This window comes from Pocillopora damicornis, chromosome 10 (genome assembly GCF_964200805.1).
Source record: "Pocillopora damicornis chromosome 10, jaPocDami1.2, whole genome shotgun sequence".
Lineage (NCBI taxonomy): Eukaryota > Metazoa > Cnidaria > Anthozoa > Scleractinia > Pocilloporidae > Pocillopora > Pocillopora damicornis.
Genome location: NC_142679.1, coordinates 8,472,771 through 8,594,666, shown reverse-complemented (window position 1 = coordinate 8,594,666; position 121,896 = coordinate 8,472,771). Strand labels below are relative to the sequence as shown.

Genomic DNA, 121,896 nt, shown 5'->3' with positions numbered 1-121,896 from the left:
TGGATGTAAAATTCTTAGCCAATAAATTACGGTTGGATAGTTTTGACATAAATATTATCTTGGGGTCTATGCGATTTGTCAGAAAAGATCGTTCCATTTGCGCATAGCTTGATACTTGTTCACGGGCAAAAGTTTTCATGTTGGAAGACAAAACTAAAATGTCTAGATCGTTCGTCCTTAATTTCTTTACGTCCGAATTTTATTTACAAGTTTTTATTAGGTTTGTGATAAGGAAACAAATTTTTTTCAGAGTATAACACCTTTTGTAATTAATTTTTGTGGAGATTAGCTCAAGAATATATCATTTCTATCCCTTCTCAGCCAAACGAAACATCTAAGACTTAACAAGTTGAAAAACAAGTACGTACTGTTAGAAATGGACTATTCAAACATAAATTTCTCCTTAATTTACGAGCCGATAAGAATCGCACTTTCATAAACAAAGCTCGATATTGTCGCGTTGTCTAAAACGTCTTCCCTGTAATGAGGGGAAACAAGGGCGCTTGGTAATAAATAGGATTCATTGTAGTGTTCGTCATAACGTTGCTTAAGTTTATCGCATCCAGGCTTGAGTTAATGAAATAATTTTGTCTAGACATTGTTGGGCTACTTTTTGAAACTGTGACTATGCCATTTGCCTTATTTAATAAAAGCAATCTTCTCTTCCACGAGAGGACAAATGTTTCTATTAAAGGAAAGCTGTCAAATAAGATATAAGACGAAGTGATCTCAGATTAAACTCGAATGTCTTTGGATGGTTTCAAAACGTTCAATAAAACGTTCCCTGTGGTTGAAGGTCAAGGAAATCATCCTAAAATAAATTCACTGACGTCATAATAGTCATTGTAGTTATCTACCACTAACCGTCTCGATTTTAAGGCCTTTGACTTGGTTTTTGACAGAAACTTTGACAATTTTTACTTCAAGCGTCACTTCGAAAGAAAAGGCTTTAATATAACTCTCTAGCTTTTCAGAAAAAATGCTCGAGAAAGAAAAGTCCTCACTAGTGAGGGTGGAGACTAATTTTAATTCCAAAAAATTTAAATGATAACGATGTTGTCGATTTTCTCTGGTTTAGGCGGCGACATCATATAGCACCCTAGCACAACGTTGGGTTCTTTACTTACGCCCTCGCATCATTCTTCAAATCAAAACTTTCTTCTATGAAATACAGGCAAGCTTCCGATATATACTTTTCACTTGTACTGTGATAACGCCGACCACTGCGCTCTGATTGATTGCCAAGAGTTTATTTGTGGCCTCAAGTCACTGCGTAAACGCTAACGTGCGATCTTGCTATGAACCTCGCCAAAATGGTATGTAGTTAGAAATGACCCTTGAAGATAACACTCCTTTAAATAAACAAAGAAAATATAAGACTCGTACAATCTATTTGGAATTTATTCATGAAAATACTTTGTTTGCATTATTCGTTCTCTCATAAAATTTAAATCCATACTTCTCTTATTAAGCGTTAGCCATATATAAGACAGTTATTTACCAACGACTTATTTATCAACAAGGTTACTTGTGTCACCTCACAGAAATTGATAATTCAACACAACGAAAGACGTCGTGGGCAGAAAAAGTTACATATACAATAGTCACTACTTCCCTTTTCCTTCTCATCAATTCAAAGTTTGCTACAATGTACTGAGAGTTAAATTTGGAACTGGAAATGAAAGCAAGATAGTGCAGTGTGACAAACACATGTCCAAACAAGGAACCATAGTCATCTCAAAAAGTATGAAAATTCAATGTCATTACTTTTGTTGGGTAAATACTTAGTTTTCAATTGTTTTTGTAAGGCATTAACCAATTTTTCCGAGAAATTATCTGACCTTAATTATCAAGGTGTGCGAGGAACAATGACAAGTCCCCTAAAAAACCTCATAATGCCGCATTCAACTCCTAATCTCTCAGCAACCGAAAAACTAAGTCACCCTGTAGAAGACAGCCCAGCGACTATCAGCAGATAGTATTCCCTCCATATGTTCTTTGATCGTCACTGTTAATCAAAATTGGCGTTGTCTCCTCACTCATATTTTTACTGATAAAATACTTTCTGATTCTCTTCTGTTCAATAAAACCACTTTTTGGAAATTGTCTGTTTCTACACATGACGTACTGAACGAAGCAACCGAGAAATGACAGGAAGACCCAGGCTGCAGACAAGATGTAATCTAGGAAGAACAACAATAGGTATACCATTACATTTTATGCAATGAAATTTTCACTTTCGAAGCTTAGGGCGCAGACCATTCCACGACGGTTCTTTAGGCGAGGCAAAATTACTCACCATTTCGCTGGAAAGGCCTCGTAACATTTATATGATCGCGCCGATACTGTGGCTTGGCAGCATGAAGAATGACATCGATCACTATAAAGGAAATACTTGTGTGGATGAAGAAATCAATACCTAGAAAAACCAAGTCATTCAAAGAATTAGTAACAAGATATCATTTGTCTATTGATAACTGTTGATTATGCACAACACGATGGTCAATTGAAACAGCAATCGTAAAACTTAGACTATCCAACTGGAGATCCCCAAGCCTAAATATCTGAAATTTTGAGATTGGAGTCATTCAAATTCCATCAATACAATGTTCTCGGAGGAGAGAGGACTTTAACCCTTTAACTCCCAAGATTTAATAAGTAATTCTCCTTACTGTCTGCCATACAATTTATGTTATGTTAGTTTGGAGAAATTGGAATTAGATCAACTAATAATCCCCTTTCTGTATTCTCATTACTCGTCTGCTTGATATCATACTGATAATGTAAGGAGAAATTCTGTTTAGGTCACTAGTGGAACTTAAAGGGTTAAGCACTTCACCATAATCACCACACTGTTTTGGAAAATGAATAAATTAACTCAGCCATGATTTCCATTTTCCACACATTGTTAACTTTTGTTACATCCACCAACACTTTCTCCATCCCATTCACCAACTGAGGTACTTAGGAAAAGGTTATCATTGCTTTTGTGTGATAGATTTTTAAATGAATGTGTAATTAAATCATACTAACCACAGATACTCGTACTGGATATGTAACACATGGTAAGGGCATTGAAACAAGTAATATGCATACTTACCTACAATAAAAGCATACGCAGACACAATGGAAGTGTAAAGAACACAGAGCTGGGGAGTAAAATTCAACATCTATCAGCTTCAGTTTAGGAATTCTATTAAAAGCCTTGAGTGTAAAATTGCAGATAAAATGACTCCACCCTGGCATTAATGGTAAACACTGTAACACTGAACATTAAGATTACACAAACATTTGTAGGCTTGTTCTGACACCAATTACTATAGAGTGAGCAAGGTTATTTGATGAGTTGTTTCTACACAAAAAGTTATGCTATATCAACAAGAAAAGGGAATACTTATGACAAAAGAACAAAATGACTGGTTAAAGTGCCACTAGAAAAGTGCTGACATTTGAAGTGTAAGTTCTTCCAACAAAGAGAAAAAAACTTAATGATGGATGATTGACCTCAAAATTGGTTAACACCTGCCTCATAAAACTATGGACATCAAGTAGGATGATACCCCACACGAAGACAATCAAATATTACAGACTTCTTTACTTAGCAGTAATAATTGAGCAGAAAATTTCTTGACAAAGATTTTACATACAAATAAAAAATGTGCTCCATTCCCAACATGTACATTCCTTTCTCAAATAACTTCAAACTGCCCTTCTATAAGCTTTCCGCCGCATAAAACACCATATCATTGCAGTACTAAGAGTGCTGTCCTTACCAGAAAAGGCCAAAGTAACAAAATCACTGGAAATACAAGAGTACATGCACAGATGATGGCCCCATAGTCAAAGTCACTGCCTTGAACAAAGTCCAGGTCCCCTGAAATTGCAAAATAGACTGGCTTTAATAGTTATTCAGAATCAAAATAATAAGTCAATAAGAATTTTTGCTGAACATTTGTATTGTGATACTCCAATGTATAGGCACATGAGTGATTACGTTTAAGTTGTTGAGTTTAGGCATGACACAGCAGCTAATGTACAAATAGCTCACTTTTCCACTACCTTTTGGATCAGGAGGAGAATATTTTAAAAGCAGTAAATGCAATTATTTTCACTATAAAAGTGTGCAATCCATAGAGACCAGATGACAAAAAGCTCAGCTTCTGTCACTCAGCATTTGTTCTCTGTGCTTGAACTTTCTAGAGATTAACACATAAAAAAACCAACTTAACCTCTCTACTCACCAAATGGTGTGAACAGTAGTGTTGCTCCAATCAAGAAACCAAGGAGCAATGAATTGAACAGGAGACAAATCTTTGTCCACTCTGTAAACCACCACAAAGCAAACAACAACAAACCAAAAACTACACCTAACCCAGCACTTGTCAGCATTGTACCTGATAAATTAATTGAAAAAAAAAAAAGATACATGTTAAAAAGGAAAATAATTATGAACAATATGTTTTTGGCTCATGAATTGTTTCATGACCCGTGAATTAGTGATTGTCAGCATTTCACAAGTATTTAATTAAACAGGAAAAAATCTATGAACAGACACAGAACTCATGTTAAGTAAGGATGAAACATATTCAGGTATTTTTAGGTAAGGTAAAGCCTCCTGTCAACTTAGACCAATATTTAAACTCAGGGCACCCTACATACCAAGATGACTTAAGTTACTGTTGGCATCGATGATGATGAAGAATATGATGGAAAAATTTGCAAGTCCTCCAAAAAATAAGGCTGAAAAAAAAATGAGATGCTGGTGAATAGGAACTTTTGATTTTTGTTAGTGGTAAGAATGGTTGGAATTCCAATGTGTGCTTCAAAACAGTTATGAAAAATACCTAAATGAGGGCTGTACACTACCATGCAAACAGGGCTGTAAAAAAGCCAAATGGCTCTGTGAACAGTCCTGCAGGAAGCAAAATGTGAGAAGCAAGGAGGAAAGAAAAAGGGCTGTTGTCATATCATGATAAAATGCTCACTGCCAGAGTTAGGTCAGTCGCCTAATGGAAGATATTTGACTCTTAGTCATGACCTTGAGCCAAACATTTAGCCATTTGTCCTTCCCACTCTTCCAATAAGTTAATGTAATTATTATTACAATTGTAGTTAAGGAATAACTGTTTGAATGAAAAGCACCCAAGGATAGAAAAACCTAGCTATCTTTGGGGGCTAAGTCCCATATAAAATAATATGGGAAGGAAGGAGCCTTGCAATTGAGATGAGGTGTACAGTAAGTTTTCAGTCTATTACTTGAGGGACACAAATGTAAACCCTTTCTACTATTTTTCTTCTTTCAGGCTGTTTCATTTTTTTCACTTTAGTTCCTGGATAGCACAAAAACAAAACATATTATAATTGGAAATATCTCACAATTATAATTTGTCAAATGACACTGATAATGGAGCAAATTAGTCAGACTAATTCCCCATTCACACCAACAAAAAATTTCAATAAAGTGTCGAGTTGCACTGAATGGAAATCTGCCAAAAAACATACAAAAAAACTAAACTTTACATGGAATCCAAGTAATCACTAACTTGTATTTTTATAGTGCTTAATTTTAAGCAGATCAATATCAGTTTCAGCCATTTCTTTGAGAAAACTTTGTCTAAAAAACAGCTTAAAATAGTGTCTTAGCTTTAGTGAGAATGGTGCATAAAAATTTTCACCAAAAGCAGAGTTATTTGATACACAAGAAACATTATTGTTACTCACTGAATTTGAAGAGCCGAAACCCAAAGAAACAAAAGATTAACCCAATCAAACTTCCTGTGACAGCAAATAAAGCATCAACAACACCAACTGTAAAACAAACAGTCAACACACTACTTTTCACCCTTTTTTAACATAAATGTAGTTTTATGTATTTAACTCTGATATTTTAGGAATAAAAAGACACCAGTAACGATTTTATGAAGACAAATCATAATCACGAAGAAAATCTAAGTTCCTTGTAAAGATTTGAACCTCTGCCGGTTCCAGTGTTGAGGGTAAGAACCTGTGAAGACCTGATGTTGAGCAAATGTATTGAAAGCTACCCATAACAAAAGATTTCCAAATTTTAATGTCAAAACATGATGTGACTAAGGACTGAACCAATGCATTGTAAATGTGCACTAAACGAGAAGTACATGCTTCAGAAACCATATAATTTGAATCTCACATTTAGAAAAATATGTATGAAATAGTGACACTGACTAAGATTTGAGAGTCCAGAGTAACCACCCAAAACAGCCTTACATATACAGCTACAGCACTATTTTTTGTTTTGAAAATAATGGTGTCCATACACAAGTCTTGAGCTCATTTGAAGATAAATTTTAAATGGTTGGAGTACTCTTTCCAATCTCAAAAGTGTACTTTTCATAGTGGAGATATTAACCCTTTAACTCCCAGAGGTGATTAACGTAAAACTTCTCCCTACAATATCCATACATTCTTCAGCAAACAGGTAATGAGAATATTCAAACTTATCAGATAGAAGCTGCTATCTTGATCTAGCACCAAGTTCTCATAACTTATTTAAAAGAAAATGTGTCGCAGCCAAAGGGGAGAATTAACAATCAGATCTTGGGAGTTAAAGGGTTAAGTATTATTAGTTCCTGTAGCATGATTCTCCTTTCGTTGTGACTTACGCCTGAGATAATTAGGAGCGTAGATTACTGCTGGTGAGTATGCAGCCTCCATGTTGGTAACTGGATCATACACTATAACATTGTACACAACACCTTGGCCAACTTGGTGAGTATCAAATTTTGCCACAGGAAGTGTTGGTGCTTTCAGAGAGGCCATCTGCAAGGGAGGTAACAACAATATTTCACGCCCGATGTTTTTACTGATTGCTTCTTTGGCCTTAAACATTTGGTCCTAGTGATGCTTTTGCTCCTTTGAAGAAGTTGTAAATAAGGAAATGACTACACTTCTCATTGGTTTAGAGCTAACAGTATGGCTGGAATTATGAGGTGAGTGCATGGCTTAGTTCTGATGAAAATCAGCTTTCAAATGAGGAGTTTGAATATAATTGGTTAGTCACCAGAGGTCAAGAATACCAAATCCTTTTGTAAAACAGTTTTGTTACAGTCACCTTTATTTGAAAGACTTCTAGATGTATGCAACTTGCTGATAAACAATACTATTCAAGCTGCAAAAAGGTGATACTACACAGTCATACAATTCAAACTCAAATTCTGTGCAGAAAAGTAAAGGCGGCAAACATTGGTAAATGAACATTGTACAAATTTCATCTAGTTTGCAATGAGCCAGCTGGAAACTTTGAAGTCAATATATTTTACATAAATTATAAATAAAAGAATCTGACCTTTTTTCCATTAGTTTTGATAACAGCTGGATAAGCCATTTTTTGCAATCCCTTAAAGAAAGTGTCCTCTGATGTATCCCCTTCTTCAAGAAACATAAGATAGATATCATACTCCAGACGATAATGTTCTGGTGACTTCTCTGGATGAATTTTATTCCCATCACATGGTACAGAACTAGAATTCTCAGACCTGTGGAAAAAGAAACACAGGGAAAAAAAGAAAGAAATAGTTCATCAATTCAGAGTGTCTATTGATCTGACTCAAACTTAAGAGGTATTAGTCACAATGTTAGTCACATATATTATACAAAGTTGCAGGGTAGTGAAATAATGTGACTGACCAAAGATGAAAAGAAAAAAAATCCCTTTGTTCCATTACAGATTTGATATCTTGTTATCAGTTGAAAGTAACCAGTGATTCTTCCTAAACCCACCAAAAATATTACTTGAGGGTATACAAATAAAAAGCCATGTCAGGTCTCTACACCATGTATTGCCAAATGTATGCTCTTGTAATCTAACCTACCTTTTATAGTACACATTAGCATATGCAAAGGTTACATTAGTTTCCACTCTATCATAGGATATGACCAGATTTGGATCAAATTCCATGTTACAAGTGAGGCAGCAACCACCAGGGAATGGAGCTAGAATTAAGATAAGACAATCATATATATAGCAAAAGATCTTTTGTTAATATCAACAATAAAAACAAAATTATGGTATACTTCTTAAAATGAAAATAAAGTGGACAGATTCTCTACTTAAATGGAAACAAGGCTCCAGAAAAAGATACCTTAGCTGAAATTTCATCATGATGCTATTGATAAAATCAGGGTTTTTGTTAGGGCCGGGACACCGGGACCTTTACTCGGCTATTTTAATTTTTGTCCCGGCTATTTTCACGCTCAGTTTGTACTAAAACTCCTGTGGAGACTATGGTCAGCCGACAATTTTAAATTTGAACGTAAATTACGGTAAAATAAATAAAATTTTGTATTATTTCTCTGCTTTTGGGTATGTTTCTTTGTGATAAATTTTGTGCACGTGCAGCTAATTTGGAGTTCGTGACTTGAGACGTTATGAAACAAAACAAACGCATTTATCGGCACTTCCAAAGTTCGTCATCGGGGTATCGAATAACCTCCATTCGTGAGTAAATGTGTCAAAAATAAATAGTGTTACAAAACCTGGAAGCCTCGCGAGAAAAAAAAATGCGTATTTCCGTCGCGGTTTCTCATGGTGTTGCGACAGACAACGGCAATAAATTCAGCTTGTTCCATCGCCACAGTTCAGTCTAGCATTTGCTCTCGAGAGAAAACAGTCAAACAGCAATTCTCATCTTTGTGACAACGTTACGTGACATATCTACCTAAGCCTAATCAGAGTGTTTCTCCTCAACAAATGCTTACGGAAGATTCAGCGGCCAGCACATCAACCGCACCTCCGAGCTTCAACGAAGCCTAGTGTTCCCGATATCAATGCTACGCGCGATATGATCAATGATCTATTCTCAGCGGACGAAGTTGTGCACAGTTTTTACCACTGCACTGAAACTACGTGCAACTACCAGAAGGAGAAAGGAAAGAAAAAATTTGACCATGCATGGATCTTTCGACGCGATTTAACTTACGATGCAACAATTTTCTTTTCATTAAAGAGAAGGGTATGTACTGTCTACTCTGCAGACTTCACCAGGCAAAGGGCAAGCACAATAAGAGTGCATCATATGGAATGGAACCCGCTGTACGTTTCCAGACCTCAGCCAATATAAGAACAGAAAGTGTGCAAAAGTAGCCTCAAATGCACCCATTTGGGCCTAAAATTTTCAAATTTTCCTGGGGGAGGCCCCCCGGACCCCCCCCAGTGGGCAGAGCCGCCATTTTGGTCCCTCTTACTTAGGAAAAGGTCCCTGTTACTAAAAATCTTAACAAAAACCCTGATAAAATAGATTCCATTTGTTTCAATGTTTTTTCTCATTAAAGAGAGAGCATCACAAACTACTTGTAGCTATAAGAAACATCCTTTTCCACTGCCCAGCTGACATCTTGAATTTGTGACTTAATAGTGAAACCCTCATATCGCCTTAGACTACAGCTTATTTGTAATGGTTTTAAGAGGAGGGGGACTGGAGAGGTCTGTAGTTGTAACAGCTTCAAATCCAGTCAAAGCATCTATAAGGGTTCTGAAACAGCACTAATATCACTGTGAGGTAATGATCAAGGCCATGTTTAATGTTACAGTTAAAAAAAAAGTACCATGAATGGAATTTTGAATACAAAGTACAGTAAAAGAAATCATACTGCCATTTAAAAAGAGTAGTACATACAAAGTATGTAATCTACCTTCAAAGGAATGAGAGGGGATAACTTGGCAAGCTGTCAAAAACCTAAATCTGTTTAATTTTTTTCCAGTGTTTCTCATTCATTTGTTTTAATGTAGAGGATATTACTATCCTCCTACAACCACGTTTTCTATACCTTTCACCTTCAAGATCTGAATACCAGAGTGATTCTCCAAACTGTTTGTCATTCATCACCTATATTTTTAGACCTAAAAATTTGGTGATCATTCAAACAATATCCCCCAGTTCATGTTCATTTTTTTTCACTTCACATCACCTTCCTACTTGAAAATGTAAGTACATTGTGAGGATAAATTCATGCCTGATTAATTATTGGAGTGAATAGGTTAACAAAACCCTAATTAGGGGGTTTGCTTCCGTACTGGGATACATTCCTGATTTATTTATCCAGTTGCTGTGTTGTTTCATGGTAAAATTAATACAATAAAATAAAGCTTTACTACAACGTTATCCCTGCAATCTAAACAGCACTACATAAAAACAACTCACCTCCATAGACATATGGAACTGAGATGATGTCAACATTAAAGGAGTCATCGTTACTCTCTGACTTCAAATAAAAGTGATAATCTTCAAATAAACTTTTTATTAGATACAGAACTGCAACACCTTGTCCTGTATCTGTTTCATCGTATTTAAAAACAGGATTGAGAGACAATGTCACATTGTTTTGCTGTGCATGTACTTGGATAATTGCATATCTCCAGGATCTCTCAACTTTATTATGTTGGAGTTCCATGTCCCATGTTACATGTGGTTTAAGTAGCAATCTTTCTCCTCTGTTTGGTTGAAGATGAAACGCAGTATTGCCTGCAGGGACTAACAAAAGTCATGATTCTTAGTTTCTCTTTTCTATCTAAACTGTGAATTGTTAATAAAGCATGACCTGTAAAAGTATTTGCATACAATCTTGTATACATCATGTAATCAGAACACTGACTAAAAGACAATGTGATTAAATCTCCAGAGTCAACAAAGGGGGGGGGGATATTGGGGTCTATTAGAAACCACAAAACTGTAGGAAAATCATCTAAAACCACAAAACTGCAAAAAAAATATCAAAACCAAAAACTACATTAAATTCTCCTTGTCTTTCCCCTCTTCATAAAAAAAACTCAACACAACCCACAATTGCTTCTGGAGGTTCTTGAGTTTCTTCCACTGCTGGTGAGTGAGGTATGTTGGAAGCCATGGGTTGCAAACTGATTGACCTAAGTGCTCCAAATTGCAATGTCAAAGTCTCAGGCGTTATTCAAGATGTGCAACATTTAACCTATTCGAAGTTATTTTAGTGACATTTGGTTTGTCACACATTCCTCTAAATAAGATTTACATTTTGCAGCTATAACATTGTAAACTTATGGGAAACTGCTCAAAAGAACACAGAATTAAACGAAGTTCTGACTAGAATCATAATGAAACAGTTTATTAAATCAGATGACAAGCACACACATCAGATGACAACCACACATACAATTCCATAAATAGAAACAAAACGGAAAAAAAACTGTTTGATTCGGTGAACAAATAATTAAGACTCCACAAATGCCTATTGTTTGTTACATCAGATCCGTTGATCCTACCCCTTTTTATACAAATGCAGATAAAGCTGTCTACTATAGTAAATTGAAATTATGTTATCTTATGTTATCTTCTTATGTCATTATTTTCTTAAGTTTCAATCTCGACGACATTCTGTATGTAATTTTCGGTGAGAAGACAAAACGTTCTGTATACAAGTCCAAATTAGGTACTTCATGAATAAAAATCTGACCATAAAAGTGAAACAAGGTAGAGTGGCATAGTAGTTAGGCTTGACAGGGAATATTTTCTTAATAAATTAAAGTTTGCGTGTCGAAACTCCACAAGCACAAAATCACGCAGATCTCTTACCTGCAAATTCGTGTGAAAGGATGCATACTACAGGGAGGATAAATAATAAAATAGCTTTCTTTTCTTGTGACATCGACAAAACCTTAAAGGATCTTCAGAAATGATAATTCCAAGACTTATCACACAAGAAACATAGAACTCAACATCACGCTCTGTTCGACATTTGTTTTCTGTTTTCACTTACCGCACGGAATGCTGGGATAGTATCATGCTGCATGTGAAAGAGGCTGGTATACCCAACTGTGATTGGCTGGAGATCAACGGAAAACAAGTTTTTCAAACTGTTCAGCATTCACGATCAAGAGCACGTTGGTTCGAACCCCCTTTTGAAAATCAGTGGTTCTCTTGCGATCTGCGGCAGATGCACTGAGATCTACGGTTGAATAATGTCTTCAAGAGAACGTAAGTTACCTATTTCTTATCCCAAATTATTATATTTCCTCTATTTTGTCTGAAACTTACTCCGATCGCAGAATGTACTTTCACACGAAATCTTCACTATTTATTTACAGTAGCATGCATGGCGATATCGACAAGCTAGTCCGATTGCAAAGTTAGAGCTTGGCATTAGAAAGCATTGTAATTATTTCTATATTTTTGGATAACGGCAACATTTGCTCCTATTTAGCGTTTTTTTCTTCTGAAACTCAAATTGCTCTCTGTTTTGTTAAGTAGCCCGTTTACACCGTTACCCAATGAATGAACATTTCTGCTCCCCTGACTTTTTGCATGAGAAATGGCTCGAGATCTCTTGTATTTTACCTTCTTTGTGAGGTTTTTTACTGTGTTGTCTAATAGTGAATGCATGTAATTCAAATACTCTACTCGGACTTTGTTATTCGAATTTCTGTTTAATGAATATCACGTTACTATTCATTGTTAGTATTTCTCGAATAACTCTTTCAATGTAACAAACAAAGGCTCTTTACTCTTGTTGTGCATTAGTAAGTCAGTTTATTACAGAAAAAAGAATACTTTTATCCGGACAGAATAATACGTTAACATACGATCTTAGGTGGCATCGGCCAAAAACAAATTAAAAATCAATCTTTAATTTAGCTTTTTAAACCAGTGAAAATTGCATTTTGATTGAAATGATCTATTTGATTTTACAGATACCACCTCTTCTCTTGATGACAGCCTGACAAACATACAGTGGCTTTGTAAACTGGAATCCAATCCACTGTTGGAAACAGAACAGAAGAACGGCACTGGGGAGCCAACATGTATGAATCCTTACCCAAAGCCTCCATTCTCTTACGCTACCCTCATATTACTGGCTATTAACAGCACCTCAGAAAAGCGCATGACACTGCAGGACATATACAAATGGATAGAGGACAATTTCCCTTATTACAAAAACTGCAAAAAAGCATGGAAGGTAATAACAGTTCTGTTGTTTGATAAATTGATGCAAATTTATTGCTTATCATGAATGGATGATAATGTTTGTAAGCCTTTGTTTAACGTGTATACTTGGCAGGACAATCAAGTACAACAGTGCTTTTGATGCTTTCTAATTCTCCATAAGAATATTCAATCCCAGTCTTGCAACAACACAACAAACAGGAGCATTTGACTACTGAAATCTCCATGCAATAGCCATCTGTTCTGCCCTAGAAGGGTTCCCACCATGTGCTAGTTTTGATGGACAATTCCCAGTAAAACTGATACATGTTCATAATCCCTGTGAAATTTTGTTCTTGCAGAATTCCATTCGTCATAACTTATCACTTCACAGCTATTTCCTCAAGGCCCAAAGGCCAACTAATCTTCCTGGAAAAGGAAGTTACTGGTCCATATCACCAGAAGGGAAAGAGAACATCATGAAAGAAGTCATGAAGCATCAGCAGCCACTTATCAACCAAGATATGACCTTAGAGCAATCAAACACAAGGGGACTGCGACCAATACTGCCCAAACCATCAGAGGATCAACTCGTTGCTAGCACTTTATTGAACAAGGGTGGTGTTCAAATTTTAACAGATGGAAGTGTTAATGGATTACCTGGTAGTATTCCAGTAGTGATTTTACCAACCCAGCTTTACATGAATATGTTTAGCAAAATTGCTTCTCAAGCTGCTACAGGAAGTACCACAGCAGTTGGAGTAAGTCCTACTCTCGTGCCCATGACAACAGAAACTCAAAGTACTGTAAACCCTGGGTTTGCCGAGCTAGTTCCTGAATCTGAAGAATTTGGACAAGATAGTGAAACAATCCTCTCAGAAATAGCCATTACAGAGGAGGAGATAGGATCAGGATGTTCAACATCAGTGACTCAGATATCACAAGAAAACTGGGGAAACACTTCTGCAACTATGACAGTGGAACAAGCCCTATGTAAGATTGAAAAGAGGGAAAATGAAAATTCTTCTGAAAGGTTTATAAATAGTGCACCAATCATCAGTAGGGAGACCTGTGAGAGCCCTAATATAGTTGATATTAAAACTGAGAAAAATGAAATTTTAGCCCTACACATCAAGAAGACTAAAACAGACAAACGTAAAAGCAAACCTTACAGTAAGAATCAAACATCTTCATGTGTGCAAAGAAAGCAAGATTTAAAACAACCCAAGCGCTCACCACTTCGGCCCTGCCCCCAGCTCACCTTGGCTGCCATCAATTCACAAGCTAATGAAATGTCATCACCAGGACACATCTTTAGCAAACACAATAACAGTGAATTCAATTGTATATCACCTTTAAAACCACTGATCACACCTACGAAAAACCTTGAAAACCAGAGCTTCCTGACCTCCTTGCTAGTTTCACCTCTTGGTTATAACAACAGTGGTCACACAGGCTTTACATCCTTGCAATTTTCTTCAGACAGTGGATTCTTCTCACCATTCCAGGAAGGGACAGTGGATTATGGATTTTTGTTGTCCCCTGAGAGGTTTGGAAACAGTAGGGTTTGTAGTACACCACAGAGCTGTCGTAAATCTTTGGGGCTTGGTTTGACTTGCAAAAATCAGGGAAAGAAAGCTGATGAGTATGATGCTGATTTTGCAAGACTTTGAGGTTTAGCTTTATCTAGTATGAAATAACAAATTTATTAAATTGTTAAATTCTAATAGAGGCTTATTTTCCCCTGACAAAACTAACCATTTAGATTGCAATAGTTAGAAAGATGAATAACATTACAGCTTTAAAAGTCAGTGATACAGCAGACTGTAATTTGTTTTTTGTGTTCTAACACTCAGTTATTGCTTCCTTTTTTTCAGTGTTTAAGTTTTTTTCTGATCATTATTACTATCATTATAAATCATACTGTAATACTTTTCAGTAACATAATATTACTTACAGGATCATTTTAGCTAGACTCAATTTGAATTAACAATTGGTTCATATGTCAGCGTGCGCTCATCGAGATATGAAGCACGCAGGAAGTTTGGAGAGTATGAAAGATGCGTAAGAGTTGCTCAAGGCATAGCCGAGAGCAACTCTAGCCTCCTGAGTGCTCTCCAAACTTCCCAAGTGCTTCATATCTTGATGAATGCACAGCTGATGTATGAACCAATTGTTTTATAACATTTTCAACCCAATGGAAAATTTTTTTCACAAGGGATTTGTTTGCTGACATCATGAGCACGCACAATAGGAATATGAAGCACGCTCGCGCAATTGAATTTGATTAGACAAATTTACTAGCTATGTTATAACTCTTGTTAATAATCTTTACGTGCCATAGTAAAACTAAAACAAGGTAAAAGTTTGTCTTGGAGAAAAATAAAAACTCACTAACATGTTTTCCCAGCTAAATGCAACTGAAAACAATCAAAAATAGGTTAAAACAAAGAAAAATTAGTATATAGAATTTTTCAATAGTTTCTGTGTTGTCAATACTCTTTTGTACCCAAATAATGTAATGTAATTTTCTAACTGCAATACAGGACGGGTAAAGCAAAATGACATTTATTATATCAAGTTTTTTTATCTTTTTACTTCAGTTATTATAAGAATGTACTCTGGAGTGTGTGGAAATCATAAATTTTCTTGTGAACAAAATGTACTCTTACAATAGTATTAGCTTTCATAGGTGTTTTCCTATAATTTTGAACTTAGTGCTAATCTGGTTCAAAAACGAATAATTCAACTCTGTCTTATTTAGTTTTACTAATTTGAATTCTGTGTGATGAAACTTCAGCCTCATAAGGTTGCTCCTACCCAGACATAAATTTTAATTTTTATCAAAAACTTGAGAATATGGTTAAAAAAACCAAAAGATATCTTATTTGTGAATATTAATAATATATATTCCTACCTATGTTTCCTTGAGGAAAGTGTCTCAGTACAGATGATACGATCGCTAACGATTGTAAGTAAGTCAATCAGGAGGTCCCTGTAACAAACGACGTTACCTTTCTTCCCCTTTTTTCAGGTGTCTTGATGTCGCTAAGATTTCAAGAAACGCGTTTGAGATTTAAATGGCTTACGGTACACAACAGTCATTATTTATAAACAAAACAGGAAGGAAGAATGAACGTTTTAAACTCGAACAGAATACCCGAATTGTTCCATTGCAAACACGTTACTCTCCAAAATGATTCGATTTAGCGCCTTTGTTCTCTCTCTGATAATGACCCCCACCCCACCCCCCTCGAATTTGTCTTCTTGTTTCGAAATAAGTGCACTATTCTTTTTCCGTGATAGCGCTGTTAGAATACATGTACATTGAGATCAACCGCGGTTCACCTTCCGTTAACTGCTTACTAAAGCCTCATTAGATAAACGTTGGAATTCGTCTCAGTCTCGCTACTAAATGACCTCCTCATAAAATTTTGTGACGATTGCCCGGCTGTTCGTTCCAAAAAGGAAGAATCCAAGGACAAGTCCTTTTTCCAGTCTCCTTGATCCTTTTTGAAGGAATATCAACACTTTGTCTCGCACATTCTGCTGTTTCTGAAAAGAGAAATAAGCACCATGTTTCGAAGAAGCGCGACCCCGGGCGGTACGTTACAAGACACAAGGTCATGAACTACTATTCCAGTTGTCAAAATGTTTACTTTCAACTATTGTCAATCATTTAGATTTATTCATTTAAGACAACTGGCTGCATATGGTTTATCGTGAGGCAAGGTGGTTTACTGTCTTGCTTACCACAATATGGAACGGTTTAGCGCGACACAGGGATTTTCGTACAACGCAAAGAGGTCTTTCACGATTTAAGTTACAACACAAAAAGAAGTCTAAAAAGAGTTAAGGAACTAAGGTGGTTATACGCGCGGAGACGAAATGGTGAGGGGCATGGACGAGAAAAGCACTTTCTAAGGAACAGGTAAAATGAGTTTTCATGACATTCCAGAAACAAAAATGACGCCCAATGGTTATCAGTGCAAGGTATTTCTACCATTTTGGCCCACGATACTTTATTACTTCCCTATACAGCTGCATCTGTGTTGATACTCACAGAAAGGTTGCCATTTGTGATGGTTACCAACTTCGCTTACAGAGACAAGTGACAACATATGAGGAGAGCCACATATCAGCCCCTGAGGCCATGCTGCAACTAAGAGACGTTTAAAATAACCAATAAGGACTTCCATCCAACAGCGCTGCCCTTTATGTAATTAGTTCCCATGGGAATAATTGGACGGCGATGGAGAGCGGAAAAAAAAAACTAAGTTGGCCGAAACATGGATTTCCGCACACTTTGGCTGATAAGGCTATTTAAGTCGCTGCAGTCCTCATCCGCAACTATGGCTACAGTGGCTCCCCTCGATATCTTTGCAAGAGTCGCGCTTCAGGTTTATGGACGTATATACTTCTATCTGCTATCTGTTTCATTTAAATATTTTCAATCAACAATCTTCCGATCTAAAATCATTTCCTAAGTGTTTCTTAAGTGTTTCCCCATTCAGTAATAACACGGCGTTGCGTTACTTTTGTGTCCTTTCAATGATTCCTTCTTCCCGTAAAATTGTTTCAATATCCTCCAACACGTGTGGGTTTTCCATTGTTGGCGTAATCTATAGAAGTTAAGAGGAAAACAACTGAATTTAAACCAAATACCAACAAAAACAATATCATGTATAGGCAAGTATGATAAAAACAGTTGTAAGGTTGATTCGTAAGCTGGTTGTAACGACAGTTTTTCGATGTCACGAACCACTCTGTGAACTAGAAATCACAAATGAGGATTTTTGCATTGCGAGGAAAAACCAAGAAAATAAAATTTCCTAAAAAACAACGACATTAACTTACTTTATATGGTTTTCCGTGAAGGATCTTGGACAGAACACCTCTCACAGTTTTTCCTGAGCGAGTCTGATGGAAAAGGAAAGGAAGAAAAGTCTTCTTTGACTAACCACAGTAGTTTTACACAGACGAATGGCTGGGTTTATTGAAGCCGAGAGGAGAACGTTTACAACGATTGACTGGCACTGAGAGAGTCAATTTGGCTTCGAATTTTTTTAACTGTTTTTTTCACATCCTCTCAAGCCGGAATAGAAATATGATTGATCTCTGATTCGTGACGATTTTACACGCAATGACAGTATTGTTGTAGGTACCACTTTCCAATGAATTGGAGGTGGGGGTGATCGATATGAATTATCATCTTCACTAATGCTCAAGTAGTGCACATTACTGCGAGGATCACTTTCATTCACGTCTTTATCCGCAGTTCAAATATATGACTTTCATATATTCTTAGCCGTTCATGTAATTATTCTAACTTACCTTGGGAAGTGTTGGTACTACGATGGCAGTTTTAAATGCCGCCACAGGACCAACAAACTCACGAACACTCTGAATAACTTGTTGGACTGCATCCTCTCGGGAAACACCACTCGCTTTGGCAAGAAATACAGAAATCAACTTCAGTTCAAATCAAAGGACGGGAACCGTTACAGGGTAAGTTTTGTCGTACGCCCAAAGCCTAGATGTACTCGATATATGATTCTCTTCTATATTATTTAAAATTCGTCTGAATTTTATCCCTGAAGACCTTGCAAGAAACGCTGAAGAACATATTCAAACAAACTGGTCTTTCCTAAATCAGTAACTACTCTTAAGATGTTACCTTGTCCATATTCTAGCACGCGATTTTTTTTTTAATTCGGTATCAGATTCAAGGCATTGAATTGGGTGACTCACAAACGTTCATAACAGTTGAACTGAAAAGAATAAACATCTTCTATTCAATTTCTTAACAAACTCATTCGCGTACTTTTATTGATGACTATAAATCCAACTGGCAAATGACCCTTGATCGGGTCCTCAAGTCCCACGCATGCGGCATCGATCACAAAATCGAGACGAATCATTCCCTGAGAACAAAGAAGAAAATTATTGCGATTACGTCGGTACGTTTCAGAGGATCCATTAATGGACAACGAACGTATCAAATCTTGTAGATAAACACTTAGATCTGTTGCAATCGCGAGAATTTTGTTTCATTTGAACCAAGCCGACCCGAGTATGAGAGCAATAAAATACTTCACCTCCTCTAAAGATTTAGTGGAGATCCTGTGACCCGCTACATTGATGACGTCATCGGTGCGTGCCATGATAGACACAAATCCACCATCATCCATAACACCGTCGTCACTTGAGTCGTAATATCCCTAACAGAATGTAGACCATAATAGAAGCAAGAGATGACGTGTTAACACACCGGCCAATGACAAGTTGTTGTTATATTACGACGGTGTACAGCGGTAACATACCGGGTATTTAGTGAAATATGTTTTGACGAATCTGTCGTCAGCCTTCCAAAGGGTCGCCATTGTTCCTGGAGGAAGCGGAAGCCTAAAATAGGAATCGCACATTTTAAAACTCATTTTGTGTCCATCATTCTTACCGTTACTATGTGTCGAATAAGGAGCCACATATCAAAAGACAACCTCAAAACCTTGTACAAAAGATAGGTAATTTATCTAAGCCTTACTTGACAACGACTTGACCCAGATCTCCACGGTCAGCTTCGGTTAAGCCATCCTTGAGTATTTTCACTGAAAACAAACCGTACACTCGGTTGTCCCAGGTGAAAAGCAAATTTAAAAACGTTGTTCGTTTTCATCATTATTTTACTGAATGCTTCATAACCTTTCGCCTTAAAAAAGGTAACGTCCGCGTATGATCAGCCTATCTTTCTAAGGTTTATCCTGGTTTTTGAAGAAGGAATCGAAGAGTAGGATTGCCACTACCCCCTGGATAGTATTCGCGGAATACCCCCCACCCTGCATTCCATAGAGTATCCCATGGAGATGGGAGGAACCGTAACAGTTAACTGCTGTTAAGACTTGTGTTAGAGCAATAAATAAAGCCTCAACCGAGATTTGAACCCAGACCTCTGGAGATGAAATCTGACGAGCCAGCCTGTGGGCAACTGTGTCCTCTCTTGTCACCCTGATCGAAGTCGATTGTAGCAACGGTGACCTGCCTTATAAGAAATGCTAACTAAAAGCATTTCTTAAGATTAAAAAAAAAAAAAGAAAACAATTTGTATAAAGTGTCGTTCACATACCATTGTATCCTGGAACTGGTTTTCCAGTTGTCTGTAAATGCTCATCCATTGGTCGTCCCAGGCCTACAGCGTGTGCCGTGATGGCCCACCCAGTTTCTGTATTAAACAAAGCACAGCTAAGACTTAAGGTGTTTATCTTTAATGATAACTTTTCCATTCTCCCATGGCTAATTTGCGATTTAATGCTAAAGCAAATTTTCTCTATCTATTCGTTTACCGTGGATCAAATTGCTTATTCTGCAAGAAATCCGATACACTGTGTAAATCAGTCCAATCAATGTAATAAGCCGTTAAATACGGGAATCATCAGTTCCTTATGACCCAGGTCTTTCCCATTGTCTCGGGCTTTTGATAATGTTCAACATTTTTTATAATTGGATGATCGAACTTCAGTTTACCCATTCCTCTTTCTCGCCACAGAGAACACATTCAACATTGCTTATTATCTATGAATGTGAGCCTAATACTGACATTGCTTATTAATACCTCTAAATAATTTTTCGATATCTCAGTGAAAGCCATCCCGTCGATACTCGAATTTGTCTTCAGATGAAGTCACTTCCCATGTACATTTGCACTATTTCGACTGCATACTGCAAATCTTAACCCCACGACGGGGAGGACCAGTTATATAACATAAAACTTCATATAACAAGGCGCAACCATTCGACTTTATTGTGTGGAAAAGATTGGCAAAATACGTTGAACTTTGCTACCCGCTTGCGAAGTGACTACATCATAAAATCAGCTGAACGATCTAAGTTTTTTTTCTCGTATCCAAAAAAGACCTACCAGTCTGCCACCAGTTGTCATAAACAGGTGCACTAATGGCTCTCCTGGCCCACTGCATGGTATCTTTGTCCAAGTGTTCACCAGCCACAAATAATCCGCGAAAACTGATTAATACAAGGAACTTTATCATAAAGTAAAATTGATAAGCTCTACATAGATGGTTTGTGGGTAGGATTGAAAACCAGACACATTTTTTTGCTGTTAGCTACCTTAGTGTTCTCCTCGCATTAATAAATGAAAAATCACTATCAAAAAACTACAAAATGCCTCCGTGATGTAACAATGCCATTCAAATCGTGGCGTACGACAGGTTGGAAGAAACAATACTGAGCCAAAGAAAGGGCGTTTAAACGGGTTTGCGTACAATCACTTTCAGTGCTGAAGACTTATCATTGACAGAGCACGTAATCTGCCTTCAGTTGTACGTAAAGATTATCAGCTCTAACTAATCAATGTGGGTCAACTGAGTAACTAAGTTTCGTATCTGTGTCTGCTTGACTCTTCAGTGCTACATACGTCCTTCCTCAGTTTGATTTCTATTTGTGGCGAGAAGACAAGTGGAGGAATGTGTACTTCTTTTCAATGGTCTTTCTAAGGTAGAAGGCGGAACATCAGAGTCACGTGCCTGTTTAACTGCTTTTTGACTAGCCTCTTTTATTAATTGTTCGAGAATTAGCAAAGGAACCAGAAAATCCCAATTAACTTGGTGGTCGTCTGTCTCTCTCTCATTTGAATCTTCCTAACAGTGGACACCCTTCAGAGTGTTTTGTTTACTTCCTAGCTACCCTCTCTCTCCTTCAAAGATGGTTTAAGACTTCACACTTACTGTGACAGATCGTATTCTTTAATTAATTCACAGTTTGGGTCCTGTAGGGAACAAACCAAAACAAATTAGGAAGAATATTGTATCGATGCCACTAATGACAATTCAATTATTGAACTATAGCGCAAAGCCCTTTCCACAGTAGGGCTCACTGGCGGTCCGCAGAGAGGGGCTCGGATCAGGTATTGCTGGGATAGGTCCAGTAACTGCCCTTAAGGAGGAGCCATGGAACCCCTTTTCCAAAAAACATTTCACACCGTCAACCTTTACTCGAATCAGGCTATATGTGTAACATCCCTTCCAACTCCTCCCTCTCTTTCATACATATCGCATATTACATAGGAGAAAGTTGAGTGGTCCTGAGTCACTTTGCCTCACCGGTCGGCTCTCAATGCAGTAAGGAGTAAAGACCGAGGAGCAATGCCCTGACAGTGAATGACCCCGCAAGCTTACCTCAGCTCTAATGATTCTTATAGCAGTTGGCGCCGTAAACATGCTAACAACTTTATGTTGTTCGATAACTCTGAAGAAAGCCCCAGCATCTGGAGTACCAACTGGCTTACCCTAGAAATAAACATGGCTTTTTTAGGTCTTTCCACGGTTCAGATTACATGAAACGTTCAGTTTCTCGAGAGCAAGTTCGCCGAAGTGAATATCCTTTAACTTTCTAAGCTAGATATGAAGATAGCTTCTCTAAAAAACATCATTACACCGCCCCCAACCCTCTCTCGCTAGTTCTCATGCTTTTTCGCTGGCGTCGTAGCGTTGGCGCAAATTTGGCGGGAAAAGTGTGTAGGTCATTGTCAGTGACTTCGTATGAAATAAGACAGTCGAAAATATCTGATTTGCTTTCGATATGTTATAAAATTTATAGAAAAGCATTAATCCTTTTTAAAAACAAGCTCGTCATTTGCACATCTTTCACGATGGCATCTGGAAAATTTAAGGTAAATTTGAGTTTACTTGCATTGTGAAATTTTTTTAGCATTTTAAAAGTAGCGATATTAACCTGTCAGTTCGCCGAAGATTAAAAAAAAGTAATTTTGATACGTTTTATTTTTTCCAGAAAATTGGTCCATCGATAAGCCTCGGAATGATAAGAAAACTTGAACCAGTACTTAATTTCAAGAAGCGAGCGACGTATAGTCGAGAGTATTGGGCAATTAAACCACTGAATGCACCTCGAGAACAAACGAAGAAACGAAGCAAAGACGAGTTTTGTTTTCCCTCATCACCAAAGGAATCAAAAGACGAACACAAGAAGGACACAAAAATATCAAAGAAAGCTGAAAAGAAGGCTAATACGATCTTGAAGGTATAAAACAGCGGTCACATTAAGTAACCTGATTTAAAGTGGTTAGGTCAGAAGTGAGAAAAAATTGTTGTTAGAAAAGTTTGACAATGTTTTCGTCCAATTCAGTTCTACATAATCGGTTCCTTAAATTCGCTTTTACTTCTTCCAAAAGCTATAGTCATTCACAAATTTCAGATGCTCTCTTTTAACAAACTTAAAGCACCTGTGCGGTGATTAAAAAATGAAAGTAACTTGACTTGCAGTCGAAAAAAATATACGTTTAATAACAAATTATCATTTTGACAGAAATACGTCAAAAGAGAAGTGTTGGAGACCATCAGAGATACAAGGGAACACATCCAGTTCTTGAGAAGTCAGCTTCATAAAGAAAGGAATTTGGATCAACATCGATGTCAGTAACTGGAAACAATCGGTAGATTTGTTACTACATCTCAGATAAAATCCTAAAAAATCACAACGTTTTCCATATTGTTCAACATTTCAATGCCAATCACAAGCCTTTTGTCTAATAGAGTCTCTGCTATGGTGTAAGAGTAATCTTAACTTGTCTTGTTAAAGTGAATGCCTCCATGAAATCTACTTTGAAAACTGACCCTTAGCATTCAAGATAGAGATGATATTAGTTTTGTGCCACCATTCCTTTGATTTCAAATTTCAAATTTGGCTTTGGGTTTGTAAAATCACTGGGAATTTCAAGAAATAGCCCCTAATTGTTTGAGGGAGGGATACCCCAACCCCCTGAACAAATCTCCCTTTAAAGTGGATAATATAGTAATACTATATTTAATTAATACTCCACTACTCATCCTAGAACATAATATATCTTTAACAACATGGTTGAATTTATTGTAAGACAATGAGTAAATATGAGTGTAAAAATCACATAAAATGAAGTTAGAGTTGTCTGAGACAATTGCAAGAAATAAAATTAACTTAGTTGATTGCATATGGGTTTTACAAGGCAGAAAAAATCACCTCTTACCTCAAATAAAACAGTAGTACACCCGGACAACAAAGGGGCATAAACTATGTAGGAATGACCTACCACCCAGCCAAGATCAGATGCAGCCCACCACACCTCAAAATTAAAAAAGATTCATCACAAGATTTGATTGTGGATCAATTATTGATGTACTAGTTTGCTGTCCAACTGAGTTTTTGAAAAACCAAAAATAAAGTTGTCATGTCTGCCAAACAGAAACAAAGTAAATATCGCTAGGACCAATAAAAGCAAAAGAAAAACATCTTAAATTGCCTGAAGTGTTGGAAAACATATGCAACAAAATTGTAACTGCTTTTAAACTTGTATCTGTAGTTCAGCAGGAGGCACAATTTCTTGTTCAGTCATGGAGGCTTGAGAAGTAAAACTATTGCAATCCCTAATTAGTTTTGATACAAAATAAATGAAAATTGCAACTAACAGTTATCATTACAGCCATGCTTACTAACCTCTCCAGGATTAATCCCATACAAATTTCTCATGCTCCAATTAAGAGCTACAGCATGTCCTCCATTTGGTCGAACAATACCCTGTGTAGACAGATACAATGAAAAATTTAAACATTACATAGTTTTTATCTAACAATGACAAAATTTAATCAATGTACCAAGTAGTGATTAATTTTCTAGTTTTATCAATTTTGGTGTATGAAATTAACATTTTGAGAGACATCATGAATGTATCACCCTATGCCTAACATCATTTTTAGAGAGCTTATTACCTTTGGGTCACCTGTGGTTCCAGATGTATAGAGAATATACAAAGGATCAGTTGACAGCACAGGTACACAGTCATGGGGCTGTGCTTTCTCCATCACTTGATCCCAACTGATATCCTGCCCTGGAATAATCCCCCCTGAACACTACATAAAAGGAAAGTAAATGATAGCTTTATTTGATAACATGACTATAAGCTTAATGGTACTTACACAAGTTATCTTTTGATTGTCTTAATAATGAAAAAGTTGACTCTCAGAGTATTTGTACCACTAACCACAAGATATAGTGGATTTTTTCAGTCAAAAAAATTATCATTAACAATCATTGCTGATGTAAGAGATATTTACCTGGTCTCTTTGGTACACAACACATGTTGAAGGCTTGAATTTTGACAACCTGATGGCCTCATCCAATAGTGGTTTATAATAGACCAAACGAGATGGCTCAAGACCACAAGACGCTGTCACCACAACCCGTGGCTAAGAAAAAACAATCAAACAATTTTATTGTGCAAATCTGTAACAGTGATACAAGTTTCTCAGGTAACAAGTATATAAAATTTATGAATTTGCTTACATACTTCAGCATGTTCAATTCTCCTTGCCAACTCTTGTGCAGCAAAACCTCCAAACACAACAGAGTGAATAGCACCAAGTCGAGCACAAGCCAACATGGCTATCACAGCCTGGAACAAAAATTCTGAATTTAGTACCATACTAGAGCAAACAATTTTCCTTTGAGAAGCAGAAGCTACTCTTGTTTGATTAGGCAAAATGAAGGGAAATCAAAGTACATTGAGAGCAAGAATGTAACAGCTTCAATTTAAGACTGTACTCTAGCCAAGTAGCTAAGAGCATCACCACTCCCCCATGGATCAGATACAAGACCCCAGCATTTCATCATGACTTCCCTGACATTTTGCTAGTACCCATTAATGCTCTTGGATAACAAGAGAGACTAGGAAAGTTAATAGTTTTACCCAAGAACACAACACAATGACCTGGCTGGAAGTCTCAAACCCAGACCTCTTTACCTAAAGTTCAGTGCACTAATCATTGGGCCACTGTGTCTCCCACAATTGCAGCCTTAATAAGCCTTAATAAGCCTTAAGCCAAACCAAATTTGTAATTCTCTACTGTCAACCATACAATTCTTATGATGTTAGTTCAGAGAATTTAGTATTGGATCAACTACTTATTCCCAAATTGATATTTTTCTTTATTCTCATCACTTATCTGGATGAAACTGTATTGATATTGTAATGAGAAATTCTGTCTTAGTCACTCATGGAAGTTAAAGGGTTAAATAGAAATATTTAATCAGGGGCAATGCTGAGTCTCTTTCAGCTATGTTGGATGACTGTGTTCATTGTAATTAAAGTTACCTGTGGAATCATTGGCATATAAATAACAACTCGATCTCCTTTGCCGACATTTAACTGTGCCAGAGCACCAGCAAACTTTGCAACCTAGAAACAAACCTGGATTTCAACATACAGTGCTAGTATCACTTAGAGATGACAAATAGACAGAAAGCAGTTTCATACATGACATCAAAATTCCGAGTCAAGACACAAGCAAAGTTATTAATAAATCATTAACTGTAATTGTACCCATTAAAAACTAAACAGGCTCATCTCAATTTAGGGAAGAAAATAACCTAAGCATAACACGAAGTCGTATGCTTACCAAACGTTGTAAGTTTTCGTATGTATACATTTCTACTTTGCCATTCAATGGACTGTCATAAATCAAAGCCATTCGTTTCCCTCTTCCATTTTCAATATGGCGATCAAGGCAGTTATAACAAGTGTTCATCTCACCACCAACAAACCTGCAAAGAAAATTAGAATTCAATTAAGCCAGCTTAAGCTCATCGTTCTTGTTACCATCATGATGATAATAACACTATGGATAATTAAATACAAGACTAAAGAAAGTCAAGATGTCATGCTTTCTTCCAGTTCTGTGAGAAATAATCAGAGCAACACGTTTTTGTTTTTCAGATTCTGATCATTCTCTTCTCATCTAATCGATTTACAATATCCATTTGATTTCAGCTCACCCAGTTGGAGTAAAATTTCATGACACGAATATATTTTGAACAAGAATCACGAACCATTTTGTAAAAGGCTGGTTGCTATTGTCCAGAACTTTCGTAAATGGCTTATACCAATTTATTTCTTCTGCCAACTCTGCCCAAAATTCTTCTGGTTCTTCTATGGACTTTTTGAACACCTCATCGTACTCACGGAGTTCTCTTTGCCTCTGTTGTGAGCTATGAAAATGGCGGATTGGAAGACCATGTAAACATGAACATGAAGTTCTCGCTGCATTCTGCGACGAGTTCCACAGATTCTGATGGGAAAGCTTTCTTTGCAATAGATTCAAGCGGGTAGTAGCCTGGATCAAACGTGATATTGACATTTTTCGGAGCGCATTTGCTGGCAGCCTTCAAACTGCAACCATGAAGGACGTTTACATTGCGTTATAATCAAAGGAGTCACGGTCACGGCTGTGTTGTCCTTCAGTTTCCACAATACATCAGTTATTAAACATGTGCTTCCCATGTGCTTCCCAAAGACTTCATCAATTCACGCACACCATTCAGATCGTTGTTTTAGACGAAGTATACCAGGAAAAACGCTGGTACGAACTGAAAATGATAAAATAATCGATCTCATTTGTAGCCTTGATGACCAAATCCCGCCGCACGTGCCATCGTGGGAATGGGGTGGAATAGCATCAGCTGTCATGCAAGACTTATGGAATGGTATAATTTATGCGGAATATGAAACCTGTGGAACGACGTCATCGAATAAATTTCAACCCACTCCCGTTCCCAACCTTCCCCATGTTGTAATTCCCGGGGTGCTGCATTTCATTAGTTTAGTAGTGTTTTGCTCTGCAGGCCGCCTTAAGATAACAAATGCTGAAGGTTAGGAACGAGTGTGGATTGAAATTAGTTTCATGACGTCATTCCGGAAGTATCATATTCTGCATAAAATATGCCATTTCCACGATCTTGCCACTTATGCCCTCACTCTTGAAGAAATTTAAAGGAGGGTCCAGAAATAATGTAACGCTCATGCTGAGGAAAGTAGATGTATCCATGGTAGTATAAAAAAAAGGCTTCCCTGTTCGCTGGTTGCTTCCATCATATCGTCGTCATCGTCTCTCGACGCTGTTTAAGTAAGTACTGTTCAAAATATATAGTTATCACTACTGCTGGCAAAGTTTTTACTGCTAACAAACTGTTAAGAAGTCAGTTGATGTTTATTGCACTAATCGGTGGTATCATCTATCAGCTGACTGTTAAAAGAAAGAACTAAAAAATTAACTCCTGCAATCGGCGATATCATTTATCAGTCAATCGCCTAAAGAATTCTCAGACTTATTCTAACCTTAAGACTTTCCGCAGAGGTTTAAAGAAGATGGTGTGTGGGTTGAAATTAGTTCCATGACGTCATTCCGGAAGTATCATATTCTGCATAAAATAAACCATTCCCCTGGTCTTGCCACTTATGCCCTCACTCTTGAAGAAATTAAAAGGAGGGGTCCAATCTAACAAACATTTTAAAAATATTGTAACGTTCATGCTGAGGAAAGTAGATGTATCTAAGGCAGTATAAAAAAGAAAGTCTTCTCTATTCGCTGGTTGCTTCCATCATATCGTCGTCATCAACCCTCGACACTGTTTAAGTAAGCACTAGTTCAAATCAAGTTCTTAAGTCCAGATCAGAAGTTGAACTTCTCGAGTGCCCAATCTAACACTTATTTGGACCAACCGCAAATTGATCAAATTCGATGTTGGTTCATATGAAGCTTTATTAGGGTCAAACTTGGAATACAAACTACTACTATGTTATTGCATAGGGTTTTTTTTCTTCAGCCGTACAGGGTTTGACAGTTCATTGTTTTTCGTATTTTTCGGCCGTCAAATTTTAAAATTCGTTATCATTAAGGTTTCTACAGAAAGCGTGTGAATATTGTCCATGTTTGTGCGAGTGCATCATATGCGCAATTTCAACGCAAACCCTATGCACTCATTATTAATACTTTAGCCCATTTTTCATCCATCAATAAAACTTTCCGAAATCAGATCTCAACTGCCATTTCAATAAGCGTTACTTTTCAGCAGACAGTTCAATGAAACTTTGATTTACTCTCTATCAGTTGAGCCTCACGCAGGAAATAACTACCTGCGAAAATCTTGTGGGGAAGATAAACTCGCTGCTTATTGGGACTGAAAGTGGCACAGAACAAATGAAGTCAAAAAGGAGAGATTAAAGAAACTGTTATAAGGAATTCAGTTCATTCTGCCCTAAGTTCTGATTCTTATCTGCGATATTTAGCTTTGAGTTCTCATTGGTCTCCTGTGAAATTCTTCCTTGTTCTAATTGGCTGTTGCGATAACTTTGGTTCTTAATATACGACACTTAAATGCGTTTTATTTGCCAAGGCCAAATTGCAAACCAACGAACTATAGGGAGGAAAGTTATATTACGATTGCACAAGGCATAGTCCGCTTTTTTAGCAATTTTGTTTCAAGTTCTAAACCGGACATTTTAGTTCAGAGTAACGTAATTACCAGACTTAAGTGTCGATTTTAAGCAATGGAAGATATTAGCTATGCTTGTCCTCGCCAAAAATTCATGGAAGATCCGGGAATTCAATGGCGTGAAGGGAAGCCTGATTTTACTCAGGTTAATAAAGCCTATTTAGAGGGTAGGACAAGAATCCATAGGGATGGTTCGTTAGAGAAGATTGTCGAGGATCTCGTGAAATCATGGGAAATGGAAGCTTCGCACAAAACTAACACTGAGGTAAATAGAGAGGTATTATGTTCTTAAACATAATAACCGGAAAATATGTGATGTATTTAAAAATCAATTGAACTTTTTCTTGATGTCGTGTAATATCTTGTAATCATGGCTAAAGAGAGAATCATAAATTTTCAAAGCTGAGATAAATAAATAGAAGAGCTGATAGTCACTATGACACAGCATATTTGCGAAACTCATATCAAAAAACAAAGCAAAATTATAATATATACAACCTTTCATTCACAGTTGAAGGATATTGGAACACTCCAACTTAACTGTGACGACATCTAATTAAAAGCCAAGTCACGTTCTTTAAGCGCATACTTAAAAAAAATGGATGATAGTATGTACATTGAGAATTGAGTTGAAAGTTGAAACGTTTTCACGGTCTGTTTGTTTATTTATTAATTTGTTTTCGACAAAAGGATTGGCAAAGTGTTGACACAGAAGCTTTCACTATCCGCGGGAACAACCAGCGCTCGTTTTCTTTGAAGGAATTGATTGAAGAGGGAAACTACAACGTACTGATGCAAAACCAGCCGCTGTACAACAATACCGATCATTCGTTTAAATCGTCACATGATTTGTTCAGGTCTGCATTCGACCAAGGGTTTCCATGGGAACTGATAGAAGTATTTTCAGGTAAGTTTAGCAAGTACATATTGATACTGTACTCCTTAGTGGAGATGAAACGCCGTTATATGACGAGGCTACAAAAACATGAGTTTTTCTAAGTACAGTGATTAGTTTCCACTTATGTGGGTGTTTTGTCTCTCAGGTCCCCCAAAAGTGGCCTTTTCGTGGCGCCATTGGGCCCACTGGACGGGCCCTTACAAAGGAAGGGCCCCAACGGGGGAACTGCTCGAAATGTATGGAATGGCTGTGGCCGAGGTGGACGAGAACCTCAAGATCAAATCAATCGACGTTCATTATGATCCTAACCAGCTTTTGATGAAGTTGGAAGGAAAAGAATTGTTGAAGTAGCTGCAGAAGCATTATAAATGGTTAAGTGTCCTCAAACTTTGTTACTCATATTTCAAAAACTGTCCGTTCGATAACATTAACGGGAACAAAAACCGCGTTAGTGAGTAAAAACTCTTGCGAATCTCAACTGGGAGAAGTCACGAAAACAAACAAAAAAAGACAATCATAAGGTTCCTTTAGCCACCATCGTTCCCAGGGTCTCTCTTAACTGTCTCTCTCTCATCGACGACGGAGGTAACAGAAACGGGATTTTCCATCACATTTGAGGGAAAACTATGTTGGGAATAAAGGAACCCACACTGTCGCTTTCCCCATTCAGATTTGGATTTCTTGGATCCTCTCGCGAACACAACAAAGTTATATCTCAGACTGACTAAAACTACAATCAACCGTTCTTTTATCTTATGGACACACCTTAAGGGGGGATTCTACCTAAAAAAAGTGCATTTTTTCAAATAATTGTAGGAATTTAAGTTTTGGTCACAACTATCTAAAACTATATATCACTGGAAAGCTTATGAACTATATTTTTCAAAAAAAGGTGTTATGTCACACCTGCAGCAAATGTAACCTGACACCGGTCATTTCAATTAACAACTTGTAGTGTCTCACCTATATGTACTTGAGTAAAGATTGTTAGAAACTGTTTCAATGAAATACCAATATTTTGCTGTTATTCTAAAGAATATTGAATACTTGTTGGGATGAGTGAAGGATTTCAAGAATTTTTTAAATTTGACATCACAGCACTGGTGTCAAGTTACACATCTAACACATGATCACTATTTGTTTAATCATTTCTTTTGAAAGACCTCTATGGCATTTTCCTTCACTCATCCCAAATAACTCAATTAGATCAGCAATCCCTAAAAATTTCAGGTCCATAGCTCTCATACTTCTTGAGTAATCTTTTCTCAAGTATTAAAAAATACGTTTTGAGAAAAAAAGGCCTAAAGTTACAAGATTTTAAAATTAAACACCTCCTGTATTCAAATTATGAAGTCAATGAGTAGCCATAAGTTCAAATATAATTAGGATAGGCAAGAGCAAGAGTTAGAATGCCCCAGCTTCATATGAAACATCTTCTTTTTCACGAAGAGCCGCTTCTCTTTGAGTACGGATAAGCTGCAATCCCTGCCGGCGCTTCTTCTCCTTGGCCGTTGCCTGCTTATCAGCTTTCCGAAGCCTTGAATTATCTCTTAGTCGAAATGCATCCTCAGTAAATGCACCTCCAGGAATTGAAAGCCTTTCCATCAATCTTTCTCTGCTTTCTGCACCTCTGTGGAAGTGGCAGACTGCAGACGCAGCAGCACACCGGACAACTTTCACTCCATGGTGTTTATGTTTGGGACACCGGACCCAAACCATTGCGTTGATGCTTTCATTTGGGTTCTGGGTTTTTCCTCGTACACATCTTTCTTTGCCCATCCTTTTCTGCACATGGCCTACACAATCCAGTTTAATAACTTCACAGTCATCATAGGCATGTTGAACAGTGTTAAAGGCCTTACTGTCCCCGTCTGACACCATCCATTTGTACCTCATGTTATGAAGTTCGATGGATCTATTCCAAAGAACAGAAGCTCCTTCTGCTTCCATAGCAGGTGAACTTCCTTCGAAGTTGATGTCACAATCTCCAGATGCAACATGCTCCCTCCTCCATTCTTCAAACTCTTCCACATTCCCTTCACATTGTGAGTTCTTTAGGGAGCACTTACGGCAAGATTTAGACATCACGTGATAGTCTAAAACTTCTCCTGTGTCAATTGAGATGACGAAAACAACACCTGTTAGTGATGTGAAACCTCTTTTGGCCCAAGTGCCATCAAAGCTAACAGCAGCATCAATTATTGTGGTGCTGTCTGAGATGCCATTTTCCTCCATGATTAGCTTTCGGAGCCTTTGGCCTGCACCTTTTAGTTCTTCTTTTGCTTCACTTTCCAGTGCTTCCAAAATTACATCAACTTGCTTGTAGTAAGCAGCTCTTGACAAACAAGGCATGTTCATTATCGCACAGAAAGAAGAGAGTCCGTCGTAGCCACTTCCAGTTTCTATTGAGTGGTAGACAGCTCTCCGGTTGACATCAAATGATTTGCCTTTCTTGGCAAGGTTGGGTGATGTCTGCCAAGGAGTACTTTCATCACAAGAATTGCAGTGAATGGAGAGATCTGACATCAGTCCATAACGGCTAGCGGTATTTTCTTCAATAGTAAGGTCTCCTATATTAAAAACATGACGGAAAAGGATGCTATTAGCTATAGTTACTGAACCAAACAGAACCACAATGTTGGAGCATTAGTTCACACCTCCATAAATGTGTACAAGTGTTGCAGTGAAGAAAGATCAGAAAAAATGATTAAACAATAATAAAACTCCTTTTCTGCAAATAATTCTAACTATCGTTTTTCTTTAGGTTCAAGGGGCTGAAAAGCATATTTATGATGTGTGATATTTTTCTCACCTTCTTCGCATTTGTGTAAAGTTGAGAGCACAGAAGAGAAGCTCTTTAGATCAACGAGCCTGTATCCTTTTTCTACCTCAGCTACCTCGAAAACTTTTTTGTTTTCATCAGAACTTGAAGAAGACTCATCTTCTGAGCTCTGGAATCTCATCTTCTTCCTTGAAGAACTAGGAAGCTGATCGCTTTCTTCGCCAAAATCTGACAGATCAGACTGATCGTGCGAAGTTCCTGGGGTCGGTTCGTTTGGTTCACTCTTCCTGTTGCAACCGCTTTTCTTCAGTAATTGCGCTTTTTTACGATCTCCTCCATGCCCCTTTCTTTTCCTAGTTTTCCTGTAAACGGTTCTTTTCTTCTTTCCAGTCATTCCAGCACAAAAGAGACAAAAGGAGTTCAATATTTCGCAATACACTGTGACAACTTTCACACAAAAATCTCTCACTCGTCTCCAGTGTTACTCTTTCAATTTCTTATTTTCCCCTTCATGTAAGATAGCACAAGGATTCTAAGGGGCGTTTCGGGCTTGTTTGACATATTTTGAGCTCCAAACAGGCTGGTAAACAAGTAAGAAACAAAAAATGCTGTTTTGGTTGCCATGGAAACGAGATTTCTATTTAGATACCTCTTCTTTTCTAACGTAATTTCTCATTTATATTTTAAAATTTTTCGGTAAAAACGATCGTCAGTGTAAAGTCGAATAGTTGAACCTCGCATTTCTGAAGAAAACAAAAAAACAATATTTTGAGCTAATTTCAGGTAGAATCCCCCCTTAATCAAACGTAAGGTGATTTCCTATAAAGATCTCTCAGACAAAAGATAAACAGACTTATTCATCAGAGCCGACATAACGTGACGCTCAATTTCTAGGCCGATTTTTCACAATTATTACATTAACATTAGCTTAACTCAGTACTAAGTATCCTATTTCCGACATTTAAAATATTTTTTTATTTTGGTTCTTTAAGAATTCCGCGGCGCAAATACTCAAGCGACAGAGCGCCGTCTAATAGTTTATCATAAATACAGTGTCATAGTTCTTTGCTCTCAGAATATTTTGTTCAGTGCGTTTAAGTTTGCATCAGTAAATTCATAACATGATACTGTTGTTTCGAGTCATTTTATCTGCTCTGATTAAGTTCTTGTTTGTTAAAGCACGGAAATGAAGACTAATTTCTTTAACAGTTTATTTAGATTAAGATAACTTCTTTACAAACTAGTGGAGAAAATGTTCATGAGCAGTCGGAGTGCTAGCCTTGGGACTCAGAGGTCTTGGGTTCAACTAAATCAGTCTGGCGCTTACCAAACTATTTCATGGGTTACTTCGAGTCCCTCCTTGACGGTATTCTGTAATTGCGTTCGACGAAGGAGAACGCATACTAATCGTGTCGTTTTAACGGAAATCACTCTCGAGGGTTTTATGGACCAGTCCCAAGGGGACCGATTGTGATACCATGTGATTTCAGGCATTGGGCGCAATTTTGGACCGGCGGACTGGCTGGCTGGCTATGTGGCACAAATAGCCTCGATCTCATGTGCAAATGTTTTCTTGGCCGCCTTGAGCTGAAGACACCGATTTTTTTTTTCTGCGCAATCAGTACAATGAAAAAACCTTTTACTAAAGATCGAACGCACTTTACTAATCTTTGATTGTTGCTAGTTAATAAATAGATTCCATGTTACTGTGCACCTGTTCAGTGATTACAGATGACGTCAAAATGTGAAAAGAACAAAAAAGTGGCAAACAAGGCGCAGTCGAGTGTGTCAGTGATGTTTTTATCACATTTTAACTTTTTTTGTGATCTCTTGCTAGTTGAACAGACTCACGGCAGGAAAATGGAATCATTTTGTTTTTATATAATATAATAGTTACCGCATCTCTACGTCTGTCCACCAATAATTCATGATAATCTGATAAAAAAAACAATAAAAACGCATGTATAGTTCATCTTATTACATGAATATAACTAACCATGTGGCCTGCCTCCCGCCACTTCAGACTTTAAACCAATCTTTTGTTTATTAGAAGTGTTTTTCTATTCTCTATTTACATTTGCCTTGGAAAACTCGCCGATTACATTATCATGTTAAAGTAAACCACTTATCCTCTCTTATTTCATGTCATTTGAATTAATCCTATCTTAATTTGATTTATAATAAAGTTCGGACATAACGCGCGTTGTCATTAGTTGAAAGAGCGTGCTCTATGAGAGTAGAGAGCATAGAGCTGAGCTAAAGCTGTCAAGTCATCTGCCAAATTGTTCTATGTTCGACCTTTTCCGAGACTTTTTTTTTTTTTTTTTTTTTTTTTTTTCAGACCAAGGTTTGTAAACATGCCAGGCGCCGCAACTGGCGTTATTATAACCGGTAAGTAGAGACGAAAATCCTCAAAGAGAAAACGAAATGGACAGTCCGAGTTTTGTATTTTGAAGTTTTCACACTCAGTTAGACCGCAAGCTTACGTACGGTAATAAAATAAAGAACAGCTACACTCGCACAGTATATATAGTTCCGTGTTCAAAAGCAAAACAGAACAAAACAGGAATGTTGAAAAATATAGCCAAACTGGAAGAACAGAGCACAGTCAAGGCTTCTCTATTTGTTTTATAATAAAGAATCCGTTAAATTTCCCACGCATTACTTTCAATTTCCAACACAAATTTCATTTCTAAAGCGAACAACAATGTCGTCAGCATGCTCTAGACTCTCATAAAGCACGCTACAATAAGCCAATCAGAATCCCTGTTAGAATGGTTCAAATAATCTGATTGGCTGTTCAAGACTAAAACTGTCAAAATGTCAAACCATCGAAGTTCAAAAACCATTAAAGTCAGTCACATTCTGCAACCATACTCGCTGCAGTAAGTAGGAGCTAGCGAGGGGTCCAATATTTTGATAAGTGCCAATTAAAGGTCTTTATAGGAATTTGTTTTACTGTGATTACGTCAAGATAAAGGAGGTGCTCTATTATCACAAACATTCCGGAAATATCGTCATAGGCAGTATATAAACAAGAAAGTCTCTCCTGTTCTCGAGTTGCGTTTATCACATCAGTGTCATCCTCCCTAGACGCTGTCTAAGGTGAGCACTGTTCAAAATATATGGTTATCACTACTGCTGGGAAAGTTTTCACTGCTGATAATCTGTTATTAAGAAGTTAACTGATGTTTATTGCACCAATGTGTGATATTATTCATCGGTATATCTTCTCCAGGTATCTAAAAAAAGGGAACTTGAAAATCAACAAAACTACTACTATGGGAAAATACTTCATGTATTTCTCCGTTCGAAATGATCCTATAAGATGACCCACAGTTTTGACATACTTTCATTGTACGTTTGCTTTCTAAGAGAGGAGTGCATGGCCAAGACCAGTAGATCTTAATATTACTTTTAAATATTCACTTAAATAATCCATTATGTAAATTGCTATTTTAACGTTTGTATACGTGTTCGCGGTTGATCAAATGAATCCGTGCCGTCATCCTGCACAGCCTACGCACCATCATAGTTAGTAGAGGAGACTAACTATGGCACCATGTAGTATTCAATTCATGTTCTTTGGAATGCTTTTATGCGTTACATTCTTCGTTAATGCTCTCCTGCTGAATTACGTTCTTATTCAGCGTCGTTGCAGTCATCTGCTGTTAAATTTAATTTAATGAATGTTAAGGTGAATAAAGCTTGAACTGCTGAATTCTGAGGTGATTAACATGCACGAACTGCAGGTCTTTATGAGACCACTCGACCGCGTGTCGTAAAAAAAAGGGTGCTGATTGTGGCCGATTGTGAATAAAAAGAGGCAAAATGTAAGTCAAAAAGAGGAGATTTAAACAAACTGTTTGAAGGAATTCTGTTTGCCCCGTCAAACACGTTTTAATCCTTGTCTACAGCATTTAATAATTATTGGACGAGTTCAAGCAAATAAGGTGATTCATATTCTTAGAGGAATAAGTTAATTATCCAGGAGCCCATGTAATGGCTCCTGAATTAGCCCATGCCTCAATCTGCTCCATGCCTCCAGGCTAGATTTTGACTGACAACCCCAAACAGATTCATATCCTTTTTTGCTCGCTGTGTTATGCAAGAGTGGTGTGACGAGGGATGATTAGTCGTCTGAGGCGAGCAGATGAATTATTTACCAAAGCTAAATAGCAAGAAGATCATAACTAGTTCTCAAGGGAGATGTAGTCCATTTAACTTCTATTTATAAACCTGCTGAACATTTTAGACGACAGGGACGTTACAAGAAGACATTAGCATCCGTTCAATGTTATGCAATGGCAGACAACAATTACGTCTGTCCTCGCCAAAAATTCATGGAGGATCCGAGCATTGAGTGGCGTGAAGGCAAACCTGACTACACCAAGGCCAATAAAGCTTATTTAGAGGGTAGGACAAGAATTCATAAGGAAGGTTCGTTAGAGAAGATTGTCGAAGATCTGGTGAAATCATGGGAAATGGAAGCTTCACATAAAACTAACACTGAGGTAAATAGAGAGGTGTTATGTTCTTAAACATAATTACCCGACGGTTAATACTTTCTGTTAAGTATAACACAATTGTCCTTTTTCTCTCAATATGCATGTGATGTATTCCACATCAATCGACTTTTGTATTAATGCCAGTCAACTGGCGTTGTATGTTCTGTAATCATAGTACAAGGGAGTATGAGGAAAATCAAAAATCTATCTTGCAGAAAGAAAGAAATATCAAATAGATCGTGACCACGGTACAAATTATTTGTGAAACTCATTTAGAACTTACCAACTGAACTTTGACCACAACATAATGTGAACCAAATCATGTTTTTTTCCAGTGGATTCCTAAGTATTACTTAAGAAAAGTGGATGATAGTGGTGTGTTTGATTTCGTGTATATACAGGTTAGTATGAATAAAAATGAAACCAGGATACGAAGAGAACTGAGATGAAAATTGTTAGTTTGATTATCGTTGCAGAGCCCATCAAAAGAACTTGCAGTAGTAGTGAAATTACAAGATCTACATTTCATTTTATGCACGAACGCACTTTGACTTCATGCTTATCATTTTTTTTAAAAAGAGATCTATTCAGATGGTCTTTACTTTCTGTTCTTCTATTCTTTTTTTTTTGCTAAAGGATTGGCAAACTGTTGACACAGAAGCTTTCACCATCCGCGCGAACAACCAGCGCTCGTTTTCGCTGAAAGAAGGGATTGAAGAAGGAAATTATAACGTACTGATGCAAAACCAGCCGCTGTACAACAGTAACGCTCATACGTTTGAATCGTCACATGATTTGTTCAGGTCTGCATTCGACCAAGGGTTTCCATGGGAACTGATAGAAGTGTTTTCAGGTAATTGAAAGATTTCAGTGTTAAGGTTTGTTTAGGTTAGCCTCTTGGCTGGCAATACCAAGTCTAGTGGATATATATTGATATTCCTAAGTAGAGATAGATAAACATTTTTATATGACGAGGCTGCTAAAACATGCGGAGTTTTTCAAAGTGCATTGATTAATTTTCACTTATGTGGGTGTTTTTGTCCCCTAGGACCTCCACGGGTGGCCTTTTCGTGGCGCCATTGGGCCCACTGGACGGTCCCCTACAAAGGAAGAGCCCCAACGGGCGAACTGCTTGAAATGTATGGAATGGCTATGGCCGAGGTGGACGAGAACCTAAAAATCAAATCAATTGATGTTCATTTTGATCCTAACCAGCTTTTGATGAAGTTGGAAGGAAAGGAGTGTTGAAATAGCTGCAGAAGCAACGTACGTCTACGATGAAGCGTCACATGACGCTCATAGCTCAAAATGGTCCAAAAACTGTCTGTTGAATTAAATTTAAGATTTTATTTATATTTTATTCGCTTTAGCGAATAGCAACTCTGTGGCTTGTTTGCGGTAAGCAAGAAATATTTTTTAACTAGGAGACGTCATGGTAGCAATTAGAAGACGGTCTTGAGGTTTCTTTAACCAACATCGCCCCCAGGATCTCTCTTACTTGTCTCTTTGCCGGATTGACGACGGAGGTAACAGGAACGAGATTTTCCACCACAGTGAGCAAGCGAAGACTGACCCATGTTAGAATCCCTTGGTGCAAATATTCCAACAGTACAATTCAACATGGCCTTTCCACACATAATATTTTCTGTTAGTGTATTCAAGTTTGAAATGGTCAATTAATTCATTACATGATACTGTTATTTCAAATCATTTATTGCACGGTTTTAAAAGTTCATGCTTTGCAGAAGCTCATAGGGTTCTTTACACTGTAACAGCTGAATGCATTTAAGACTGCACAGAGAAAAGAACTTTACTCGGGACTGCTTCACTGACCAAACAGTTTTCAAACAGTCTGTCATTAACATGAGCCACGTCTACAATAACTTGATAATTTCTAAAACAGCATTTTACGCGCCCCTTCGCTTCATTTATACTTTAAACTAATAATATTTCTTGAATAGATTTTTTACAGAAAGTTTGTAACTTAGATTCTATGTTCCATATCAATTTCTTGTTTACTCGTTGAACCTGTTTTCTTTCTCTTCATTATGAAACAACTAAACAATTTGTTTGGAAATACGTATCTCCTGTTCAAAAATTAAACGAGCCATTATAGGTCCTTAGCGGTAAATCATATTAGTTCTGTGCTACAAGAGAAAAAAATAACACACCGCACGACATCTTAAAGAAGGCGTGAGTTTTTCCATTAACATGGTGGCCTTCGTAACATGTGATCATAAATTGTGAGGGGCTAGCTCAATGTATGGAACGGCAATTTTCCCCAACATAAAAATTACATTGAATGTGACTTTTGCATGTATGAATGAATGTAATATGAAAATGGAGATTTCGTGAAAAATAAATATTAAAAAAGACAGGTTCAACAAGTAACCTAAACAAGTTTCTTTTGTCTTGGTCCGTTTTCTTTTACGGATGATATATGCGTCTTCTCTGTTCTTGGCAAGTTAACATCAACGTTTGGATATCATCGAACATGGCGTTTGGTTCATAAGGCGCAGTGTACCGGGCAAATGGCTGGCCATCGTGATCTATTAATATCTTTTCAAAATTCCAGTTGATGTCATTGTTCCGAACAGGTGACCAGCGGATGTTACTCAGGTCATCTATGAACCCGTCTGGGGCGGGACAACGGGACTGAAGAGAAATAATGATACAAATAATTCAATGATCTTGCAGAAATTAATTGAAACATATCTGTGGCTTGTTCAAGGCTCTCAGTCAGTGAAGACCAGCCGAACAGTAAGTGGACGACAAACGACGGCTGCGGTTGTCGGGGAAACGACCTCCAGACGGAATGTCTCCTTACACTATCTGTTTCTTTATTTGTTTTTTTAATTTTTTTTTTCGCCTGTCCCCCGCCGTTTTTTCGAACTCCTGTTTTCTTCTCGTTTTCCTTGAATGTGACCTTGGTTCCTTACTGATTTGTGGCTTTGTGTTGGTGGATTCCCTGTGACTGCTCGGAACTCAACAAAAATTGGAATGCAAGCAAAGTCATCACTGTGAATGGGACTAATGAGCATTTGCCCTGCTCGCGAGTCTTGCTTTTTTTTTTATTTTGGGATTTAAGATTTCTTTTAATAAAAAGAAGCCTCCTGACAACATCTTTATTTATGTTTTTCAGCGCCGTGCTCAGATGTGTAATTCTTTTTTTCATTACTTTTAAGGGTGATTGCAGAGGCGGCAACGAGCGTTTTTAAATGAGCGCTTGGCAAAAAATGCCAATGATAATTTTAAAAACATGATAAAAATAGTAGGAACCTTTGCATCTGGGCATTGACTTGCTCACTGTCCTAACGTTGAAAACAAATGTCGAGTGGAAAGGGAAATATATAAATACCGAACTAACAACAAAGATTGAATAGATACTCGATAGCGTCGCTGAATATATTCCGAAAACCTCATGAACGAAAATCCTAGAACGAATCGCACGTTTGTGATGAACTCAAAAACCAAGCAGCGTACGTTTCCTTTCCTATAGCTATCATTGGTGAAGAAAATATCGTATTCCTAGAGTCGAAGATGTATAATACTACGAGTGCTTTCTGCATGAATTTTATTTAGATTTAAGGCGTCTGTTCCATTTGAATGATTACGCCTTTCATAATGAAATATTCACGAAAATAGGTTGGTTAACTTTGGTTTTGAAATGATCAGTTCGTAACTCATATTGTGATTTAGCTTTTTCCTCTGTGTGTGTTGTGTGTAGTGTGACAAGTGCTTCCCTAAACAAAATTTTCGTGCGCCAATTTCTCAGACCTGATTTTATCACTTCATCATCTGTTCATACTAGGGTGATCAATCATGCAAAATAATGCTGTTCTCTTTAGATGCCATGAATGTATAACATTTCATCGCCTTACAACAATGTTCCTTGATCATTGATGGAATTAAACCTTTATAAGACTAAAAGGAATATAGCTCATACGAACTCACCTTAAAAAAACTATAAATTTTGTCTTCTTTCATGCCATTCACGTCTCGTTTCTCGAACAATGGGAAATTGGGAACGAAACCGTGTCCTGGCCGAACATATTTCAATCCGTTCATGAGCTCGTACGAATTTTCGGCCGGCTCCTGGAAACCAAACTGGTTACATGGAAAACCAACAATTCGAAGTCCACATGCATTTGGGATTCCATCTTCTGATCTCCAGAGTTTTTTTTGTAATGCATTCAGTTGATAATATTGTAAAGTGTAACCTCAAAAGGTAGCGACATTCACAGCCAGCACAACATGTCCGTGAAATTCGCTCATAGAGACATTTTTCCCATACAGATCTTTCGCAGTGAAGTCGTAAAAAGACTCCGCACTGTTAAGATGACAAAGGGATCTTGATTTACGTCTCTGAGAGCCATTCAGCCCGCCTATAAAAAGGCAAAAAACGGCGAACAACGACCAAAGATCACTCATCGTATCCACTCATCCGCACAGATGCAGAAAATATAATTGAAGATTGAGGGCGGTTATTTTCATGTAAATGACCTAAGCTACGTAAGAGATCAAAGCTCTCTACACCTGTCTCAAAATTTGACAAATAAGATAGATTTGTCTATTTTTCTTCTTCCTGAATGGACAGTTTTTTTACCAGTAAAATTAATTCTACGAAGCATTAAACCGACAACTGAAGTGGCAACAAGAAAGTCATTGGAAATAAAATGAAATTTCTCTCAGAGATGAAATAAAAAAAGGGTCTGGTCAACTAATATCAAATATCACCTTTAGTACATTCAGTACCATAATATTTGAAGAAAAGATTGGATTCCGCATTAAAAACATTTAAGCAAATAATGAATATTTTCTCGGGTGTGTGTCTGTTACTAGGGTGTTATTATTTTCTCATGTCAGTTCAAATCAAGAAAATTCTACTGTCTCGACCATTAAGAAGTTAGGACTGAGAAAGGGTAATTGCACTCTCAAAAGAAGATTCACGTGGCCTCGAAAAATCACAATTTTCCCCGTCCAATTATCAAGTAAAACTAATTGAGCTTTTAATCGATTTTTTAAAAAATCCTTTTTCTTAAATTTTCAATAATCGCCTCCTACAGAATCTGCTACCCACAGCGGTCGATATCGCGCTAAACTCTTTTTTTCCATCTACACTGTAAATAATCGTTGGGTCACTGAATGGAAAGTTGCTTTTCGAGCGACAATAGAGCCACCGGTCTGTAAGTTCGAAGAAAGGACTACAGCTTATGTTATTTTATTTTCTATTAAATATTACAATACCAAGTGTCTCAATTCTCATTTGCGGAAAAATAAAAAATCCGAAAATCATTCAGGTGTTTAGCATTTCGCTTTTGTGATGGTCATTATCTCTGACGCTTGTTTTCTTGCTTCTTCGTCTATCACTAGGAACATTTCATTGCCAAGCCGAACCCTTGGTATGTTTCTTCTCTTTATGCCGACTCTTTTTTTAACACCAATCTTCTCGTAAAAGGCAACCAATTCATTTTTGCAGCCTCCGATAATTTCTTTTGCTCCGAGACTGGAAGCTACTTGTAGTGCGTATGCACACATGCTCTTGCCCAGGCCCTGACCACGAAACTCGGGCTTTACAATAAGGGAGGACAGCGTAACGTTATGAGCTATGCTTGATGTAGGCGTCTCCAATATTTCAAACTCGTCGATAACTTTCGGATTTAGCAGCGATGGATCTAAACCAGCAACCTCCATAGACTGTTGAACTGCGGGAAACGGCAATCCCATCTTCAGCATTCTTATAAATTTATTCAAGTCAGGTGGCCTAGAGGCGGAAGTCTCTCGTAAAACACAATGAGCGATAACTTGCTTCACTCCATCGAACGTCCCCAAAGCAACCAAATGACAGGGGAAGGCATCACGTGACTCGATCATACTGGATGTACGCACATAGTTGGGTTCCTCAATACCCTCCGCGGTCACAGGTACTGACCACTCTGACGTCACGAGAGACGACGCATCTTTGGTATACTGCGGCACAACGTGAAGTTTGTAAAACTCAACATTGGTAATACGTGCAACATGGCTGCGTTTATACCAAAACCAGCAGATGGCCATGGTTAAAATGGCTACACCCCAAGGGACACTGTACCCCATAACTACAGCAACACTCACAAGTACCACACAAAGCATCAAAAACGACAATTGTTTTCCGTTTGCCATTATGCAACTTCCAGATGTATACTGCTACTGCAGCTGGCACAAAATTCCTGGAAAAGGGAAAGAAAAATTTAAAATAAAGAGACTATACGTTTTAGGAGGATTTTGATTGTTTCACCCCAAAAGCTCTCAAACTGCAATATTCCTATGATCCCCCTAATGTTGGCAGTTGAGTGCCAGTCAATTCTAGTCCCACCTTTATAATACGCTGGTGACGACTGTTCCCCTCCTCCGTTCTCCCTGATAACCATGTGATCCCCCCAAAAATCCTTTAAACCCCACCCAGGCGATGAACGTCTTTTACGGCAACCACTTTTAGCTGATTATAGACATTAATCACGGAAAGTGCATTGGAGTTCACATCGAGGAGTACATTACGCGTGACAGCGGAGACATCGCGACTCACGTGCCTCTTACGTCTTAGTAATCTCATTAGAAAGGCAAGAAAAAAAATCTTTCATTGGAAGTACGATCCGACGTTCTCGGAAAATCTCGTGCAGTTCCTTGACGAAGTTATTTGAGGTCTTCTTTCGAATGTTACAAGCTCGTGCGCGCATGTAATTTTCCTTTGCGCAACTTCTGTGCAGACAATAGGAAAGCCGGATAAACAGGCATCCTGGTTCATTTCCGGGCGTTGCTGCTCAAGTCAGAGTTTTCTTGCGGTAACAGAGAGACCAAGATGCCATGAAAATTTCCCACATCGGCTACAGAGATTGCGTTTTGCTGATGTGAAGGGTTCTTAAACCGCCCTTGAATTCAGGTTTCAAACAGTTAGCAAACACAAATGAATTAGTGTACTGTGCCAGATGATCAAGGTTTCTAGGATAGCCCCCGAAGCTTTGCATGCAGTTCGTGTTGTCCTTAAGTATAAGATGAAAGATTGAAGTTTTTTAAGAAAGGACCACGTCAGCGCTGCACGAAATTGTGTGCAGATATCCTGGCTACGCCTCTCTCTGCTCTGCTCAAAACTGGGGGGGGGGGGAAATCTTCCCAAGTGAAGGGAGGGGTGGGAAGGGGATTGGAAGCTAGAAATTGTTCGTGAAAATGGCCCTAAAATGATACATCCCTGAGATGTAGACAAACTTTAATCAAATAAAATCACAAATGTGATGTTCGTAGAACCTCGCGTAGGCAATTTGGGAAAAGAGAATCCATATACTGATGGTGCTAACAAAGGTTTCACAGATATTGCACGTGCACCACGGTGTTGCATCGACTTTGCGGGATTTAATACGTCAAAAAACCTTTTGAGCCAACTTAGTTTAGTTCAATAAGTAAAATTAAGCTTTTTATAGACCATCTGTTTAAATAACAATAAAGGGGGTAAGTTTTTAGAGAAACTGTGGTACTGCGTCGGTGGGAGAGTGTAACGGGGTAATTTGGTATCATTAACTGAGTTGATAACGTAAATTGTCCACCTTAAGGAGTTTCAAAGCTGACGTTTCGAGCGTTGGTGGTCGTTATCTGACAAAAGACTAGCGCTCGAAACGTCAGCTATGGAACTCTTTACGATGGCCAATTTACGTTATCAACTCAGTTGATAATACCAAATTACTCTTTTTAGATAACAAAACAGAAGTCTGATTACTAAATAGCGGCCTCAGAATTACAAATCTTGTACACCACATCATAACAATGGTTGGCAATAGCTACCCCCTACTACAAAGGATTAAGTCGAAAAGAGGTTTCAGTATGAAAAACACTTCCGACGCGTCTCAAAAGTTAGGAATTATGATTAGCTAACGCTGAGAAATATTCTTTACATTGGAAATCCATTCACTCATTTCCTGGATTAACTGCATGATTAGGCTTGTCGCGGCATAAAACAAACTTTCCATGTTTACTGGGTAAACTAAAGATAATTCACTTTGGTGATCCTAGCTTGCGCAAGTCAAATGTGCATTGAAAAGAGAAGCGTGCAAAGAACTTGTTATTGACAGAGTTTGACGGGTGAAGTGAATACCCAGTGGACGTTATTACTAATCTATGAGGAAGACAGATGATTTTTAATCAAAACAGTTGTAGTGTATAATTAACCCACGAAGATAGCGCTTTTATCAATCCCGAGTTCTCTCTCCGCGTTTTTTTATTATTTTTTTTACGCTCTCGCGATAGGCTAAGACCAGACCAAGACGCACACACCCAGTGTTCTGTAAAACTGGCTCTACGCTAGTGCACGCCGGAGAGAGAGAATTCCTTTACATGCCACACAAGGTCTTTATTGTGACTCACGTGGCGTTCTGACTAAATTGTTGTTGGCTATGCTTGAAAAAGATTACAGCTTGTAAGCCCCACTTGAATGAAAGTTTGTTGAGACAAAAAAAAATCACACAGATTGCTTTTTTAATAAACACTTTGGCATTATGATTATAACAAAAGAGTATCTGAAATGTTATTGTGGTTGTATAGCTGGGTTGTATGTGTAGACATGCACCATAACAGCGCCTTTAGGTGCCTTCACGGGCCTTTGGAGTTTTGTGCATTATGCTAGATCACGTAGCATCCTTTAAAACTTGGAAGTTCTTCTCTGGAGCCTGTTTTAACACCTAATACACCTAAGGGGAAAAATTTTTCCATTTTTTGTCCCGCCCCTTTTCTTTTGGTACATATGTATAGCATATTTAAGCCCGTTGAGAGAACGAGGTTTTTGTTACATGAAATAAAGTAAATCAAAACGTGACATTTTTTTCTGAACTTAGCGCTATTTTACGAACAAAAGAAAAAAAAAACGTGCAAAACAAAATTACTTTTCTCCTCTCTCATCTATGGGATTTCTCTTGCCATGTTTACCCTTAAAAGACTTCTGCAAATGCCCCCCAGATGTCTGCCAACGGGTAAAGTTTGTTCGCAACAAACAGAAAGACGGACTGACCCCCCGATGGCTGCATTATGAAATGTTGCCGAATGTCTGACGGGGTTTGACATGCAATGGCCTTTGAAAAAATCTTAATGAAATTAATGTTTTATCCCCAAAGTAACCTTTATGTTCAGGAAAAGAAAGAAAAAACCAACAGCACGATAACAAGAAAACTGTTTCCTCTTCTTGCCTTCACAAGACACTACATCTTGACGCACGCGAGGACCGGAAATGACTGTATGAAGAGCGCCAACGTTTCAGACAAAATGCATCGTTAAACGGAGCATCAGATTTTCAAAGAAAAAAAAGCCATCAAAAACTGCAATGTAATCTTGTAAATAAAAATTGACTCTGAAAAAATATTCCAGTATCCCTCCTTTCCCTTGGAGGCATACATCACGAATCTCACGTGAAGGAGAAGGAAGAGAAACCAACAGGTATTTCTTGTCACGTTTTGTTTACTTGACACAAAACCGGTTTGACGATCTTGTTTCCTCGTTTTCATCAACTGCCAGAAGGGCTTAGTCATGCTCGTATCTGATTGGTTCCCTAAAGAAATCTTGAGCTGACAGCCAATCAGAAAAGGGGACGTACGTGGGATTGAGAGGGGCGGCAACTAGGCGTACAACACGCAAAACGAAACTAAATTTATCGACGCAATCGAGCTCACCATGATGTCTGTCGAATTGTTCTTCGTTTTCTAGTGAGATTTCGCCTTAAATTCCCGTTGTTAAAAGTCAAGAGGACAATTTTTAGTCATGGCTGAAGTCCAAGATCTGAATTTAACGTTTTCTGGATGTGGTTTTTTGGGAATCTATCATCTCGGAGTTGTGTCTTGCTTGAAAGAAAACGCTCCGGCGCTCTTGAAACGAGTAAAATGTTATGGCGGCGCGAGTGCTGGTTCCTTTGCCGCAATTGCGTTGCTTTTAGACTTAGATGTTAGTGACAGTGCTGAGTTTGTAATCAGACTGGCTAAAAGAGCGAATTCTTTAACGCTAGGACCCCTTCATCCAAGCTTCAATGTCGTCAGAACTCTTCGTCGATCATTCGAAAGGATTCTGCCTCCCAACGCACATGAACTCGCCAGTGGAAGGCTTCATCTGTCGTTAACAAGAATTTCTGATCTCAAAAACGTTATTGTGTCTGAGTTCTTCTCTAAAGAAGATCTTGTTGAGGTGAGTTATGTTTCGTAATAATCATCTATGTCGTAAATTCATGGTCAACTTGATTTGCATTTCTGGCATTGTCGCTTCAGACGGTGTAATAGTCGCCCAAGCGCGGGATGGAATTTGCATAGAATGTAGCCAGGGTCATTCCTGGCCAGTGGTTCCCGTTTAAAGAAAAAATTTATCATCAAGGACCATTTATTGACCTGTTTTTTCCAGCAACAAAATTCTAAAAACCTTCTCGCGTGTTTTTCGTAAGGAGCGTGGTATTTTCCAGTTGCGTAATATGAAACTCGTGTGATAAAACACTGGGAGAGCGACACTATGATCCTATTTTCATGAAGAGGAAGTTTTAATTACAATTTTTTTGAGTTTAGGAACTTATTTCATTTTTAAGGCTTAGCTGTTTTCTGTTGCTCACCAAAATAATTTATTCGCGTGGGAAATTGCGCAGCGTGAGTGGAGTGTTTGTCTTAGCTTTGTGACGATTGTATGTAAAATAATAATCAGCTCACAGCGTCGCATGTTTTGAGGATTTGTTTTCGCTGTAAGAGTGTTTTCCTGCTGTTCAAAGAGGATATTAGAAATATTTTAGAGCATATGCCCCACCATGTTAATCTGTTTCCTACCCTTTTTGTTCAGAATTAAACCCAATTTTACGGTTGAAAAAAGATAGACACTCGGTTGCTTATGTATGCAAACATTTAAATATTCCTGACTAACCAGTATTTGCAATATTAATCAATCATTTGCATGGTATTTGGATGGCATGCTGTAACCTCTTAACAGTTAACTTGAAACTTGAGAAATAACAATTTATCAGCCCATTGTTAGTGGAAAGTTCTGCTTGCATCCGTTGAATTGTACAGTGGTTAAGTTCGGCAAAAGCCAAAATATATTTGATGCATCTTTGAATAAATGTTTAGGTTCATCTACATAATTTGTATCATCTCATTTTAATATGAAAAACTCAGCAGTGTTTTTGACAAGTACAATATTGTAGACAGCACAATAATGAAGACAGTCTCATGCAGTCTCACATTATTGTAGGCAGCAAAATAACAAAGGCAGTCTCATGGGCTACCACCAAAAGAGAAATAGATGGTTGATTGTAAGAATTTTAAAACGTCTACATACCTAAGTATTGGGTACCCTTTGTAATGGAAACATCCCACAATCTCATCTCAAGTTGCATTCCATTGCCACTAGTTACATAACCAACAAATTAACTAGACAATTTTGGGTTATAACCAATCATGATTGCCCTTAAATCACAGACATCTGAAAGTTGTTCTCAATTCTAAACTGTTGTAGCATAGAAAATGGTTAAAATTACAGTGCAATTATTTTGCCTCTGATACACATCACTATTTAGTGTGTAGCTTAAATCTTCTCAAAGACCATTTCAATTAGATTTTTCCAATCAGGCAGTACTCTTTCTACACCTCATACCATCTGTTTTCAACAATGTGAGTGTCGTTGTTATGTTTTGTTGAATTTTCCTAAAAGGATAGATGTCATTTCTCCAGTAGCATTCTTTGTTAATTTTTGTTACACCTCTTAGAACAGGAGGCTTAAGTCAGAATGAAGATTGTTGTTTAAAAAACCGTTTTGATGCTTTTCCAAAGACACTTCTGAAATACCTAGCCTTTATTGAAAACAACTGCTGATGTTTTAAAGTAAAACATCTTGTACAGGCTCATAATTCCAAAATTGTGAATGAATGCCTCTTTGTACTAACAACAACTGAAGGCAGATCTGTTGCCCCATCACCTTACTCATGACCTCTCACCATAAGTACTTCATTTTTGTGCGAGTACATATTATTTAAAACACTGAATGATGTTATGTACTTTATGCTTTGTTTCAGGCTTTGATTGCTAGCTCATATGTTCCTTTCTACTCTGGATTCCTTCCTGCAAAATTTAGGGGAAAGGTAAATATTAACATCATGTCATGTGGTTTAGTTTCCTGTTTTTCTTCTTGTTGAGTAGGATTAAGTTACAGGATTAATGATATTATTTCAATATGTGGGGTTCAGACATAATTGCTGATAGGTAAATAAGATTTTCCTTCCAGTAGACAGTCAGTCACAGAAAATAAAATATAGTTAAAAAATTTCTTTGGACCACAGTCGGTGTTTTACTGGCTGTAATGTGGGATGGGGATTCTACTGTTACATTCTTGCAAAAGTGTTAAAGGAATGAAAAAAAGGAAGATCTGAAACTTGAAAATTGACTCTAGCTAATCTGTGATAAAGGCACAAAAAGAATCCTGTGAAGGGCAAATCCTATAGATCTCCCTTCACAGACCTCCTTTAATTGAATTATTTGGAGACTATTGTCTACTTACAGCTTTAATCTCACAACTGCTTTCAAACACTTGAAAGGTTATTTATAGATCCTCTGTTACACAGAAGATGATGTCATTGTTCAGAAAAATTATTAAATTTCATGGGGTTGGCATGTAAATTTATTAGAGACCAAAATTGTTTCTAATCAACTGAATTGTGTTTTCAGTACTATGTAGATGGAGGGATTTCTGACAATCTCCCGCAGCACTTCAAAGAAGGTGAAACCATTACTGTTTCGCCTTTCAGTGGTGAGAGTGACATCTGTCCCAAGGACAGTTCTTCAAATGACTTCCACATTGAACTTCGAAATACCAGCATGCAGTTTACACTACAGAACCTGTACAGGTGTTCCCGTGCATTCTTTCCTCCACAACCAGATGTACTTTTTGATATGTGCAAGCAAGGATACAGAGACACGCTGAGATTTGTGAAGCAGCATTGTAAGTAGACATGTCTAGATGCACTGTTTCCATTCAAAATATTCTTTGTATGTCTGTCATAAGTTGATATGTGAAAGTTAACAAACATAAAGATTTTATAATTATTCTAATTTTACTGTCATCCTCATCATTATCATTCTGGTGAAGCTATGGAAGCCTTAAATTTGAGTTGTTACATAGGTATGACTACTTAAGGCAAGTTTACAAGAGCATTTCAACTGGTCAACGAGTGAATTTAACACAGTGACAGATATGGGACAGTCATTCAAGGCATTATGTGTTGTTCATGTTATTCAGTTAACATAGAGTTTTGCTGTTTTTCTTTCCAGATCCAGAGACTCTAAGGAAAGTCCCAGTCCAAAGACCTTCCATGTCTCAGTATCTTCACTCATCTTGGTCCAAGTCCAGCCATGGACTTGACAAACAACAGATCAGTGTCAGCTCACTGTCTGCATACAACCCATACAGTAGTGGAGAAGGAGATGCCTTTACAAGTTCCGAAAGTGATGAAACTGATAATGAATATTCAACAGAATTAGAGGAACAAGGAGAGTCCAAGCTCACCATCAGTAAGTTCATTTAACCCCTTGGTTCCTAAAATCAGTACCCATATTCTCCATAATGTTCTTTATACATTTCTTATGGTACGGACTAAAAGAAAATTTGTCTAAGAATTCAGAGCTTCACTAGTTGACAGTTATTTTCTTTATTCTTATGACCTTAATGTGTGATTCAGGGTTGATATTAGGAGAAATTAGAAGCTAGTCACTCATAGGGTTCAGAAGAGGAATTGATTTGGACAAAATGAAGTTGAATTGAATTTAGAATACTTTACATTCAAACAACAGAAACTGAAGAATGTGAAATTCATTTGTTTATGCTCCCTTAATAAATAAATAGTAAGTTACATTTGAAATGTTCATAAGAGACAATGTGAAGAGTCATTCTTAATTCTTGATTATCCATTTCTATTCCAGTACTTCACCGTACAAGTGAGGCTGTGAACGAGGCTGAACTTTGGTCATGCTTCTTCATTCGCCGGGTGTTTTGGGTGTTGAAACTTGCAGCAAAACCATGTGTGATTTCTCTGAAACAAATCTCGCATCTTGCAAACATGTAAGTTTACCTTGGTCTGCATTGTTAGAATTTGTCTGAGAGACTTTGAATGAATCTGATATTCTGTTGTTTTCCTTTCCTTTAGAATCCTAGAGTCACTACCAAAAGTGGAGAAAACAGGAAATGAGTTCCTCGATGAGCTGTTATCCATGGTTTATATGGTGATTCACACCTACCAGGACAAGCATCAAGTCCAGTGCTGGTATGTATTGTTTGGATTGCAAATAATTTGTCACCATTCAGCAAATGTGTTTGTTTCAACTACTCACACTGTTTTCTTTTGCTTGGGTTACACCTCACAAAGTTCTCTCAATAGCTGATCACAACTAATAGTTAAGGAGACTAGTGACTAACTGTGCACACACTAGAATAACCAATGCTCTTCTATTTTCTCTAGGAAAAAGTCTGGACGAGCCATAACTTCAGGACAATGGCAGGAAGACATTGCCTGTGTAAATGAAGGAAGGTCTAGCGAAAATGACCAACAGCAAGTCGAGCATTCTGATGATGACAGTGACATAGAAGTCTTAGTGGCAGAAAATACAGAAAGCTTAATCCAAAGTGCAATGAGATGGGATGATAATGTTAGTAACCACCCATTTATTACTGCCAGCGATAGACACAGCAGTCAGAATCTGACAAGATGCCAGTGTCAAGGAGCAAGTAATGTAGACAAAGCCCTTGGAGTTTCAGATGATTATGTTGTCTTAGATGGTTATGAGACTGATGTTGAATCTGAATTCAGTGGGAATGAAGAACTTCAGGAGTGCCAATAACAAGGCCTTGTACAAACTGCTGTGGCCTAATTATTTACAGTTGTTGATGAGCATTTTTAGTTTTCTTACAGACAAGAATCATAGGAATCTCCGGCATTATTTTGTAATCAAAGATTAAGACATTTAGGGTTCTTCTCTCAGAAGAAAACAGACATTATCAGGCTAAATTTGTTCATTATGTGCATGGGCTACTTAACTCACAGACATGAGATCAAAAGATATTTCTGGGAAAATATAATATATATATAAAAGGACGTCAAGGAAACTCAGATATCTGTGGAAAGACAAACCTATTTAAAATTGCCGGAAAATTTTTAAATGGTTTAGTAATTCTTTGCTGGGCAGGTCTTTACTAGCTTGTGCTTAAGAGTTTGATGACTGTGTCTTGTCATCTATCAAGAGGGAAACTGCATTAACTAAGTAGCACAATACAAAAGGAAGCTATTATGTTGAAGTATGTACAACAACTGAAAATTATGATGGGCCAAATTTCTATTTTATTAGGAATACAAAAGGTAAAGTCTTATTCAATTTGCTTTTTCCATGGTGTTGACTAGACAGGTATTTGGTTTGGTGCAATGGTAATTGTACAGAAATAATTTTATTGTATAAAGATATTTGATTTTAGTCTTTACACAAGATTGTGGTATGAAGAAATATATAATAAATAAAACCACTCAAATTTTAATTAGAATGAAGCAGCAAATAATTATGGCCTTGTAATTAATATTATTGCTGTAGTTTTTTAAAAGTTTACCACTGGGATATTTTATACATGAATGCAAAAGAAAATTGCCATTATTTTCATCTGATGTACAGTATGAGTTCTAATAATATACATAATTTAATAATAAAATGAAAATTGTGGTGTGAATGAGAGTGATTTACTTTGTAAATCTTAAACACATCAGAGTGCAAGCACACTATTGATCAAAATGGCATGCAAGGGTCTTTTATTTTGAGATAATCTTTACCAGGAAAATAGTCTTTTACATGGTGTTACTCCATGAAACCCATATGCATTGTTTGTTGATTTAGTTTGGCCACACAAGATGGTCATGAGTTGGTGGCATTTTATGATACTCTTGTGGTGAGCCATGGGAACACAATTCATTGCAGGAGAATACCCCCTTCTCTGCATAAAAAAAAAACAACAACAACAACAGTACTTAACAATTTTGCATCATCAAGGATGAGAGCTGGAATTCTACAACCAGCCCATCTTCTCCAGTATGGTAAAGGGCCCTTGAAACAGTTCAAACAAGTTGATTTCCTGATATACATTCACTATGGTTGTCTCCTAAGGATGCATTGCTCCCTATCTGTTGTTATTTGATCAGATTAGAATTAAGTCTTCAATTTGTGCGATTCTTGGTTTTTAAATATCTTACATCTACCTTTCTAAGTTGTTCACTCTCAGACATCTATCTCACCGTTTTTCTACTGACCTTTACTAACCTATCTTTCGTTGAAGACTCTTTCAGTGACCTTTTGTCCTTGATTGACCTTCGCTCCCTCACTGACTTTTACTCCTTTATTTAAACAATGTCATCATTCACACACTACAAGTTAAATGGTACTCACAAGGAACCGAGACGAGTATTTGGTAGTACCGGAAGCAAAATCTGACACACAAACACGTACCGGTTTACAAAAACTCGCGCGAAATCACAAGGTCAACAAAGGTGACTTCCGGTCATGTGAACAAATACAGTGATCCTCATTTATGATGTCATAATAAGCGGGCGATTTGCCCGGTCGGCCGAAGAATTATTTATTACACTTGAAAATTTGTTACATGTACACACCTTCAACGGACAAACTGCCGAAGATTGAAATTTTCTAAACATGTCTGACGTCCAAGATTTAAACTTGACTTTTTCGGGCTGCGGATTTTTGGGAATCTACCACATTGGAGTGATGTCTTGTCTAGAACAAAACGCGAGCAGTTTTTTGGGTCGGGTGAGATGTTTTGGAGGAGCAAGTGCAGGTGCTTTTGCTGCTGTCGGTTTAGTTATGAACTTGGACATCTCTGACATTGTAGAATCGGTTCTAAGACTCGGTAAAAGAGCAAATTCTCTTTCACTTGGACCATTTCATCCGAGTTTTCAGGTCGTCAAAACTGTCCGGAAAGCGTTTGACAGAATGTTGCCTGACAATGCACACGAGATAGCGACTGGACGATTGCACATTTCACTGAGTCAAGTCACTCTCACAGGCTTTAAAAATGTCATCATTTCTGAATTTTATTCTAAAGAGGATCTCATTGAGGTAAGTTAAGATTAAAGGTTAAATTGAGGTTTATGAGCGAAGTCTAATCGTAGGTTAAATCCATTTGGAAAGATCGCAGTGCTCGCTTTAATTTATATTAGTTAAAATGTATTTGATAGCTTATGATACGTTTTCCGTGTGTATGTTATTGTAGTTGTTAGTTAGATTTATTTCATCAGCTGAGTAAAGATCGATCGTGCGATCAAACAATTGTCAGTCGCGTTTTTTATGTCTGTAAGATGTTGACAGGTCAAGAGAAGTTCTGAGCTGATGACAGTCCCCAATCCCTACTTTGGTATTTTTTTTAAAAATGATCATTCATATCATTCATGAATACAGTTATGCACGCTCCCAATTCAGCGGCAACAAAAGCAACAATACTTGTTTTAAAATGTTGAAATGTCCAAATGTTTATTGTTGTCTGGGGAGAGATCAAGGCGGGGGCGATGGGCGGGGGCAAAGCAGGGGAGTGGTAAGAGGTTTCATTTACCTCAGGGTAGAAACCCAAACCATTGTCACTGTGACAGTAAACCCCAGTGGAATTTCAAAACTGAGAAATGAATCACTATTGAGTTTACTTGCCATTTTGGTTGTGATCAATTTTTTTTCTCATTAAAATAATGTCAATGCAGAATGAATTTGATGTCTCCTTTCTTTTTTAACCCAAGAGTGATTACATTGTTGCATCTAATTTCTCCTTACAATATCACATCTGTGTCACATATTAAGGTCACAAGAATAATGGAGGAATATAGGAAATGTATAGAGAAAAGTATGAAGAATGTGAACTGTGATGCTAGGATATAAAGGTTCTGAATACAAATTAATAACTCTTAGACTGAGTTTATTTTAAGTCATTTTGTCAGAAAAAACAAATCATTTTTGATATCATAAAATCACATCAAATTACCCAGCAATATTGAGTTTTATATTTGATTTCATAAATACCACAGGCACTTGTAGCCAGTTCCTATGTACCAGTATTTTCTGGAATGTTTCCAGCTGTATACAGAGGAAAGGTATGTTACTTTAACTTGCATCAACAGTCAGGTTATATTACATGTTGGCCTCTGTAATTACTGGTTAGAAAGTAGTTGTCTCTGTATGTCTGGTTACTCACACAATACACAACCTCTCTAAATTATGTAACAAATCCTTATCTGCAATGCATATAACAAAACTTATCTGCAATAGACCATCAAGGACTAAATTATCTAGAGTATGAAAATTGCCTGAAGTATTACAATAGACTAATTGCCAGATAATATAAATTTTATTTCTCCCAAATGTATGGTATAACTTTTCACTTAATTTCAAACGGTAGAAATGAAACTTAAGAGTTGGTATCACTAGGAAAATGAATTTACTCTAATTCTTTTGCAGTATTATGTGGATGGAGGAATTTCTGATAATCTTCCACAACACTTCAAAGAAGGAGAAACTATCACAGTGTCCCCATTTAGTGGAGAACATGACATTTGTCCTAAAGATGTTTCATCAAATGAATTTCACATTGAAGTACGAAATACTAGCATGCAATTTACTGGGAGTAACATTTGGAGATTGTCCCGTGCACTGTGGCCACCAAGTCAAGAGGTCTTGATTGATATCTGCAGGCAGGGTTACAGAGATACACTGAGGTTTCTAAAGGAGCACTGTAAGTGTCAATCAGTTGATATGTTTTAAAACACTCCAGTTGGTTATCATATTGATTCAATTACATGCCCAACCTCAAATAAGACCCCAACCTTTAGTTAGGAAAAGTACTTGCAGGCTAGGCCTAAAATATAGACCCAAGCCCTCCTATTCCCCTCCCCCCTCCCCTCCCCTCCACACAAAAGAAGAATATTGATTATTATTTACTGGCTTACAATCTCTAAATTCACTGTATATGGTATATCTTAAGGTTTTATCATTATTTATTGTTATTGTTGTTACACCCCTCACCTTGAAGAAGTGCCTAATCTCAAGGTCCAAACACTTAATAAGTCCCCAGGGCACTTAATCCAATAAAAATGGTAATGCACATTCCTGAATCTGAACTCTCTTCCAAGAGGTTATTTTTTCAATGGTTTCCACAACATGAACTGTGAAATGGTGAGGAAGAAGAGACTTATTCTTCCTGTCTGGTGGAATCATGTTATGGACAGAAGAATTGTTTCAAAAACCAGGGAAACTATCCTTGTGGGTTTTTTTCGCTCTCTCAGCTCTGAGTTATGTTCACTCTCTTTATATGTAACACAGAAACACATTTTTTAATCAAAGATTGAAATGACTGTAATTTGCTATGAATTTATTTACCAGATCCTGATACGCTAGTGCTCGAGTCACTAACAACAGCCTCTGTGATGTTCAATATTCTGCCATTACACAGTAGTTCTCCACCTCATTGTCAGGAGTCATGTGTTATTCAGAGAGCAAGCCACAGTTCTGATGTATCATTTAATGATGACAACTTATCCTGTGATTACAAGGAGACTGGAAGCCATTGGGCTGAGACTGAATTGGAGGAAGGAGAATCAAAACTATCCATGAGTAAGCAAGTCTATAATATATGCTCTTATATTAACCATTTACACCTCACCATCAGTTTTTATATTCTCCATACTGTTCTGTAAACATTTCCTAAGGTGCTGACAAAGAGAATTTGTGTAACAATCAAAAGCTTCTTTTCTTTACCATTTCTTTTATTCTCATGATCTAAACCTTTGATTCAAAAATGATAAAGTAAGGAGAAATATGCTGTCAGTCACTATTAGGAGTCAGGGGTTAAAAGACTCCCTGCATACTGTTTCAATCAATGATCTGATCATTTCCTTTATTCACATTATTTTATTGTGTGATTCTGGAGAGATGGTGTAAGGAGAAATTAGATGCTAGTCACTGTAGGTGGTCAAAGGGTTACCGTAGTTTTTGGTTTTAAGGTGCATGGTTTTTTCAAGTTATGAGTATCTACTGCTGTGTACATACTTGTGTGTCCCAATTTGTTCTTAACTCTCAGTGCTTTTGGATGCCAACAATATCACAACAGAAGTTGAGCTTTGGTCATGTTACATTTTGCGCAAGTCATGTTATGTCTTGGATCTCTTTGCCAGACCGTGTGTTTTAAGTTTCAAGCAAATCTTGGTAATGCTCAAAATGTGAGTATTCATTTCAGTCCTTTATGTAAATTAAATTTCATTGTTTAGCATAGGAGGAGAGTACTTTTTTGTTTACTCAATTAGTTTATATTTAATTATTATATGAAAAAGTTTTTTTTTTCCTTTGGTTTTTGATTTGCTGCTTGATGTTTCAGAATTTTAGAAGCTTTGATCAAGATTGAAAAGACAGGGTGCAAGTACTTTGATAACATGCTATCAGTTGTTTCCACAATGCTGCACACTTACCAGGACAAACATCAGGTTACAATACCCTGGTATGACTCTCAAATTTTGTGTATAAGTTATGACCTCCCATGGAGATTTTTCGAGGGAATTAAGGCTCACCACCTCCTTTCTCCACAATTTGGAAATTACATCATTGCTTCATGTTTCTTCGCAAACTTCTTATTTGAATTTTAAATTGATTGCCAGAGACAGCCACATTAGCTGTTAGGCTCCATTTCCTTCAACTTTCTAACTCCCAGAAGTGATTAACATGTCACTTCTTCCTGTGATATCCATCCATTATACAAAGAAAAGGTAATGAGAATACTCAAGGGTAGAGGCTTTTATCTTGATCTCACTCCAAATTCTCAACACCAATTTACAGGGAAATGTGTAGCACCTTGAGGGTAGAATTAACAATCAGATCTTGGGAGTTGATTTGTTAAGATAGAACAAATCTAAATATTTATTATTTTAAACCTTGATAAATTTCAGATGGTACTTCACTTTCAATCAATTTTACCTGTGATCAGAGATGTTGCTGAGCTATAGTTGTTATCATTCTCTTAGGAAATCTACATCTTTTTTTAATTTGATGGAAGAATCAACAGATGGTAAGATATACTTCTTACACCGTGGTTATTTTGTTTCTGAAAAACCTTTTGTTGAACAACTTCAGCAGGATGCCATGTACTATTATAATAATACTTAACAAATAAAAATCATTAAATTTACCTTTCACTTCCACACATAATTATAATTATATCTTCAACAGGTGGAGAATCATCACTTATTTTATACAGCCAGATTGAAAAAGATGTTATCTCTGATGCCATTGAAGGACCAAGTACTGCTTATCACAATGAACCAAGCATCTTGGTTAAAGAATTCCAAGAGAGTTTTAATGAAAACATGGATATAACTGAATATCCTATTAACCATAGTGAGACAAGCAAAGAACAGAAAGACAAGGATAATGACAAGGGGACCACCTCTTCTGTTGTTAGTTATGATGACGATAGCATGGATGTTGAGAGCAATGATGAGTATGTGATTCTTACCAGCTGAATGAACAAAAATTTGGGTTTAAGCAATATCCTGTTTACAGTAGACGACAAAAGCACCAACAGCAGAAAATATAATTTATGAACAATGAGATTAAGAATTCCTCTGAGAGGGGCTGATTATCCTTTTACAATAAGACAGAAATATTTATTCAGTTTATAGAATGACTTCTGGTTTTCCCTGTTCACACAGAAATGTAAAATCTTTGGGAAAGAAGTGTTCTCTAAATTTATATTTCTAACCCATAATTTTGTGAGGTAACGTGACTTGTGCTTGTGCTAATTAAAAGGATTCTTCTATAAAGCCAGGGTTATACTTATTATAAACTGTAAATAAATCAAAATAAAGACTATGTATTTGAAATGGCCATTGTATATAGAAAAGTAAATCATCCTTTGAAAAGAAAGTGTTGTGACAGTATTTTTGAACAAAATGTTTGTCTTTGTTCAGGCTATTATGCTGAGGTAGAATATAGTAGTTGAATAACAGTACTGGAATAATGTGAATAAATTTTTGTGACTTTCCTTTCAATTGAGTGATGTGATTATTTATAATAGGTCTGTTATATATTGTAACTTATATTTTTCCGAGAAGTAAAAAAGTAACATGGTGATAATTGGAAGGTTGGGGGGGGGGGGGGGGTTGATGTGCATGTGATCACCCTTTGCTATGAAAAATAATAATTTTTATGAGTAAAACATTCCAGAATGTTATTACCACATATAAAAGCTAGTATGTTATCCCCTTCTCTCCCCAGATATCAACCTGGTTTGCTTACTCATAAAGTGCTCCAAGCAGGAATCATTTGCCATCCTTAACCATACTTAGGGCCTATTTACATGGAGGTAGGGGACCCCAGGCCCAGGTTGGTGAGGTAACCCGCCTAACCGTGGTTGAAAAATAAAACGTGTTTACATGCAATCTTGCAACCCCGGGGTGTTGGGGTGAGGTTTCTTGAGGTTGTCGTTACGCTTGCAATTAAGGAGTTTGAGCAGAGGCATCCCAAGCTCACATCTTGAAAAAGACGAAGGATTAATTCTCAGGCACATATGTATTTATTCCTGAAAGTGTCATGTGTTGTGTTACACGGTGTTTGGTTTTGCAAGTAACTGTTGACTTAATACATTATACGGATCAGTTTGGGAAACCAAATGTGGTTGATTTACAATGCTAAATATTCCAAAATGTGAACATTTTACACTCCTTGTGTGTCTGTTGCAGTTTCTGATGATTTCTGCCATGAGACAGACAGGAAATGTACAAAGTTTTAAAACATACATGTTTCGCTTTTGAGCTTTTTGTCATGAATGCGACCCCTGCTAGGCAGGTTACCCCACCTTGACACGTTTACATGGCAAATTGTCACCCTGGCTGACAGGGTTACCCTACCTGGCAGACTGGGCAACCCACCTAGGCAGGTCACCCCAACTATCATATAAACGTGATTGAAATAAAATAAGAATTTATATGGACAGGCGGGTTACCCCACTTAGGCAGGTTACCTCACCTACCTGGGGTCCCCCCCTCCATGTAAACAGGCCCTTAACATCTGTAGTCGCAATTAGTAAAAACTATTACGGGACCACTATTTGTGTACCTGACCAGACCAATACCAAGCAGTTACCCCTCTCGGTTTCCATTGATAAGTTGGTGTAGCAATCAAACCATCATTATTAGGTGGTTTCTTGGAGTGTTTCAAGACCTCTTTTAACCTAGGTTACACTCACAATTAATCACAATCAACCGCGTTTCGCGAAAAAGAATGTGCGAAACCAGAAAGTACTCCGCCATTTATTTGCAGATGATAAGTATCCATTGTTGTCTATACTTGTTTTTTGTGGGGTGGACAATTCTAGATAGTATGCAGCGTGTACTTACCGGTTTTTGTCACAGCCTTCGCCACTCTCTGCGTGCAAGAAAACCCTGAAATTGCAGCAGTCACCAAGAGTGTTCGAACTTCATCTTCGCTCTTGTTCACAACTCATTTATTGTTTCCTGAAACAAAGATATTTCATTGTTCACAGAATTTGTTGATCAAAAAACTGCAAATAAATCATATGCAGGCAACATACTCCACATACTTCATGCATTGTGTAGTCTGTCACTCTTTCAGGAAAAGTACTAATTAACCTTCCACTTCTCTGGGGAGTAGACAAACAAATTTGCACTTCTTTGCCAGGGTGGGGAGGGTTGGAGATTTTACTTCGGATTGTCACAATTCTTTTCAGTCTGGATCACTTATTTGTGTAACATTACACAAGTAAAGAAAAATACGAATCAGCTGAATTTTGTTTTACGAATTTTCGAAGAAGAGTATTCTCAGTCTCGTGGGGAGTAGGGTTAGGTTGACCGTAATTTAGAAGTGTTCAGCGGCAATCGCTCAGTTGTTCCCGCCATTTTCAATTTGTACATTGGTTGCACTCATAGTTAGTAGAGGATTGCACTGGTTGAGGTATACTTTATACGATCTAAAAAACCGTTGTACTCGTTCAAGATTTCTCTTTTAGCCAGGTTCAAGCGACATGGATAACGCTCAAAAACGCAAAGGAAGCGAGGAGGTTGGCAGCTCTGCAAAACGATCCCGCCATGATGAGGGAAACCCGCGAACCTTCGAAGAAGAGTTGGCTTTGCTCGGTGAAGTCGTGGACAAAGATCCAGCACACAAGTGGTCCAGACCGGCTGCACCGAAGTTAAATCCTTCCTCCGAAAGCCTCGTATTTCAGCAGTTGGAGGTGGACAACTACATCGGTTTGTGCCTCTAAGTTTCTTAATAAATACAGTTATTCTATTGTGAAGGTTGAAACTTTTTTTTGACAGAAAAGGAAGGTTTGTGCAAGCTTATATTTTATCTTTAGATTGGGTTTGATTGGTGAACTTGTTTTACATGGTATTGTAAATCATACTGTTTTCGGGTGTTACCGTCTTTGCAAGTGGTCGAGGGTGCAATCCTTCAGCCTGATTTCAATTTGTGTCAGGAATGAAAAATGAATGCTATAAAGAAACTAATCATATTATAAATATCAAGATTTCTTTTATGATTCTTCATCGCAGGTAAACCCCTGCAGGGAATGCCAGGGTCCAAGGTTGGTCCAGTGCCGATAGTTCAGATGTATGGGGTGACAATGGAGGGGAACAGTGTCCTTTGTCATATCCACGGGTTCGTACCATATTTTTACGTCCCAGCTCCGTCAGGATTTCAGCAGAGTTACTGCAGTGTATTTCGGGATTGTCTTGATAAAGCTGTGTTGGGAGACATGAGATCAAATAAGGATGTTACTCAGGTAGGTGTCATGTGTTCTATCAGGATATAAAAAGGTAAAAAAAAGGTAAAAAAAGGAAAATAACATTTCATAGGATTTACCTAAGAATATGTGATGTGTTATTCAAGGGGAATTGCCATACAACTTTGTCTTGCCAGCTCAGGAAAGCAAAAATTACTGTATTTCTATCAATCTGCTATTAAAATCTAGCTATTAACTACAATTTTCAGATCATGTGTACTAAAGGCACCCGCAGTCAAGTGTACATTAATACCAGCAATTGACACTCAACCAAAATATCGATCGAGTGTGGTTGACACTCGATCAACCTGTTGATTGACACTCAGTCGACATATCAGTCAACAGTCGGTCGATAGTCGGTGAATAGAATCCTACTTTTTGCAGACACTTCATTGAGTGTCGATCGATACTAACTGTGATCACTCAGTTGACAATCACCACCTAATGGTCAGCTGTCGGCAGCATGTCAGTCATCTGTCAATGATATATCGGTGCAGCAAATCATTTTCAGTCTCAGCAGTATCCCTCCTCAAACGGCAGCTATCTTGTCTACTATGCTGTCAGCTAGCTAGTGCTAGGTTGAGTGAGCTATTTCTTAGAATTCCTGCAAGAGCAAAAGTTACTTTGAACAGGGTGGTACAGGGTTATTTGAGATGCCTGATTTGAGGGGGAAAAAGCTCGTGATTTGTGAAAAGAGTTCAATTTCAGTTGTGATGCGTGAATTGATAGCCTCACCTGGGGTCCGTTTCTCGAAACTCCTGAAACTTTCTGGGTCTATTTCGGATGCTGTAATTTCCTATGTATCTCAAAGATGAAGACGTTCCCAGGAGTGAAATTTTGCAACAAGTTTGCCTTTTTGTATCTTGAAATCATAGGAAAAGGCCAGCTTTCTAGAATAAGTGGATTGCAGTTTTTGAAGTGGCTTTTCAGGCCCAGAAAGTTAATGGAACTTTCAAGAAAGATCCGTGAACTTCTTGTTTTGCGGACTATGATTCATGAATAATGAGTAAATTTTTGCGAAAACTGAGAATCTAATTGTAACTCATGATCAATAAACTGTTTTTATATAAGTACTGAGACTTATTCCCGAAATGAGAGTGATGAAAATAATCATTCAGTTTAGAGTCACAGCCAATAAGTGACACAAATGATGAAATTTCATAGTGAAAAAATATGGTTCGCGGCATCTGATTGGAATGGACGGTGATTAGTGATTGTACATACAAGGAAACCACGTCATTCGTGGCACGAAAACTGGCAAGCTGCATTCAGTTTCAATTCAAGCCGGAAAGATTTGTAGATATCATTTCGGTTGACAATTTCATTACAGAACAAGACACAAAGAGATGTGATACTTTTGCACACAAAGAAATTTGGGTTTAGCAACTAAGTTCATGTGGTAAATTGACCATGGTACAAGAATGCGAGAGCTGACATTTTGAGCATTTACCCTAGCCTTTGTCAAAGCGAATTAGGGAATTGTGGGTCGTTAGCAGTATATATACTGAACAAAACAAAGAATGAAATATATATTAATTGCCAAGTTTTGATTCAGTTGAGCTGTCATTCAAGGTTGGAGTTTTTTCATTACATTAACACAGTTAATTGATTAGTGATCAAAGCTCACACTAGAGGAACCTCGCTCAGCTACCACCGAATCATTGAGACTGAGGCCTTCAGTGGATGTTAGTGATGATTTGAACTGGACTTTACAAAGGACAGGTTGGATAAGTCCTGTTAGACATACATCCTGGACAAATTAAGTATGTAACATTTAGTGCATTATCATAATTATCCTGGATAGATCTCCTAAGATTTTAACTGATATACTAAGTGATTAAGGGAAGTTCAGCTCATTTAAAAATTGATTGAAAACTTTATCTATGTTTCTATCATTTCCTCAGAACAGGCACCTCATGAAAGCTTTTTTTTCTCAAGTGTGGGGTGGTGACGGTTGGGTGGGGAGGGGGGGGGTGTTATTGGCAGTTCCTAGATCCTTAGCTTCTCTTTATCGATTAAATGCCTAAGGAGTTTCTTTGTTATTTTCCAGTGTAAAAGCTTCCTGTAGGAAAGAAAGGAAGAAGTCTGACTTCTTCCTTGAATCATTTGATAGGGCAGCTCAGCAACGTAGCTCGACATCTTTGACCAACGGCTTTCCACAACGCTCCCTCTCAGTGGAAACAACTGCGTTGAACTTATCTCTGTCCAAGATTTTTAGCTCACAAATTCCAATGAATTCCCTCAGCGTATTTCTGGCCACTCCATATTTCTCCATAGCCTTGGCAAGGGAACACTTTCTCTGTTTCAATATCTTCAGAACTCCTTCATAACAGGCGTGAATTCCTCCTAGATCCAAGCCTGTCACTATAAGGCGTAAAAGAAAGTATCAATGAAATTGTGAATTTAATCTTTCCAGTCCAATAACTTCTGTTTATGTTGTGTACTTCAAATATCGAAATTCAAATGCAGTGCAGTGCAGCTTATTGTGACTATCTTGTAATCCTATGAGTTACACTATTGGCTACTTTATATCACGTGGTTGGATGGTTATCTTGCAATAACCCCCATCTGCATTGATATTTGTCCTTCGATTATTTCCGTCGAAAAGAAGGAAAGCCAGCGGAAAAAAAATCCAGCTCAAGAGGTTCAAATTTTCATAATTATTGCACAAGGAAGAAAAAGAAACTCTTTTTCTAGAGTCCAGTGTTAGTGACATTAAAAAGCCAGTCACAAATGCTGTTCTGGAAAATACAAAAAAGTTAAAAAAAATATGCTGTCAACGTCTTTAACTTTATTTAAGTCTCAAATCATTCTAGCCAAACACAAGTGCTCTACTAATTGGGGAGACTGTAAATCAAAGAGGGGAAACTGGAGTACCCGGAGAAAAACCTCTCAGAGCAGAGTTGAGAACCAACAAACTCGATTTGTGTTTCAGCCATAAATCAAAGAGGGGACTGAAAAACTCAGTCCGTCCAGTACAGACCTCGAACTCAGTTAGTAAGAGGTATCTAGTAGTCAAGTGTGGTGAACCAATCATACCAATGACTAAAATCTGGAAAAAAGCTGGAAAGAGCACCTTAAAATTAGTAGAAATGGCTAAGTTTTGGAGTTATATCTAAAACACAAAGTGCGCAAGGCCATAAGGGGGAAAAACGAGGATCCGTAACTTACAAAACGGATCAGCAAGACAAGGTTTGTAAGACTAAGAGATACAATAATTAACTATTAAGATAAAAAGGTATAAAGGTTGAAAACTAATAAAAGTCAGCCGAGAGTTGACAGTCAATTGGCCGATTAGCCGTCGCGATAAGGATGCTGCCGGCCAACACATGAGTCAGTTGCCACTCGACCGACTATTGACCCTTGTTGAGCTAGTGTGGACCATGTGTCGATCGACATATGGACCAATTGTCTATTGACACTCGACCATCAAGTGGATCACATGTCAACCACACTCGATCTATATGTCGGTTAAGTGTCGATCACTGGTATCAATTGTCACTCGACCACGGGTGCCTATAGTACACATGATCCCAATTTTCAACAAAATTAGCCAAAAGGAAGAAGTGCTTTATCTGAATAAGACCCTCCTTTAGTTTTCAACTTTTCCCAACTGTTCTCCAGGTAATTTTTGATATTATGGTGTAAGGAGATGTTAACCACTTCATTACCCAGGCTGTTCTTGCCGTTGACTGTGAGACAAAGGAGAGTATTTATGGATACCATAGCAACAGGAAGATCCCATTCCTTCGCATCACCATGGCACTGCCAAAACTTGTTGCACCAGCCAAACGGATTTTGGAGACTGGCTTTAAATGTGCAGATCTCCCAGAAAGAGGATATTCCACTTATGAAAGCAACATTGATTATGAGGCATGTTACAATCTTATTATGACTTTCATTTACTGTTGTAAGTTTCACCTTTGTAGGAAGATGTATCAATGTAAAATTGTAACCTTGAGGTTTCCCAAAGGGCAGTGAACATCTTTATGTATTTTTTATTAGCCAGCGAATTTGTTAATAGTTGATTGCCAAGCTCATCAGAGCTTGCTATACCAGTTTTTACAGTATGAAGGGGTGAGAAGGTTATTGTCCCTCCACTTAGATGGGATTGATGCTTTTTCCACATTATCTTTCCAACACTGGTTCTGACCATTTTAAACTCGTGCTTGAAGAAGGGGAAAAATCCTGAATGTTGTCTGCTAAACAAACTTTAACAGTACAGTGACTCACTCATGAGAAATGTGAGGCTGAAAAAGGGCACCAATTTAGTTAATAACTGTCCTGTTTATTTTTTTTTTCTTGTTCTTGTTTTGAACATGAAAGGTTCGATTCATGGTAGACACAAGTGTTGTGGGCTGTAACTGGATAGAATTACCAGCTGGGAAATACAGAGTGCGTTCACCTTCCATGGGAGGTAGTGGAAAAAGTGAGGCCCAGTGTGTGTCTCATTGTCAAATTGAAGTGGATGTTGCCTATGATGAGTTCATTAGTCACAGTCCTGAAGGTAATTAGTCAATTCTAAGTTATTTCCTCTGAAATTATGTACTATACATTAGGGAGGTAATCAGAACCAAAGCAAAATTCTCAATGTGATTGGTTATCACCAGCTCTATTCGGGTGCTAATTTATGGGATTGCCTACAAGTCAAGTGCTTTCATAGTTTTGATTAATTAGTAACAAGACTGTGTATCTTCCAGTTTTCCTAGCTGTCATAGTCATAATTAACTGATCAGACTGCTGCTTTGTGGTCATCCTCTAATAACAGCTGGAATTGGACTCCATTCAGTCCCATTACCACTACTGATTGCGATTCTCAGAAAACTATGATCACTTAGAATATTTAGGCAATGTTTTTTGTATTATGATCAATTGCACTGGCATTAAGGGCATGCAAGTAAACTTTTACAGCTTATTCTTATCCCATGCCTGGTTGACTTGTTGTCCTTGGCCAACTGGCAACAGTTTGTGTAATTTCATACCTCTGACTCTTTAGAAAAAAAGTTGTTTTGTAATATTCTGATTATAATGGTAAGAGGAACTTTATAGTAATGATTGTAATTGTTGTCATGATTCCTTTTTGTTCAAAGGTGAATGGTCTAAAGTGGCTCCAGTTCGAATCCTGAGTTTTGACATAGAATGTGCTGGCAGAAAGGGAGTGTTTCCTGAACCAGAGAAAGATTCAGTGATTCAGATTGCAAACATGGTCATAAACCAGGGTGATAAGGATCCATTCATCAGAAATGTATTCACACTGAACTCCTGTGCTCCAATTGTAGGGTCACATGTTTTGTCATATAAAAGGGAACAAGATATGCTTCAGGTCTGTGGCAGTTAAAAATTAAATCAATTTAACTAACTCCACAACAGAAAAGAAAATGGTTATTTTCAAAATTTTCTCCAAGTTCTAAAACAGTGATGGCAATTATTGTCAGTAAAGAAATATTTCCAGGAAATATCTGAGTCTTGGATGATTGTCACTAGAGCCATATGCAACACATTTTTCAGTGACAAACTGGCATCATAAGTAGGCTGCTATGAAAGGAATTTGTCAACTTGACAATTTCCATGACTTTTTAAGGTTAAGTGTTGGGATAACATTATACTACAACATCAGTCTTGTAACAGGGTACAGTCTAAGTTATTAAAGGTACTTACATATTGAGCAACATTCCTGACTTTCTTCTTTTTTATTACAATGACCAAAAATGTCTGTACTTTTTTATTTATGATGGCCATAAGCTGTCATAGTTAGACCTGTAAGCAATTATGGTACTGCTGTTTCTAATTTTCTTTTGCTGATTTTCTTATCTTTTTATTACAAGGAACAAAAATGTCTGTACTTCTTGATTTATGATGATCATAAGCTGTCATAATTAAACTTAGTCTAGTAAGTAATTACAGTTCTGCTGTTTCTAATTTCCTTTTTCTGCTTTTCTTATCCATTTGTTTAAAGGCATGGAGTGATTTTGTAAAAAAAGTGGACCCTGACATCATAACAGGATACAATGTTGTGAACTTTGACCTTCCCTATTTACTGAATCGAGCAGCAGCTTTGAAGGTTCAGTCCTTTTCATTCCTTGGACGTGTGAGAGATGAAAAGAGCACCATATCAAACACAGTTTTTCAATCCCGTGCTTATGGCAAACGTGAGAACAAAGTCATAAACATTTCTGGACGTGTTCAGTTTGATCTGTTACATGCCTTGCTGAGAGATTACAAACTGAGATCTTACACCCTGAACTATGTCAGTTTTTATTTTCTACAAGAACAGAAAGAAGATGTACAGCACAATATTATAACAGATTTACAGGTACATAAGAAAAGATATTGTGTATTTACCATTAATTGATTAATTGCCCAAGGATTTTTAGAGTATTGCGAGGTTTAATTGATAATGTTCAGATTTTTAGTTAGAGTTGTTTTAGTGCCTTAATTAAGTGAAAAATTCTAAAAATGTTTTGGTAAAACATCATGATCTTCAATGACCTCCAGTATATATGTGTATTTGTAAAAGATTTTCAAATGATTTTAATGAAAATATTAATCATTTTTATTAAGAATGGAAACAACCAAACCCGTCGCAGACTGGCCATTTATTGTATGAAAGATGCTATTCTTCCTCTGAGGTTACTAGAAAAACTTATGTGCCTTATTAACTATATGGAGATGGCACGAGTCACTGGTGTTCCTCTTAGTTATCTCTTATCAAGAGGACAGCAGATAAAAGTTGTTTCACAGCTCCTCAGAAAGGTGAGTTCCCCAATACTCAAAGTTAGTCTATTTGATATCAGACTGTAGTTTCAACTTGGTTTACATGTGACTTGAGGCTTATCCCCATGAGTTAAGAATTTGGATCAAACAGACACTGTCCAGTTTTTTTTTTCTTTTCTTTTGGAAAATTGTTACTCTTATAGTGGCTCTTCTATGTGCATAAATGGTTCCTGGAATTTGTGATAATGGACGTAGGCTGTAATTGAAGGTATTTTTAATGAACAGTTGCATCTGATTGCAGTAAAATCAGTTGTGCTTTGCTGTAATACAAACAAGGGGTAGCTTGCTATGAGGGGTTGTCAACTGCAACCTTACACCATTAAAATCAAAATTATGCTGTGACATTTTTTTAGTCTAAAGAGCAAGACTTGTTACTTCCTGCTCACAAGGCAGAAGCTGGAGATGAATACACTGGAGCCACAGTCATTGAACCATCTAAAGGGTAAACTCCTTTTCACATCAGTTTCAGTTGTTAAAGTCAATGAATAGTAAGTGGGCTGGTTAGTTGTATTGAAAGTATTTCACTGATTTTGTCTGAGTGGTAGAAAAGTGCTTCATGAAATTAATTCAGATGTCACCGGTAATCAGAAAATCTATCCATGTTACGTTCGTTATTCCCTAATTAGCAAGAGAAAGTTATTTGTTTGTTTTTCTTCACAGGTATTATGACATTCCTATTGCAACACTTGATTTCTCTTCATTGTACCCATCTATCATGATGGCTCACAATTTGTGTTACACCTCTCTTCTGCATCATAGTGATCTGGCTAGGTAAGTAAATGGTCATGATCTTGCTAACATGCTTGGCAATATGTAGTTTTTGTTACAGTATTATTGCAGAAATATGGTAAACTGTTTTTATGTTAAGTCAAAGCTCAGTCACAGGGTTTAACAGTGACTTCTTAGACAGACACCAAATGGTGACTGAGTACTCTCCTTCCAGTCACCAGATGGAAAGATTTAGTCACTAACACATAACATTGGCAAGATTTTTATTTCAAAATGAATTAAGGAAATATCAGGTTGTAGAGATGTTTCTTGAATTTTGATGTATTCCTATTCTTCAAAAATTAATCATCCATAGATTTTACAAAAACATGGCAAAAACATGATCAAGTACTAATGATGATAAGTAGGTAAAAAAAAAAGCTTTTTCATATTAATTTTAATTTTTTTAAATATTGACGTATTTTTATCTATTTCTCAATTTTGAGAAGCATCTAGAGGGAACTGGATAGGTACTGAACAAGTGTTTATTATTACTATTAATATTCTTATTATTATTATTATTATTATTATTATTATTATTATTATTATTATTATTGATCATGATCATGATCATGATCATAAGCTCAAAAAGTTTTCTTTAGTTAACACCAAAAGTTATCAAAGGTGATCTATCTTGCTTCTACTGCTTATTAAATGGCTAATTTCATGTTTGTATATTTCAGTCTAAAACCTGATGAGTTTATCAAGACCCCTTCTGGAGATTATTTTGTGAAGGCATCTCTAAGGAAAGGACTGCTGCCTGAAATTCTTGAGCATTTGTTGTCTGCAAGGAAAAAGTATGGATGGATGTTAATTTCTCACTACTTATTGCATTCTTTCATGATGTCTCGAGGTAGACTGTTGAAGGAGTGGGAGTTAATTTCATTGTTAGGCAATTTCAAGAATAATATCTGGCATAACAATGCCAAAACAAAAGTTAAGTTAAACTGATGCGATGCAAAGTGGTGCAACAGCGTAACAATATTGTCACTTTGGAGGGCATTTCATTCAAAAATAAAAACTGAAGATTGACAACAAAACAGTCTGAACAGTCTTCTTAGTGTGCAAATGGCTTAAATACATTTTTAGCACATCAAAATCTCCTTTGTAGCTAACAAAGTGATAACAGTAGTTTTAAATGTTAGGTTGACAAAAAATAATGATAAACACACACATGCTTGATGACAATATGGTCTGATGTAATGATGCATCGATCTTTCTCAATTAGAGCTAAAGAGGATTTAAAGAAAGAAACAGACCCTTTCAGGAAGAAGGTACAAATTGTGACTCAGCAGATATATATTTTTTTTCACTTCAATGATTTGATTTAAAAATATTTGCCACCCACTCAACTATAATACTTTTAACCATAGGTTCTTGATGGTCGACAGCTGGCTCTTAAGTTAAGCGCAAACTCTGTGTATGGGTTTACTGGAGCACAAGTTGGAAAGCTTCCCTGTCTGCCAATTTCACAGGTAGCTACAAGTTCAAAATATAACTAAGCTTTGATCGAGTTGCATTGTAAGTCTAATTTCTGGTTAGTTGAATTTATTCAGCAACTGCCCCTCTAAGTTTGTACCTGTCATAAGGACTGTATATTGATCCCAGCTCCATTTGAATCTTAAACTCCTACAATGTGATTATTAATTCCCACTCCTTGCTGATATACATTTTCTTGTAATTAAGTAAAGAGAAATTGGTGTTGTATCAAGACAAGACCTTTTAGTGAATAACTATTGACAGTAAGAAGTTCCATGTGAATTACTTGTAAGGGTCAAAATGTAAACTGAATGCAATCCACTTCTGGGAATGTCAATTGTAACCCTCCCACCCATGCAATAGGCTTTCAAATGTGTTTTGAAATTTTCACATAATTATTGTTTAAAATTTTTAATGGAACCTTAATTGGTGATGACAGTAAGGAAGAAACAACAATGATAAAATGTGGAATATTGTTTCACTGCAGAGTGTGACGGCTTTTGGGCGCATGATGATAGAGAGAACAAAAGAACTTGTTGAAGAAAAATATACAGTGGATAATGGGTACAAAACAAATGCTCAGGTAAATACTGTTGAATTAATGCTGTTTGTTATGAAGTACCCACACAGATAAACACAAAATTTCACCACTGAATAAGATCTATTTACTGTACAATTTAGCTGATCAGAGGATGGCTTAATTCTTCTTGTACACCACATTTGTTGCCTTTAGGTCATCTATGGAGACACAGATTCTGTAATGGTCAAGTTTGGAGTGGATTCTGTTGCAGAGAGCATGGAACTTGGTAAAGAAGCTGCAGGTTATGTATCTGGTCACTTTATCAAACCCATCAAATTGGAGTTTGAGAAGGTAAGATGTAATTGATGGAGTTTTGGAACATAGTGGACTGATCCCTTCCCAGGTTGATTTTGTTTCTTGTCTTTTTTTAATTGCATTATGCAATTTTGCACATTGTTGCAGGTGTATTTTCCATATCTTCTGATCAGCAAGAAGCGCTATGCTGGATTGTACTTTACTAAAGCCGATAAGCATGACAAAATGGACTGCAAGGGAATAGAAACAGTAAGTCTGCTAATAAGCTCTTCAACTGATAATTTCTCAGTCTTTTTCCCAGGCATAGCTATTGATTCTTTGTTACTTTTATTTATTTTATTCTTTGATAATAATGGCCTTTAGATCAGTGTAGGTTCTTTCTTAATTGTTGGTTTTGTTTTATTTTCACAGGTAAGAAGAGATAACTGCCCTCTGGTTGCAAACCTTATTAACTCCTGCCTACAAAAAATTCTCATAGAGAGGTACAGGTCTTTGAAGCTTGCTCATCACTACTGGTTCATGTGATCATTTGTATTCAGTCAATTTCTTACTTGTAAGTCATAAATGTTTTTGTCCATAGGGATCCCATGGGAGCTGTTGATTACACAAAGCAAGTGATATCAGACCTTCTGTGCAACAGAATTGATATCTCACAGCTGGTGATAACAAAGGAGTTGACAAAGACAGGGGAAGAATATGCTGGGAAACAGGCACATTCTGAGCTGGCAGAGAGGTCTGATTTACAACTAACTTGGTAGCCATGATAGAGTAATTTTCAATTAAGTGTTGAAAGTGACTATAGGACTGCTTTGGTTTTGTTTTACTATGCCATGTTATTAATCTGAAAATTTCACACCAGTCCACTCTTTCAACCAATTATATGCAAAGCAAACTCCACTCATGACTTAGTTGCCTGCTTTTCTTTCTATTTACCATAGGAAGTTTTCTTGTTTTTACTTTGAGTTCTCATTGACTCTTCAGGGTATTTCCTTTCATCTGATTCTCCATTGTTTTTTCTTTGATTTTGGTTTTATAACACCTAGTTGATCAGCTTGTATTATTGTTGCCTCAATCCAAATTGTATAGTCCAGTAATAACCCATGCACATTATTGTGACAAAAAGTTACCTTCTAAGGTATTTTGCTTTTTGCTTTTCACAGAATGCGGAAACGTGATGCTGGTTCTGCTCCCAAGCTGGGAGACAGAGTCCCATATGTCATTATTGCAGGTGCTAAAGGAGAGAAAGCTTATGAAAAAGCTGAGGTGAATAGAACCTTTTTTTCCAATCACTTGATTGTTTTAAAAAAATATTACTAAGCTGGCATTCTTTGCAGGATCCCATTTATGTGCTGGAGAACAACATTCCTATTGACACAAAATATTACCTTGAGAATCAGTTGTCAAATCCCTTGCTGAGAATATTTGAGCCTATTTTGGGAGAGGCAAAAGCAACCTCTGTGCTTCTTAGTAAGTCTGCATTTTCCTTCTCTTACACTGTAAATAACCAATGACTTTGTTATCAAGTAGAAAGATCCTTCCTCAAAGAACTGTATGCAAAATTAAATATGGTCTATCTTTTCACAAAAAGCATACAGTTCATGCACATTAATATGCAGCCACACTTAATAATATCAACTTGTGTTATTACTAGATTTCAATAATGAGCCTCCGAAGGAGCTTGTTAATGTTTGTGATACAATGCTCTCAAACCTACATTAAGAAGACATTTGTTTTAACCCTTTCACTCCCAAGATCTCATTAGCAACTCTCATTACTATCAACCGTACAACTCTTATGATGCAAGTTCTACAAATTTGGTATTGGATCAACTAATAGTTCCCTAATTGATAATTTTCTTTATTCCCACAACCTGCCAAATGACAATCTCAAGTGAGGCCATGTGTAGTGTGATTTGCTACTTTTGCTCTCTGATTCAACTAGACAAAAGACTCTTATTTTAATTCCCTTGTTTGATATCTTTGCAGAAGGGCAACATACACTCACAAAAACTATTGTAACATCAAAAGTGAGCAAGCTGGCTATGTTTACTAAGAAGAGAGAAACTTGCCTTGGGTGTAAAGCAGTCCTTGACAACAGTGAGTATACTGTGTGAAATTAAGCTGTTACACTCAAAAAATTCTCATAAAACACTAACACAACTGTACACAAAATATATGTCTGAACTGCAATTTATGTAAAAAAAAATTGGAGATTTGGTATGAATCAGTTTTTCCATTACTGTTCTGAGATGTGTTGTCACAACTTCTGATCATATCCTTTCCCTTGCTTACCAGATTCTGCTGTCTGTAAACACTGTAAGCCTAAAGAGTCTGGTCTCTACCAAAAGGAGATTTCCCACCTGAATGCATTGGAAGAAAAGTTTGCAAGGCTATGGACTCAGTGTCAAAATTGTCAAGGCAGTCTGCATGCTGATGTACTGTGTACCAGGTGTGAAAAATACAATGATTGATATTTTTTTGCCAAGAGATAGTTGTATTCTTCAACAGGACACTGCACTCTCTTCTTCTCTTTCCACCTAGAAATATTAATCCTCTAACTCCCAGAAGTGATTAACATGTAACTTACCCCTATAATATGATATTAATATCCATACACTATCCAGCAGACAAATAATGAGAATACTCAAACTTGTCAGCTGGAAGATTTTATCTGGTTCTAACAACAAATTCTGGTAACCAAATTACAAGGAATTGTGTAGCAGTGAGAAGGGAGAATTAACAATCAGATCTTGGAGTTTAAGGTTCTACACTCTACTTTGCTTCTTAACTCACAGAATACTTTTAAGTGAATGAAAAATCTCTTGGGATCATATAAAATCTGAATCCATGGCACTTTTTGATTGTGCTTTGCGTTTAAATGGTTAATATCTGTTTTGTTTCAGTCGTGATTGTCCCATCTTTTACATGAGAAAGAAGGTTCAGAAGGACCTCTGTGATCAGGACAAACTCATTCAGAGATTTGGTGATTGTACTTGGTGATGACAGTTCCATTTCAAGAAAATAATGATTTTCTCAACAAACATATCAAGACAAAAAAGAGTGTTCAGAATTGAAAAAGTAATGAGTGCAACCCTGCATGATACATCTCACATCATGCATGTAAAGTCATTAAGGTAAAAGTCATACCCCAGAGCCCAAAGAATCATTAACTTGGATATTTTCAAGTGTTTATAACTCATTTGTGCAATAAATAATAGAAGCAACTTGAAAGTTTAGTTTTCTGTTATGAGCAATATTTTTTTTAATTGGACAAAGGGATAGACAAAAACACCCAACTCAAAACTTAATGTTAAATTTCTCCCTTGTTATAACAAATGTTGTTACTTTCTGATTTGTCATGGATGTCTGAGGAACAAATTTTGTTACCACCTTTTGTAAAGGTTGTGGTAATTCTCTTGCATGAGCAACAGTGTTTAGTTGTTTAAAATCTCGCAATTTCTGATGAATTGTTCCTTGAGCCTTTACAACTTCCAAAGTAACCCAAATAACTGTTAAAGGCTTTACTGATTCAAAGAACAGCAATGCAAGAGTTTGTAAAAAATCCCCAGTGGTTCTTAAGGAATAAGAGGGAGAATACTCTGTCAAAGACTTTTCATGGTGATTACTTTGCTTGAAGATCTGGTTGTCTGATACGTTCTTCCATATTCTCATTCTTTGCATGGATCTTAAGCAATTCCATAACTGGATTATCATACTCTGTAGGTGTAGGTTTCTTGTCTGTCATCCAGTAGTATATCTCCCAGTCATTGCTAGGTTCATTTATCAGCTTGTCATACTGATCCAGCTGGTTATCATTCAGACCATCTAAATGCTTATCTGCAAATGTGCTGCCAATTAAAAATGAAATTCAAATATATTTCTTTGGAAGTGTAAGACCTCTCAGTAGGGGACAGGAGGAGGGGTAAACTGCTCTGGCCATCTTACTCACATTCAAATCCATGCTAGGTTGTTTTATGTTAACAAGTTATCACCATTTGGACCATGAAGATGACACATACTCCCCTTGGGCCCCCTTAACAAATTGAAACACATGGGTGCAACTGAAACTGCATTGTTCCAGAAAATATTCATGCCCTTCCCGCAACAGAAGCATTGATTTGAGCCCGGAAAGATTTCCGTTTAACCCCATACTATTCTACAACAAAGCTGTAGTCCCAAAGGCAACCTAATCTTTACGCCATTGTTTTCTTTGTCCAAAAACCGTATGCATGATGAAATATGGAGCTGTACGGAAATCTTGCCTCCAGATAGCCTGTGCAGAAATTTATATTCACTTTCAAAGTTTTCATTACAGGATTTTGTTTGTATGCTTCTGCTTAAACAAAACAAATACCACGAGAAACGATCTGACACTTTCACCCAAACCATGTTACGTAATTAACCATGATTATGGTAGCCACGTACCTCAACAGGAGTCCATTTTCCAGCATTCCACGCTTCCTGGAGCAGATGTAAAATGAATTTAACTTACTTTTATCTAAATCCATTTGAATTTGTTTGATCAAGTACACCATTTGAATTTCAGTAGTTTTATATATGTGTACCTGCTTTGGTAGAGTAATCTTGCTCGTTTGCGATCGACCGGTTCGTTTTGAGGCGATTTGTACACTGGTATGGGTGGCTCTGTGTCTGAACTGTCGATTATTTTGTCGGATAATAAGCGCATATTTGGTCTCATTAAATGAGGGTGTCGAGATTGATAAAGAACATGGTGAAAATTCCGTCCAAACAAACTCAAGAAATACTTCCTACTAGCCGCCATTGCTTTTATGCCAGCTGTGTGATCTGCAGGCTCATGTTAGTAATCGTTTCCAGTTCTCCGCTGTCTGGATCATCTGAAACTCAAGCCCATCCACGTGGTGTACCGCTGTCACAGCGTTTTGGAGCAGAGGCGAGAGTGCGTTTTGGGTATCCAAAACGCTGTGACACCGCCTTGAAAGGATATTGAGGATCTGGCCTTTGTAAAGACGTGTTATCTCCGCTATAGCTTATAATACATACATGGGTCTTACCTATGATCTATTAAAGGACAGACGCATGGATCACGTCACCATTAACAACACTAATTTTGTTTCTTTTTCAAACACTCTAAAACAAATAGTGTCCATGTTGGTGTGTATCTGTCCAGCAATAGATGACAGAAGACGTCGGAATGTTGTAACACCATCAGTAACGCACTCAGCTGTGCCTCGTTTGCCACCTTGTTCTTACCACATTTTGACGTCAGCATCTGAGATCCATTACTGACTAGACGCATGGTATCGTGAAATCTACTTCTTAAATAAACAACACGGGTTACGTGCGTTTTTCTGTTGCAAAACCTCACAGCTCCAAGGCGTTTTTAAGCAAGTATACCATTGGAAAAAATACTTGAAGAGCAGTTCTTGATTAGGTTCAATCCAAGGCACAGAGCGAAGAATCGCAATGAGACTGACGAATCACGTACTTTTAATGGATCAAGCGAATAAAACGAGTTCTACCGGTATATGATTGGTTTCAGCTTTAGGCTTTATTAGTTAAAAGGCTGCTGCGAATTTTTAAGGGGAATAACAGGGCAAAGTTAAGCAAAATCCAACTTGAATTAAACTAATCACCAGGTATGGGATCACACAAGGTACAATAGTGACGTTATTCTTCGAAGTTGGTATCGTTATATGTTTTATGTATACTGATCAGTATACATAAAACATATAACGATACGAACAATTATGGCGTGCATTCTCATTGGCTTAGAGCGAGATCAAGGCAGGGCATTAAGCAGCCGATTACAGATTATGCAAATGAGGGAGAGCTCTAAAGATCACACAAATTCGAAAATTCGAGCGCATGAAAACGATGGTGGCCGATTGACAGTCGGAGAGGGTACAATACAATACAATACAATATTTATTTGCCATATACGACATTTACACATGGAAAAAAAAATGAAGAAAATTGATGACAGAAAATAAATGGCGAGAAAACCTGAAAGAAACCACGAGGCTTATAACAAGTCAGGTTTTCTCACTTAAAATAACTAATCTTATATTAGAATTACAATATGGACTTATGGTAATTAACTTTGACCGCGCACACGTACACACACACACACACGCACACACATATTAAGTAAGTTAGTTAAGAATTACTGCCTTACAGAAGCTAATACTTAGAGAGAAGAAATTCCTTAAGCTTTCTTTTAAAAGAAGCGGAGGAGGGAGAACTAGTTATGTCAGAATTTAACGAATTATAAAAGTTTGGACCTTGAAAGTAAATTGAAAACTTCCTGGTGTTCGTTCTGCACAGTGGCAAACGGAAGGACTGAGCATTCCTAGTATTATAATTGTGGATTTGACTATTCAGTAAAAAAAAGTTATTGAATTTGGAAGGGAGTGTAGAGTTCTCGAATGAAAACATAAAAGTACCTAATTGAAACGAATGGATATCATGAAATTTTAAGAGTTTAAGTTCCTTTAAAATAGGGCCAGTATGGGCAATGTATGTAGAATTGCTTACTATTCTTAACGCACGTTTCTGTAAGGTTATAATTCTTTGAAGGTTTGACTTATAGGTACCAGCCCAAGCTAAATTGCAATAATACAAATATGGAAGGATCATAGAATTGTATAAAGTACGAAGGGAGTGAGTAGAGAGAAAAAACCTAGATTTATGAATAATACCTATAGATTTGGATAATTTATTTGCTGTTAAGGATATATGCGATTTCCAGGTCAAATTGTCATCTAATAAAACACCCAAAAACATGGTCTCAGAAACACGAAGAATAGGCTGCTCATTTATGAAAACTTGAAATTCAAAGGATTGCTTCTTTTGCCAAGGCTTGAATACCATAAAATTAGTCTTGGCTAAATTCAAGGAGAGCCGGTTTGCTGCAAACCAGGTTGACAATTTGTTTAATTCTCTATTTAATGTGTTAATTAGGTAAACAGGGTCATTATGGGAGATAAATAAGTTTGTATCATCAGCAAACAAGATTGCATCAAGCAGGGAAGCATTGTTCAAATCATAAACATACAGGATAAAAAATAAGGGACCAAGAATAGAACCTTGAGGCACCCCACAGGGAATCCCCTGTGGGGCAGATCTAACGTTATTAAATTCGACAAATTGTGTCCTCTCAGAAAGATAACTTTTGACCCATTCTAGTGCCAGACCACGGATCCCATAATGATTGAGTTTTTCAAAAAGAATGTCGTGATTTACCGTATCGAATGCTTTCGAAAGATCTAGGAATACTCCAATGGCATGTTCTTTTCTATCAAATGCAGAAGAAATTTTGTCACACAAATCGATAAGCGCAAGGCGTAAAGGGTAAATGTAATTATAAGTTTAGAATCTTAAAAATCGGACAAGGAAAACCTAAAGTAGACGAGATACTAACTTAATAATGGCACAACAAGGGAAACCAATTGTAAATAGGTTTTTTCAAGATACAAATAACAACTGTACAATGTCGCTGGTACAACATCGGACATTTGTACTCAATTCGCGCGTTATTCATACTCTATTTTGTGCAGTTGGATAATAAACTAACGTAACAGTTCCCGTTACAAGTGAAACCAAAATTGCACGAGATTCTAACGTAACAATCGGACAAGCAAAGCTAAAAGTGCGCGAGTAACTTAAAGTTACAAAACTGTGCGAGACACAAAGGTAACAATCGGACAATAACGACAACAAAAAGAGTGGGAGACACAAAAGTAACAATCGGACATCAAGGAAAACAAAATCAACCTAACAATCACATAACAAGGAAAAGTAAAGGTTCGCGAGTTACTGACGTAACAATAGGATATCAAGGAGAACCATAACTGCGCGAGATACGAACGTAACAATTGCCCAAAAATGAAAACTGTATGTGCCGGATTAATTAACGTAACAATTGCATAACAAGAGAAACCAAAAGTACGCGAGATGCAAACGCGTTACAAAGGAATAAAAGAGGAAACCAAAACTTTGCAAGATACTAACATAACAACTGGACAACAGGAAAAACTAAATCTGCCTGATTTAATAACACAACAATCGCATAACAAGTGGAACCAAAAATACGCGAGATACAAAGTGACAAACGGACAACAAGGAAAAGTAAAAGTTCGCAAGATACTGACGTAACCAAAGTGGATATCAAAGAATTAAGACCCAAAGTGCGCGCGATAAAAGCGTAACAAATGGGTAAAAAGGAAAAGTTAATGTTCGCTATATGTGTGATTCAAAAGTTTGATAGACTTTCGTTGGATGATTGCCAACGTACAAAGTCTATGTTGTTTTCAAACTTTTTCTCTTCCTCTCCCCCTTGGTATTCTTGTTGTAATCACGCGCGACTTGCGTGACCATTCAATTTGGCCCATCACGTCAACAAACTCTAACCTTGACTTTGAAAACTGACGTGGACATTTCTGCGTCATTTTGTTGTTGTTGTTTTTTATTAAGTTGTTTCGAGTTGTTTTTTAGCTTCCTTCAAAAAAATTGTACTAGCCTTGGGGTGATAAGGCCAGCACTTGAAGAGATCAAACCGTGAGCGGGTTACCTTCAGTATCGAGACCACAAACACTTCTTGCAAGCATCGATGTCAATGGGTTACCAGAGAATAACAACTTATTTGAACAAAACCACTACCACAAAAAATGTTTTAACCAGTTTATTTTGCCTAAATTGATTCGGCTAATTTCACTACTTAACAAAGTAACGCGAACACTGCTCTTGTTTCTACTAACCTCCGAAACAGTAACAAAAAAAGTACTTCTTGAAAATCGTTTAAACTTGAAAAAAAAAAGCCAACAAATTCCAGCTAGCTCAGTAGTTTAGTCCTCAAAACATCAGGTTACATACAAAACAAAAAGAAACTAAAGCCAAACTGAATGTAACTCAATTCCTTTCCCTTAAAATGTCAGTAATTGTTGATTCAACCATTGACGCAATTATTTCAAGGCTACATACAAAATAAGAAAAAAAATACCGACATAATGATTAAAAATTAATTAAAATAGTGAGCTGTTAACAGTTTTAACCCTTTGACCCAAGGAGTGACTAAAAGCTAATTTCTCCATACAATAACACCTCTGAATCACATAATAAGATCACAAGAAGAAACGAAATGATCCCCACCTAAAGAAGCTCTTGATTGTTTCACAAATTCTCCTTGTCAGCACCTTATAAATTGTATAGAGAACAATATAGAGAATATGCATTCTGAAGTAGGGTTGTAAAGGGTTAGAAGGAAGTTCAGTGAGGACTACAGATGTAGTTACCCGGTGAACTGAGCACTAAATAAATACTTTGTGTTAATAAATCAGAGTGAACTAGGGTGTGAATAAACTTAACTTGATAATACACAAGAGAACGTTAATACCTCTTGATGTACTGCTACATGTTGCAACAACAAAATGACAATATTCACAGCTCAAAAATTTACTTAAATATGATGACTACCGCAAAAAAATCTAGAAAAAAGAGAAAACCACTTTTCTGATTTTCTGATACTCTTTTTTTAACCATAACTATAGATTTGTTGTACAAAATAGCTATTACACCCAGTAAACAAGTTTGATAGAGGAAAACTTTTATATAGAGGCAGATCCTTTTCAATAGACAAACTCTACCAACCACCTGGTTTTATGAGGTGTACTTTTAAATTATATCCAATAGCTTTGTTCATTACTGTCTTGATTTGAGACTGTCCACTAACCTGAAAAAAGACAGTAATTCCAACTTTGTAATTCATAACCATGGATAATTTAGGTGATCAAAATAAACTGACCAAATGAAAAAATTAGATTTTCACAAACTAAGTATGGTTAGTTCACTTCAGAGACAGAGTCTTCCACAGTTGGTGAAAATTTTTACCAACTAGTTCCCCATGGTATCCAAAGAGCAGTCAGGAGTCATAGGAACGAGGTGGTGAGATTTTCAAGCAAAGTTGTTAGATTAGGAAAAGACTGGGCTTATGTTTGAGATACATAATTGTGACAAGCTGTTCTCAGAGGGGGGAGGGAGGGCAAAGGGTTTATATGTGATGCATGATTAAGCCCAAAATTAAGATGTGATGTGTGAAATTTACAGAAAGGCAAGGAAAGTGCAATTTGAAATTTTCATATTAAATTTGTGACACATGAAATGCTGTTTTAAGCGCATGTGAAACATGAATTTTTCCTTAAATGAGTGTGAATCCAATCAGATGCATATAATTTTTGCATGTATATCATTAGATTAATAAAATTCTTAATGTAACTCACCATTCCATAGCCTCATCAAGTCCTTCTCCTTTTGTAGCTGAGGTTTTGAATATAGACCATGTGCGACTCTTCAATGCAGAGAGACCTAGAGCATTTGAGACCTCTGAAGCTGTCATGGCTCCATCAATATCCTGAAGTCAAAAGAAAAATTCAGATATGGCTTTGATTTTTAACAATTTTTTATGCTTAACTTACTTAGAAGTGTACCAAATTTCACATTATCACTCTTAAAATAGTTTTGTTGGAAAGTCATTGCTTGTTCAAAACACTATGCCTTGTTTTAAAATGTCAGTATTTTCACCACAGAAAGAAGTAACAGATTATTCATATCTATGAGTCATAAGGCTGGCTATTTAAACAAGGTTCAGCAGTTGTTTAACAGAACAGCATCCTGAAAAATCCTCTATTTAGCCAAACCTTTCATCTAAACACTTATGTTTCTAAACAGTATTGAGAGGGCCAAAAAGCCACTAGAGGAAGACATTTAAAGGATATTTAAAGAAAGCCTGAGGCCCACTGATTGCCTAAAACTGGTTTGGGTTAGTCTGTGGGGCTAGTTTTTTACACAAGGTCTAACCAAACCACAGTTTTATGCAATCAGTGGGCCTCAGGGATTCTCTTTAAGAGGGCTGATTCAATTATTAAATAACTGTCCCTTTGGTCCTGTTGGGATAAAAGGTTTGGTTAAATTGAAAATGGCTTAGACCAAAGTTCTGATAAACAACTGCTAAACTTTGTTTAAACAATTAGCCAATAGTGTTTAATTATTGCAGGTCCAGGGTTTTCCATTTTCATCCTTTACACCCTAAAATCAGTAAGCATATTCTCCATACTGTTCTCCAAACATTTCCTAAGATGCCAACATGGAGAATTTGTCTTACAATCAAGATCTTCTTTCATGGGTGATCAGCTCCTTTATTCTCCCGACCTTAATGCTTGATTCAGAGATGATATGGTAAGGAGAAATTAGATACCACTCACTCTTAGGGGTTAAAGGGTTAACCCTGATCTCAATCCCTATCCTTTTCCAAAATATTAAGAGTTTAGCAGATATCACTCTGTTTGAATTTTTTAAAAGAATGCATCACAAGAATAAATTCAAAACTTACCTGTTTGTTGGCAAAAACCACTAGGATTGCTTTTTTGAGTTCATCTTCCTATAATGAAATAATCATTTTTTTTTTCAGGACTGTTTTGCCTCCAAGGATATTTGAGCCCCTTTTTCTTGACAAAAATAGTTTGCCGCATTCAGAACAAAACAACATTCTGGATATAACTAAGTAGTCTCTTTTTCCTTATCAAATGGACAATTTGCTTGAGGCTTTAAGCTACTGTACTTCTTTACTTTTTCAAGCTTTTGCCAATCAACAGCATCTTAAGGGAATGTTTGGGAATACCAGTACTACATGTTAGTAAAACCTTTCTCAATAAGTTCACATTTTGCACATCAATTACTAAGAACATGTAGAGAATCAGTGATCTGCATGCCTTTTGTTGGTTTTGAATTTCAAAAAAATGAAGAGGCACATTATTTTGCTGTGCAGACCATTGAAGGCTGTGGCTGGCCATAATTGTTTCCTAACTAACCCTATAAAAAATTGTTATCAGCTAGGGCTACAAAAATTGTAATTTTTTTCAGTTCAGTTGTCAAACAAGGAAAGCATTTGTCATAAAAATGGGACAGAGAAAAATCTGAGTCATCCACTGTGATGCAAAGTTCAAACTTAATGATTCTGTGATGTGATGGCTGATCATTAGTGAACTCCATGCCAAGCTAAGCCATGTACCGGTAGTAGGTTCAGATATGACATGAGCTTAATGGCATTGGGGGTTTTGTTGTTCAACAGGAAAGATGCCTCTATTTTTTTATCTTGTAATAAATACAACATCTTTTTCATTACATCAGTAAAATGTTTTACCTCTAACATGGCAATTAATTCCTGTTTTGAAATTCCTATTCTTTCTCTATCCATACTGTCTACCACATATATAATAGCATCTGTGTTAGAGTAGTAACATCTCCAGTATGGCCTGTAATAAATACCACAAACATTAAAATTGGTTTGAATTATGAAAGATGTGATTAACACTGCTAATCATTATAGCCTTGGAAAGTAAACTATGAACAGGTAAATTTTGTGACAGGAGCAAAATGATTTTCAGAACATTAGCTCTCAAAACTGCTATAACTACTACAGCAACCTTGCTACAAATTCTCAAATTAAAGAGGCAGATACTATTAAGATTAAATTCAGTTGATAGATAATATAGGCATGCTTGATGGTTTTTAAAAAAATACTTTAATGTTACATTGTTTGATGTACAATAGGTCCCACATTTCAAGCATTGTCTAAAAATGAGTTCTTGAACAAATTCTAGGGCACTACTTTTATAACTAAATATTAAGTTCACATACCTAATGCTTGTTTGCCCTAAAAATAACAAAAAAAAAGGTTGATTATTCTCGTCAAAGCTTACAGGTTAATGTCACAATAAATCTCAAAATGATCCTTAGAGACAAAACAGGCATTATTTTTTCTTACAGACAGTGTCACTACCATCATATTATTTATCTTACCTCCTAGATCCCACACTGTTTGAGGAAAGAAAAAAATGTAAATCAGCATATTTTGCTCTATGATACTAGCATTTATGGGGTAACATCTAGCAAAAAGTTAAATGTCCCAAGTCCATTATCCCCATTCAAAGGGCAAACCCATGTAATTTGATTTTCAGAGCACTTTCCAGTTGTCAGAAATACAAAATTAGAGAGAAAGTGTGGGCTGATCGAAACAAAATTAAGGAAAAAAAATTCAAGGCCAAAATTCCAGAAATAGTAAATGTTCAAGTCATGATGGGTTTTTGTTTATAATCTGATTGTTTCAGAGGGTAGTGAGACTTTTCATGCACAATTTCTGATCTGACTGGGGCAAAATCAAGGCAATCCCAGAATTCTTCCAACACCCAATTGCTCTGACTTTTGCTACATAACTTCATCTTGATACTAACCAAAATATCAAATATTTTTAATTAAAACAGTCACAGCTACAGGCTGTAACATGCTTCCTCCCTCACATCTAACATGGCATATTAAACATGACATATCATTATTGCACAAGTTTTTCCACTCACCTTGAAATTTAAGGTTTTTATATGTAACTGTCTCAACATTAAATCCTATTGCTGTTGGGAAAACAATGAGAAAATTAAGTTGTAGATGTCATCAAAGACACAGCAACCCTTGATTTACGTTAATCAAATTAGCAGAGTGGACTGAAGATTCTGAAACTGAGAAATACTACTTAAACTCAAGCACAATTAGATCCTAGGCTAAGTTAAAATTCAAAACTTCTGGTGTGCTAATTTTGAGCTTGTTGTTACGCCAATATCACTCATAGCTTACTTGGAATAGTTGTTACAACTTCTCCAACTTGTAGCCTGTAATTGGAAAGAAATTTAAAGACATAGATAAGGCCATTTAAACTAGCCTGAAATTGCGAAGATTTCTAGATATCATGGCTTAAAAACTCACCTGTACAAGATCGTAGTTTTACCGGCTCCATCTAAGCCTAAAATAAGGATCCGTAACTCCTTCTGACCAAACAATGACGAAAATAGACTAGAAAAGAAACTCCCTGAGGAGAAAACACATCAATCTCAGTAATCAGCTAAACTGTCTGTCTTAAAGAGGGCAGTAAACTTCAAACATACCCATTATTGCTGAATGCAAAAACAGTGAAAACTCACGGCTGATTGCGTGGCTATTTCTGTGGAAAAGACGTTGTATATGTCAACTCGTAATGTAGCGAGAGAATTATCATCTGTCGATTTTGGAGTGAATGGAAAAACATCTCCCCAATAATTTCTCTAGAAAAGGGTCAGACGGAGTAAGACAATTTCTTCATCATTTCCCGATGTAATGAGACATTAATGTGGGCACCGCTGTAATTATAAAGGGATTGATTGTATCAATCGGGGTCATCTGTAGTGAAAAAAAATAAGTACACATTGGTGATGTTTTATAAAATTAATTTTTCTTTTCAATTGACATCCGCTGACAATGTAACCTGGATTTCGTGCAATATGGCGGCAAATTTGTAGGTAGATAGGTCCCCGAGAAATACAGTGGTTATGATGTTTAGAGAGTGACTTGAATCTAAATAATAAAAGAATATAAAAAAATCATGGAGGGAGAGCCAGCCACTGAAGAGAAGCCAAGTGCAGAAGAATGGCCTCTGGAGAGGGCTGAGGTTGGTGCTTAACTTTAATTTCGTGAATTTTAATTTGTAATTGTTGTTCAGTAATGCGAGTTTAATCCTCACTCGCGATTTGCAATAACTATTTCTCGGTTGGTGGGAAAAGAGCGGCAGGTATCGGTAAAATTTCCGCACAGCCCCATACTATTGTAAAACAAATCTGTTTTCCCAATGGCAATCTATTGTTTTTGTGATTGTTTTCTCTATCCAAGAACTGAATGCATAATGTAGTATGGGGCTGTGCGGAAATTTTACCCTTACATGGCTCAGAGGCAAGGGGAAATAAAACAACAGAAACTTATTATCTTGTTTTCATTTTGATTTGATCAGGCTGCAATTCAACAACTCTATGAGTTCAGAGACCATTACTTTGAACACAATTCAATTGAGAAGGCCCCACTAAAGAAGAAGGAAACTGAGCAAAAGTTGAAAGAGACTCTGAACATTCTGGACCATGTACAGGGTAAGGATAAGTCTTTTTAAACCTTTTCTTTTTTGATTTAACCTTTTAACTCCCAGATCTCATTATAATTCTCTTTACTGTTTGTTATACAATCCATGTAATGTTAGTTTGGAGAATTTTTTGTATGATCATCTTCTAACTCCTTAACTTATATTTTTCTTTATTCTCATCACTTGTCTGCTTGATATTGTATTGATATTGTAGAGAGAAATTCTGTCTTGAACAGCCATGGGATTTAAAGGGTTAAAGTCATTTTTTAATATAAATTATAATGAAATTGGTAGTGTCAATAGTTAATAGCTTAATGTTGTAACCAGGATTATCATTAGAAAAGTAGTAGGTGTGTGATCTGAACTGATTACTGTGATTAGGGGCTGAATTGAATTATGAATGTATAGCAGGCATAGCATGTTGCTTTGTAACATGCTGTTCAAGGGTATTCATGGGCATGCTTTCTCAGAAACTTTCCAAAAGAAGTGATTTCCAGAATTCTCAAGAATATATGATAATCGTTTTCTATCTTTGATCATAATTTACAAACTAAAGGTTTTGCTGGTGCAAAATGATCTGATGAGCAGCAGGCTTCCACCAGTTACCAGCTTCCTATGACAACCCTGTTGTGAACTTTTTCCTGAATTTGAAATTATAAAATGAAATATTTTTCCTTGCTGTCGTAGCCCAATGTGAGGAAACAGCCAGATGTCTATTTTTACGAGGGAAGGCCTTGAATGTGATGCCTGATTATGATCCTTTGGCTCAAGATTCTCTGTCAAGAGCCGTCAAGCTGGATCCGAAACTAGTTGAAGCTTGGAATTGCCTGGGAGAGTGTTACTGGAAGTGTGGACAAGTTGAAGCAGCCAGAAACTGTTTTGTAGGAGCATTAAATCATGTGAGTTAAAAGACACATGTTGATTTGACAGCCTATTTTGGACGATGGTTTTCATGAAGTGAGAGAGACATAAGAAAATCCCCTTGTAAGGGATTGTAACCAACACAACACTGAACTCACTTGGTCCAGGAGTCAAACCCTGAACACAGCAAGATGGGGTGAAGGCCTTCAGAACCGCACCATTCTTGCTCCCAAGTACCGGGTAGTATGAGTCTGTAACTCAAATTTAAGACACACCAATTTTCCTCCTTAGGGAAAGAGCAAGGAGTCTTTGAGGAACTTGTCAATGGTGTTGCGACAGATTGGGAAAGGTGAAATAAAAACAAACCCTTGTCACCATAAGCATGAGAAAATCCAACCCAAGTTTAAGATATTTGTCAATAAGGGAAACATAATTTCACAGAACTTGAATTAACAGGAGAACAGCTCGCTGAAAAAACACCTTAGTTTATAAAAAAACTAATGAAGAGTTGGGCTGCATCATTTGAATAATTTTTACCCATAAGCACACTCTAAGGTTTCTGTTAATGTCCATGAGTGATAAACACATGAACTGATTTGTTTTTAATGCCAAAAGAAACTTGGCAATAGCTCTTTCACTTATGAGTTAGTTTTAAACAATAACCAGAGTTGGAATAGTTTCCAAGTTTTGTTTTGGAGAACCTAGTAACTTTCTTAGATTTAGTTGATTTTGCTGAAAAATTTAATTTTCAGATCAAGGTGAAAAAGTAGAAAATGTCAAAATGAGTGTAGAGAAAGCAAAAGAAGCAGTGCAGTGTGATGTTAAGGATGGAATTTCTTGGTGTGAGTGGACTTATTATTAAATATTAATCATTGTAAATGATGATAAATGACAAAAGTTGTAACTATAAGATTAGTTGTATTTTTATATACTCCTCTGGTAGTATCACATAACTTGCTTTGTGATTGGCAGTTCTCATAACCACAAGCATGATGGGGGTGCATTATTGTATGGGAATTTCTTCTTTGTTCGTGAGAAAAAAATTTTGGAGAAAAAATCTTTCCACTCAAGGGAGTGAATAGATGCCAGCAAATTTTTAGGGAAACATGATAAATATTAGTAATTGAATGATAAATGTCTTTAATTATCGATGGGCTGGCAGGTGCTTTTTTCTTCAATTTTTTTGGCAGACCATCGTCAAGGTATTTTCATCTCCAACTGACATGCCAATGTTCATTTTGTTTCAAAGACGTACTTGGCAATGCCTATCTCTCCCTCTTCTTTTGTGGATCACAGTCTCCTCAGCTGATCAAGCAGTGTATGACTGCATATTCACAAGCGGTAAGAATTCCATATTAGTTTAAAGCCTTAAAACTACACAGTATATGGTTACTGTTGGTCATCAAACTGAAACCTAACCTGTGAGCACCTTTCCCTCACAGGAGAATTAGGTCAATTCTGATACTGATAGTGAAATGAAGTCAATAAGACAGACTTCATTGTACACATTTCTTTTCATCTTTTGATTCTGTAACTGACACTGTAACAAATCTCTAGCCTAAAGACATGATCAACATCCATACCCTTTCTTTACATGGGACCCTGACCCCACCCTCTTATTTTAGCTTGTTCTGATTAATTTAGTCTGATGAGCTATTCCTTTTTTTTCCTTTTATTAAATTTTCTTTGATTCTGACCATTTAATAGTGTAATTTTATTAACAGTATAAAGACCCTGTGGCACAAAACAACCCAGATCTACACTTCAATCAAGCAATGGTAAGACACACATCAGTATAAAAATTAGTATTAAGATTAGTTAAAGATTGCTAACTTAACTCTTTCCACCCTAACATTAGCACTCATATTCTCTTTACTGTTCTCTTTACATTTCCTATGGTGCTGACAAGGAGAATTTGTTTGATAATCAGTAGCTTCTTAAATTGGTGATCATTTCCTTTATTGTCATGACCTCTGCATTTGATTAAGGGTATTACTGTAAGAAGTAATTAAAAGTAAGACGCTCTTAACTTTAACAGAAACAGACCATGAGATGACTCTTATACTTTCTTTGTTGTAAATAAGTGATATTTGATCCTTTTTTCTTTAAACCTTGCTTACCTAGCTTTTCTTTTGAACTTGTTCTTAAACTCAGGAGGTAACAAAATGGCAAATATTAGCCATATTAGTACTTCCATTTCAGCAATACAAAGACAGTAAAACTTTGTGGCTCAGAACTGTTGCAACAACAGCAGTGTCTCAGCTTTAGGCAATTTATCCCTGAAGTATACTTTGTTTTACCCAGTTATGACCAACAATATAGAACAATGGCTATAAATATATGAAAATCATACATGTGCACTTTGGTTGAAAAAACAAATATAGAAGCAATCCTTGCAGCTATGAACACTACTGAACTAATGGTTGAAATACAGGCCTGAATTTTTTTCAGTAGTGTTCATAGCTGCGAGGATTGCTTCTATATTCATGTTTTCAACATCAGTGCACATATATGATTTTCATATATTTACAGTCATTATTCACCACTTCAAAGGTTTATTTGGATCCAACACAATGACCAGCTCCCAGTTGGCTTGTTAGCTCAGTTGGTAGAGCACTGCACCGGTATCACAGAGGTCATGCGTTCAAATTCCATATGGGCCTGAATTTTTTCAGGCCTTATTTTAACTACTAGTTCAGTAGTGTTCATAGCTGCAAGGATCACTCCTATATTCAAATGTTGAACTATTTTGTCAGAGAAGGTTGATTCTATCATTCAGGTTTCCTTTTAGGCATACAAATACCAGGAGGAATATAAATTAGCCATAGATGGCTTCAAAAGGGCTGGCATTTTAGACCCAGGTTGGATGGAACCTGGTGATGAGAAACTTAAGCTGCTGAATATCTTAACAAAAACAATTGACCTTGTGGAGGGAAAGGTAGGAACTAATAAACTAATAATTCTGTCTGAATATAATAGTGTTCTCATTGTCTCACTGTGCTTTTCCTTCTTCATTCTAAATTAACATTTTTGCAACAACAATTCTTTCATCTTCTCTACATTTATTACAGGGTAAATTGAAAGGCAAGAGGCTCCACTCCATGGTACAGTCCTTGGGTCCATCAGATTTGGGCCCATATGGTGGTGGTAGTTACACCAGTCCATCAGGTCAAACAGTCCAGCTTGATCATATTCCTGTTTCCAAACTAGTTTCTGGCTCAAATCATAACAAAGTGATTGTTGGCAAAGTTGTGGGCTCTGTTCCAATGGATGATCCAGTGCCATAGTAAGTGTTTCAGGTAGCAAAAATAGAGAGTTTTATTTTACTCTTAAGATGTGATTTGTAATGTTTGGCTCTTGGTAACACTTATTTTCTGGTAAATTGGTTAATAAGAAAGACTGGTCCTGCAGCAAGTTAACACTCCTTACCAATGTGTTTTACATTTTCTTGTCACCTGTTTAGTGGACGGTAAATTGATGTTGCAGGGGCAAATTGCATTATAACCATTTAGAGGTGAAATGTGAATGACAACAAGCAGAAAAATATTTTGAATAAAAATGCATGAAATTGTGAAATAATAATGCAAATGATAATAAATATTTGCTAAAAAGAATGTTGCATTGTTGAGGTAGTGGATATGAATTATTTTCTGTGTTGGAAGTCAGTTTGTATGCCACACTCCTGGTGTCTTTCTTGTTATAAAACCATCTTGTTCTAAAACTTTTTTCCACTTCTTATCATTCACATTCACCTGTCAAAGACTGCAGTTCAGGCAGTTGAAAGCTCATTGTTTTTTAATTGTTTTAGCCAGAGATCATTCTGGAAATTTTTTTAACATGTTTCATCCTGGCTGTGGCCCTTCAATGTTTTCACATTAATAGTGCACTTATGGAATGTTACTTGTACAGTACTGTGGTGGTTACATATTAAATTGATTTCATGACAGTAGTTTATCATGACCAGATTCTGTTGTTCTCAGTATCTTTGCCCTGGTGGATGGTGAAGATCGTTGTATACCAGTAACTGTTTACAACATGGCAGCAGGAGCTGGGTTTGCAGTTGGTGACTCTGTTGCTATCCCTGAACCTTTTTATCAGGAAACTGATTTCTCTGAAAAGGACAAAGTAAGTGTATATCTCATCTTAAGATTTTGTAATTTTTTGGTAGAAATTTTATTTTGATGGGCACACCTGTCGCTGCCGGGTAAAACCAACTAAGAACTGCTTATGATTAAAATGTGACTATTTCTTTAAGTTAATTTGCTAATCAGCTTATTGAACCGTTTTCACCTAGATATTCAAGTTTGCTTCGATTCGTGTCGACAACCCTGTAGTTTTGGTGGCAAACAAGAAGAAACTTGGCTCTAACAGACTAGCTCCATCCACTCTTTTGGTTTCTACAAAAAGCGAGTGATTGATCCATAGCATATCTTTGTGAGGAGGAAAACTGTTTCCAGTGATGGACCGGTTAGATACAACAACACAAATCGAACAGAACTCATTTCGAATTTATGAATTTACTGAGTTAGGTGTGTGAAATGTGTGTCAATGACAGACGCCAGTCAAGCAACCACATTTATAAAACCTTATGGAAAATTTCCTCGAGGATTTACTTTTATCTATTTTATTCGACTGAAGCACAAAAATTGCGTGTTTTCACTGGTTTTAAGAAAACAAAATCCGTTTTCACCTCTTGACATCATTACCTTGTGAATAAGGCCCCGTTTTACCACCATTGCCTCTTACTTTGAAAGAAGTCCACGGTAAAACAGAAGGCATATTACGACTGACGAGCTTGCTAATAATAGGGATTCGAGAAGGAGAAAATAATTGATATCCCACATAACAAAGATGAACCCATATTAATGTGTAACTGGATTATGTTTCATAAATATCCTTAAAAAGAAAGGATACACGATTATTTATTAATTTCTTGAGAAATCTACACTCAAATTGACTCAAATAACCTCAATTTGTGAAAGAGTTCATAACGGTTATCGCCTCGAAATAGGCGGCCACTATATTTTTTAAAATCATGGCCAGCGTTGGCGTGGAGTAGACAATATGATTTGTGAATATTTTTCATGGAATTAATTTTATTCATGAAGCCCTCCTGCAACATCTGAAACTGATCTGCGACAATTAAAATGCTGTCGTGATGATTTTTTTAAACTTAAAGATTTTGTTACGATTTCAAAAAGAAATTGTGCAATTTTTCGTCGATGCCAGCCTCAATCTCCGTCTTCATTTTGGTAATAAAGCAGATCTAGTTTATTTTAGAGCAATCGGAATGTCTTCCGTGCTTTCTGAGAATTTACGTGCTTGTAGTGGTTCCAAAAATAACCAGTGACAAGCACAAAACCGAAACTAACTGGGGAGGGAAAGATCGCGGGAAAGTCCCTTTCTTCAGGGGATTCCCGAAAATAATTTCCTAGAAGCCTTATTGGCTGAAGATTAAGGTCGCGCGGTAAAATAGTCATCCGGAAAATAGTGACGTCTGGCGGGTCATTTTTAACCAATCAGATACGCTGAATCGAGCGCGGGTTCTTAGAAATCAGGGGTTTTCACCGAAAAAAAAACAATTGGGGTCTGACTATTTGGAGTTGTTTATTATAAATTTGCAAGCCTGTTATTCCAAGAACGAGAACTCGCTGGGTGCATGAAAATACGCCAGAACAGAGGAGCGAAGCATTGAGTGAGCAATTCTACGGCAAAAGAAGGTAATTTGTTCTCTTCTTTCATCGGACAAAAAAAATGTTTACGTTACTAAAGAATTCACTATTTTTTCCCCGATCGCTTTCGCTTTGTTTCCCCTGCCTAAATGTTTTTAAAACCAAGAGTATCATATTAAGTTTCTGCCACAATTCGATGAAGTTGAAAAACTATCGATTGGTTTCTATCTGTTTTCATGTACAGGTTTCAAGTCTTGACGTTGCCTGAAAACTGCAACTTAAAATTTGTTGCTAGTTTCCTCTTATCTGAATGCACGCTATGTTAGACGACGTTAATTGAAAATCAATGGCGCTTGATATGTGTTCCTCTGCTTCTTCTTGCAGGTTTTGCGAAAATGTCTTTAGACATCGCGTCAATTGCAGCTTTTAATCCCAACAGACAGGCGGTACGTTGTTTATGGCGAAACTAGGAAGTTTTTAAATCGAACGCGTAAAATTGATTTCGAAATGTTAATTTCATATTTGTTTCGGGCATGGCTGATCACGCCATCATCTCCGCGACCCCACATATTTCTTTTCCCACTGAAAGGTGCTTTGTATTCTTTGAATTGTGAAATTCATTTTTAAAAACCAAATTCTAGATCATGGTGTTAAATCTGACCAGAGGATAAGTCATATGTTAATGTTTGTAGTCCCACCTCTAAGAAATTCGCAATTATATCGCGTTATTTCTAATTCTACGCAAGCTATGAGAAGGTCAAAAGTGTAATCGCCTACAGATCAGCCTTTGTGGGGCCTGAAGCAAACAAATTGGGTTTAGTATCTTGATAAAAAAAAAGTTAGATAGATGAAAAATAGACAAGTATCTAAATTTTGTCTCTGTTTTTAAGGTAATTGTAGTGTTTTCAATACAAAAACGCACGCGTAATGTAATTCAAATTCTTGGAAAGGATGATTTGCATTGATATGAGTGACTTTGAATAGCCATAAATCATTATTAGATCTGTGATCGGGCATGCATACTCTTTTTTTTTACAATGGAAAAGCTTCGATTGTAATTGTGAATGACTAAATGTCAAAGAGATTAATACCACAAAATAGGTTAGGGTTCTTCACAGTTCAGCACAATCATGCAACTATGACAACAGCGCTCACAAAGGATACAGGAATATTTTAGTGCTGTACTTTGAACTTGATATACAATGGTGCAAATGAAAATTGACACCCAATAGGAAATTGGAAGTTTCTAGGGATTTGGACCCAGAAGAGATTAAAAAAAGTTTCAGATGAGTTAAAAAAGGCCTGGGTTTTCAGCAAGTTAGGACTTGGAGGTAAATATGTCTTAGACTATAACAACGTATAAGCTCTATTCTAAGAAATATCATGCAACCCATGATAAAAGCTTATTTTTTTAACTTGATGTTCACAGAGTGGGGAACTCGCAGTGTCAATGTTAAAGAAGTGGCTATCATCTTACGGCCATCCATCAACAACAGCAGGACCAATAATAGCGTCTACCATCACTATCGAAGCCATTCAAGATCTGCTGCATGCAAATGGCTTTCCCATTGAAGGTATATATGTGTGATTTACTGACAATAAAATTTTATTGCATGTTTTGTGTTAAAGAGAGAAATGAAGCACAACCTAATGTACAAGCATGGGTCTTGCAATACCTTTTCCTCTCGCCATGAGTAAAAATTTCTAATAAAATTTCCTCAATTTCTGTCTTTGATGACAGCACCCCAACATGTGGACTTGTGTCCTGGACCATTTGAAGACACACAGTTTGATGCAGTAGTGGATGTTGAGACCTCTAATGATTGTATGGATAATGGAGGTAAACCATATTTATCCCTGTTTTTTTCCTACATTCAAATTCTGACTCCCCCTATCATATTTGTTTCAAAAATTTTGTAAGTAATTCATTGATTCTTTCCATGTTTGAATCCCTAATGCTCAACAAGATAGCATCACATCTTTGATTGAATTAATCAATTTGCTATTCTTTATCAAATTTTACACAAATGGTTTTCAAATTATGAAATAATACACCTAACAAAAACTTCTCTGTATGCGTTGTCTAAATGTATGTTTGTTTTTGCTTTTTGTATTGATTAGTGACTGATAAATTTGTGACAACTATAATTACAGATCTCAAATTTACAAACCTTGATGCTTGTTCAGAATATGGATATGGTGGATCTGACCTCTCAGAAGATGAAATCAACTTTTTCCAAGGTTAATACTGCATTGTTTTCATAGATAATAGTCAGTATTGACTAGGGAAGATATTCAATCTTTGAATGAACCAAAACAAATTATTGAATTTGTGACTGGGTTGGGAAAAAGAAGTATAAAGAAAGTGCAAATTTCTACCCTAAGCTATATGATCTTCACTCAAACAGGTCTATTGATATAGAAATCTTTAAGGTCTCTATATTCTGTTGCCAGTGATTTAAATTCATTATTTCTTATCCATAATAGATCTGCCACTGAGTCCTGACTCGCCATTGTTCTGTGAGTCAGCTGATATTGACTTTGGATTTGATTCAGGAATTGAGGCTGAGATGGATGAACCTCATGGTAATAAAAAATCATTTGGTAATGTTTATGATTTATGATTCTACCCTTAACCCTTTACACCATGACATCCGTATTCATATATTCTCAACTGTGCCCTTGGGCCCACTCTTAGACACCTTCCAGAAAACTCAGAACAGAAATTATTTGAAGGTGATCACCCCACCATGAGGTATGCATTACAGAGAACAGTGTTTGGTTGGTAATTTAAGCATTCATTCTTAATAGATGGGGCAGAAGAAAAAGATGGCAAAAAAGAGGAAGGAAAGACTTGTGAAGACAAGAAATCCACCGATGAATCAAAGCAGAAAGACAGTCAGAATGAGCAGTCAAGTCCACCAAAGCCAGTCAACAGTAAGTCTCATTTTACAACACTAAGTGCTCTTTCACCCCTTGCAAATCAAGCAAGGTTGAATTTCTTCTTGTGAAATAAATGTTTCTGAACAAAGTTTTTTTTTTTAAATCATTCTATCAGAGAAGACAAAAGCAGAAGACAAAAGCAAGAGAGTGACAGACAAGAAAGATGTTGTAGATGTTAAAGAGGAAGGTGACGATAAAGATGATGATGATGATGATGATGATAACGAAGAAGAAGATGGTAAGAATTCAAATGTAAATAAATCAGTGGCTTGTTATCACCTAAAAAAAATACTTTGTAGTTCGCTAGCACAGTAATATTTGTTGATCAACAATTATAGCAGTAGGTGGCATATCCATTTTTAAAAAAATTTAATTTTCTAATTGAACAGTTTAGATCCAATTTGCTATAAATAAATATGAAAATTTGTACCTGATGCATGACTAGTTATTCCAATTTAAACATTGTGAAACCTGATATTGCTTCAGAATACATCATTGCATTATTGTACAGAAGTGTGCCAACTTTAAAATATTTGAGGTTAATGCAATGGATTTTATCTTAATCTAATTCTCCAGAGATAATTTTTGTGTGGGGAAAATGATTTTTTTGCCTTGAATCACCACAGAATTATTCAACCACTTAATGATTTTCTTCTATTTTGTACCTGATGCATGACTAGTTATTCCAATTTAAACATTGTGAAACCTGATATTGCTTCAGAATACATCATCGCATTATTGAACAGAAGTGTGCCAACTTTAAAATATTTGAGGTTAATGCAATGGATTTTATCTTCATCTAATTCTCCAGAGATAATTTTTGTGTGGGGAAAATGATTTTTTGCCTTGAATCACCACAGAATTATTCAACCACTTAATGATTTTCTTCTAGATTTTCCACACATCCACTGTCAATACCTCTGGGAGTTCCTTCATCAGATTTTGCTGGAAAAACAGAATAAGTATATTGCATGGAAAAATCAAACCAAAGGAGTGTTTCATCTTCTTGATCACAATGGCTTGGCCCGCCTTTGGGGAAAACAGAAAAACAGGAAAAATATGACATACGAGAAACTAAGCCGTGCCCTCAGATACTATTACAGCAAAAACATCCTCAAAAAGGTGCCTGGTCAGAGACTGACTTACAAGTTTGTTCGCAATCTTAATGGAAAGAAGTATCCCAACTGAGCTAGAAGCCAACATTTAAATCAACCATACCTGAAAAGAAGTTTGCTTATTGATCTGATGTTGCAGATAAGTGCGAGGGGTGATGAATTATGTCTGCTTTTTTCGGAGCAGACCATGGTCAGTTGATAAAAAGCAATCTTAAGTAAAGACTACCTTTAGATTCATAATGAACAAGCATATATCTCTACTCATTACATATGAACTAACATGTAAATATTGAAGACACTCACATTTTACACTTAACAATCTCTCACTCAGAGTTTTAGGTGTGTGCATTTGTACATATTTAGCTCATAAAGAGAAAGATGTACATAACCCTCTACATCCTAACATCAGTATGCATATTCTCCATACAGTTCTCTATACATTAAGGTTAAAGGTGTGGACAAGGAGAATTTGATTTAATATCCAAAGCTTTTTTTGGATGGTGATCATTTCCTTTATTGTCATGACCTTAATGTGTGATTCAAGGGTGATATTGTGTGAAGAAATTAGATGCTACTTCTCTTAGGTGTTAGGGGGTTAGGGCAGTTTCCATTGATCATCTGATTGTTAAGCAAGGCAATGATTTCACATGTTCATAAGGAATAAATAAGTGAACAGAATCGAAAGTTATGGACGTTCAAGCTGTTCGAAATATTTGAACAGTAAAAGAAGTAAGTGACTGATACCTTACAATCGCTCATGGAAAAAGTGTTCCTTAAAAGTTGTTGACCCTTTGAAGAATATTGACACTTAACTGTTCAGTGCTTTCACTATTACTTGCAAGGTAACAAATTGTAAGGCACTCAAAGTGCCCTTTGATTGTTTGATATAGTGATTGTAAGTGTAAGATCCTCAAGCATGGAAGTAAAAACTAAATTCTTTTATGAAAGTGTTGTGCAAATTTTCTTGTAGATATCAGGTAACTGTTGGCTCATGTGCGTGTACAGCTGTGGTGGCAATGAGGTCTCTCATAGAGAGAATAAGTTTCTAAAGTTTTCTCACTAATGGAGGGCTAACGCTAAAAACATCAAGTCTTTACGGTGGTCAAGACACATTATCAACTCAGTTCATAACACCAAATGATCTTATCCACGGACATAGCACCACAGCTTCTTTGGAAACTTACCCCCTTTATTCTTACCCTATCGGCCCATTATTCAATATTTTTCCCCTCTTTGTGAGGATTTGTGAAAACGTAGTTCACAGAACAGAACAAACTCATCTGATGCTGGCTGGCAATTTGAAACGGATGTTGTAAACAAAATGGTCCATTTATTAAAACTCGAGTTTAACGCAAATTTATTTCTGGGTTTGCGCAAACTCACAGAGCCTCGGTCTTTTCCCAAGACCGCAAGAAACAAAAGTTATAAACATGAAATTCACACGGGGTTTGCGCAGATTCGCAAAACATCGGTCTTTTCTTAAGACTGCAGAAAACAAGAGTTAAAGACATCAAATTTTAACGGTGTTCCATGAATAAAACTTTCGAGCCCATATGAGCTCCTTTGGTCACTTATTTGTGTATCCTTAGCTTCCGTATTTCGCCAGGTTGAAACTTTCGCCTTGAAACTGGAAGCTATTTGCGAAAAAATGCCGTAAATCAGACCCTCATCCACGTGGAACCAGACAGAAGATTTAAAGCCTTGTCCGATTCACAGTCATAACCAAACCTTCCGCCAACTTTACTGAAAGACGTTTTTCCTTCTTTTCACTAGCGTGCGACAAGGTCCCCATGAGGGATCGAACTTCATACCTCCGGATTCTGCGCTGCGATGCTCTACCACTGAGAAATCTGTAAGCGGACGCATAAATGGTTTTTCATCCTGTAAAACAAATATATTTCATATTGCATTGGATCTGTATATACAAAACACATCACGGAAGATTTTAAAATTTTGTGAGAATATAAGTGACACACTCGGCAGCCGCTCATCACGGTCCACTTTTTTTATTGTTACCACATTTTGAAGTCATCTTTGAGGTATAACTAAACAGACGAACGACAACATGAAAACTAAAAGTTACTCAGACCACGGAGGTTTCATGTATTGCATAGTATCAAGAGAAAATAATGGTACCCAAGCATTTGTAGAGAGAAGTGTGAAAATGTTGGAAACAGTCTTCACCTCTTGTTGTCAGTTTATGACCAAAGAGATTTGAAGTTTTGTTAAATTGACGAACCTTGACGAAGAAAGTTTGAATCAACGAACTGAAAAATCAGTATTTGTTGCATATTAGAACGATTGATTGCCTGGCAGACTTATTGATTAAGTGATAGACTGATGACGGACTGACTGGCTAATTGACTGACTGACTGACAGATTGAGTGGCTGACTGACTGACTAATTGACTGACTGACCGACTTATTGACTGACTAACTGACCGACTGAATAGCAACAGACTGACTTACTGTCTGTCTTATTGACTGAGACTGACTGACTGATTTACCGATTTACCGACTGACTTATTGACTGACTGACTGACTGACTGACTGACCGACTGACTGACTGACTGACTGACCGACTGACTGACTGACTGACTGACCGACTGACTGACTGACTGACTGACTGACTGACCTGCTTATTGACTGAGTGACAGACTAACTGACCAACTGACTCATTGACGTTTCAAGCGCTAGCTCTTCTTCAAATTCACTATACTCTGACGAAGGGCTACCTCACACACTTTGGTTTTCCTTTCTCAGCCATTATAACGTTAGCATCTCACACACTTGGTTTTCCTCGTTGTCAGATTTTTAAGCCCTGTTTAAACGGAGCTTTAATTAATAGTCGATGACTGTTTCAACAATTACGCGCGTTTAAACACGAACTATCATGCACTATCAATAACTATCATCTACTATCATCAACTATCATGTAGTTGGGACATGTTCAAATTCGACATAATAACGGATAAAGGTTTTTTTGCTGTTTGAACGAGTGGATGATAGTAAATGATAGCTTTTCCATCAGCAGTTTTGCCAAAAACGGGCTAAAACCGAAATGACAGATGGCAAAATGATTCAAATAGCTATCAAGATTTCGCAGAATGTCTCGTAGTTCATTCTCTTCATCTCTCGGTAGGCTCCCGAGCATTTTCCACTCACAACTCCTTAACTAGATTTTAAATGCCACCGAAATTGCTGAACTCAGCGTGCACCATATTTGATTACAATATGAACTGTTTGAACGCAAACAAAATATCCAATCATAGAAAATGAAAGTTGAAACTATTGTCGACTATCACCAACTATCATAACCATTTTAACGGGGATTTACATTACCGTCTCGCTCACTTTGAGTTCAATGTTTGCCTGTTGTCTAATTGTTGTGTTAGTATGTCGCCTGGCCAAACGCACGGCAACATTTCAAAGCATCACCTCGCAACATCGTTGAAAAGTGTTGTGATATGTCGTTTACGTTAGTATCTTGCGCATTTTCAGCTTTCCTTGTCGTCCGACTGTTATGCAAGTATCCCCCACTCTTCAAAAGTAGTTTTCTCTGTTGTCCTATCGTTAGGTAATATCTCGCGCACTTTTAGTTTTCCTTACCTCGTGATTGTAACTTTAGTACTCGCGTTCTTTTAGTTTTCCGAGTCATGTGATTGTTACGTTGGTATCTCGAGCACTTTAAGTTTTCCCTGTCATGTGATTGTAGCGTTAATATCTCGCGCACTTTTAGTTTTCTGTCATGTGATTGTTACGTTAGTATCCCGCGCACTTTAAGTTTTCTCTGTCATGTGATTGTTACGTTAGTATCTCGTGCACTTTTATTTTTCCCTGTCATGTGATTGTTACGTTAGTATCTCGTGCACTTTTAGTTTCCCCGTCATGATGGTTACGTTAGTATCTCGTGCACTTTCAGTTTTCCCTGTCTTTATTATTACGTTGATATCCCTAACACTTGCACTTTTAGTTTCCCCATCATGTGATTGTTACGTTAGTATCTCGCGCACTTTTAGTTTTCCCTATCATGTAATTGTTACGTTAGTATCTCGCTCTCTCTTAGTTTTCCCTGTCATGTGATCGTTACGTCAGTATCTCGCGCTCTTTTAGTTTTCTCTGTCATGTGATTGTTGCGTTAGTATCTCGTGCACTTTTAGTTTCCCCTGTCATGTGATTGTTACTTTAGTATTCTGCTCACTTTTTGTTTCCCCTATCATGTGATTGTTACGTTAGTATCTCGCGCAGTTTTAGTTTTCTCTGTCATGTAATTGTTACATTAGTATCTTGCGCACTTTTGATTTTCCCTGTCAAGTGATTGTTACGTTTATTACACCCATTTTGTTTCTTGCGCTCTCTTAGTTTTCTCTGTCATGTGATTGTTACGCTACTATCTTGCGCACTTTAATTCAGTTTTCTCTGTCAAGCGATTGTTATACGTTAGTATCTCGTACACTTTCAGTTTTCCTTGTCATGTGATTGCTACGTTAGTATCTTGTGTACTTTTGCTTTCTTTCGTTGTCTGATTGTTACGCTAGTATCTCCCGCACTTTTAGATTTTCTTGCCGTTTGAGCGATTGTCTGTTAGTTTCTCATATACTTTTAGTTCTCATTTTTTTCCCGATTGCTACGTTAGAGTTCCGCGCACGTTCGGTTTTCTTTGTTATCTTATTGTAATGTAAGTATGTCGTCCACTTTTTTTTTCTTTATCAGGCGACAGTTACATTTGTTTCTTGCGCCCTCTTGGTTTTCCTTGTTTAATGATTGTCTATTAATTCCTCGTGCTCTTTTAGTTTTCTCTTTTGTCCGATTGTTACGTTAGTATCTGGCGCACTTTCGGTTTTCCTGGCATCCGATATGCGCGCTCATGGAATAATCGTTTGGTAAAGTTAGCATTTCGTGCACTTTTAGTCTTCCTTGTCAGGCGATTGTTTCGTTAGTTTCTTGTTCTTTTTTTTTCCTTGTTCTTTTTTTTTCCTTGCTATGCCACTCTTTTGTTATTATCTCGCGCATTTTTAGTTTATTTGTTAGGCGATTGTCACATTGTATCTCGAGCCTTTTTATTTTTCATTGCGAGATGATTGTAACGTTAACATCTCGCGTAATCTTGGATTTTCCTGTTGGATAATTGTTACGTTCGTATCTTGCACCCTTTAAGTTTTCCTTTTTAGGCAACTGTTTCTATAGTTTCTTGAACAATTTTAATTTTGTTTTGTTTTCCTATGGTTTTGTTGGTATATCTTAGTTTTTCTTGTGGGCCGATTGTTATGTTTAATATCTCGCGCACTTTCAGATTTCGTTGATGTCCAATATATTGCCTCTTATGAAAGTATCTCTTTTAAAAATGGTGGGTCTTTGAAGTGACGTAATCATAAAATGTCGTTAGGCATACACCACAGGCTACCTAAACATACTATGAGTGATTTCTTGGTTAAAGTTGCTACAGTCTTAGACAATCCCGATGTAAATTTATTGTTGTTGTTGGGTCTTGTTTGTAGCTTTTACCTCATTGAATCGGAAAGGAAAGTTTGTTCGATTGGTCGCATTCCACTTTCAGCTCATCAACAGGTACCTTTGATGTTGATCGAAACCAAGTTGCTAATATTCTCTGAGGTCCAATCTCCCATATTTTCAGAAAAAAGCTCCACATCAGTTCATTTTTTCAAGTATTTTCCTTGTACAGTCGAAACTGTATTTGGCGGTCACCCACGGGGAATGGCTGGGTGACCGCTTAATTCAGATTTCATAGAGTAGTGGTGTTCTAAAAAAGAAAAGAAGTGCCTTTTTATCGCGTTATTGACCTCTCAATAAAGGAGGCATTGGGATCTATAAGAAACCGAAAAACCGTGGAAAAATCTTTCAAAACTGCAAAACCGCAAAAAAAAGATTTCCTCTCTTCGTAAAAAAACGTGGCACAATCCACAATGGTTTCTTAAGGTCCTTAAGCTTCTTCCATTGCTGGCGCGTGAAGTACGTTGGAGGCTATAGTTCGCAAACTGATCGACCTAAGTGCTCCACATTGCATGTAGCCTGCAGAGCAGGCGTAATTTTGGCGAGCGAGTGCTCATTATTTTCTTAACGGAAATTATAACCGCAATCTTTAATTACAATGGCAGTGGAAGGCTGGGAGGAGAAAGAAATTTCCACAAAAGGGGTGGTCGACGGTCAATAATAAGGAGAGGGGTAGGGGTGGGGGAGTGAAGATTACGCCTGCCCGAGGTCATTATCATTTTGCAAAACTCCACTCGCCCACGAACGGAGTTCCTGATCGCATTATTGTCACATCACGCCAGAATTACAAGAGCTGCATTGGCTATCAGTGAGATTCAGGATAAAGTTCAAGATATTGCTTATGACATTCAAGGCCATTCATGGCCTGGCTCTTACCTATATCATGGATTTGGTTTCAGTGAAGAAGAAATCCCCATAATACTTGAGGTTAAATGAGGAGTTGTTCTTAACTCAACCTTCCTTCGAGTCGAAGAAGACGTGACTTCAGGAAACAGCCTTTACCGAGGCCGCACCCACGCTATGGAATAAATTACTAATATTGGAGTATTTAGATGTAGTTTCTAAAGATTATTGAAATATGACATAAATCGATCTAGGATTTCGGAATTTTACTACATATCATATCATTAATAATTTTGTCATAGATGTTTTGCTTTTTAAAGCACTTTATATCAGTTTTTAAATGGTAAGTATTAGATTATATTATTTTGAGATAGTAATTTCGATGATGGCGAGATCTGCAGATACAAATTTATGTTTAGTCTTAAATTGCTAAATTTACTTATTTTATTTCAGTTGTTTTGAGCGCATTAGATCATATCCATATGCGCTAAGTATAAGTATTTAATTATTGTTAAATAATTATTATAATCGGTGCGGTTAAGCTCCAACTGTCAATCACAAGTCAAATGTGTCATTTGCTTTTGCGGGAAAAATGCGAAAAATGGCAAACTTTTTAAATGATGAAATTGCTAGTTACGGTTCCGCTTTCGAGGAAGCACTTAAGTGTCTTGCAGAATTTAATATGTCTCGCGCATTAAAATCGGAATAAAAAGAAGCAATTTCTGCACTGGTTCTGGAAAGGATCTATTGGCCGTGTTGCCTACTGGCTTTGGGAAAAGCCTGGTACATCAGGTGTTAGTTCGAAGGAAAGAAATTATGACTGGAAACCTTCGAGCGTAGTTGTCGTTTTTCTGCATCAACGTATTGTTTATGATCAAGTGGAATAAGCATCTTCGATCGAATTAAAGTTAGCTACGCTCACGGGTTGTCGTTTGGAGGACAAAGAGTGCGGCAATTTCGTCAGCAAAGAACGTTTTGGTCAAGCCATTTTTGTGTGGGATTTCCCACACTTAGTCAACGCCCGAGAAATTTATTTCTTTATTTATTTGTCCACGAGAGAGAAGTGCTTGTCACGTGGTTTCTATTTGCGTTCAGTGAGCCGTGAAGACTGGATTCCAGTCGGCGTTTTTCCATAGTGTATTGTACGGCGGCCATTTCTCTTCTCAGTCGTTGGGTTTTGGAGAACTTATTCGAAAGTTCATGTTTGTTTCTTGGGGATTTTTGTTTCCAAGGTAAGGATAAGTCATTTCATATTTTCACGGGTTCTTTGCGTGCTTTAACTTTTCAATTTTGTTGTGGGAGCTTCACGATTAAGCTCTCACGAAAGGCGATTACGTTTGTACACCTGGTTTGTGTTCTTTCTTTCATAATCTGAGGCGTTTGTTTCGTTATTTCTTCAGGTGTCTATAACAAAAGATTTTTTCACGTAAGTCAGCACGCTGAAACGCGGCTTGTGTTCAGTGCAGGTTGCACAGGAGCTTTTACGCTTTCACAAGCCAACATTTATCTGCTTGGACCTTCGGTGCGGGTTGTGTCAGATTGAAAGGAGTCATTGTACTCTCGCAAGCCAACATTTGTCGGCTTGAATGTATTTGTGCGGGTTGCGCTTCAAAGAGTCTCAAGGTATCTCAAAGTGTCTCACTAGTGTCTCAAAATGTCTCACGAGTGTCTCAAAGTGTCACAAACTGAAAGAAACTATTGTTTGCCTTGAACTGTCAAGAGTGTTATCTATTTTAATAAACTGAGTTTCTAGTTAGTTGGATTGTTGTTGCTCGCTCAAGCACACAAGTAAATGTGGGGATCTCCATTGACCAATTCCGTTCAAGGATTGGATCTCATGAAGATCTACATCCTGATTTTAGTGAAAACTATGACCTCTTTGATGATCTCAACATTTCATCAACATCGCTGAATAATGAACCACTGATATTGAATGAATTACCTGATTTTGATTTTCGTCAAATGGTCCAGACACCCGATAAAGAGCAAAAAGAATTTTTTTAACACATTTTACATCAGATTAAAACCTCAGAAACCCCTTTCTACTGCTTCCTCAGTGGAGGGGCTGGTGTTGGCAAATCGCATTTAACAAAAGCTTTGTATCAGGCAGTGCTTAAGTATTATAACACTAGAGCTGGTGATGATTTTCATCAGATCATAGTTATACTATTAGCTCCAACTGGTAAAGCTTAAGGGTGACACTCTTCATAGCACTCTGGCCATTCCTGCCAATCAATCACTAAGAAATTACAAACAGCTTGATTCAAGTAGACTAAACACTTTGAGGAGTCAATTGATTTTTGTTGATGAAATCTCAATGGTAGGAAATGGTATGTTTGCAATACAGCTAAACAATAGGCTTAAAGATATAAAAGGCTGTAGAGAGGATTTTGGAGGTGTGAGCATAATTGCTATTGGTGACTTATTCCAATTAGAATCTGTTATGGATGCTTATATTTTCAAAGACCTCAAAAATGTAGATTTATGCTGTTCTTTCTCCCAGTTTATGGTATAAACTTTAAAATGTTTGAACTTAATGAAATCATGGGTCAAAGAGACAGCAAATTGTTTGTAGAATTACTTAATAGGTTGCGTAAAGGTAAACACACAGTAGCTGACATTGCAAAACTTAAAGAGAGCTATACAAGAAGACATCAACAGCCCAATAGATGCACCTCACCTATTTATACAGAATGCTAAAGTAGATGAATTTAAACAAAGGGCCCATAATGCAGCCACAGGAAACAAATTCACAATAAATGCTCAAGATAGTGTTATTGGAGCTATCTCTCCAGAGCTAAGAAACAAAATACTAAGACAAATACCCAATGATCCAAGAAAAACAAAACAGTTAGCCTCAACCCTTTGTCTTGCTGAGGGTGAAAGAACACACCTTGTCATGAATGTACGAACCGAAGATGGCATGACAAATGGTGCTGGAAATGTTGTTAAACTAGTTCAGTTACATCAACAAACCAAACCATCTGGTATTGTATGGGTACAATTTGACCACTCAGATGTAGGTCAGAAAACAAGGAATGAAAAAAGACATTTGTATGTACAATGAATTGAACACACATGGACCCCAGTACACCCTGTGACTACACAGTTTGCGGTAGGTGGAAACAGAACAGCACAAGTTGTTAGAAAACAATTTCCACTGCGTCCCACAGCAGCAAAAACAATTCACAGGTCACAAGGTGATACTAACAGTAGAATTGTTGTGGATTTTAGTACCAGAAATACTATTCCACACATACATTATATGGGACTCAGTAGAGTGACTGCTATAGAAGGCCTATATATTTCTGATTTGTGTGAAAGCAAGATTGCTGTTAATCCAGATGGAGAGATTAAGAACAACTGCAAAACTTAAGCTTTGCACCTCCCTCTCCATGACATAACATTTTCCCTTCTTAAACTGTGTTATCTTAATATAAGGTCTCTTCATAAACACATAGAAGATAAACATAAAGACTTAATTTATCTAAGTGCTGATATCAATATTTTCACAGAAACAAGATTTAATTCTCAAGATAATAATGACATGTATGACATTGCTGGTTATGTTCTCTTCTGTAATGATAACCTTAATTCCAGCAATGGATCAAGGTCTTATGGTGGTACAGCTGTGTACAGTAAAATCCCATACTTACCTGGATACCCCTATTGTCACAATATACATGGTGTTGAAATAACAGTAATTAAGTTAGCAAGGTTTGAGGATTGGACAATCATAGGGATATATCACTCCCCAAACGTGCCTGTAAGACAACTTTATGAAGCAATAACTGAGGTATTAAATAACATTTCACCAGACAACAATATCATTACTAGAGACTTTGATATAAATTGGCTTGTTGAAACAGACAGAAGACCTTTATATAATTTACTAGTGAGGGATAACCACTACAAACAGTTCATATCAACCTATACAACTGACAACAATACAGTAATTGATCATATATATACAAATATATCTAACATTGATATACAAGCAGATGTTTTAGAAACACATTTCACAGATCATAAAGCTGTTTGGACCTCATTTCACGGTGTCCTATAACAAATTACTTTATCATGATGTACATTGTTTTTAAGTTAAGAGAGCAACGAAAGAAAGCAGTAAATAGTTATGAAAAGAGTTGTTTCTCTTTTTTCAGAGGAATTTGTAATGAGAAACTTGCAAAACTATTAATAAGGAAATGCTGCTTATTCATTTGGTACCGGAACAGGCCTTTTAAAACTAAGTTTGAAGTCATCTTTCTAAGAGTTGTCCAGTTTAACAACCATTTACAAAAGACAAAAATAAACTACATAACACACAGTCCTGAAATTTCAAGGCAGTTCCTTTAGCATCTTGGCTAATTTCTAACTGCAACCTTTATTGACAACCCTGCATTAAACAATTATTCCACAGTTAAGTCTGCAACCCCTCCTGAAATACTCCAGGATACCAAAAAAACAACAACAAGCAAACAAACATATTAGTGAAGTGAGAAAACAACCACATGCGTGACTTTCACGTAATATAAAATTCGTGATTGCAGCATTCCCACGTGCGTAAAGTGCTTGTAACTTACGGGAAACACACGCATGTTACACCAAAAAAACCCGCGTGTAGTACAAGAGGCCGATTACTCGCAATTTCTCGTAGTTTTGAATTTCCCTTTTGTTTTTCAGAACACCCATATACCTGTACTTTTTTACACCGATGCGACAGAAATTAATTGGAAAAACATTCCTTGAAATAGGAAGTCGTCCTGTATTTTCAGCGAAAAAGATTGTCAAGTGATCAAAACAACACCGGCCAGATTATAGTCACGTGCTCGGCAACGACTTGTGGAAAGCGATCATCTTTCATTCTTACCATCAAAACAGTCACGCTTGCATAGAAGAATAACAAAACGAAACGATTACAACGGAAAGACCCAAATTGGCGTAGAAAGAAATAATGCTGCAAATTACCATTTTTTTATGTCATGTGTACATGTTTCCGTGGGAATTTCTGTGTCAACAGCTTGCTGTCACTCACAAACTCTTCGTGATTCTCGCTGGTCCTCGTTATGTTCAGCGCATGGACGATTCGAAGACGCTTCAAATTTGGTTTTTAAGTTGATCATAGCACTAATCTGAAACATTTGAAGTCCATTTCAATATAGTAAATGTCGAAACAGGCGTGTAAAGACAATAAATATCGCAACGATCAGTGCAATCATAATAGCGCCACGACTTTGGACTTACTTCTTCGGAAGGATAGATCTCGAGTTCGAAGCCGACTAATTACGACTAATTACGAAGAGTCCACGCTAATTTGCATATCGCAGAGCGCCCACAAGAACTCGTTTCTACGCTATCGTGTATCCACGAGTTAAAAAGTAGTAGCAGAAATTTTTTCAGTTTTTTTTCAATGACTGTTACGAAAATATTTACTACTCCAAGTATTTCCAGTATTGCCGTATAAACAAATAAATAGCCTAAGCCACCAAGAGGTAATTTATTTGTTGAAGACGATTACCAAACGTTCAAAAACACGCCAAAAAGCTTCCAGGGAGGGAAGGAAAGGCATATTGCTTGATAAAAGGAAAAGTCAATACCCCAGATCCCTCCTGTGAATCTGTATTTGTTCAAATAATTCCCACACAAAAATTACTATTCAGACAGTTGATTCCAGGCCTAATATCACCCCTGTAGTACACAGTTGACTCACAGTGAGCGACAGGTTTGCTTCCGCTCAAAAACCCCTTCCAAACACTTTGTCAATAAAATCCCACACAAGTACGCATTGCGGACCTATTTTTTACGTTGATGAAACAACAGCCACGCCGTGTCACCAGAGTATGCCGGTTTGTATCAAACAACTTATGGCGTGTAAAATTGTAGTTTCCATCGCATTCTAATAACAGAAATACATAATTTGTAATAAAGTGCAAGCCTTTTCCTGAGCTGACCGATATTCTGTTGCGTGAACAATGCGAAATCTTCGACGGATACTGGCATAAACACAAGCTCGAAGGGGTCGAGTATTCTCTTAACCGAGGTTTCCGAAAATCCATCGCACGAGCCATCAATTACCCCCAGCCCTCAAGAAACTAAAAGTAACCACAGAAACAATGTTATTATGATAACAGTACTGTAACGAGATAATTAAAGAAACACAAATTTTATTGAATTAGATGGTAGCGAATCCAAGTGCTGTGTGAAAGTCGATACATACGAAATATTCATTTAAAATACTGATGTCAGCTATTTGCCACTGAGCGAAATGGATCATGTGGCAATTCTACACTCTAACCAAATAATTTTTTCTATTAAAATCCCTATTTGAGATCATCTTGGATCAGATGACTATAAAGTCACTCGTTCTCTCTTTGACCGGCTCGACGACGAAAGCTTCTGCCTTTGCAATCTCTGAGGAAAGGAGCAACTTGCTGTAAAACTGTCCGATGACCTCGCGGCGAAAAATCATCGTTCCTCGTGATACAGCCAGCAGATTCTTTCGTCAAAAGTTAGCTTTTGGTTAGCTTTTGGTTAGCTTAGGGAATCGACTCAAAAGCAGCGAAACTCTAAGCCAGTTCTGACCAAGGGGAACCTTCGCCGCACTTAGTGTAAAAGAATAAAATGTTATGGCAACAGAAACGAACACAGCTACCCGTTCTTAACATAGAACTCTCCATAGAAAAAAAACGCAACAAACTAATATAAACAATCAGTAACGGGAGTCTTCTGTTCTCATCTTGACCTGTCAGAACTCTCGGTAGAGCTTACTTTCGTGTCACTGGTACTTTGAGAGCCTTCGATCTCTTTTGACAGCGGTGGAGTTTTAAAATGCTGACGAAATTATAAATGTCGTTGGGTAGTCATTGGCTGGTCACCTGTTTTATTTATTTAATCCGGGCCAGACAGGGAAAATATGTCAGACAAGCAAAATTTGTGGATATTTGGCTATGGTTCTCTGATATGGAAGGTAAACTTTCCATTTTTGAGGAAACTTCCTGGTTTCATCGAAGGATACGAGCGAAGATTCTACCAGGGAAGCAGTGATCACAGAGGTGTTCCAGAGAAGGTACGAATTCGGACAGGCAATCAAACCGGAAAATTTCCTGCCATTAAGTCAATATTCATGGTGAAGAACGTTTATGTTCGTTCACTTTTTTTTCCTCGCAGTCGTTTGAGTTTATTTCGTGTCTCTATTTTTCTAAATCGAACAGCTGAGGGTTAACATGCACAAGTTTTCTCTCTAGCAATTTGTAATTTCTTGGAGGGTATGAAAAGGCAAAATGTCAAAGCTCTCCATCCTTTGGCATCGGTGCTGGCAGGTGAACTACACGTAATAATCTACAAATGAGAGAAGATTACATTCATGTCTCTCGTATCCGTTTTTTGTTTCAGCCTGGAAGAGTGGTTACACTCCTGGAAAATGCCGAGGTAAGTTTGTGGTTGTATGTTGAGACTGTTACATTTGATATACGTAACTCTTCTGTAACAAGGAACGAACAAACGAGAGAAATAAATAATCAGTTGTTAAACCTACCAGTAAAGTATTTTTGAGGAAACCTCTGAATGAAGAACAAATTATGAGAAATACAAAACTTTATTGAATTATTATAATTGTTTATTTAATTATTTACGTTTTTGATTCAATTGCTACAGGAAAGAGTTTGGGGGATTGCCTATGAAATTGCAGCAAAGGATATACCCAGTGTGATTGACTACCTCGACTACAGAGAGAAGAATGGCTACAAGGCAACATGGGTAACATTTCATCCTGAAGATACTTGCCATCATCCTTTTGAAACAAAGCTTTACATTGCAACACCTCAGAATGAATTTTATCTTGGACCTGCACCGTTATCAGAGATTGCAAACCAAATTCTACACTCTAAGGGTCCTAGTGGGACAAACTCTGACTATCTTCTAAACTTAGCTCAAGGCCTTCGGGACATTTGTTCAGACATAAAGGATGATCATTTATTTCAGCTGGAAATCCTAGTGAGGAAGGGTTTATCCAATGCGGCTTCTAATTGCCCTTTATCTTAATCAATTCCTCTCTCTTAAATTTTGCAAGACTGGCCTACATATTTTTAAATTGACATTGATCCCCTAAAAAATTTTGGATGCCAGATTCTTTTGAGCCACAGGCAACAATTGAAAAGTAAGTTTTGAAATGAATGTTTCCCAAATGCATATTAAGTAGTTTTTCATACATAGCATCAAATGTGCATTTACCCTCTAGTTGTTTGGTATCTATGTCTTTAAAAAAAGATACAAAAACCAAGACTTTACGTGTCACTCCAGAGTATAACAAAGGAGGGTGGGGTTCCTGAAAATTTGGGCTTCATATGTGTGAAAGGAAAACTTCAAATCTATCTTCTTGTGTACAAGGTGTGAGGGAAATTTTGATGTTTTTTCACAATGGAAAAATTTCATAGGTCACATACATTTCAGGAGGCAAGTCACACCTCACTCTGGTACATAAGTTCACAAATCATGCTCACCTTTTTGGTAAAATTCATGCATCATGCATCATAAGTCACATAAAAACCCTCTGCCATCCTCACTCCCATCTGTAATGAAAGAATTTCTTGGTAACAGTTCTAGGAGTTGAAGAACCTTCTTTAAAAATTTTGTTTACCCTTGAACCCTAACACATACTTCAGTGTGTATGTTCTCCATACTACTCTCAGTACTTTTCTTAAGAGGCTGACAGGGAGAATTTTTGTATCAATCAAGAGTTTCCTTAGTTGTTGATTATTTCCTTTATTCTTGTGACCTTAATGTGTGATTGAGGGGTGGTATGGTAAGGAGAAATTAGGTGCTGGTCAATCTGAGGGTTAAAGGGTTGATAGGTAACATTTAAAAATTCCAAAGTACATTGTAGGTAAAAATTTTAAGACAAATTTAGTTTGGAACACTTAATTGAAACACTAGCTTGCAGCATACCACACACACAATCTGTCACAAAGGTGTAAGTTTTTAAATATAAAATGACATTGTATATTGTGGTTGATTATTTATTTTTGTGTCTATCTATTTATCACATGTTAGGCACATTTTTCATATTCTGAAATCCTTGAAACTATAGACAGAATGTTGACAAGTTCAAATTCAGCCTACATTCAAGCATTCCTAATGACAACAAATCAGCCAGGGCACTTTTTTTTTTTTTCATTCAAGGAGGTTCATTTACAGGCTACATTAACCCTTTTGCTCCCAAGATTACATTTTCTGTCTGCTATACTAGTCTTATAATGTTAGTTTGGAGACTTTAATGGATCAATTAATCCTCAAATTGATTCTTTCTTCATTCTCATCACTAATGTCTGCATGTTATTACAGGGGTATTGTCAGGAGAAATTATGGGAGTTAAAGGGTTAACTGAGATGAACTTAACAGATTGAGTTTGATATTTAATTATTTATTGTCAATTGAATTTTATTGAATACCTATATTTTATCACAGAGTGAGTCTTACAGTTATGTTATGATTAGCATTCCTGATAATTTGGGAAGGAACACCAAATCACATGATTATTTTAAAAGATGTAACATTATTGCCATCTGGAATGTTTGTATGTGAAAAAGGTAGTCCAATATAGCTTTTAACTGCTGTTGGGAATAAACAGAAATTTTTATTTACCAAGTTTAGTCCTTTACAACTTTATTTTTATGGGGTGGCCCCTCTTTGTTTGATCCTGTTATTTATTTTTCCTATACAATGAAAATATTATAATAATAATGTTAATGCTGATGATAATAGTAATACATTTGAATCTGTATTAAGTAGTCATCTATGGGGAATGGCAGGGTGACTGCTTAATACAGGTTACCCAGAATAGAGGTATTATGAAAAAGAACAAAAATGTCATTTTAAGCCATAATTGACCAATTTACAAAAACCTGCTTAAAACTTCATCTAACATTGATTTTGGGAGACAGTGAAAGATTCAGTTTGACTTGAAAGATTATTCTTAATTTTAAAAAGAGGTGGAGGACAATACAAACAGGCTGTTAGGACTCCATTACGGTTGACCACAATGCTTAATAGAGGTGACCGCTTAATAGTAGTAAAAAATTACAGTGATTTAGGGGAAAAAATTTTGGGACTTTGAAAAGCAACTGCTTAGTATAGGGTGACTGCTTTATATGGTGCCACTTAACATAGGTTCAACTGTAGAAATGATGATAATGATGACAATTATTTATTAACAGTAATTGATTGATCATACTCATTAAGAAGGCTAGTTACAGTGGGAATGGAGTACTTGTAACCTGTATTGTCAGCTGTTATGGATCTCCAAGTTTGTTGTCTCAAGGAAAGAAGTATAGCTGTTGCATGTATGAGTATAAGTGGAGTAAGACAGTCATCCCTTTCCCATGTTCCAAAATGTGACTACATAACAACCAACAACAAAAAATAAAACAAGCTGTACAATTCTTAATCAAAGCAGGAGGTAGACCACTTTACCACTTCAAAATTAATTTGTCAATCTACAGAGGGTTCCAGCCATCACTTAAATCTATCACTAGTACATTGTACTTTAATTTAGACACATAATTCACATAAAAAGAGAAAACATCAAAAAATTAACTGTGGCCAATTTTACCCATTATGTTGTGAACATAGCAAGCTGGATTTTGTTATTAAGTGGTTCAACATTCTCATTGTTGATTAATTTCTATCATTCATTGGATGGTATGGGCAAACTTTGGTCCTGCAACACACAGCAGGACACAAAAGGGTTAACCAAGGTGACAGTTGTCAGACAGAAATTAGATTACCCACATTTTGAAAAATTAATGAGCAGTTCCCCTACTTAGAACCACCGTTTTATTCAAGTTCTTGCATAATGTCAGAGAGCAGGTCGTATCTGGAAAAAAAGAGCATTTTTTAGTATCATAATTTCGAAGGAATTTCGCTGAATATTTGGCGTTTTCTGAGGAGGTTTGGTTAGTCAGCTGATATGGTAATTACTTAATTTTTGGCTGGGGTTTGTCCCAGCTCAAGGAACTTTTGATTGGTTAGATTTTTTCAACCGTGAATTTTTATTGGTCGATATTGAATAATCGTCTTACCCACAAAGTCACGAGACTCATGTCACGGGATTTAGTATCCGCTCTTAAAATAATTTTTGTCTCTACTTGGATCAGTTTCTGTGCTTGTCATCTGAAATATGCAAAGGCAATTCAGTGGAGAAAACTACAATTGACTTGAACGTTCTAGAAAATGAGCAAGTTCAAGTGTAAGTGTCTAAATGTCACTATTCATGTGAAAGAAAAAGCGACTCGCGAAGCGGAAGGAACAGCGTTTGTTTCTGAGAATTGCTCTGAACCTTTTTTCACCAAGGAGCTGTACGAAGTTGAACTGGCTGTCGGCGGAATAACAAAGGTGATTTGTAGCGTACGTTTCAGTATCCGGACAGGGAACACCAAGGGATATTTTAAAGTCGCGTCGAGTTGTGCATTATCGGTGACAAGCCGCAAAGCCTTGGCGCGCTTTTTCCAGTTATACCCGCGGTACTCTTTTCAATCATCTTTGCTTCGCTTTTAAATTTCTCGTCGTTTACCGTCGCATTTCCCTTCACCGCCGTAAGGAAGTCGGCCCCGTGACTTGTCGAGCTTATTGCATCAGATTTCTGGCATGGAATTCTTGAATTACTAACGGGAAATTCTACACCAGCGAACAAGGGAGTACGACATGACCTGAAGTGAAGCTCTCTGTTAGACTACTAACATCGATGTTTATTGCTTAGCTAAATATCAGCAAACAACTGGAATGCCGAACACTTATATCGTCCTTTGCCTTCGGGTTAAAGAGCCATAAATGTTCTCCGTTTCATTTCGTTACACCTTGTATTTTCTAATTGCACCTATAAATAGAAAGGGAATTTAGACTGTTCCCGAGTCGCATTGCAGTATTATACATGTACCGCTTTTTGTAGTGATCATTTGATTTTTCTATTTTTTTTTTCCATATTTATAACCTCACGTTAAACATTGGTATCTTGAAATAAATTTTTTTATTTGCTTTGGTTTAATCCAGGAAGTTGGAAGTCTTGTGAGAGAAACCAAAGCTGAAGACTGGGATGTTTTCTCTTGTATAAACTGCAACATGGATACACATGCTTTACACGCCGTGAAAAAGTACGACCGAGTATTAATGAGTAGAGGAATGGAGGTAAGGACATAACCAACTCTTCTATATATTGCTGCAAAGCTGAAAAAAAAATTGTGGTTGTGGTTTCTCTTGCTAAGAATCAGCTGGAAAACAAACAGTTAGCTGTTTGTGGTAATGGTGGGGGTAAGATTGACAAAGTTGATGCCTGATGTGAAATAATTCAATTTCAGGGTTGGTTATTCATCTCTATACTTCTTATTTAACTTAACTCTTTTGAGTGGTCAGCTCTGGAACTATCATCTTTCCTGTACCTGCTTTTAGATTCAAACAGATGAACAGGTATTTTCTGGTGTCTTATTATGTATCCACTTTGTCCTGGGAAATTACATTTGGCATACTAAAAATTCTAACATCCAGTAACCTTTGACTAATGACAGTTTACACATATAAAGATAATATTTTGTTGCGAAGATCAGTTAGTTGGGTTTATTTGAAGCTTGGTGAAGACCATCAAAATATGATTTGTTTATCTTTTGTTGTAAATTTCAGAGTGATTCAGTTGTTCACAGTAAAAGTGCCAGTTCCTCTGAATATTCTTCAATCTTCAAACTTATTCTAAAACCTGCAAAAGAAAATGATCCAGATGTTGTGGATAACTCATGTGAGTAATTAGGTGTAGCATCTTGGTATATGTTAGCTTTGATCTATTCTGGCACCTTTTTCTAATTTTGAGATTTCAAACTAAGAGAATTCTTCTCGTATATCCCTTTAATTAGCTTATTGTTATATCAAGCATTAACTGCCAGTGTACCAAGGGTCTGTTTACATCAAGCTAGGGTAGTGCAGTTGTGAACAAGAGTTAACCAGTTCAGAAGGGAAACTTGGTAGAGCTTTTAGTTGTACTTGGTCTGTCATGGTGTTTTCAACTAATACCTTGAAATATTAAGGGTTAAAGTTGTTAAGTCTGTACTTGGTCCAAGAGACCCACAAGGTACCAGAGCTTATTCTCCTTGGATGGGAAGCAAGTCCCCTGTGGGTTACCCCAAAGATTTACAGGCTTCCTTTTCAGTTTGATACATATACATTCTTCCAGGTAGACACTGAGAGAGTTCTTCAGGGTTTCCTGACAAGAGGGCAACCTATGAGCTTTGACATCTGAACCCCTGGACCCAGAGTCCAAAGGTCCAACTGTTAAAGCTTCTGGGTCTCCCAATATTTCCATACAATGATAGCAAAAAAGGGTATAACTATTTGTAGCAGAAGAGAACTCCCCACACCCCTTCCTGTTGTCATTGTACCATTAGACAATTACTTTCTGACAATCTTTGCAGTATACTTCCATGACTCTAGATTAAATTATGGTACTTCATTGATTAAGCATGGGACATTATAATATATATATAATCTGATGAAAGTTGGTAACAAAATAAGATATTTGCTTTGTGTGAACAGAAATTGAAGCTGAGTCTTTTTATCTGTAAAAACACTCGATGAGATTTAACTTTCTTTGATGTAAACAAAAAACTATGGTAATGTTTCTGTTCAATTGAAATTAAAGTTAGAAAACATGACAGTGGTGAGTTTTCAAAATTCCATTGTGTTGACTCTGTAAACGTATCTATAGAGGAAGTCAAGATATTAGTGACATGTGACACAATTGTGACTGCTCTATGATCATTAAGTCACAAGATCAAACTAAAATTTGCTTTTTATGGCAAATGATATCTTATGATACTGTTTCATATTAAAATATCACTGGCATTTTATGGAGAGTGACCTATTTACCCTGTAGATATTACATGTATATATAAAGGAAGAGAGGCTCTGATGATATTTTAGAACAATATAAAATTTGTAGTTGGTTGTGTTTATGATTATAAACAAGGAAAACTATTTGATCAGTCGCAGGCAACGCTATTTTGTTGGGTCAAGACAGGATCTCTCTTGCCATGGTCAGTGTACAGGAACAAGTCAAAAAATTCCTACAAGCTGAAGAGGATGCAATGAATGAAAGAATAAGGTAACAGTGTCATTGTTATTCCACGTCATGTGTGATATGATGTGCAAGAGAAACCAGTGGCAGGTTCTGAGGATCATCATTTGTGCAGTGGCTTGAAAAAATGGGCTAAAACAAGTTTCAGAATATTTTGTGAATCATTGTGATCATTGTCTCTCATTAGTCATGTGTTCTTCTTACTTTTTCCACATTTAGAAAATTTGTTGCGGCGCAAAAGGAAGCATTTACAACCCTTCAAGCACAGGTGTTCAAGGATAAACAAGCTGTTTACTGGTATGTAACATGCTTTTGATTTTCACTAATTTTGCTGTGATTTCAGTATGTTTATGAATTAACCCTTTAACCCCTAAGGGTGATAAACTTCTAATTTCTCTCAACAGTATTGCCCCTGAATCAAACAAAAAGGTTATGAGATTAAAAGAAATGATGTAGAAACTCAATAAGGTCTTGATTGTCAGGCAAATTCTCCTTTTCTGTACTCAGGGAAATATATAGAGAACAGTATGGAGAACTTAGATACTGATCTTTGGGTGTAAAGGGTTAAATATACTTGATGTGCTTGTCAGAGATCAAAATTATTTCAGTTTCATTATCAATAGGTCATGTGAAAGTCATTACTGATAGTAAACTTGCTCTTTTTTTACAACAGTGCTATCAAAAGAGAAGACGAAAAAGCCATGGAAAGCTCTCTGGATGAAGCCATGGCGGATAGTTCTTTTGACACCCCTGTATTATTTAAACCTGGTATGAACAGTCTTTCAAATGTGATATTTGATTATAGGGACATAAATTTTTTATCAGTTGTGTCTGAAGTTTAGTTTGATGAAATATTATGTAGGTCATGTGTTTAGAAGGTTGCATTCAAAACAAGTTTGAAATGCTCTGCATATTATTTGAAAGTGGTAGACACCTTTATTCTCTTGTCCTTTTGATGATAATTTTTTTTTTTAAATTCTACTGTGTGAAACCAAGAGATATCTGTTAAGCTTTTGCTAAAATCCTGCTAAAAAAGGAAAGCACTTGTTCAACTGTTTTTTATCTTTGTGGAAACTGTACTTTAGTCTTTTAACAAAGTCTCTGTTAGTTCTAATTTTGCATTCTGCCCCTTTTTCAGCTGTTTCAACTCGTGGGTGGAATGACCACCCCCCTGCCCAAGTCAACCAAGTCCACATAACTCAGGTGGCTCCTCATAAATATCCATTGAACCCAGGTGCTCATCCTCCTCGCAAGACAACCAGACGTCCACACAAATCACATCAAAAGAAAGAATCAGATGCTGATCCAGTGTTTTCTTTAGATGATTTTACAGATGACTGTGAACCATTCTTTGAGTCCGAAGAAGACGAGCTTAGTAGCAGTGGTATGAAAACATTTATATTGTGTATTGAAAAATCTGTTGTGCACATCCATACAGGGTTTGATCAGGTTTACAAAAACTGATGGTATTTCCCATGGTGTGTTTCCCCAAACAGAAAAACATTTCATTTGATACATTTATTTAGGTACAGATAAATCAAACATTGCTTTCAACTGATAATTTGTACTAAAAGATGACAATTGCTTCTTTACTAGAACGTTCTATTTTTGGCTCCTGTAGATCCTAGGCCAGTACATCTCAGTTTTAAGTTTGAACTTGATACCAAAGAGTTAAAAGAGATTTTAATCTGGTTGACTATGTGCACAAAATTTGTATCAAAACTTTTTACAATAAGCACTAGAGAAATAGAACTGCATTCAACTGCTCTCTGCTCATCACCAATAACAACTTGACCAGAAGATATTGGGATTTCTTTTTCCATTTTTTACATAATAACAATATAACTTGTTATTATTTTATATACTTAAACAGTGGATAAGGTTGAAGGTGCATTCTGACTGGCTACTCAAACCCAGATATCCTTTGCTATTCACCTCTGAGCAACTTGAACTGGATTTGTTTCTGAAAATGTTGTAATTGTTTCAGGAATAAATTAGTTAAAATCATCTTTTTCTGCTACATCATCTCAATGTTTGGCTTTACAACTCAGTAAATATCCACCATTAGCCACCTCCACTCCAAGGAATAGTTGTTAATTATTCTACACTGTATGTTTTCACAAGACATATTTTATGCCAGATAGAGATTACACTAACACTACTTTACTTTGACCATGGTAGATAACAGCTTTCAAAGTGAAGAGCCTATCCATTACCCTGGATTAAGGAGTGTCAAAAAATCTACTCAATATTCCTCTTCCCTACCCATAAGCATGCCAGCAGGGAAAATTTCTCCTCCTATGGACGATCAAGAGGTAACTTCAATTGTAAGCTACAAAGCAGAGTCATCAGTATTGAAAGTTGTGTACAGTTTCTGCCATATGACTTTAGGAAACTGACTGTTGTTTAAAATATGCAGAAATTAAGGTGGAAATTAAACTTTTAAATTGCTGCAGCTGAAGCTTTAAGAAACTTAAGGTGTCTTCTCATGAGATTTATATTCTAATACATGCCAAAGGACTGTTTAAATTATCAAGCAATCTCTCTTCAGAGACAAATGTGTACATGCATTTTTTTCTTAATCTGGATATTGTTATCTTATTATTTCTTATAGCTTGCTATACCTGAACCAAGCAAAATTGGAGAATCCATGAAAGCATTAGCCCGCAGTGTTCACGACACATCTGAGAAGCTGTTTGGAGAACTACCTAGACCAAGACGGAGCACTTTCTCTCACAGATAGTATAGGGACTAAATATTATATTATTGTATTCTGAGCATAGTCAAAGGAAAGCGCCTCTGTACACTATGCAACAAACTTTGAGCTGCCATATCTAACATGGATTGTTGGATTGATTCTATGGATAAAGCTTAATTGTGTGTCTTGTGCAAAAAATAAAAAATTAAACAGCATGCACAAAAAAGGTGTGAATTTACCCAGAGTTACTGGTAAAAGTAAAGAAGCATTTTGAAAATTGTGGCTATGGACCTTTTAGTGACATGACCAAATGAAATTGGCAATGCTGGATGGTTGTGAATATTGCAGCAATGTGTAGTATCGAATAAGTTCACTTTCAAAAGCTTTGCATTTAAGTATCACATTTCATTGCTATATTTGACAACTTGTGCGCTCTGTCGTGCAATTAAAATCAGGGTGATATATGATTATACTTTATGCTAACATAAAGAATGATTACAACTAAATCCCTTTGATGGACCTCTGAGATTAAGAAACACACAGCTCGCTTAGATTCAAGTCTACAAATCAGGTTACAGATATGACCCTTGAATCCTCTGTAATGTTAAACTTGTCTACTAGAGAGGTTTGCTGAGGATTTTATCATCCATGTTAAATGTTAGAAAAAGATGCTGTGTTTTAACTTTGAAGCATGGATATTAATTAACATTCAGTAACTGGGATTTCTTTAACATTGTCTTCTTAGTGGTCAGAATTCAGTGGTCAGTAGTGTCAAATAAGAACGCGGTATTATAGAATGTATATGACTTATTTAAAATTAATTTTGTATATGAAAAATGTTTAGCACATTGTGACGAAAGAGTTAAGTTCGTATTGGTATTTTATATTTATGAAACTTTGGAGTCGGCCAATTGGTCCAATAAAGAAAGATATATATATACATATATATATGTTTTAATGTAGTGTCTGACTGCTTCTTCATTATGGAGAGATTTTGGATAAAAAGAAGTGAAGGCACAGTTTTCA

At 36.9% G+C, this 121,896-nt stretch overlaps 17 protein-coding genes, 2 long non-coding RNA genes and 1 pseudogene across 23 annotated transcripts; 12 read left to right on the top strand and 8 right to left on the bottom strand.

Annotated features, from left to right (window-relative positions):
* Positions 1-1,383: 1,383 nt before the first annotated feature.
* LOC113669578 (transmembrane 7 superfamily member 3) lies at positions 1,384-11,822 on the bottom strand. The gene is made up of 12 exons (XM_027185643.2): positions 11,583-11,822; positions 10,179-10,508; positions 7,851-7,971; positions 7,325-7,514; positions 6,642-6,798; positions 5,722-5,808; positions 4,660-4,740; positions 4,242-4,394; positions 3,774-3,874; positions 3,101-3,149; positions 2,300-2,419; positions 1,384-2,183 (listed from the first exon to the last, which is right to left on the bottom strand). The coding sequence occupies exons 1-12, from the start codon at positions 11,653-11,655 to the stop codon at positions 1,969-1,971; spliced, it is 1,677 nt and encodes a 558-aa protein (XP_027041444.2). The 5' UTR covers positions 11,656-11,822; the 3' UTR covers positions 1,384-1,968.
* A 15-nt stretch (positions 11,823-11,837) lies between these two features.
* Positions 11,838-15,849, top strand: LOC113669573 (uncharacterized). The gene is made up of 3 exons (XM_027185629.2): positions 11,838-11,984; positions 12,698-12,963; positions 13,292-15,849. Exons 1-3 carry the CDS (start codon positions 11,969-11,971, stop codon positions 14,600-14,602), a joined length of 1,593 nt encoding a protein of 530 aa, XP_027041430.2. The 5' UTR covers positions 11,838-11,968; the 3' UTR covers positions 14,603-15,849.
* A 717-nt stretch (positions 15,850-16,566) lies between these two features.
* Positions 16,567-27,456, bottom strand: LOC113669590 (acyl-CoA synthetase short-chain family member 3, mitochondrial). The gene is made up of 19 exons (XM_027185655.2): positions 26,820-27,456; positions 26,390-26,534; positions 26,086-26,169; positions 25,282-25,386; positions 25,049-25,180; positions 24,704-24,844; positions 24,432-24,512; positions 23,965-24,060; positions 22,121-22,231; positions 21,671-21,711; positions 20,845-20,948; positions 20,053-20,148; positions 19,474-19,537; positions 19,253-19,334; positions 19,028-19,150; positions 18,754-18,853; positions 18,264-18,376; positions 17,787-17,849; positions 16,567-17,551 (listed from the first exon to the last, which is right to left on the bottom strand). Exons 1-19 carry the CDS (start codon positions 27,125-27,127, stop codon positions 17,462-17,464), a joined length of 2,079 nt encoding a protein of 692 aa, XP_027041456.2. The 5' UTR covers positions 27,128-27,456; the 3' UTR covers positions 16,567-17,461.
* On the top strand, positions 22,473-23,928 carry LOC149038783 (uncharacterized). The gene is made up of 3 exons (XM_089184096.1): positions 22,473-22,614; positions 22,734-22,982; positions 23,268-23,928. The coding sequence occupies exons 1-3, from the start codon at positions 22,594-22,596 to the stop codon at positions 23,379-23,381; spliced, it is 384 nt and encodes a 127-aa protein (XP_089040222.1). The 5' UTR covers positions 22,473-22,593; the 3' UTR covers positions 23,382-23,928.
* Positions 27,457-29,148: 1,692 nt separating the features above from the next.
* On the top strand, positions 29,149-30,821 carry LOC113669337 (uncharacterized). The gene is made up of 3 exons (XM_027185352.2): positions 29,149-29,526; positions 29,952-30,168; positions 30,305-30,821. The coding sequence occupies exons 1-3, from the start codon at positions 29,317-29,319 to the stop codon at positions 30,508-30,510; spliced, it is 633 nt and encodes a 210-aa protein (XP_027041153.2). The 5' UTR covers positions 29,149-29,316; the 3' UTR covers positions 30,511-30,821.
* Positions 30,822-31,013: 192 nt separating this feature from the next.
* Positions 31,014-33,735, bottom strand: LOC149038782 (uncharacterized). The gene is made up of 2 exons (XM_089184086.1): positions 32,972-33,735; positions 31,014-32,729 (listed from the first exon to the last, which is right to left on the bottom strand). The coding sequence occupies exons 1-2, from the start codon at positions 33,333-33,335 to the stop codon at positions 31,564-31,566; spliced, it is 1,530 nt and encodes a 509-aa protein (XP_089040212.1). The 5' UTR covers positions 33,336-33,735; the 3' UTR covers positions 31,014-31,563.
* A 2,075-nt stretch (positions 33,736-35,810) lies between these two features.
* Positions 35,811-39,846, top strand: LOC113669335 (uncharacterized). Its single transcript, XM_027185350.2, has 4 exons — positions 35,811-36,046; positions 37,197-37,455; positions 38,086-38,302; positions 38,498-39,846. Exons 2-4 carry the CDS (start codon positions 37,246-37,248, stop codon positions 38,695-38,697), a joined length of 627 nt encoding a protein of 208 aa, XP_027041151.2. The 5' UTR covers positions 35,811-36,046; positions 37,197-37,245; the 3' UTR covers positions 38,698-39,846.
* Positions 38,777-41,987, bottom strand: LOC113669336 (glutathione peroxidase-like; annotated as a pseudogene). Its single transcript, XR_016180245.1, has 2 exons — positions 41,404-41,987; positions 38,777-40,104 (listed from the first exon to the last, which is right to left on the bottom strand). The product of XR_016180245.1 is annotated as a glutathione peroxidase-like (transcript).
* Positions 41,988-42,656: 669 nt separating this feature from the next.
* On the bottom strand, positions 42,657-61,215 carry LOC113669348 (uncharacterized). 3 transcript variants are annotated; one of them, XM_089184095.1, is made up of 3 exons: positions 61,099-61,215; positions 60,896-61,012; positions 42,657-43,658 (listed from the first exon to the last, which is right to left on the bottom strand). In XM_089184095.1, exon 3 carries the CDS (start codon positions 43,609-43,611, stop codon positions 42,754-42,756), a length of 858 nt encoding a protein of 285 aa, XP_089040221.1. In that variant the 5' UTR covers positions 43,612-43,658; positions 60,896-61,012; positions 61,099-61,215; the 3' UTR covers positions 42,657-42,753. The 3 variants fall into 3 exon arrangements, 2 of the variants coding, with proteins under 2 accessions (XP_089040221.1, XP_027041164.2); XM_027185363.2 differs by lacking the exons at positions 60,896-61,012; positions 61,099-61,215 and adding an exon at positions 43,805-44,563; XR_016180244.1 differs by lacking the exons at positions 42,657-43,658; positions 61,099-61,215 and adding an exon at positions 56,953-57,086 and having other exon boundaries at positions 60,896-61,011.
* Positions 47,112-53,190, top strand: LOC113669342 (uncharacterized). The gene is made up of 7 exons (XM_027185358.2): positions 47,112-47,640; positions 49,502-49,567; positions 50,151-50,424; positions 50,754-50,993; positions 51,402-51,540; positions 51,626-51,742; positions 51,938-53,190. Exons 1-7 carry the CDS (start codon positions 47,224-47,226, stop codon positions 52,314-52,316), a joined length of 1,632 nt encoding a protein of 543 aa, XP_027041159.2. The 5' UTR covers positions 47,112-47,223; the 3' UTR covers positions 52,317-53,190.
* LOC113669351 (uncharacterized) lies at positions 54,027-59,548 on the top strand. Its single transcript, XM_027185365.2, has 8 exons — positions 54,027-54,587; positions 55,541-55,606; positions 55,971-56,244; positions 56,892-57,122; positions 57,589-57,727; positions 57,883-58,002; positions 58,523-58,566; positions 58,728-59,548. The coding sequence occupies exons 1-8, from the start codon at positions 54,165-54,167 to the stop codon at positions 59,018-59,020; spliced, it is 1,590 nt and encodes a 529-aa protein (XP_027041166.2). The 5' UTR covers positions 54,027-54,164; the 3' UTR covers positions 59,021-59,548.
* On the top strand, positions 61,196-75,378 carry LOC113669343 (DNA polymerase delta catalytic subunit). Its single transcript, XM_089184084.1, has 22 exons — positions 61,196-61,765; positions 62,069-62,298; positions 65,974-66,171; positions 66,625-66,805; positions 67,389-67,621; positions 68,255-68,611; positions 68,860-69,051; positions 69,426-69,514; positions 69,733-69,843; positions 70,524-70,637; positions 71,069-71,114; positions 71,214-71,315; positions 71,807-71,902; positions 72,053-72,190; positions 72,302-72,403; positions 72,566-72,636; positions 72,735-72,887; positions 73,315-73,417; positions 73,489-73,621; positions 74,140-74,250; positions 74,449-74,602; positions 75,057-75,378. Exons 1-22 carry the CDS (start codon positions 61,540-61,542, stop codon positions 75,151-75,153), a joined length of 3,237 nt encoding a protein of 1,078 aa, XP_089040210.1. The 5' UTR covers positions 61,196-61,539; the 3' UTR covers positions 75,154-75,378.
* A 7-nt stretch (positions 75,379-75,385) lies between these two features.
* Positions 75,386-76,966, bottom strand: LOC113669344 (succinate dehydrogenase assembly factor 2, mitochondrial). The gene is made up of 3 exons (XM_027185360.2): positions 76,719-76,966; positions 76,579-76,614; positions 75,386-76,001 (listed from the first exon to the last, which is right to left on the bottom strand). Exons 1-3 carry the CDS (start codon positions 76,934-76,936, stop codon positions 75,776-75,778), a joined length of 480 nt encoding a protein of 159 aa, XP_027041161.2. The 5' UTR covers positions 76,937-76,966; the 3' UTR covers positions 75,386-75,775.
* A 3,838-nt stretch (positions 76,967-80,804) lies between these two features.
* On the bottom strand, positions 80,805-86,256 carry LOC113669329 (ADP-ribosylation factor-like protein 1). The gene is made up of 10 exons (XM_027185347.2): positions 86,121-86,256; positions 85,942-86,044; positions 85,813-85,847; positions 85,542-85,592; positions 84,988-85,002; positions 84,826-84,841; positions 84,329-84,440; positions 83,519-83,566; positions 82,410-82,540; positions 80,805-81,862 (listed from the first exon to the last, which is right to left on the bottom strand). Exons 1-10 carry the CDS (start codon positions 86,122-86,124, stop codon positions 81,832-81,834), a joined length of 546 nt encoding a protein of 181 aa, XP_027041148.2. The 5' UTR covers positions 86,125-86,256; the 3' UTR covers positions 80,805-81,831.
* Positions 86,257-86,463: 207 nt separating this feature from the next.
* Positions 86,464-93,264, top strand: LOC113669327 (tetratricopeptide repeat protein 5). The gene is made up of 11 exons (XM_027185345.2): positions 86,464-86,659; positions 86,996-87,128; positions 87,806-88,017; positions 88,271-88,328; positions 88,732-88,821; positions 89,229-89,320; positions 89,704-89,757; positions 90,771-90,917; positions 91,051-91,265; positions 91,960-92,104; positions 92,274-93,264. Exons 1-11 carry the CDS (start codon positions 86,594-86,596, stop codon positions 92,391-92,393), a joined length of 1,332 nt encoding a protein of 443 aa, XP_027041146.2. The 5' UTR covers positions 86,464-86,593; the 3' UTR covers positions 92,394-93,264.
* On the bottom strand, positions 91,757-92,826 carry LOC149038781 (uncharacterized). The gene is made up of 2 exons (XR_016180243.1): positions 92,686-92,826; positions 91,757-92,090 (listed from the first exon to the last, which is right to left on the bottom strand). It is a non-coding gene; the product is annotated as an uncharacterized LOC149038781 (long non-coding RNA).
* A 387-nt stretch (positions 93,265-93,651) lies between the features above and the next one.
* On the top strand, positions 93,652-98,656 carry LOC113669328 (uncharacterized). Its single transcript, XM_027185346.2, has 9 exons — positions 93,652-93,699; positions 94,036-94,097; positions 95,081-95,225; positions 95,393-95,491; positions 95,806-95,892; positions 96,139-96,237; positions 96,463-96,588; positions 96,710-96,832; positions 97,487-98,656. Exons 2-9 carry the CDS (start codon positions 94,047-94,049, stop codon positions 97,780-97,782), a joined length of 1,026 nt encoding a protein of 341 aa, XP_027041147.2. The 5' UTR covers positions 93,652-93,699; positions 94,036-94,046; the 3' UTR covers positions 97,783-98,656.
* Positions 98,657-105,165: 6,509 nt separating this feature from the next.
* LOC149038780 (uncharacterized) lies at positions 105,166-105,818 on the top strand. The gene is made up of 2 exons (XR_016180074.1): positions 105,166-105,294; positions 105,463-105,818. It is a non-coding gene; the product is annotated as an uncharacterized LOC149038780 (long non-coding RNA).
* Positions 105,819-110,879: 5,061 nt separating this feature from the next.
* Positions 110,880-113,704, top strand: LOC113669340 (putative glutathione-specific gamma-glutamylcyclotransferase 2). The gene is made up of 3 exons (XM_027185356.2): positions 110,880-111,128; positions 111,455-111,490; positions 111,716-113,704. Exons 1-3 carry the CDS (start codon positions 110,976-110,978, stop codon positions 112,100-112,102), a joined length of 576 nt encoding a protein of 191 aa, XP_027041157.2. The 5' UTR covers positions 110,880-110,975; the 3' UTR covers positions 112,103-113,704.
* Positions 113,705-115,135: 1,431 nt separating this feature from the next.
* LOC113669339 (uncharacterized) lies at positions 115,136-121,828 on the top strand. 2 transcript variants are annotated; one of them, XM_027185354.2, is made up of 9 exons: positions 115,136-115,450; positions 116,105-116,239; positions 116,729-116,840; positions 118,082-118,199; positions 118,392-118,469; positions 118,846-118,940; positions 119,311-119,556; positions 120,354-120,487; positions 120,787-121,828. In XM_027185354.2, the coding sequence occupies exons 1-9, from the start codon at positions 115,289-115,291 to the stop codon at positions 120,913-120,915; spliced, it is 1,209 nt and encodes a 402-aa protein (XP_027041155.2). In that variant the 5' UTR covers positions 115,136-115,288; the 3' UTR covers positions 120,916-121,828. The 2 variants fall into 2 exon arrangements, with proteins under 2 accessions (XP_027041155.2, XP_027041156.2); XM_027185355.2 differs by having other exon boundaries at positions 115,150-115,304.
* Positions 121,829-121,896: the final 68 nt, after the last annotated feature.

Bases quoted from the DNA above. Each gene is read 5' to 3' on its own strand.
- LOC113669578 (XM_027185643.2), bottom strand. From the start codon at position 11,655: ATGTCACAAGAAAAGAAAGCTATTTTATTATTTATCCTCCCTGTAGTA. The intron at 3,875-4,241 runs GTGAGTAGAGAG...TTGCAATTTCAG, and splicing joins ACTACTGTTCACACCATTTG to GGGACCTGGACTTTGTTCAA. The intron at 3,150-3,773 runs GTAAGGACAGCA...TTTACTCCCCAG, and splicing joins TGTTACTTTGGCCTTTTCTG to CTCTGTGTTCTTTACACTTC.
- LOC113669573 (XM_027185629.2), top strand. The intron at 12,964-13,291 runs GTAATAACAGTT...TTGTTCTTGCAG, and splicing joins ACTGCAAAAAAGCATGGAAG to AATTCCATTCGTCATAACTT.
- LOC149038783 (XM_089184096.1), top strand. From the start codon at position 22,594: ATGGCATCTGGAAAATTTAAG. The intron at 22,615-22,733 runs GTAAATTTGAGT...TATTTTTTCCAG, and splicing joins TGGCATCTGGAAAATTTAAG to AAAATTGGTCCATCGATAAG. The intron at 22,983-23,267 runs GTATAAAACAGC...TCATTTTGACAG, and splicing joins AGGCTAATACGATCTTGAAG to AAATACGTCAAAAGAGAAGT.
- LOC113669590 (XM_027185655.2), bottom strand. From the start codon at position 27,127: ATGTCAATATCACGTTTGATCCAGGCTACTACCCGCTTGAATCTATTG. The intron at 25,387-26,085 runs GTAACTTTAATT...TTTTTGTTCCAG, and splicing joins ATATGCCAATGATTCCACAG to GCTGTGATAGCCATGTTGGC. The intron at 17,850-18,263 runs GTAAGTTAGAAT...CTTTTCCATCAG, and splicing joins TAGTACCAACACTTCCCAAG to ACTCGCTCAGGAAAAACTGT.
- LOC113669337 (XM_027185352.2), top strand. From the start codon at position 29,317: ATGGAAGATATTAGCTATGCTTGTCCTCGCCAAAAATTCATGGAAGAT. The intron at 29,527-29,951 runs GTAAATAGAGAG...TTTCGACAAAAG, and splicing joins CGCACAAAACTAACACTGAG to GATTGGCAAAGTGTTGACAC. The intron at 30,169-30,304 runs GTAAGTTTAGCA...TTTGTCTCTCAG, and splicing joins ACTGATAGAAGTATTTTCAG to GTCCCCCAAAAGTGGCCTTT.
- LOC149038782 (XM_089184086.1), bottom strand. From the start codon at position 33,335: ATGACTGGAAAGAAGAAAAGAACCGTTTACAGGAAAACTAGGAAAAGA. The intron at 32,730-32,971 runs GTGAGAAAAATA...TTTTTAATATAG, and splicing joins TTTACACAAATGCGAAGAAG to GAGACCTTACTATTGAAGAA.
- LOC113669335 (XM_027185350.2), top strand. From the start codon at position 37,246: ATGGCAGACAACAATTACGTCTGTCCTCGCCAAAAATTCATGGAGGAT. The intron at 37,456-38,085 runs GTAAATAGAGAG...TTTTTGCTAAAG, and splicing joins CACATAAAACTAACACTGAG to GATTGGCAAACTGTTGACAC. The intron at 38,303-38,497 runs GTAATTGAAAGA...TTTGTCCCCTAG, and splicing joins ACTGATAGAAGTGTTTTCAG to GACCTCCACGGGTGGCCTTT.
- LOC113669348 (XM_089184095.1), bottom strand. From the start codon at position 43,611: ATGGCAAACGGAAAACAATTGTCGTTTTTGATGCTTTGTGTGGTACTT.
- LOC113669342 (XM_027185358.2), top strand. From the start codon at position 47,224: ATGGCTGAAGTCCAAGATCTGAATTTAACGTTTTCTGGATGTGGTTTT. The intron at 50,994-51,401 runs GTAAGTTCATTT...TTTCTATTCCAG, and splicing joins AGAGTCCAAGCTCACCATCA to TACTTCACCGTACAAGTGAG. The intron at 51,541-51,625 runs GTAAGTTTACCT...CCTTTCCTTTAG, and splicing joins ATCTCGCATCTTGCAAACAT to AATCCTAGAGTCACTACCAA.
- LOC113669351 (XM_027185365.2), top strand. From the start codon at position 54,165: ATGTCTGACGTCCAAGATTTAAACTTGACTTTTTCGGGCTGCGGATTT. The intron at 56,245-56,891 runs GTAAGTGTCAAT...TTTATTTACCAG, and splicing joins GAGGTTTCTAAAGGAGCACT to ATCCTGATACGCTAGTGCTC. The intron at 58,567-58,727 runs GTAAGATATACT...TATCTTCAACAG, and splicing joins GATGGAAGAATCAACAGATG to GTGGAGAATCATCACTTATT.
- LOC113669343 (XM_089184084.1), top strand. From the start codon at position 61,540: ATGGATAACGCTCAAAAACGCAAAGGAAGCGAGGAGGTTGGCAGCTCT. The intron at 69,844-70,523 runs GTAAGTAAATGG...TGTATATTTCAG, and splicing joins CATCATAGTGATCTGGCTAG to TCTAAAACCTGATGAGTTTA. The intron at 71,316-71,806 runs GTAGCTACAAGT...GTTTCACTGCAG, and splicing joins CCTGTCTGCCAATTTCACAG to AGTGTGACGGCTTTTGGGCG.
- LOC113669344 (XM_027185360.2), bottom strand. From the start codon at position 76,936: ATGGCGGCTAGTAGGAAGTATTTCTTGAGTTTGTTTGGACGGAATTTT. The intron at 76,615-76,718 runs GTACACATATAT...CATCTGCTCCAG, and splicing joins AGATTACTCTACCAAAGCAG to GAAGCGTGGAATGCTGGAAA. The intron at 76,002-76,578 runs GTACGTGGCTAC...TTTAATTGGCAG, and splicing joins GAAAATGGACTCCTGTTGAG to CACATTTGCAGATAAGCATT.
- LOC113669329 (XM_027185347.2), bottom strand. The intron at 85,848-85,941 runs GTGAGTTTTTAA...TTCCAATTACAG, and splicing joins AAAACTACGATCTTGTACAG to GCTACAAGTTGGAGAAGTTG. The intron at 83,567-84,328 runs GTAAAACATTTT...ATTTCATTATAG, and splicing joins AATTAATTGCCATGTTAGAG to GAAGATGAACTCAAAAAAGC.
- LOC113669327 (XM_027185345.2), top strand. From the start codon at position 86,594: ATGGAGGGAGAGCCAGCCACTGAAGAGAAGCCAAGTGCAGAAGAATGG. The intron at 88,018-88,270 runs GTGAGTTAAAAG...TTTCCTCCTTAG, and splicing joins TTGTAGGAGCATTAAATCAT to GGAAAGAGCAAGGAGTCTTT. The intron at 90,918-91,050 runs GTAGGAACTAAT...CATTTATTACAG, and splicing joins TTGACCTTGTGGAGGGAAAG to GGTAAATTGAAAGGCAAGAG.
- LOC113669328 (XM_027185346.2), top strand. From the start codon at position 94,047: ATGTCTTTAGACATCGCGTCAATTGCAGCTTTTAATCCCAACAGACAG. The intron at 96,238-96,462 runs GTAATAAAAAAT...CATTCTTAATAG, and splicing joins TGAGATGGATGAACCTCATG to ATGGGGCAGAAGAAAAAGAT. The intron at 96,589-96,709 runs GTAAGTCTCATT...TCATTCTATCAG, and splicing joins TCCACCAAAGCCAGTCAACA to AGAAGACAAAAGCAGAAGAC.
- LOC113669340 (XM_027185356.2), top strand. From the start codon at position 110,976: ATGTCAGACAAGCAAAATTTGTGGATATTTGGCTATGGTTCTCTGATA. The intron at 111,129-111,454 runs GTACGAATTCGG...TTTTTGTTTCAG, and splicing joins ACAGAGGTGTTCCAGAGAAG to CCTGGAAGAGTGGTTACACT. The intron at 111,491-111,715 runs GTAAGTTTGTGG...CAATTGCTACAG, and splicing joins CACTCCTGGAAAATGCCGAG to GAAAGAGTTTGGGGGATTGC.
- LOC113669339 (XM_027185354.2), top strand. From the start codon at position 115,289: ATGAGCAAGTTCAAGTGTAAGTGTCTAAATGTCACTATTCATGTGAAA. The intron at 118,941-119,310 runs GTATGAACAGTC...CCCCTTTTTCAG, and splicing joins CCCTGTATTATTTAAACCTG to CTGTTTCAACTCGTGGGTGG. The intron at 119,557-120,353 runs GTATGAAAACAT...TGACCATGGTAG, and splicing joins AGACGAGCTTAGTAGCAGTG to ATAACAGCTTTCAAAGTGAA.